This window comes from Oncorhynchus tshawytscha, linkage group LG20 (assembly GCF_018296145.1).
Source record: "Oncorhynchus tshawytscha isolate Ot180627B linkage group LG20, Otsh_v2.0, whole genome shotgun sequence".
Lineage (NCBI taxonomy): Eukaryota > Metazoa > Chordata > Actinopteri > Salmoniformes > Salmonidae > Oncorhynchus > Oncorhynchus tshawytscha.
Window position 1 is genome coordinate 48,390,508 of NC_056448.1, and position 144,179 is coordinate 48,534,686.

The 144,179-nt window shown below is 44.6% G+C and overlaps 3 protein-coding genes and 1 long non-coding RNA gene across 10 annotated transcripts in view; 3 read left to right on the top strand and 1 right to left on the bottom strand.

Moving 5' to 3' along the window:
* Positions 1–8,006, top strand: part of LOC121840219 (metalloprotease TIKI1-like) — a 157,225-nt gene extending 149,219 nt beyond the window's left edge. The window contains exons 6-8 of one of the 4 annotated variants that reach the window (XR_006079484.1): positions 1,193–1,465; positions 6,825–7,405; positions 7,566–8,006. Coding sequence is in view for 1 of the 4 variants with exons in the window: in XM_042302764.1 (XP_042158698.1) it covers positions 1,193–1,465; positions 6,825–7,050 (499 nt within the window). In the remaining 3 variants the exon portion in view is untranslated. Of the gene's footprint in view, positions 1–1,192; positions 1,466–6,824 lie in introns of all 4 variants that reach the window. The other 3 variants (XR_006079485.1, XR_006079486.1, XM_042302764.1) reach the window with 3 other exon arrangements.
* Positions 8,007–18,932: 10,926 nt separating this feature from the next.
* On the top strand, positions 18,933–21,625 carry LOC121840220. Its single transcript, XR_006079487.1, has 2 exons — positions 18,933–20,670; positions 20,851–21,625. It is a non-coding gene; the product is annotated as an uncharacterized LOC121840220 (long non-coding RNA).
* A 2,685-nt stretch (positions 21,626–24,310) lies between these two features.
* On the bottom strand, positions 24,311–106,782 carry LOC121840169 (protein Hook homolog 3-like). Its single transcript, XM_042302045.1, has 20 exons — positions 106,410–106,782; positions 98,955–99,040; positions 98,375–98,447; positions 98,072–98,255; positions 96,243–96,310; positions 92,477–92,539; positions 92,263–92,346; positions 78,110–78,273; positions 72,846–72,986; positions 71,945–72,146; positions 62,674–62,784; positions 62,013–62,097; positions 59,804–60,072; positions 46,611–46,763; positions 39,989–40,023; positions 39,730–39,812; positions 36,745–36,950; positions 35,822–35,893; positions 29,959–30,176; positions 24,311–25,507 (listed from the first exon to the last, which is right to left on the bottom strand). The coding sequence occupies exons 1-19, from the start codon at positions 106,464–106,466 to the stop codon at positions 30,030–30,032; spliced, it is 2,283 nt and encodes a 760-aa protein (XP_042157979.1). The 5' UTR covers positions 106,467–106,782; the 3' UTR covers positions 24,311–25,507; positions 29,959–30,029.
* A 170-nt stretch (positions 106,783–106,952) lies between these two features.
* On the top strand, positions 106,953–114,731 carry LOC112262823 (E3 ubiquitin-protein ligase RNF170). Of its 4 annotated transcripts, XM_024438893.2 has the most exons (8): positions 106,953–107,056; positions 110,669–110,835; positions 111,015–111,093; positions 112,329–112,440; positions 112,592–112,665; positions 112,890–113,012; positions 113,985–114,227; positions 114,264–114,731. In XM_024438893.2, exons 2-8 carry the CDS (start codon positions 110,693–110,695, stop codon positions 114,288–114,290), a joined length of 801 nt encoding a protein of 266 aa, XP_024294661.1. In that variant the 5' UTR covers positions 106,953–107,056; positions 110,669–110,692; the 3' UTR covers positions 114,291–114,731. The 4 variants fall into 4 exon arrangements, with proteins under 4 accessions (XP_024294661.1, XP_024294411.1, XP_024294578.1 ...); XM_024438643.2 differs by having other exon boundaries at positions 113,985–114,731; XM_024438810.2 differs by lacking the exon at positions 106,953–107,056 and adding an exon at positions 107,122–107,145 and having other exon boundaries at positions 113,985–114,731.
* The last annotated feature ends 29,448 nt before the right edge of the window (positions 114,732–144,179 follow it).

Below are 144,179 nucleotides of genomic sequence, written 5' to 3' on the forward strand. Positions count from 1 at the left end.
GTCTGCTTGTCCAGTCTCCCTGGGTGGCGATCTCTTTCCTATCTTCTCCTGTCTGCTCGTCCAGTCTCCCTGGGTGGCGATCTCTTTTTGGTGATCAGTTGAATCTCTTGCTTCGTCTCTCCTGTCAGCTGCATATGGATCTCCGGCCTGTCTCTAACCTCACCACCACCACATAGCTGTATGGATTATATCTCTAACCTTAACTACTCCCCACGACAGGCCCACACAGATCCTAAATCCCAGACACACGTAGAGAGGAGATGAGATGGTGAAGATAGGGTTTCACCCTAGGAAAAATAATCCCCTTATCACAAGTTAAAATGTTAGATACTGCATGTCCTCCTGAATCTCATCTGAGCTTTCTCTCTTTCACTCTCTCTCTGTTAGTCTCTCTATCTCTATATCTCCCTTTTTTACACACACACACACACACACTTCACACACACACACACTTCACACTTCACACACACACACACACACACACACACACATCGCATTTTTTCTGAAATGAATGGGACTGGAGATTGGAGGAGAAACTGAATGTCTGGAGGGATCGTAAATATCCCATTGCAAATATGCGACAACAAAGTGGATTGGGTTTTGACCCGTTGATCTCCAACAGATAATGTTTGATAAATAATTTGAAGCCGTGTCTGTTTAGCTGTTGTTTGAATGATGGACCAATGATTCATCCGAAGCAGATGTGTCTGAAGAATAATTCCTGTGATTCTCCTGTAAGGCTTCAGAAGGATCATACTTCCCCATGTTTTCACCAGTGGAGGAGCTAACGATCAGGGCCGGACGACTGCATTTGGGGGCATGAAGCACAGAGAAAATGTTGCCGTTTTTAAATCTAATTTCCTGAAATTCTACACTTTTTTTGCCATGGGGCAGGGATAGTTTGTTTTTCTGATTTATCGCTTTTGTTAATATTTTTCCATGATGCCTGCCATGTTGTCAGGGAAGATAGGAATGTTGCTCTTTTAAAGCAAATTTACTCAAATTCTACACATTTTGCTATAACCCCCCCCAAGCACCAACCCTGCCCCCTGACTACAATCCCCTGTTTGGTCATAATGTTGTATTTTCCAGGCATTGGAAGCTGGTGTCAACTGTTCAGATGTTAAATCCAAAAGGCATTTGGATGTTCAACTGTTCTCTATTTCTAACATTACTCTCTCCATCACCACAGTCGATCGAAATCCTCTACCGACCAGACGGGTCGTTCTCCGGGTCAGAACCTGGATGAGTCCCCTTACCTGGAGCCGTTCCTCCACGAATTCCACGATGAGGAACAACAGCACCCCCTGCAGGACAACCCACTACCCAACATACCCCGTCACCTCCCCAGCCTGGAGCTGATGGACACGATGGACCGGAAGCTGAAGAAGAAACGACGTAACAAACAGAAGAAACATCAGAGAAACAGACAGTTTAATGACCTCTGGGTTCGCATCGAGGAGAGGTGAGAGAGGAGCCGTTGTTGTGTATTACTGTGTACTGTTGATAGTTCTACCAGAACAATGTGTACCGGTCCTGTGTGACTCAGTTGATAACAGTGTGACGTTATGTACCCAAAGTTGTGGGTTCAATTCCCATAGAGAACATGTACACATGTTAAATGTATGTACTCACTGTATTGGGGGAGGCAGATAGCCTAGTGGTTAGAGTGTAGAGGGGGCAGGTAGCCTAGTGGTTAGATTGTAGAGGTGGTAGGTAGCCTAGTGGTTAGAGTGTAGAGGAGGCAGGTAGCCTAGTGGTTAGAGTGTAGAGGAGGCAGGTAGTCTAGTGGTTAGAGTGTAGAGGAGGCAGGTAGCCTAGTGGTTAGAGTGTAGAGGAGGAGTAGCCAGGTAGTCAGGTAGTGGTTAGAGTGTAGAGGAGGCAGGTAGCCTAGTGGTTAGAGTGTAGAGGAGGCAGGTAGTCTAGTGGTTAGAGTGTAGAGGTGGCAGGTAGCCTAGTGGTTAGAGTGTGGAGGAGGCAGGTAGTCTAGTGGTTAGAGTGTAGAGGAGGCAGGTAGCCTAGTGGTTAGAGTGTAGAGGTGGTAGGTAGCCTAGTGGTTAGATAGTGGTTAGAGGAGGTAGGTGCCTAGTGGTTAGAGTGTAGAGGAGGCAGGTAGCCTAGTGGTTAGAGTGTAGAGGTGGTAGGTAGCCTAGTGGTTAGAGTGTAGAGGAGGCAGGTAGCCTCGTGGTTAGAGTGTAGAGGTGGTAGGTAGCCTAGTGGTTAGAGTGTAGAGGAGGCAGGTAGCCTAGTGGTTAGAGTGTTGTGCCAGTAACCAAAAGGTTGCTAGATCGAATCCCTGAGCTGACAAGGTAAAAATCTGTCGTTCTGCCCCTGAACAAGGCAGTTAACCCACTGTTCCCTGGTAGGCTGTCATTGTAATTAAGAATTTGTTCTTAACTGACTTGCCTGGTTAAATTTAAAAAAAAATGAGAAGTCACTTTGGCTAAGAGCATCAGCTAAATGATATATTAAATTACATACCAGTAGTTTATGATGATGTATGTTCCTAAGAGGAAGGAGAGAGAAGTATTAAATTCACATGTCACCAGGTAGGTATCACTTTCGTGCTCAAGTCTGGGCAGTTATAGCTGCTCTGTCTACAGGATCTACCCTCTAACTGACAGAGAACCTGCAGGCACAAACACCCATCATATCACATCACAGATACCTCCTTCTAGACTGGTTCTCTCCTGGTTCAGTGTTATGGATCCTAAGGAAAGGAAATACGTTGTGTAAGGTTGTAGCTACCGGCAAGAGACCTTTTTTTAAAAATTCGAATATGATGACAAAGAGACTATTGTTGAAGTTGCCGTGAAGAATAACCACACACTTGTTACTTGGTTGATTCTCTGACTGACTGTTTGGTATATTTATAACTATAAGGCCAGTTTCCTAAACTTGGACTGAAAACCTCAATGGAAATGTGAATTGAAAGGTCGTTTTAGTCCTGAAAGAAAATAACATGGATGTTTCTAAATACATTTCCCCCAAAAGTCAACTTCAGACGTTTGTATATTATGTCTGAAAAAAAACTGTTTTAAAATGGTACAGTATGGTTAATATTCAGGAAGGTAACCTGCTGAGTTTTCCTCTAAACAAAGCATGTGTGTTTCCAGTGTTGGGGAGTACAGAGGAAGGTCTCTCTGGTTGATTTGATGCGTGGCCACATGCAGACATGTCAGACCTGATTATACTTCACCCTCCTGAGTTCACTGGCTCTGCTTTGTAAACGCAGGTTCAACTAAAATAAACCTGAGATCCATCCCAAATGGCACCCTGTTCCCTATACAGTGCACTACTTTTAACCAGAGTGGGCCTGGAATGACCATAGGGCTCTGGTCAAAAGTAGTGCACTATATTAGGAAATAGGGTTCTATTTGGGACTCATACCCGCTTATAGGCTCAGTCAGTATTCCCGGCAATCAAACACAGCAGAAAACCAAATGAATAACTATTCTGAATGTACCTTTCTAAAATAAGCAGCAAATTCAGGGCTAGGTTATATCCAAGAGAGACAGCTGGCTCTTGTAACCAAGGACAATCAATGAAAAGTCAATATTATTAACTACTAACATATGCCCAGTGATGAAAAGAGCCTAATTATATATGCTAGGTAAATTATGCCTCTGGTCAGTTTGTCATTGCCCTCCCCAAATGGCTTCGTATGACTATGGGCCCTGGTGCACTATCTAGGGAATATGGTGCAATTTGGGACTGAATCCTAGTCATCACAGGCCTGCTGACTTCTGGCCCATTATGCCTTCACCATGTCACCAGTTCAGTCCTCAATAAGTACCAAAATTGTCAAATCACAACCTCAATTAAAACACTGCTCATTAATTTAATTCCCGTTTAGAATTCAACCGTTTTGTTTATTTTCTTTACTAATGGGAGGTAGTTACAGAGCTGAGTTTCTCTCTACCAATAGTGGCAGGCGGAGGAACCTGTCCGTGTGTTGTGATTGGCAGAGTTCCAATAAGCCCGTACTTAGTTCCTGGATCTAACAGGCATACATCAAAGACACTGGCATGCTTTACAATCTTCTGTCATTTGTTTCTGGATTCATCCTGATCAGGCTGATGATTTCCAGAGTTCTGACAAACTAGGTTCTAAGGTTCTGGAATTCTCTGTTTGACATCGTCATGTAGCATTAGCAGCTAAACTAGCAACAGTATCAATGTTTGACCTCATTATGTAACAACAGTTAAAATTAGGAACAGTATCAATGTTTGACTCCTCTATATCTGACTGGGTAAATAACTCCTCTATATCTGACTGGGTAAATAACTCCTCTGACTGGGTCAATAACTCCTCTATATCTGACTGGGTTAATAACTCCTCTATATCTGACTGGGTTAATAACTCCTCTATATCTGACTGGGTAAATAACTCCTCTATATCTGACTGGGTTAATAAGTTCTCTATATCTGACTGGGTTAATAAGTCCTCTATATCTGACTGGGTAAATAACTCCTCTGACTGGGTTAATAACTCCTCTATATCTGACTGGGTAAATAAGTCCTCTATATCTGACTGGGTTAATAACTCCTCTGACTCCTCTATATCTGACTGGGTAAATTACCCCTCTGACTGGGTAAATAACTCCCTCTGACTGGGTAAATAACTCCTCTATATCTGACTGGGTAAATAACTCCTCTATATCTGACTGGGTAAATAACTCCTCTGATATCTGATCTGGGTAAATAACTCCTCTATATCTGACTGGGTAAATAACTCCTCTGACTGGGTTAATAACCTCTATATCTGACTGGGTTAATAACTCCTCTATATCTGACTGGGTAAATAACTCCTCTATATCTGACTGGGTTAATAAGTCCTCTATATCTGACTGGGTTAATAAGTCCTCTATATCTGACTGGGTAAATAACTCCTCTGACTGGGTTAATAACTCCTCTATATCTGACTGGGTTAATAACTCCTCTGACTGGGTTAATAACTCCTCTATATCTGACTGGGTAAATAACTCCTCTATATCTGACTGGGTTAATAACTCCTCTATATCTGACTGGGTTAATAACTCCTCTATATCTGACTGGGTAAATAACTCCTCTATATCTGACTGTAAATAACTCCTCTATATCTGGTTAATAACTCCTCTATATCTGACTGGGTTAATAACTGGGTTAATCCTCTATATCTGACTGGGTTAATAAGTTCTCTATATCTGACTGGGTTAATAAGTCCTCTATATCTGACTGGGTAAATAACTCCTCTGACTGGGTTAATAACTCCTCTATATCTGACTGGGTAAATAAGTCCTCTATATCTGACTGGGTTAATAACTCCTCTATAACTGACTGGGTTAATAACTCCTCTGACTGGGATAATAATTCCTCTATATCTGACTGGGTAAATTACCCCTCTGACTGGGTAAATAACTCCTCTATATCTGACTGGGTAAATAACTCCTCTATATCTGACTGGGTAAATAACTCCTCTGACTGGGTTAATAACCCCTCTGACTGGGTTAATAACTCCTCTATATCTGACTGGGTTAATAACTCCTCTGACTGGGTTAATAATTCCTCTATATCTGACTGGGTAAATAACTCCTCTATATCTGACTGGGTAAATAACTCCTCTATATCTGACTGGGTTAATAACTCCTCTATATCTGACTGGGTTAATAACTCCTCTGACTGGGTTAATAATTCCTCTATATCTGACTGGGTAAATAACTCCTCTATATCTGACTGGGTAAATAACTCCTCTATATCTGACTGGGTTAATAACTCCTCTATATCTGACTGGGTTAATAACTCCTCTGACTGGGTTAATAACTCCTCTGACTGGGTAAATAACTCCTCTATATCTGACTGGGTAAATAACTCCTCGATATCTGACTGGGTTAATAACTCCTCTGACTGGGTAAATAACTCCTCTATATCTGACTGGGTAAATAACTCCTCTATATCTGACTGGGTAAATAATTCCTCTATATCTGACTGGGTTAATAACTCCTCTATATCTGACTGGGTTAATAACTCCTCTGACTGGGTTAATAACTCCTCTGACTGGGTAAATAACTCCTCTATATCTGACTGGGTAAATAACTCCTCTATATCTGACTGGGTTAATAACCCCTCTGACTGGGTTAATAACTCCTCTATATCTGACTGGGTGAATAACCCCTCTATATCTGACTGGGCAAATAACTAATAATATAATAATACTAATATAAAATAATATTTTGTTTTTATCATTTGTTTATTGAGGAAAGTCACGTTGAGATTACATAATATTTGTTTCAAGGGAGAGTCTGAGACCCTGTGTTGGCAGGGAATGTGTGACATCATCTCTCAACCCACAGACGGACATAACACACTGATTACTATCCATGGTGAATCTAACATGACATAACTCCTATCCAATCGTAATCTAACATAACATAACATAACTCCTATCCAATCTTAATCTAACATGACATAACTCCTATCCAATCTTAATCTAACATAACACAACTCCTATCCAATCTTATTCTAACAGGACATAACTCCTATCCAATCTTAATCTAACATGACACAACTCCTATCCAATCTTAATCTAACATGACATAACTCCTATCCAATCTTAATCTAAAATAACACAACTCCTATCCAATCTTAATCTAAAATAACACAACTCCTATCCAATCTTAATCTAAAATAACACAACTCCTATCCAATCTTAATCTAACATGACATTACTCCTATCCAATCTTAATCTAACATGACATACCTCCTATCCAATCTTAATCTAACATGACATTACTCCTATCCAATCTTAATCTAACATGCAATCCTCTTGTCTCTGTTGTCTCTCAGCACCACAGTCCAGTCTCCTCCACCTCCGCTGGTGCCTATCATCAACGGTTACGTCACCGTAGGGCCTCACCACCATGACCTTGAAAGAGGCCTCGCCCACGGCCACGGCAGAACCAATCACCACAGGTGGTCGTCAGGCTGCTCCGCCTCCGCGCCGCTGTCTGTCATCTGGTTACGGTTAACAGTATTGGTTCACACCTGGACACTGGTAGTAACTCTAGTCTAAAGTATGAGGTTGTTGGTTAAACTTTTACACAAAAACTGGAAGAAAAATCCTCATCAATCTATTTCAAAAACACTGTAATTCTGTATACTGTTAACAGTGTTGGGTGACATCTGGACTGCACATCTAGTACAGGAGGTTCCTGGTTCAAAACCCTCCTGCTCTCATCTGGACTGCAGCACTAATGCAGGAGGTTCCTGGTTCAAAACCCTCCTACTCTCATCTGGACTGTAGCACTAATGCAGGAGGTTACTGGTTCAAAACCCTCCTGCTCTCATCTGGACTGCAGATCTAATGCAGGAGGTTCCTGGTTCAAAACCCTCCTGCTCTCATCTGGACTGCAGATCTAATGCAGGAGGTTACTGGTTCAAAACCCTCCTGTTCTCATCTGGACTCTAGTAGCAGATCTAGTACTGTAATCAGTGTTGGTTCACATCTGGACCCTGAATAACTAGTGCAGGAGGTTACTGGTTCAAACCCTTCCTGCTCTCATCTGGACTGCAGATCTAATGCAGGAGGTTCCTGGTTCAAAACCCTCCTGCTCTCATCTGGACTGCAGATCTAATGCAGGAGGTTCCTGGTTCAAAACCCTCCTGCTCTCATCTGGACTGCAGATCTAATGCAGGAGGTTCCTGGTTCAAAACCCTCCTGCTCTCATCTGGACTGCAGATCTAATGCAGGAGGTTCCTGGTTCAAAACCCTCCTGCTCTCATCTGGACTGCAGATCTAATGCAGGAGGTTCCTCTTTCAAACCCTTCCTGCTCTTAAACTGGAAGGAAAGGATTCATCTTTTTCAACACACAATGAGGTGAATCCTAACTTCAAGTGAAAATCGGACATAAGTGGAAGTTCGCATTCGCTCAAATCAGTCTAAACTGGATCTTTTTACATTTAATTTAGTACTTAGTACTTTAGTACTTTAATTTAGTACTTAGTACTTTAGTACTTTAATTTAGTACTTAGTACTTTAGTACTTTAATTTAGTACTTAGTACTTTAGTACTTTAATTTAGTACTTAGTACTTTAGTACTTTAATTTAGTACTTAGTACTTTAGTACTTTAATTTAGTACTTAGTACTTTAGTACTTTAATTTAGTACTTTATTTGGACAAAAAACAAATATATTATTAAGAACCCAAACAGCTCTTATTCTTCCTTTTCTTCTGACACTCTTCATTTATTCTTCACTTTTTGAAGAATGTTTTTTTATCGTGTAATACTGTGGGAATTGTATATATCTACATATTCTAGATTGTATTTTAGAAATATGACATTGAAAATGGTTGAATGTGTTTTGTTTATTGTTGTTGTTTATAAATAGATACAGTGTATTTTTTGAGACTAAAGCTGGTACTAACCACCATATCCTGTATTTGGTATCCTGGTCCCATAGCTTGGTCCCCTGATCTGCTTGTGCTGTCTTGCTAGCTCCTATGGTCATTGTCACCTTAGGAGTTGGCAAGACAACACAACCAGATCTGGATCCAGGCTATGTATTTGTCTCTCCGTGGTTGAATGGTGATGTTGGTGGGGGGAGAATCCATCCTAAAACAGTTACCTATGGTTTGTTGTTTTGTCTTTGCTGAGAGAATTACGTTTTATGTTTTTACATAAGAGATTATTTGTTTAATTTATTTAACTATATAGTTGGTAAGTAATGTAAACATGCGTTGTGACGGTTGTTGTTCATCCCAATGTGATTTGTTCGTTCTCTTTCCAGCCTAAGTGTCAGGTCAACAGCAGTTTGTTTGGATGTTCTGTATAAAGCAGGAGATTCATGAGATGAGTTTACCTTGTTGTAGCTCACTGACATGAGATGAGTTTACCTTGTTGTAGTTCACTGACATGAGATGAGTTTACCTTGTTGTAGCTCACTGACATGAGATGAGTTTACCTTGTTGTAGCTCACTGACATGAGATGAGTTTACCTTGTTGTAGCTCACTGACATGAGATGAGTTTACCTTGTTGTAGCTCACTGACATGAGATGAGTTTACCTTGTTGTAGCTCACTGACATGAGATGAGTTTACCTTGTTGTAGTTCACTGACATGAGATGAGTTTACCTTGTTGTAGCTCACTGACATGAGATGAGTTTACCTTGTTGTAGCTCACTGACATGAGATGAGTTTACCTTGTTGTAGCTCACTGACATGAGATGAGTGTACCTTGTTGTAGTTCACTGACATGAGATGAGTGTACCTTGTTGTAGCTCACTGACATGAGATGAGTGTACCTTGTTGTAGTTCACTGACATGAGATGAGTGTACCTTGTTGTAGCTCACTGACATGAGATGAGTGTACCTTGCTCACTGACATGATAGCTCACTGACATGAGATGAGTTTACCTTGTTGTAGCTCACTGACATGAGATGAGTGTACCTTGTTGTAGCTCACTGACATGAGATGAGTTTACCTTGTTGTAGTTCACTGACATGAGATGAGTTTACCTTGTTGTAGCTCACTGACATGAGATGAGTTTATCTTGTTGTAGCTCACTGACATGAGATTATTGTCATACTTTGTACCGTTAAACAATAAAATATGTATCTAGTTAAATGTTGGGATCCAGATGTCTAGAACGTCCCACACCGTTAACAATAAGTCTTCATGTAAAGTCAGTTTCATAAAGTCATTGATTACAAGTACACACAATATCACGTGTTATAAGATGCAAGGGCTCAGACACATAGATGTACTTAGTGCTTCTGCCCAGAGTGTCTGCAGTTCCTCCCAGAGTGTCTGCAGTTCCTCCCAGAGTGTCGGCAGTTCCTCCCAGAGTGTCTGCAGTTCCTCCCAGAGTGTCGGCAGTTCCTCCCAGAGTGTCGGCAGTTCCTCCCAGAGTGTCGGCAGTTCCTCCCAGAGTGTCGGCAGTTCCTCCCAGAGTGTCGGCAGTTCCTCCCAGAGTGTCGGCAGTTCCTCCCAGAGTGTCTGCAGTTCCTCCCAGAGTGTCTGCAGTTCCTCCCAGAGTGTCTGCAGTTCCTCCCAGAGTGTCTGCAGTTCCTCCCAGAGTGTCTGCAGTTCCTCCCAGAGTGTCTGCAGTTCCTCCCAGAGTGTCGGCAGTTCCTCCCAGAGTGTCTGCAGTTCCTCCCAGAGTGTCTGCAGTTCCTCCCAGAGTGTCTGCAGTTCCTCCCAGAGTGTCTGCAGTTCCTCCCAGAGTGTCTGCAGTTCCTCCCAGAGTGTCTGCAGTTCCTCCCAGAGTGTCGGCAGTTTAACTCATTGTTGTTTACATAAGCACAGCTTCACCACCGATCTAATAGAATCCTAACACAGACCACAAGGTTGCAGTAGCTTGTTTGGTTTGTGCCTGCTGCAGAAAGCTAATGTCAGCTAGCAAGCTGCGTTAATGTCGTGGCCATCTAGCTATAATTTGTAGTAAAGCCCTTGTTGATAGTCAGGTTGGTACACAGCAGGTACATCTTTTACTCTAGCAAAAGAAGGAACGGCCTCTGAATTCAGTATGCTGGCAGTAGTACCTATCGACAGTTAGATTTATCTGTGTCTCACCACTAATAACACTAGCACAATCTGTAATCACACAGCAAAAAAAATCATTGATTTGATGATTCTGAATTCAAGGATCATGTAACCCTAATAGAGTATTTAACTCAAAAGACCATAAATCAGTATGATTCTTTTTGTATTTGACCTTTTGTTGTTGTTGTTGTATGTGACCTTTATTGAACCAGGCCATTGAGGTCAGAAGACTTCTTTGGAAGGGAGTTGAGCAGCACATTCAACAGACTCTCTGTGCGATCCACATGGTGTTTAATCCACAAAGCCATCGTTCTCCCCGGTCTGTTAAGAGTACGATGCAGGCCCAGATGTTTCCAGAATAATCTCAAATGATCCAGAGACGTCATACCTGGCAACTCTCTGCTTCGTAATATTTTATTATTTACTTTTCTGCTCTTTGTAAAACCCAGAGATAGGTTTTCTTCTTTGGACAGCAGAATGGTTGCAAAAATAGAGGGGTTCAGTTATGTTTGTACGTGTTTTTAGGGTAAGGGTTCAATCCGGAAGTTTAAAGGCAATGTTCCCACGTTGGCGGAGACTGCATTCACGGCAAACGCAGCATAGGCTATGTTGTCTCAGTCGGAAATTACTTTAAAATGTATATTGCTTCCTGATCTGTAACACTTCGTGATCTGTAACACTTCCTGGTCTGTAAACACTTCCTGGTCTGTAAACACTTCCTGGTCTGTAAACACTTCCTGATCTGTAAACACGTTCTGATCTGTAACACTTCCTGATCTGTAACACTTCCTGATCTGTAACACTTCCTGATCTGTAACACTTCCTGATCTGTAACACTTCCTGGTCTGTAAACACTTCCTGGTCTGTAAACACTTCCTGATCTGTAACACTTCCTGGTCTGTAACACTTCCTGGTCTGTAAACACTTCCTGGTCTGTAACACTTCCTGGTCTGTAAACACTTCCTGATCTGTAAACACTTCCTGATCTGTAACACTTCCTGGTCTGTAAACACTTTGGTGATCTAGACTGAATAGAGCCCTTAGTCTGTTGTTTCCCTACCAGTGTCATTGACCTTAACTGTGGCTGGCACCAACTTGGGACATGGAAAATAGACATTGACACTTGTAATACTGTATTGTAGACTATAATGCATCAGGTCTACAGTTGTAATACTGTATTGTAGACTATAATACAGCAGACCTACAGTTGTAATACTGTATTGTAGACTATAATACATCAGGTCTACAGTTGTAATACTGTATTGTAGACTATAATACATCAGGTCTACAGTTTTAATACTGTATTGTAGACTATAATACATCAGGCCTACAGTTTTAATACTGTATTGTGGGCTATGTAACGTACAACATCCTACCATTTTTAATGTTGTCTTGTCGGCTAATGCAAGATGTTATCAGGAATGATGGCTAGTGGTATAAGCAGACACAGGTTTACACCCTCACAGTATCATGTTTATACAGTGATTTGACAAATTCCTGGTTTACACCCTCACAGTATCAAATCAAATGTTATTTGTCACATGCGCCAAATACAACAATAGACCTTACAGTGAAATGCTTACTTACTATTATGTCATCAAAGGAGATATAGAGAGATATCAGTAATGTCCAATTTTATTTGTCACATGCTCCATCGAATACAGCAGGGGGTACCTGTACCGAGTCAATGTGGAGGCTATATACAGGGGGTACCAGTACAGAGTCAATGTGGAGTCTATATACAGGGGGTACCGGTACAGAGTCAATGTGGAGGCTATATACAGGGGTACCAGTACAGAGTCAATGTGGAGGCTATATACAGGGTGTTACGGTACAGAGTCAATGTGGAGGCTATATACAGGGGTACTGGTACAGAGTCAATGTGGAGGCTATATACAGGGGGTACCAGTACAGAGTCAATGTGGAGACTATATACAGGGGTACCAGTACAGAGTCAATGTGGAGGCTATATACAGGGTGTTACGGTACAGAGTCAATGTGGAGGCTATATACAGGGGTACCAGTACAGAGTCAATGTGGAGGCTATATACAGGGTGTTACGGTACAGAGTCAATGTGGAGGCTATATACAGGGGTACCAGTACAGAGTCAATGTGGAGGCTATATACAGGGGTACCAGTACAGAGTCAATGTGGAGGCTATATACAGGGGTACCTGTACCGAGTCAATGTGGAGGCTATATACAGGGGTACCTGTACCGAGTCAATGTGGAGGCTATATACAGGGGTACCGGTACAGAGTCAATGTGGAGGCTATATACAGGGGTACCAGTACAGAGTCAATGTGGAGGCTATATACAGGGTGTACCTGTACCGAGTCAATGTGGAGGCTATATACAGGGGTACCAGTACAGAGTCAATGTGGAGGCTATATACAGGGGTACCTGTACCGAGTCAATGTGGAGGCTATATACAGGGGGTACCTGTACCGAGTCAATGTGGAGGCTATATACAGGGGGTACCTGTACCGAGTCAATGTGGAGGCTATATACAGGGGTACCAGTACAGAGTCAATGTGGAGGCTATATACAGGGAGTACCTGTACCGAGTCAATGTGGAGGCTATATACAGGGGTACCAGTACAGAGTCAATGTGGAGGCTATATACAGGGGTACCTGTACCGAGTCAATGTGGAGGCTATATACAGGGGTACCTGTACAGAGTCAATGTGGAGGCTATATACAGGGGTACCTGTACAGAGTCAATGTGGAGGCTATATACAGGGGTACCTGTACAGAGTCAATGTGGCGGCTATATACAGGGTGTTACGGTACAGAGTCAATGTGGAGGCTATATACAGGGGGTACCGGTACAGAGTCAATGTGGAGGCTATATACAGGGGTACCGGTACCGAGTCAATGTGGAGGCTATATACAGGGGGTACCTGTACCGAGTCAATGTGGAGGCTATATACAGGGTTTACCAGTACAGAGTCAATGTGGAGGCTATATACAGGGTTTACCGGTACAGAGTCAATGTGGAGGCTATATACATGGGGTACCGGTACAGAGTCAATGTGGAGGCTATATACAGGGGTACCGGTACATAGTCAATGTGGAGGCTATATACAGGGTGTTACGGTACCGAGTCAATGTGGAGGCTATATACAGGGGGTACCGGTACCGAGTCAATGTGGAGGCTATATACAGGGGTACCAGTACAGAGTCAATGTGGAGGCTATATACATGGGGTACCGGTACCGAGTCAATGTGGAGGCTATATACAGGGGTACCTGTACCGAGTCAATGTGGAGGCTATATACAGGGGGTACCTGTACCGAGTCAATGTGGAGGCTATATACAGGGGTACCTGTACCGAGTCAATGTGGAGGCTATATACAGGGTGTTACGGTACAGAGTCAATGTGGAGGCTATATACAGGGGTACCTGTACCGAGTCAATGTGGAGGCTATATAGTCAGGGGATACTGGTACAGAGTCAATGTGGAGGCTATATAGTCACAGGGGTACCGGTACAGAGTCAATGTGGAGGCTATATACAGGGGTACCGGTACAGAGTCAATGTGGAGTCTATATACAGGGGTACCGGTACAGAGTCAATGTGGAGGCTATATACAGGGGTACCGGTACAGAGTCAATGTGGAGTCTATATACAGGGGGTACCGGTACAGAGTCAATGTGGAGGCTATATACAGGGGGTACCGGTACAGAGTCAATGTGGAGGCTATATACAGGGGTACCGGTACAGAGTCAATGTGGAGGCTATATACAGGGGTACTGGTACAGAGTCAATGTGGAGGCTATATACAGGGGGTACCGGTACAGAGTCAATGTGGAGGCTATATACAGGGGTACTGGTACAGAGTCAATGTGGAGGCTATATACAGGGTGGTTCCGGCCACAGAGTCAGTGTGGAGGCTATATACAGGGTGGTACTGGTACAGAGTCAGTGTGGAGGCTATATACAGGGTGGTACTGGTACAGAGTCAATGTGGAGGCTATATACAGGGTGGTACTGGTACAGAGTCAATGTGGAGGCTATATACAGGGTGGTACTGGTACAGAGTCAATGTGGAGGCTATATACAGGGTGGTACTGGTACAGAGTCAGTGTGGAGGCTATATACAGGGTGGTACTGGTACAGAGTCAATGTGGAGGCTATATACAGGGTGTTACGGTACAGAGTCAATGTGGAGGCTATATACAGGGGTACCGGTACAGAGTCAATGTGGAGGCTATATACAGGGTGGTACTGGTACAGAGTCAATGTGGAGGCTATATACAGGGTGGTACTGGTACAGAGTCAATGTGGAGGCTATATACAGGGTGTTACGGTACAGAGTCAATGTGGAGACTATATACAGGGGGTACCGGTACAAAGTCAATGTGGTGGTTATATACAGGGGGTACCGGTACAGAGTCAATGTGCGGGGGCACCAGTTAGTCAGGGTAATTGAGGTAATATGTACAGGTAGGTAGAGTTAAAGGGACTACGCATAGGGAGAGGTCATTGAAGACACTTACCAGTTCGTCAGCACATGCTGCACATGCTCAGTACAATTCCTGGTAATCCGTCAGGCCTGTGATATTGTAATATCATTGTATTGTGGTAGTAGTGGACGATACGATATGGTTTGTCCTCCTCGTTCATGGATACTGAGAGAAATTAAAGTTCACTCCTAGTTTGTTCCCCTTAGGTTGAGTCCCAAAAAGCAGTTTTCTTGATCTTCTGATCTTGTGTGAAGATAATGTTCCATACCCTGATCTTTACAGGAAGCCTACTGATCGTAACAGTTTGTTGAGGGCTGACAGTTGTCACCCACTTCCTTTGAGAAATAGTTTGCCCTACAGACAATTCTGTCCAATCAAACGAATTAGCAAAAAACAATCAGATTTGGACAGAAATATGGCTGAGACGCAAAGAATGATCAGATTAATATATATATATATATAATAGTTTGCCCTACAGAATGATCAGATTAATATTGCCATTGAGAGAATTCAAAACAAAACGAGACATGACCTTTTTCAGGGTCAGTCTCGGAAAAAGACGCATTGTTGTGTTCTAACTACCCGCTATTCAAAGCTCTCTGAACAAATTAAGGGAATTGTTCACAAACACATCCTAAAATCCGATGATAGTCTCGGTAATGTGTTTCGGACCTTCCCTTGGTCGCATTCTCGCGGGGCAGAGACCAATTGGTACACTGATTTACCACCCCAAGATATTCCTGAACAACGTCTATTTGCGCCCCTACTGGATGGAAACTACAAGTGTAATGGCTGTGCTCAATGCAATGGCACTTATAAATGTAGATCCTTCAAACACCCCCAAACAGGGAAATCGATCCCAATAAAAGGTGTTATTACGTGCTCCACTAAGGCAGTTATTTATCTTATAACTTGTCCTTGTGGTAAAAATTATGTAGGTAAAACAAAGCGTGAATTAAAAGTACGTATCTCAGAGCATCGTAGCACCATTAGGTGTAAAAACTTTACTTATCCAGTTGCGGCCCACTTCTTGGAGGCAGGCCACTCGATGTCGTCTCTGCGTTATATTGGCATCGAACATGTCACCCTCCCTAAGAGACGGGGTGACCTTGATAATTTATTGTTAAAACGAGAGGCTGCCTGGATCTTTAACTTAAAGACCCTTGCGCCCTTCGGTCTCAACGTAGACTTTGATCTGAAGCCATTCTTGTGATTAGGGACTTTGCCATTGTAATTGTTTGTAAGCTTGTGTAGTTAAATGAATCTATGATCGTATGCTATCCATTTGTTTGTATGCTGTTCTTTGCCATTTTAATATTTGAGAATTAACCAATGATATATGATATGGTCCTGGGGCTCTGAACACAAACACACCCAACAGAGCCCCAGGACCAGCTTGCTTAGGGGACTCTTTTCCAGGTTCATCTCTCTGTAGGTGATGGCTCTGTAGGGTGTGTTTGTGAACAGAGCCCCAGGACCAGCTTGCTTAGGGGACTCTTTTCCAGGTTCATCTCTCTGTAGGTGATGGCTCTGTAGGGTGTGTTTGTGAACAGAGCCCCAGGACCAGCTTGCTTAGGGGACTCTTCTCCAGGTTCATCTCTCTGTAGGTGATGGCTCTGTAGGGTGTGTTTGTGAACAGAGCCCCAGGACCAGCTTGCTTAGGGAACTCTTCTCCAGGTTCATCTCTCTGTAGGTGATGGCTCTGTAGGGTGTGTTTGTGAACAGAGCCCCAGGACCAGCTTGCTTAGGGGACTCTTCTCCAGGTTCATCTCTCTGTAGGTGATGGCTCTGTAGGGTGTGTTTGTGAACAGAGCCCCAGGACCAGCTTGCTTAGGGGACTCTTCTCCAGGTTAATCTCTCTGTAGGTGATGGCTCTGTTATGGAAGGTTTGGGAATCGCTTCCTTTTTGTGTCTATTTTCTGGATTTTGATCATTAGTGGGTGTCGGCCTATTTCTGCTCTGTGTGCATTATTTGGTGTTTTACGTTGTACACGGGGGATGTTTTGTCAGTCTCAATTTGGTGTTTGTTCCATTTTGTGAAGTCTTGGTCAGTGAGCAGACCCCAGACCTATCATAAAGGGCAATGGGTTCAATAACTGATTCAAGTTGTTTTAGCCAGATCCTAATTGGGATGTCAAATGTTATGTTCCTTTTGATGGTGTAGAAAGCTCTTCTTCTGTCTCCGATCGTTCACAGCTTTGGGGAAGTTACCTGTGGTGCTGATGTTTATGCTGAGGTATGTGTGCTCTCTCTCTCTACTCTCTCTCTCTGTCTCTCTCTCTCTCTCTCTCTGTCTCTCTCTCTCTCTGTCTCTCCTCTCTCTCTCTGTCTCTCTCTCTCTCTCTCTCTGACAGGGCAGTCTCTCTCTCATAATGTGTCTCACAGACAGATCTCTCTCTCTCTCATAATGTGTCTCACAGACAGACCTCTCTCTCTCTCTCATAGTGTGTCTCACAGACAGATCTCTCTCTCTCTCATAATGTGTCTCACAGACAGATCTCTCTCTCATAATGTGTCTCACAGACCTCTCTCTCTCTCATAATGTCTCATAGACAGACTCTCTCTCTCATAATATGTCTCACCGACAGATCTATCTCTCTCATGTGTCTCACAGACAGATCTCTCTCTCTCATAATGTGTCTCACAGACAGATCTCTCACTCTCATAATGTGTCTCACAGACAGACCTCTCTCTCACAATGTGTCTCACAGACAGACCTCTCTCTCATAGTGTGTCTCACAGACAGATCTCTCTCTCATAGTGTGTCTCACAGACAGATCAGTCTCTCATAATGTGTCTCACAGACAGATCTCTCTCTCATAATGTGTCTCACAGATCTCTCTCTCTCTCATAATGTGTCTCACAGACAGATCTCTCTCTCATAATGTGTCTCACAGACAGATCTCTCTCTCATAATGTGTCTCACAGACCTCTCTCTCTCTCATAATGTCTCATAGACAGACCTCTCTCTCTCTCATAATGTCTCATAGACAGACCTCTCTCTCATAATGTCTCACAGACAGACCTCTCTCTCTCTCATAATGTGTCTCACAGATCTCTCTCTCTCTCATAATGTCTCACAGACAGACCTCTCTCTCTCTCATAATGTCTCACAGACAGACTCTCTCTCTCATAATGTCTCACAGACAGACCTCTCTCTCTCTCATAATGTCTCACAGACAGACCTCTCTCTCTCTCTCTCATAATGTCTCACAGACAGACCTCTCTCTCTCTCATAATGTCTCACAGACAGACCTCTCTCTCTCATAATGTCTCACAGACAGACCCTCTCTCTCTCTCTCTCTCATAATGTCTCACAGACAGACCTCTCTCTCTCTCTCTCATAATGTCTCACAGACAGACCTCTCTCTCTCTCTCTCATGTCTCACAGACAGATCTCTCTCTCTCTCTCTCTCTCATAATGTCTCACAGACAGATCTCTCTCTCTCTCTCTCTCTCTCTCATAATGTCTCACAGACAGACTCTCTCTCTCTCTCATATTGTCTCACAGACAGACCTCTCTCTCTCTCTCATAATGTCTCACAGACAGACCTCTCTCTCTCTCATAATGTCTCACAGACAGACCTCTCTCTCTCATAATGTCTCACAGACAGACTCTCTCTCTCTCTCATAATGTCTCACAGACAGACCTCTCTCTCTCTCATAATGTCTCACAGACAGACCTCTCTCTCTCTCTCTCATAATGTCTCACAGACAGATCTCTCTCTCTCTCTCTCTCATAATGTCTCACAGACAGATCTCTCTCTCTCTCTCTCATAATGTCTCACAGACAGACTCTCTCTCTCTCATATTGTCTCACAGACCTCTCTCTCTCTCTCTCTCTCTGTGTGTCTCACCTTGATGAACAGCTGCTGCTGCCTTCACTGCTCTTCAAAGGAACGATCAAGCATGGGCCGACAGAGAAAGGAGAAGAAGGGGGAGTGGAGTATGGCGCGGAGGGAGGGAGGGAGGGAGGGGAGAGGAGGTCTTATAAAGCATAGCCGGCCAGTAGGGCAGGGGGAGGCAAGGCAGTGGGGAGGACAGAGAGCAGAGCAGGGGGAGAGGGGGAGGCAAGGCAGTGGGGAGGACGGAGAGCAGAGCAGGGGGAGAGGGAGATGGGCGGAGGCGATCACACAGCACACCTGCACCCATTCCCTCTCTAATGTCCGACAGGGTCCAGAACCGGCATGATTTGTAGAGAGCCATCTGCTCTGGATCAAACACAGCGCTTCTTTATTTTCCTAAATCCTCTGGTCTTTGTAGCAGTAGAGTTGAAGAGGGATAGTTACTGACACCATAAATCATTATGTTTAAACGTTAATGTTGGTAGTCAGGCTAATAGATGAATCACTCACTATATCCAAAACCCCAAACTATACATTCAACCTTTCTATATGTTCATTTGTTAGATGGTCACACATCCTACTCCTTAAATTCATAGGAAAAAGGTGAATTGTCTTCGCATGTGTTAAACAACCAAGAACTCTTTCATAGGATTTCTAGAAAGCCAACAAGCGGTTTCACACGGCATGTTATTCTTCAATTGTAACTTCCTGTCTGTGTTACTTATCTAGATGATAGTGTGTTACTTATCTAGATGGTAGTGTGTTACTTATCTAGATGATAGTGTGTTTCTTAACTAGATGATAGTGTGTTACTTATCTAGATGGTAGTGTGTTACTTATCTAGATGATATTGTGTTACTTATCTAGATGATATTGTGTTACTTATCTAGATGATAGTGTGTTACTTATCTAGATGATAGTGTGTTACTTATCTAGATGATAGTGTGTTACTTATCTAGATGATAGTGTGTTACTTATCTAGATGATAGTGTGTTTCTTATCTAGATGATAGTGTGTTTCTTATCTAGATGATATTGTGTTACTTATCTAGATGATATTGTGTTACTTATCTAGATGATAGTGTGTTACTTATCTAGATGATATTGTGTTACTTATCTAGATGATATTGTGTTACTTATCTAGATGATATTGTGTTACTTATCTAGATGATATTGTGTTACTTATCTAGATGATATTGTGTTACTTATCTAGATGATAGTGTGTTACTTATCTAGATGATATTGTGTTACTTATCTAGATGATATTGTGTTACTTATCTAGATGGTAGTGTGTTACTTATCTAGATGATATTGTGTTACTTATCTAGATGATATTGTGTTACTTATCTAGATGGTAGTGTGTTACTTATCTAGATGATATTGTGTTACTTATCTAGATGATAGTGTGTTTCTTATCTAGATGATATTGTGTTACTTATCTAGATGATAGTGTGTTTCTTATCTAGATGATAGTGTGTTACTTATCTAGATGATAGTGTGTTACTTATCTAGATGAGTGTGTTACTTATCTAGATGATATTGTGTTACTTATCTAGATGATATTGTGTTACTTATCTAGATGATATTGTGTTACTTATCTAGATGATAGTGTGTTACTTATCTAGATGATAGTGTGTTACTTATCTAGATGATATTGTGTTACTTATCTAGATGGTAGTGTGTTACTTATCTAGATGATATTGTGTTACTTATCTAGATGATATTGTGTTACTTATCTAGATGATAGTGTGTTTCTTATCTAGATGATAGTGTGTTACTTATCTAGATGATAGTGTGTTACTTATCTAGATGATATTGTGTTACTTATCTAGATGGTAGTGTGTTACTTATCTAGATGATATTGTGTTATATTGTGTTTATCTAGATGATATTGTGTTATCTAGATGGTAGTGTGTTACTTATCTAGATGGTAGTGTGTTACTTATCTAGATGATATTGTGTTACTTATCTAGATGATATTGTTTTATCTAGATGATAGTGTGTTACTTATCTAGATATTGTGTTACTTATCTAGATGATATTGTGTTACTTATCTAGATGGTAGTGTGTTACTTATCTAGATGGTAGTGTGTTACTTATCTAGATGATATTGTGTTACTTATCTAGATGATATTGTGTTACTTATCTAGATGATATTGTGTTACTTATCTAGATGATATTGTGTTACTTATCTAGATGATAGTGTGTTTCTTATCTAGATGATAGTGTGTTACTTATCTAGATGATAGTGTGTTACTTATCTAGATGATATTGTGTTACTTATCTAGATGGTAGTGTGTTACTTATCTAGATGGTAGTGTGTTTCTTATCTAGATGGAGCCCAACTCTTCAGGGTATAGATTTGTGAGAATGTTAAGGCAGGGAGAGAAAAAAAGGAAAACCGCTCACTGAAAGGTCAGAACACTTTTTTGTTTGTTTGTCCTACAACATTTTTGAAGAAATGTCTAGGAAACGTGACTGTGCCTTTGTAGACAAAAAGACTCAGAGAAACAGGCGGTGTTTTATACAAGCTTTATTACAACTTGGTTAACAGCTGTACATGTCAGAGCGTAGGAAGCACATTTTATCAACAAGTTTCAAATGGACAGGTAACTATGACCACTAATGTCCTCCTCCACTGTTTGTTAGTCCCATACAGTGTGTACATATTATACAAGCAGCAATATAAAACTTGGCAAATGGAAAGGTTTTTTGCTACTTTATTTTTTAATGTAAAATAAGTCTTTCCTATGAATAAAAAATACAGCAACCATAAAACCTGGCGATTAAGTTCTGACTGAAAAGCCTCAGTTCTTTAAACTGTATTTTCTCCTAGAGGTTTTTTTAGCCTCTAGGAAAACCAGATTGAACGCTACGCTCACAATTGTTTGAAACATTCAGTCTGGTGTAACTATGCTAGAGGTTTATTGTCCTGTGTAGAACACTGGCCTGGTCCCAGATCACTTGTCAAGACAGCACACACTGATCTGGGACCAGGCCAGGAGACTAACCGATCTGGGACCAGGCCAGGAGACTAAGATCTGGGACCAGGCCAGAAGACTAACCAATCTGGGACCAGGCCAGGAGACTAACCAATCTGGGACCAGGCCAGGAGACTAACCGATCTGGGACCAGGCCAGGAGAAGATCTGGGACCAGGCCAGGAGACTAACCGATCTCTGGGACCGATCTGGGACCAGGCCAGGAGACTAACCGATCTGGGACCAGGCCAGGAGACTAACCATCTGGGACCAGGCCAGACTAACCGATCTGGGACCAGGCCAGGAGACCAACCGATCTGGGACCAGGCCAGGAGACTAACCGATCTGGGACCAGGCCAGGAGACTAACCGATCTGGGACCAGGCCAGGAGACTAACCGATCTGGGACCAGGCCAGGAGACTAACCGATTTGGGACCAGGCCAGGAGACTAACTGATCTGGGACCATGCCAGGAGACCAACCGATCTGGGACACAAGTAGTAACACGTTGCCCTACCAATCATATCACCACATGTCAGGAGACTAGTATTTAACACAAGTAGAGACACGTTGCCCTACCAATCATATCACCACATGTCAGGAGACTAGTATTTAACACAAGTAGTAACAGCCATACAAAGTTCATCAGTTACATAATAATATGGACACATCCTTTTATTATAAACTGAAAAAAACACAGTATCAGCAACAAGTCAATAAGTCTAGTCTTACTCACACCGGTTTGGTTTTTACACTCGAGGCGAAAGCACTTTCAACATGTTCATGATATAACATGATAGGAAAGATCCTCTTTGACTTCTACCCGTCTGTCCATTGGTTAGTGGTCCATTAGTGACGCAGCGGGTCTAGAGGCATCGCTACAGACCCGGGTTCGATCCCGGGCCCAGTGTCGTCCGGGCTAGGGGAAGGTTTGAACAGGGTAGGCCGTCATTGTAAATAAGAATTGTTCTTGCTTAGTTCAATAAAGGTTCAATAAAAAATGAAAACGTGTGTTTGTTCTCGTACTAAAATGAATGTTTTATACTGGACAGGTGGAGGTAGAACATCCCCATTTCAGTCCGTTTTCTAACGTTTGGTGCCTAATGAACATGACCCGGGACAGGGCAGTCTTACTACGTGGGCCATCTGCTAATGAACCACGACCCGGGACAGGGCAGTCTTACTACGTGGGCCATCTGCTAATGAACCACGACCCGGGACAGGGCAGTCTTACTGCGTGAGCCATCTGCTAATGAACCACGACCCGGGACAGGGCAGTCTTACTGCGTGAGCCATCTGCTAATGAACTACGACCCGGGACAGGGCAGTCTTACTGCGTGGGCCATCTGCTAATGAACCACGACCCGGGACAGGGCAGTCTTACTGCGTCGGCCATCTGCTAATGAACCACGACCCGGGACAGGGCAGTCTTACTGCGTCCGCCATCTGCTAATGAACCACGACCCGGGACAGGGCAGTCTTACTGCGTCGGCCATCTGCTAATGAACCACGACCCGGGACAGGGCAGTCTTACTGCGTCCGCCATCTGCTAATGAACCACGACCCGGGACAGGGCAGTCTTACTGCGTCCGCCATCTGCTAATGAACCACGACCCGGGACAGGGCAGTCTTACTGCGTCGGCCATCTTGCTGTATTTTTTCAAAAAGGCTCTGCCATGGCATCCTATCAACAAGCCTACTTGTTTTATAAAAAGGTTAGAGAAAGGTTTTACACATTTTATACAATGTAGGAAATGTATGAATCTAAGTCAATACTGCATATGTATGCATGAATCTAAGTCAATACTGCATATGTAAGGCGAATAAAAACAGGAATACATATCAAAGTCATAAAGGCTAGATAGAAGCATGTGATCTCTTCTACCAATTTAAAGAGAGAGAAACACATCGAGGTTATTATCAGTGAAATAAAGAAGCAGAGCACTCCTTACATAGAGAAGTCATCAGAACACTTAAACGGAAATACATGGAAACTGAACATCTAGACTGAGTGTAGAAAACATTAAGAACACCTGCTCTTTCCGTGACATAGAGCCCCCCAACTCAACTCTGGAACAGTTTGAATCCAGGTCTGATTTAGACATGGGACACCAGGGCCTGATTTAGACATGGGACACCAGGGTCTGGTTTAGACATGGGACACCAGGGCCTGATTTTGACATGGGACACCAGGGTCTGATTTAGACATGGGACACCAGGGTCTGATTTAGACATGGGACACCAGGGTCTGATTTAGACATGGGACACCAGGGCCTGATTTAGACATGGGACACCAGGGTCTGATTTTGACATGGGACACCAGGGCCTGATTTAGACATGGGACACCGGTGCCTGGTTTAGACATGGGACACCAGGGTCTGGTTTAGACATGGGACACCAGGGCCTGATTTAGACATGGGACACCGGGGCCTGGTTTAGACATGGGACACCGGGGCCTGATGGGACACCAGGGCCTTAGACATGGGACACCGGGGCCTGATTTAGACATGGGACACCGGGGTCTGATTTAGACATGGGACACCGGGGTCTGATTTAGACATGGGACACCAGGGTCTGATTTAGACATGGGACACCAGGGCCTGATTTTGACATGGGACACCAGGGCCTGATTTAGACATGGGACACCAGGGCCTGATTTAGACATGGGACACCGGGTAGATGAAGGGGAGGAGACAGGTTACAGAAGGATTTTTAAGCCTTGAGACAATTGAGACATGTATTGTGTATGTGTGCCATTCAGAGGGTGAAATGGACGAGACAAAATATTGAAGTTCCTTTGAACATTAGTAGGTGCCAGACGCACCGGTTTGAGTCGTGAACTTTAACCCTGCTGGGTTTTTCACTCTCAACAGTTTCCCGTGTGGATCAAGAATGGTTCACCACCCAAAAGACATCCAGCCAACTTGGAACAACAGTGGGAAGTATTGGAGTTAACATGGACCAGCATCCCTGTGGAACGGCTTCGACACCTTGTAGAGTCCAGAGTCTAATGTTTTGTACACTCAGTATATACACATTTGATTAGAGGATCATGTGAAATAAATGATGATATTGCTCTTTTCCTCTCAGACCCAGTGAAACACAAAGAGAGAGAAGTGGGTGGAACACCCAACAGATACACACCAGGTTTACAGTACAGTGTTGCTAGTCGCTTGATCATCGTCATTGTCAAAGTCTACAGAAAACCATCCGGTCACTAAGAATAACACTGTCTTCCATGTAGTCCTCGCTTTGCACCACACATTTAGAACAAGAGGTTTCTTTGACCTTGGACACAGCATGAAGAATCTTTCAAATGTTTTTGTTTTGTTTATCCCCAGCCCTAGCTCCAGCTCTCCCCGTTACCCCACCAGAGACGACTGTTGTTGTCTCAGAGTATGTCATGACGATAGAGGTTCGCAAGCAGATGCAGGTCTGTGAAGGAAGGAGGAGGAGGAGGGGGGCGGTAGGTTAGGGTGGCCTCTGAGAGGGCGGCGCCGTCTCGGTCTGTAGAGAGCCCTTACCCCCCCCAGTCCTGGGCATAATCTGGGCCCGCCCGCCCGGCCCGTCCTCCGTTAGAGTTGAGGGTTAGTGTTGAATTGATGAAGGGTTATTTTCAGCTCGACTCATTATTAAGCCATGGTCATGCACCCGCCCATCACCCCTGCCTGCGCTGGTCATGTAATGTCATCACTGTGGAGAGGAGGGAAAAGAGAAGAGGAGGGAGAGAGAGAAGGAGGGAGAGAGAGAGAGGAGGGAAAAGAGAGGAGTCGAGAGAGAGAGAGAGAGAGGAGGCGAGAGAGAGAGAGAGAGAGAGACAACAACAACCAGTAAGAGGTTTGGTTATAATGATACAGCAGATCATGATCAAAACGGTCTGATAGAGGGTGAATGAAGGAGGGGTTCAAAGCCATGAACAGTTCTCAACTACCACAGATCTTTCACCAGAATATAGACACATTTGATGTGCCACTAGAAACCACTAAACAGTCATGTTGCCGCCCTGTAGGTTTACATCTATCTAGTTCAGGGCTCTCCAACCCTGTTCCTGGAGAGATACCCTCCTGTAGGTTTACATCTATCTAGTCCAGGGCTCTCCAACCCTGTTCCTGCAGAGATACCATCCTGTAGGTTTACATCTATCTAGTCCAGGGCTCTCCAACCCTGTTCCTGGAGAGATACCCTCCTGTAGGTTTACATCTATCTAGACCATGGGCTCTCCAACCCTGTTCCTGGAGAGATAACCTCCTCTAGGTTTACATCTATCTAGAACAGGGCTCTCCAACCCTGTTCCTGGAGAGATACCATCCTGTAGGTTTACATCTATCTAGTCCAGGGCTCTCCAACCCTGTTCCTGGAGAGATACCCTCCTCTAGGTTTACATCTATCTAGTCCAGGGCTCTCCAACCCTGTTCCTGGAGAGATACCCTCCTCTAGGTTTACATCTATCTAGTCCAGGGCTCTCCAACCCTGTTCCTGGAGAGATACCATCCTCTAGGTTTACATCTATCTAGTCCAGGGCTCTCCAACCCTGTTCCTGGAGAGATAACCTCCTCTAGGTTTACATCTATCTAGAACAGGGCTCTCCAACCCTGTTCCTGGAGAGATACCATCCTGTAGGTTTACATCTATCTAGTCCAGGGCTCTCCAACCCTGTTCCTGGAGAGATACCATCCTGTAGGTTTACATCTATCTAGTCCAGGGCTCTCCAACCCTGTTCCTGGAGAGATACCATCCTGTAGGTTTACATCTATCTAGTCCAGGGCTCTCCAACCCTGTTCCTGGAGAGATAACCTCCTCTAGGTTTACATCTATCTAGAACAGGGCTCTCCAACCCTGTTCCTGGAGAGATACCATCCTGTAGGTTTACATCTATCTAGTCCAGGGCTCTCCAACCCTGTTCCTGGAGAGATACCATCCTGTAGGTTTACATCTATCTAGTCCAGGGCTCTCCAACCCTGTTCCTGGAGAGATACCATCCTGTAGGTTTACATCTATCTAGTCCAGGGTTCTCCAACCCTGTTCCTGGAAAGATACCCTCCTCTAGGTTTACATCTATCTAGTCCAGGGCTCTCCAACCCTGTTCCTGGAGAGATAACCTCCTCTAGGTTTACATCTATCTAGAACAGGGCTCTCCAACCCTGTTCCTGGAGAGATACCATCCTGTAGGTTTACATCTATCTAGTCCAGGGCTCTCCAACCCTGTTCCTGGAGAGATACCATCCTGTAGGTTTACATCTATCTAGTCCAGGGCTCTCCAACCCTGTTCCTGGAGAGATACCATCCTGTAGGTTTACATCTATCTAGTCCAGGGCTCTCCAACCCTGTTCCTGGAGAGATACCATCCTGTAGGTTTACATCTATCTAGTCCAGGGCTCTCCAACCCTGTTCCTGGAGAGATACCATCCTGTAGGTTTACATCTATCTAGAACAGGGCTCTCCAACCCTGTTCCTGGAGAGATACCCTCCTGTAGGTTTACATCTATCTAGTCCAGGGCTCTCCAACCCTGTTCCTGCAGAGATACCATCCTGTAGGTTTACATCTATCTAGACCATTGGCTCTCCAACCCTGTTCCTGGAGAGATACCATCCTGTAGGTTTACATCTATCTAGAACAGGGCTCTCCAACCCTGTTCCTGGAGAGATACCCTCCTGTAGGTTTACATCTATCTAGTCCAGGGCTCTCCAACCCTGTTCCTGGAGAGATACCAAAGTTTATAACCACCTCCCTGTGAAGTTTATAATCATCTTCCCTGTAAAGTTTATAAACCTCCTCCCTGTAAAGTTTATAATCGTCCTCCCTGTAAAGTTTATAACCCTCCTCCCTATATAGTTTATAATCCACCTCCCTGTAAAGTTTATAATCCACCTCACTGTAAAGTTTATAATCCACCTCACTGTAAAGTTTATAATCCACCTCCCTGTATAGTTTATAATCCACCTCCCTATATAGTTTATAATCCACCTCCCTGTATAGTTTATAATCCACCTCCCTGTAAAGTTTATAATCCACCTCCCTGTATAGTTTATAATCCACCTCCCTGTAAAGTTTATAATCCACCTCCCTGTATAGTTTATAATCCACCTCCCTGTATAGTTTATAATCCACCTCCCTGTATAGTTTATAATCCACCTCCCTGTATAGTTTATAATCCACCTCCCTGTAAAGTTTATAATCCACCTCCCTGTAAAGTTTATAATCCACCTCCCTGTAAAGTTTATAATCCACCTCCCTGTAAAGTTTATAATCCACCTCCCTGTAAAGTTTATAATCCACCTCACTGTAAAGTTTATAATCCACCTCACTGTATAGTTTATAATCCTCCTCCCTGTAAAGTTTATAAACCACCTCCCGGTAAAGTTTAGAATCGACCTCCCTGTAAAGTTTACAAACCTCCTCCCTGTAAAGTTTATAAACCACCTCCCGATAAAGTTTATAAACCACCTTCCTGTAAAGTTTATAAACCTCCTCCCTGTAAAGTTTACAAACCTCCTCCCTGTAAAGTTTATAAACTACCTCCCTGTAAAGTTTAGAAACCACCCACTGTAAAGTTTACAAACCTCCCCTGTAAAGTTTAGAAACCTCCTCACTGTAAAGCTTAGAAACCTCCTCACTGTAAAGTTTAGAAACCTCCTCGCTGTAAAGTTTAGAAACCTCCTCCCGGTAAAGTTTAGAAACCACCTCCCGGTAAAGTTTAGAAACCACCTCCCGGTAAAGTTTAGAAACCTCCTCCCGGTAAAGTTTTTAAACCACCTCCCGGTAAAGTTTAGAAACCACCTCCCGGTAAAGTTTAGAAACCACCTCCCGGTAAAGTTTAGAAACCACCTCCCGGTAAAGTTTAGAAACCACCTCCCGGTAAAGTTTAGAAACCACCTCCCGGTAAAGTTTAGAAACCACCTCCCGGTAAAGTTTAGAAACCTCCTCCCGGTAAAGTTTTTAAATCTCCTCCCTGTAAAGTGTATAATATACCTCCTTGTGTGGCAGCAGTGGTTATTTTACATTTGTATTGCAGACCACTTCAAATGGATTTTTGCTATACATACAACATCATAGCCACTGTTGACTAGGTCCAGTGCATAGATAGTGGTTATGGACTGTTAGCATGCAGACAGGTTCATATGGGACAGTTACAGCTGTGCATCCTGTTAGTTACTCGTGTGGATCTAGAGGACAAAAAGAGGACAGTTTGGTATTTCCTCATGCAACACAGGATAATAGGGAGAGACACTCACTCGTTCACAATAATCAATCAATAAACTATTGATTCATAAATAATCGATAATGACTACTGGTTGATTTGGGAACAGGAGTATAGTGGGGAAGAGGTTTCCCTTCATTTCAGGAGAAACACTTGATCAATATGAATCTTTGTTCTGTTCTGTAAATGCAGTATGTGTATAATTCCTACTTTACTGCTAGGTCCCAGTTTAGTGGAGGCCAACTACAGACTGCACCTAAAACAAAGACTGCCTAAAACAGACTGCACCTAAAACAAAGACTGTCTAAAACAGACTGCACCTAAAACAAAGACTGTCTAAAACAGACTGCACCTAAAACAAAGACTGTCTAAAACAGACTGCACCTAAAACAAAGACTGTCTAAAACAGACTGCACCTAAAACAAAGACTGCCTAAGAGACTGAACACACTTAACACATACTATGTACTGTACTGGGTTTAAAGATATCAACTGGTCACTAGCCCTATACATAGTGGATATACCCTCTCCAAAACTAAAGCGCATTCAAGCAATAGATATGAAAATATTCTCTGTTTTTCTTTTCATAAGGGTTCAAATAGAACAACAACAACATTGCATCTCTTGTGTTACATAGAAACAACAAGTTATTAGATAGGACGATTCCAAACAGAAGAAGATGAACAGGTAACATCGTTTTACAGAAATGTGCATAATAATTATTGATAATAAATCCAGGTAACCAGATTTAAAAGGGAGACTGAAGGACTGTGGAGGAGGACAGAGAACAAAGGAGCATCAGAGGATTTATCCTGAACCGGTCCAGTGAACACGGGATGACTTAGCTCAGCCGACACCCATACAACTGGACTGTGTGTCCTAATGGACACCTGCAGGGGTCGGGGGGAAAAAAAGGTTCAGGTAGGGGTCGGGGTGCCATGTCTACCTGGCCGTGGTGGTACCTGGCCTGGAAGGGTCGGAGGTCAAAGGTCGGGATGAAGAGTCACGGCACCCTGTCTACCTGGCGGTGGCGGACTGGGGTCCCGGGTATCCGGGGTAGGAGCGGCGTGTGCTGGTAGCCTGTCTCTGGCGGGCCAGGAAGGACTGTCCGGAACCCGTACTGGCCAGACGGTCCTCTGCTGCCTTCTTCTGGAGAGCCATGCCCTGAGGGGAGGGGAGGGGGGGGGCAGACATGGTGAATTCATTAAGACACATATTCATTAAAGATGTTGGTTAAATCCCCTGTGTCTGCTATGTGAGTTTTCTTCAAATTTTTGACTCAAAACACTGAAGCAAGCAACACTATACTTTGCTTTTTATATACATGGAGTTTTCATTTCGGGAGGCAGGTATCCTAGTGGTTAGAGTGTAGAGGCGACAGGTATCCTAGTGGTTAGAGTGTAGAGGAGGCAGGTAGCCTAGTGGTTAGAGGGGGAGGCAGGTATCCTAGTGGTTAGAGTGTAGAGGAGGCAGGTAGCCTAGTGGTTAGAGGGGGAGGCAGGTATCCTAGTGGTTAGAGTGTAGAGGCGACAGGTATCCTAGTGGTTAGAGTGTAGAGGCGACAGGTATCCTAGTGGTTAGAGTGTAGAGGCGACAGGTATCCTAGTGGATAGAGTGTAGAGGCAACAGGTATCCTAGTGGATAGAGTGTAGAGGCGACAGGTATCCTAGTGGTTAGAGGGGGGAGGCGACAGGTATCCTAGTGGTTAGAGGGGGGAGGCAGGTATCCTAGTGGTTAGAGGGGGGAGGCAGGTGTCCTAGTGGTTAGAGCGTTGGGCCAGTAACCGAAAGGTTGCTGGATCGAATCCTGAGCTGACAAGGTAGAAATCTGTCGTTCTGCCACTGAACAGGCAGTTAACCCACTGTTCCTAGGCCGTCATTGAAAATAAGTATTTGTTCTTAACTGACTTGCCTGTTAAAAATAATAATGAAAGTGGCAGAGGAAATCCTACAGCGCCCTCTAGTGTTTGACAGGAGTAACAACATATTCTAATTTATTTGTATTTTTTATAACTAACCCAAGACAGACCACAGCCTGTCGTTTCTAATGGGAGCAAAGTAATCATAGTGGGCAGAACAAGCAAGGAGGAGGGCAGAGCCAAGCACGAACTAGGGAGATCCTATTGGCGCATTCTAGCATATATTTGCATATTTCTCTTATGGAACGCCTACTCTGTGAAGTGAAGTGCACGTGTGCAATAACTCAATTTGCCATTGAACACCTTGTAAACAATTCAATTTATTGAAACTTTGGCAAAGGGCAAAGTCCACAAAACTTAGTCCATTCTGTTCATAACAGATTGAAGTTTTGGGAACAGAAAACTGTATTGAGATTAAATGTTACATGAGAAAATTTGCCGAATGTCAGTGAAAATCCATCTAAATCAATCTTCTCCCATTGCCGGCCAATGGGCTTCCTCTCATCACCATATTTGGTAGTGAGTGGAAATGTCAAACGGATGCTTCACATAATTTATACATCTGGTGAAACATCTGGCTCTTTGTTCCATCTGTGGTAATACAGTCTGGGATAAATATGTACCATGTTGTAGCAGGCAGACACGATGGGTGTTTCTTAATATACTACCGTGCTCCGAGCACGGGATGGTAGGCTTCATGAGTACAAATCTTAGTATGCAAAACGGATCACGGATGGCACTTCTCGGATGGGTACTCCGCTTGTACACATTTTGAAGCATGCAACGATGCAAGCTTCAGCGAAATGTATGGACAGAAATATATGAGGCAACCACGTAAGAAATCAAATGTAAAATGTCTTGAAATCAACGGCGGCCATTATTTGAGCTGAAGCGAGAGAAAATACACTTTGACTTCAGAATTAAATGTTGCCTATTTTCATCTCCATAGTAAGTCAATAGGGCTAGCTGCTACTGCTACTACTGTTAGCTAGTTAGCTACCTACCTACTGTCGTGTGTGTAGAGTGCAAGCTCATAGTAAGTCAATAGGGCTAGCTGCTACTGCTACTACTGTTAGCTAGCTAGCTACCTACCTACTGTCGTGTGTGTAGAGAGCAAGCTCATAGTAAGTCAATAGGGCTAACTGGCTAGCTGCTACTACTGTTAGCTAGCTAGCTACCTACCTACTGTAGTGTGTGTAGAGTGCAAGCTTATAGTAAGTCAATAGGGCTAACTGGCTAGCTGCTACTGTTAGCAAGCCAGATAACCACAAAGAATTGGAAGCTAGCTATCCACGAAGAATTGACATCTACCTTGCATACCATTGGTTTTAGGTCCTTTTTGGCTGTGTAACTAGCTGGTTAGCTAGATTATTACAATTCACATGTAGCTATAACTATGAAGGAGAACGTTTGATGTGTGAACATCTTGTTTGGTTTCTATTGTTATTGTCCTGGCTGGAAGAAGGTTCAGTGAATGGAGAGGTGCAGCGTGAGGTAATATAGTAGGGGGAGGGGCAGCGTGAGGTAATACAGTAGGGGGAGATGCAGCATGAGGTAATACAGTAGGGGGAGTGCTGCTCAGCGTGAGGTAATACAGTAGGGGAGTGCTGCTCAGCGTGAGGTAATACAGTAGGGGAGTGCTGCTCAGCGTGAGGTAATACAGTAGGGGGAGTGCTGCTCAGTGTGAGGTAATACAGTAGGGGAGTGCTGCTCAGTGTGAGGTAATACAGTAGGGGAGTGCTGCTCAGTGTGAGGTAATACAGTAGGGGAGTGCTGCTCAGTGTGAGGTAATACAGTAGGGGAGTGCTGCTCAGTGTGAGGTAATACAGTAGGGGAGTGCTGCTCAGCGTGAGGTAATACAGTAGGGGAGTGCTGCTCAGTGTGAGGTAATACAGTAGGGGAGTGCTGCTCAGTGTGAGGTAATACAGTAGGGGAGTGCTGCTCAGTGTGAGGTAATACAGTAGGGGAGTGCTGCTCAGTGTGAGGTAATACAGTAGGGGAGTGCTGCTCAGCGTGAGGTAATACAGTAGGGGAGTGCTGCTCAGCGTGAGGTAATACAGTAGGGGGAGTGCTGCTCAGCGTGAGGTAATACAGTAGGGGAGTGCTGCTCAGCGTGAGGTAATACAGTAGGGGAGTGCTGCTCAGTGTGAGGTAATACAGTAGGGGAAGTGCTGAGGTAATACAGTAGGGGAGTGCTGCTCAGCGTGAGGTAATACAGTAGGGGAGGAGCAGCATGAGGTAATACAGTAGGGGAGGTGCTGTGTGAGGTAATACAGTAGGGGAGGAGCAGCATGAGGTAATACAGTAGGGGAGTGCTGCTCAGTGTGAGGTAATACAGTAGGGGAGTGCTGCTCAGCGTGAGGTAATACAGTAGGGGAGTGTGAGGTAATACAGTAGGGGGAGTGCTGAGGTACTACAGTAGGGGAGTGTGAGGTAATACAGTAGGGGAGTGTGAGGTAATACAGTAGGGTGAGTGCTGAGGTAATACAGTAGGGGAGTGCTGAGGTAATACAGTAGGGGGAGTGCTGAGGTAATACAGTAGGGGAGTGCTGCTCAGCGTGAGGTAATACAGTAGGGGAGTGCTGAGGTAAATCGGTAGGTGGAGTGCTGCTCAGTGTGAGGTAATACAGTAGGGGAGTGCTGAGGTAATACAGTAGGGGACTGCTGCTCAGCGAGGTAATACAGTAGGGGAGTGCTGCTCAGTGTGAGGTAATACAGTAGGGGAGTGCTGCTCAGCGTGAGGTAATACAGTAGGGGAGTGCTAAGGTAATACAGTAGGGGAGTGCTGAGGTAAATCAGTAGGTGGAGTGCTGCTCAGTGTGAGGTAATACAGTAGGGGAGTGCTGAGGTAATACAGTAGGGGAGTGCTGCTCAGTGTGAGGTAATACAGTAGGGGAGTGCTGAGGTAATACAGTAGGGGAGTGCTGCTCAGTGTGAGGTAATACAGTAGGGGAGTGCTGCTCAGTGTGAGGTAATACAGTAGGGGAAGTGCTGAGGTAATACAGTAGGGGAGTGCTGCTCAGCGTGAGGTAATACAGTAGGGGAGTGCTGAGGTAAATCAGTAGGTGGAGTGCTGCTCAGTGTGAGGTAATACAGTAGGGGAGTGCTGCTCAGCGTGAGGTAATACAGTAGGGGAGTGCTGCTCAGTGTGAGGTAATACAGTAGGGGAGTGCTGCTCAGTGTGAGGTAATACAGTAGGGGAGTGCTGCTCAGCGTGAGGTAATACAGTAGGGGAGTGCTGCTCAGCGTGAGGTAATACAGTAGGGGAGTGCTGCTCAGTGTGAGGTAATACAGTAGGGGAGTGCTGCTCAGCGTGAGGTAATACAGTAGGGGCTCAGCAGTGTGAGGTAATACAGTAGGGGAGTGCTGCTCAGTGTGAGGTAATACAGTAGGGGAGTGCTGCTCAGTGTGAGGTAATACAGTAGGGGAGTGCTGCTCAGTGTGAGGTAATACAGTAGGGGAGTGCTGAGGTAAATCAGTAGGTGGAGTGCTGCTCAGTGTGAGGTAATACAGTAGGGGAGTGCTGCTCAGCATGAGGTAATACAGTAGGGGAGTGCTGCTCAGCGTGAGGTAATACAGTAGGGGAGTGCTGCTCAGCGTGAGGTAATACAGTAGGGGAGTGCTGCTCAGCGTGAGGTAATACAGTAGGGGAGTGCTGCTCAGTGTGAGGTAATACAGTAGGGGAGTGCTGCTCAGTGTGAGGTAATACAGTAGGGGAGTGCTGCTCAGTGTGAGGTAATACAGTAGGGGAGTGCTGCTCAGTGTGAGGTAATACAGTAGGGGAGGAGCAGTGTGAGGTAATACAGTAGGGGAGGAGCAGCAGTGTGAGGTAATACAGTAGGGGAGTGCTGCTCAGTGTGAGGTAATACAGTAGGGGAGTGCTGCTCAGCGTGAGGTAATACAGTAGGGGGAGTGCTGCTCAGCGTGAGGTAATATAGTAGGAGGAGTGCTGAGGTAATACAGTAGGGGAGTGCTGAGGTACTACAGTAGGGGAGTGCTTCTCAGTGTGAGGTAATACAGTAGGGGAGGCTGCAGTGTGAGGTAATACAGTAGGGGAGGAGCAGTGTGAGGTAATACAGTAGGGGAGGTGCAGTGTGAGGTAATACAGTAGGGGAGTGCTGCTCAGCGTGAGGTAATACAGTAGGGGAGCTGCTCAGCGTGAGGTAATACAGTAGGGGAGGCTGCTCAGTGTGAGGTAATACAGTAGGGGAGTGCTGCTCAGCGTGAGGTAATACAGTAGGGGAGGTGCTGTGTGAGGTAATACAGTAGGGGAGTGCTGCTCAGTGTGAGGTAATACAGTAGGGGAGTGCTGCTCAGTGTGAGGTAATACAGTAGGGGAGTGCTGCTCAGTGTGAGGTAATACAGTAGGGGAGGAGCAGTGTGAGGTAATACAGTAGGGGAGTGCTGCTCAGTGTGAGGTAATACAGTAGGGGAGTGCTGCTCAGTGTGAGGTAATACAGTAGGGGAGTGCTGCTCAGCGTGAGGTAATACAGTAGGGGAGTGCTGCTCAGTGTGAGGTAATACAGTAGGGGAGGAGCAGTGTGAGGTAATACAGTAGGGGAGTGCTGAGGTAATACAGTAGGGGAGTGCTGAGGTAATACAGTAGGGGAGGTGCAGTGTGAGGTAATACAGTAGGGGGAGGAGCAGTGTGAGGACCTGGTGTAGGGGGAGGTGCAGTGTGAGGTAATACAGTAGGAGGAGGGCTTCTCTAATGTAATGTTTAATGCGTTCTCCACACTCTCGGACTCAAGAGAACGTCCTGGGAGAATGCACTCGTAGCACGAGAGTGTGGAGAATGGTAGTATGTATATTGAGGAAACAGCAACCCGATGAGTTAAGAGTACGATGACTAACATGTAATACAATGCTGGTACAATATAACAAAACACACCATATTGTACCAGGCAGACACTATGAGTTTCTCCTCCTGGTCTCTCTGAGCCTTGGTCTTGTCGTAGTCTTTCTGTAGCGGGAGATCAACAGAGGAACAGTAGGTTAGTAAACCACTCCCCAACCCCTCCTCCATCCTAACCCTTAACCCTCCTCCATCCTAACCCCTCCCCCATCTTAACCCCTCCTCCATCCTAACCCCTCCTCCATCCACTCCCCAACCCTAAACCCTCCTCCATCCTAACCCTAAACCCTCCTCCATCCTAACCCTAACCCCTCCTTCATCCTAACCCTAACCCCTCCTTCATCCTAACCCCTCCTCCATCCACTCCCCAACCCTAACCCCTCCCCCATTTAACCCCTCCCCCCATTTAACCCCTCCTCCATCCTAACCCTAACCTCTCCTCCATCCTAACCCCTCCTCCATCCACTCCCCAACCCTAACCCCTCCTCCATCCTAACCCTTAACCCTCCCCCATCTTAACCCCTCCTCCATCCTAACCCTTAACCCTCCCCCATCTTAACCCCTCCTCCATCCTAACCCCTCCTCCATCCCCTCCCCAACCCTAACCCCTCCTCCATCCCCTCCCCAACCCTAACCCCTCCTCCATCTCCCCCCCTAACCCCTCCTCCATCCCCTCCCCAACCCTAACCCCTCCTCCATCTACTCCCCATCCACTCCCCAACACATCCCCTCCCCCACCCTAACCCCTCCTCCATCCCCTCCCCAACCCCTACTCCACCCTAACCCCTCCTCCTCCATCCCCAACCCCTCCTCCCTCCCCAACCCTAACCCCTCCTCCATCCCATCCCCTCCCCAACCCCCTCCTCCATCCCATCCCCTCCCCAACCCCCTCCTCCATCCCCAAACCTAACCCTTCCTCCTACATCCTAACCCTTAAACCATAACCCAGCCCCTGGTACCTCCAGAGAGTGCAGCATCCTTTCCCTCTCCTGCAGCTGGTTCTTCAGGGTCTGGACCTCTGGTGCCGAGCCCTGGTTCTGCTTAGGGTCCAGGGTCCGGATAACACTCTTCGCCTTCTCCAGGTACTTCTTATATCTGTCCTCCATCTGCTTCATGTCTTCATCCTTCTTCTTTAACGCCTCTTCCAGTTCCTCTACTTTCTGGGCTGGAAAGAGAGGGAAGACAAAACCCCAAAGAGTTACACACACAGTTCATAGAAATGAAAGGAAAGGAAAAGGGTTGAGAACGTACAGCTAAGTAAACTTGGGATAAAAGCATCTGCAAAATCCACATTTATATATATTTGTTCTCACCCACAATCATACATTAGACCTTGTCATCACAGGCGAGCTTGTCCTCTCTGACCTCACTGAAACCTGATGTTACACCAGGTCCACCTGCTACTGAAACCTGATGTTACACCAGGTCCACCTGCTACTGAAACCTGATGTTACACCAGGTCCACCTGCTACTGAAACCTGATGTTACACCAGGTCCACCTGCTACTGAAACCTGATGTTACACCAGGTCCACCTGCTACTGAAACCTGATGTTACACCAGGTCCACCTGCTACTGAAACCTGATGTTACACCAGGTCCACCTGCTACTGAAACCTGATGTTACACCAGGTCCACCTGCTACTGAAACCCGATGTTACACCAGGTCCACCTGCTACTGAAACCCGATGTTACACCAGGTCCACCTGCTACTGAAACCCGATGTTACACCAGGTCCACCTGCTACTGAAACCCGATGTTACACCAGGTCCACCTGCTACTGAAACCTGATGTTACACCAGGTCCACCTGCAACTGAAACCTGATGTTACACCAGGTCCACCTGCTACTGAAACCTGATGTTACACCAGGTCCACCTGCTACTGAAACCTGATGTTACACCAGGTCCACCTGCTGCTGAAACCTGATGTTACACCAGGTCCACCTGCTACTGAAACCTGATGTTACACCAGGTCCACCTGCTACTGAAACCTGATGTTACACCAGGTCCACCTGCTACTGAAACCTAACAATCCACAGGGTCCCCCTGCTACTGAAACCTGATGATCCACCAGGTCCACCTACTACTGAAACCTTATGTTACCCCACGTCCACCTGCTACTGAAACCTAATCATCCACAAGGTCCACCTGCTACTGAAACCTGATGTTACACCAGGTCCACCTGCTACTGAAACCTACTCAAACCGGCTGAGTCACCCATCAATGCTGCTACGACAGAGGACTGTGGAAGATTCTCCACATACTTCTTTGAAAAGATTAAGACCATAAGAAGTGGAATCGTCACCATATTCAGAATCAACTTCCTGTTAGTCTTCAAAACACTCAATGCCTCTGGTCCCCAATACCTCAGTGAACTCCTCAGCCCGAAACAGTCTTCACTGTCACTCTGGTCAAATGATCAAAGGCTCTTTGGGACTCTAAAGACATGCTTAAAAACAATGGGTGACCGAGCATTCTGCTGTCTCGGCCCCTTGCCCTGGAATGAACTCAATGCCTTTAAGTCAGAGCTCAAGAATCACTTCTTAAAACTGTCTTTCACTTAATGTGATCTATGATGTGGTGTATGTTGGTATATGTTGCTACAGTTTAGAGTTCTATTGGCCTTCTACTATAGTTTAGAGTTCTATTGGTCTTCTACTGGAGTTTAGAGTTCTATTGGTCTTCTACTGGAGTTCTATTGGTCTTCTACTAGAGTTTAGAGTTCTATTGGTCTTCTACTACAGAGTTCTATTGGTCTTCTACTACAGAGTTCTATTGGTCTTCTACTACAGAGTTCTATTGGTCTTCTACTGGAGTTCTATTGGTCTTCTACTAGAGTTTAGAGTTCTATTGGTCTTCTACTACAGAGTTCTATTGGTCTTCTACTACAGAGTTCTATTGGTCTTCTACTAGAGTTCTATTGGTCTTCTACTACAGAGTTCTATTGGTCTTCTACTACAGAGTTCTATTGGTCTTCTACTACAGAGTTCTATTGGTCTTCTACTACAGAGTTCTATTGGTCTTCTACTACAGAGTTCTATTGGTCTTCTACTACAGAGTTCTATTGGTCTTCTACTACAGAGTTCTATTGGTCTTCTACTACAGAGTTCTATTGGTCTTCTACTACAGAGTTCTATTGGTCTTCTACTGGAGTTCTATTGGTCTTCTACTAGAGTTTAGAGTTCTATTGGTCTTCTACTAGAGTTTAGAGTTCTATTGGTCTTCTACTGGAGTTCTATTGGTCTTCTACTAGAGTTTAGAGTTCTATTGGTCTTCTACTGGAGTTTAGAGTTCTATTGGTCTTCTACTGGAGTTCTATTGGTCTTCTACTAGAGTTTAGAGTTCTATTGGTCTTCTACTACAGAGTTCTATTGGTCTTCTACTACAGAGTTCTATTGGTCTTCTACTACAGAGTTCTATTGGTCTTCTACTACAGAGTTCTATTGGTCTTCTACTACAGAGTTCTATTGGTCTTCTACTACAGAGTTCTATTGGTCTTCTACTACAGAGTTCTATTGGTCTTCTACTACAGAGTTCTATTGGTCTTCTACTAGAGTTCTATTGGTCTTCTACTACAGAGTTCTATTGGTCTTCTACTGGAGTTCTATTGGTCTTCTACTACAGAGTTCTATTGGTCTTCTACTACAGAGTTCTATTGGTCTTCTACTACAGAGTTCTATTGGTCTTCTACTACAGAGTTCTATTGGTCTTCTACTAGAGTTCTATTGGTCTTCTACTAGAGTTCTATTGGTCTTCTACTACAGAGTTCTATTGGTCTTCTACTACAGAGTTCTATTGGCCTTCTACTACAGAGTTCTATTGGTCTTCTACTACAGAGTTCTATTGGTCTTCTACTACAGAGTTCTATTGGCCTTCTACTATGGTTTATTATTATTATATATTTGAAATGAACCAGTTCAATGAGAAGTAATAAATGAATAACTTACAACTAGAGGTGTACTTGGGCTCCAAGTCATCGATGTGCGCACACTTCTTCTGCAGTTCACTGTTCACTTCCCTTAACTTCTCCCTTTTAGAGACCACAACATCAGCAACAGACAGTCAGGAAACGCCGCAATCGGTCAGGGCGTCACAAACAAACATTATCTGCAATCGATCTGACCAAACTTTCAAACGTCCAATCTTAATTTAACAAAAAAATAATAATAATAATAACATTTCACAATAGATAAAAACGTTACTTACATGTGAGCATCATTTTTCTTCTTCAGAATGATTGACTTTAAAATAAAACAAAAAAAAACAATGTTGGTTGTAGTAATTTCATCAGAGGGCGTTGTAAAGCAGTAATGATATCATGTAGGCCTATGGGTTGGTGAATGTTGGTTGTAGTAAAGCAGTAATGATATCATGTAGGCCTATGGGTTGGTGAATGTTGGTTGTAGTCATGTTCCAGGGGGCGTTGTAAAGCAGTAATGATATCATGTAGGCCTATGGGTTGGTGAATGTTGGTTGTAGTAAAGCAGTAATGATATCATGTAGGCCTATGGGTTGGTGAATGTTGGTTGTAGTAATTTCATCAGAGGGCGTTGTAAAGCAGTAATGATATCATGTAGGCCTATGGGTTGGTGAATGTTGGTTGTAGTAAAGCAGTATTGATATCATGTAGGCCTATGGGGGCGTTGTAAAGCAGTAATGATATCATGTTGGCCTATGGGGGCGTTGTAAAGCAGTAATGATATCATGTAGGCCTATGGGGGCGTTGTAAAGCAGTAATGATATCATGTAGGCCTATGGGTTGGTGAATGTTGGTTGTAGTAATTTCATCAGAGGGCGTTGTAAAGCAGTAATGATATCATGTAGGCCTATGGGGGCGTTGTAAAGCAGTAATGATATCATGTAGGCCTATGGGGGCGTTGTAAAGCAGTAATGATATCATGTAGGCCTATGGGGGGTTGTAAAGCAGTAATGATATCATGTAGGCCTATGGGTTGGTGAATGTTCCCTTCATCATTGGTGAATGTTGGTTGTAGTAATTTCATCAGAGGGCGTTGTAAAGCAGTAATGATATCATGTAGGCCTATGGGTTGGTGAATGTTGGTTGTAGTAATTTCATCAGAGGGCGTTGTAAAGCAGTAATGATATCATGTAGGCCTATGGGTTGGTGAATGTTGGTTGTAGTAAAGCAGTAATGATATCATGTAGGCCTATGAGGGCGTTGTAAAGCAGTAATGATATCATGTAGGCCTATGGGTTGGTGAATGTTGGTTGTAGTAAAGCAGTAATGATATCATGTAGGCCTATGAGGGCGTTGTAAAGCAGTAATGATATCATGTAGGCCTATGGGTTGGTGAATGTTGGTTGTAGTAAAGCAGTAATGATATCATGTAGGCCTATGGGTTGGTGAATGTTGGTTGTAGTAATTTCATCAGAGGGCGTTGTAAAGCAGTAATGATATCATGTAGGCCTATGGGTTGGTGAATGTTGGTTGTAGTAAAGCAGTAATGATATCATGTAGGCCTATGGGTTGGTGAATGTTGGTTGTAGTAAAGCAGTAATGATATCATGTAGGCCTATGAGGGCGTTTAAAGCAGTAATGATATCATGTTGGCCTATGGGGGCGTTGTAAAGCAGTAATGATATCATGTAGGCCTATGGGTTGGTGAATGTTGGTTGTAGTAATTTCATCAGAGGGCGTTGTAAAGCAGTAATGATATCATGTAGGCCTATGGCGGCGTTGTAAAGCAGTAATGATATCATGTAGGCCTATGGGGGCGTTGTAAAGCAGTAATGATATCATGTAGGCCTATGGGGGCGTTGTAAAGCAGTAATGATATCATGTAGGCCTATGGGGGCGTTGTAAAGCAGTAATGATATCATGTAGGCCTATGGGTTGGTGAATGTTGGTTGTAGTAATTTCATCAGAGGGCGTTGTAAAGCAGTAATGATATCATGTAGGCCTATGGGGGCGTTGTAAAGCAGTAATGATATCATGTAGGCCTATGGGTTGGTGAATGTTCCCTTCATCATTGGTGAATGTTGGTTGTAGTAATTTCATCAGAGGGCGTTGTAAAGCAGTAATGATATCATGTAGGCCTATGGGTTGGTGAATGTTGGTTGTTGTAAAGCAGTAATGATATCATGTAGGCCTATGGGTTGGTGAATGTTGGTTGTTGTAAAGCAGTAATGATATCATGTAGGCCTATGGGTTGGTGAATGTCGGTTGTTGTAAAGCAGTAATGATATCATGTAGGCCTATGGGTTGGTGAATGTTGGTTGTTGTAAAGCAGTAATGATATCATGTAGACCTATGGGTTGGTGAATGTTGGTTGTTGTAAAGCAGTAATGATATCATGTAGGCCTATGGGTTGGTGAATGTTGGTTGTTGTAAAGCAGTAATGATATCATGTAGGCCTATGGGGGCGTTGTAAAGCAGTAATGATATCATGTAGGCCTATGAGGGCGTTGTAAAGCAGTAATGATATCATGTAGGCCTATGGGTTGGTGAATGTTGGTTGTAGTAAAGCAGTAATGATATCATGTAGGCCTATGAGGGCATTGTAAAGCAGTAATGATATCATGTAGGCCTATGGGTTGGTGAATGTTGGTTGTAGTAAAGCAGTAATGATATCATGTAGGCCTATGGGTTGGTGAATGTTGGTTGTAGTAAAGCAGTAATGATATCATGTAGGCCTATGGGTTGGTGAATGTTGGTTGTAGTAATTTCATCAGAGGGCGTTGTAAAGCAGTAATGATATCATGTAGGCCTATGGGTTGGTGAATGTTGGTTGTAGTAAAGCAGTAATGATATCATGTAGGCCTATGGGTTGGTGAATGTTGGTTGTAGTAAAGCAGTAATGATATCACGTAGGCCTATGAGGGCGTTGTAAAGCAGTAATGATATCATGTAGGCCTATGGGTTGGTGAATGTTGGTTGTAGTAAAGCAGTAATGATATCATGTAGGCCTATGAGGGCGTTGTAAAGCAGTAATGATATCATGTAGGCCTATGGGTTGGTGAATGTTGGTTGTAGTAAAGCAGTAATGATATCATGTAGGCCTATGGGTTGGTGAATGTTGGTTGTAGTAAAGCAGTAATGATATCATGTAGGCCTATGGGTTGGTGAATGTTGGTTGTAGTAATTTCATCAGAGGGCGTTGTACAGCAGTAATGATATCATGTAGGCCTATGGGTTGGTGAATGTTGGTTGTAGTAAAGCAGTAATGATATCATGTAGAACCTATGGGTTGGTGAATGTTGGTTGTAGTAAAGCAGTAATGATATCATGTAGGCCTATGAGGGCGTTGTAAAGCAGTAATGATATCATGTTGGCCTATGGGGGCGTTGTAAAGCAGTAATGATATCATGTAGGCCTATGGGGGCGTTGTAAAGCAGTAATGATATCATGTAGGCCTATGGGTTGGTGAATGTTGGTTGTAGTAATTTCATCAGAGGGCGTTGTAAAGCAGTAATGATATCATGTAGGCCTATGGGGGCGTTGTAAAGCAGTAATGATATCATGTAGGCCTATGGGGGCGTTGTAAAGCAGTAATGATATCATGTAGGCCTATGGGGGCGTTGTAAAGCAGTAATGATATCATGTAGGCCTATGGGGGCGTTGTAAAGCAGTAATGATATCATGTAGGCCTATGGGTTGGTGAATGTTGGTTGTAGTAATTTCATCAGAGGGCGTTGTAAAGCAGTAATGATATCATGTAGGCCTATGGGGGCGTTGTAAAGCAGTAATGATATCATGTAGGCCTATGGGTTGGTGAATGTTCCCTTCATCATTGGTGAATGTTGGTTGTAGTAATTTCATCAGAGGGCGTTGTAAAGCAGTAATGATATCATGTAGGCCTATGGGGGCGTTGTAAAGCAGTAATGATATCATGTAGGCCTATGGGTTGGTGAATGTTGGTTGTTGTAAAGCAGTAATGATATCATGTAGGCCTATGGGTTGGTGAATGTTGGTTGTTGTAAAGCAGTAATGATATCATGTAGGCCTATGGGTTGGTGAATGTCGGTTGTTGTAAAGCAGTAATGATATCATGTAGGCCTATGGGTTGGTGAATGTTGGTTGTTGTAAAGCAGTAATGATATCATGTAGGCCTATGGGTTGGTGAATGTTGGTTGTTGTAAAGCAGTAATGATATCATGTAGGCCTATGGGGGCGTTGTAAAGCAGTAATGATATCATGTAGGCCTATGAGGGCGTTGTAAAGCAGTAATGATATCATGTAGGCCTATGGGTTGGTGAATGGTGGTTGTAGTAAAGCAGTAATGATATCATGTAGGCCTATGAGGGCGTTGTAAAGCAGTAATGATATCATGTAGGCCTATGAGGGCGTTGTAAAGCAGTAATGATATCATGTAGGCCTTTGAGGGCGTTGTAAAGCAGTTATGATATCATGTAGGCCAATGAGGGCGTTGTAAAGCAGTAATGAAATCATGTAGGCCTATGATGGCGTTGTAAAGCAGTAATGATATCATGTAGGCCTATGGGTTGGTGAATGTTGGTTGTTGTAAAGCAGTAATGATATCATGTAGGCCTATGGGTTGGTGAATGTTGGTTGTTGTAAAGCAGTAATGATATCATGTAGGCCTATGAGGGCGTTGTAAAGCAGAAATGATATCATGTAGGCCTATGAGGGCGTTGTAAAGCAGTAATGATATCATGTAGGCCTATGAGGGCGTTATAAAGCAGTAATGATATCATGTAGGCCTATGAGGGCGTTGTAAAGCAGTAATGATATCATGTAGGCCTATGAGGGCGTTGTAAAGCAGTAATGATATCATGTAGGCCTATGAGGGCGTTGTAAAGCAGTAATGATATCATGTAGGCCTATGAGGGCGTTGTAAAGCAGTAATGATATCATGTAGGCCTATGGGGGCGTTGTAAAGCAGTAATGATATCATGTAGGCCTATGAGGGCGTTGTAAAGCAGTAATGATATCATGTAGGCCTATGAGGGCGTTGTAAAGCAGTAATGATATCATGTAGGCCTATGAGGGTGTTGTAAAGCAGTAATGATATCATGTAGGCCTATGAGGGCGTTGTAAAGCAGTAATGATATCATGTAGGCCTATGAGGGCGTTGTAAAGCAGTAATGATATCATGTAGGCCTATGAGGGCGTTGTAAAGCAGTAATGATATCATGTAGGCCTATGGGTTGGTGAATGTTCCCTTTTCTGATTCACAAGGAGATAAATTACATCTCATCACATTGGATGGCTTGGAATTACGTTGCGACATATTTGATGTTATCATATTGATTACCAGGTTTTGATTATACCGTTAAGAAAATGAAAGAGATTATAGGACATTATAATGTATTTTCCTTACATTTCTGAAAAAAGGCCATTGAATGTACAGATTAAGCAGTTAAGATTGATATCTCATGTGGTATGACATAAGAGTGTAGCTTGGAAACAAAGCTTCTATAGGAGACTAGAGGCACCCTGATTTACATCCTGACCACCAGTAGGGACTGTAAATTGAAAAGGCACTTCTTAAAAAGGGCCGTTATCTACTTCCCCAGAGTCCGATGAACTCCTGGATAACATTCATGTCTCTGCGTGCAGCTTGAAGGAAGTTGCTGACTAGCACTAGAGCAATCGCTAACTAGCATTAGCACAATGACTGGAAGTCTATGGGTATCTGCTAGCATGCTAGTAGATACCTATAAACTTCCAGTCATTGCGCTAACGCTAGTTAGCGTTGGCTCACAAAACTACCTCTAACTTCCTTCTTACTGGACACAGAGACATAAAACGGTACCCACGAGTCCATCTGGGCTTCCCAGTTGCGCCGTGGTCTAAGGCAACTCAGTGCTACAGGCGTCACTACAGACCCTGGTTCAATTCCAGGCTGTACCACAACCGGGCTGTGATTGGGAGTCCCATAGAGCGGCGTACAACTGGCTCAGCATCGTCCGGGTTTTGCCGGGGCAGGCCGTCATTGTAAAAAATGATTTGTTCTTTAACTGACTTGGCTAGTTAAATAAAGGTTATATAAAAAAATCAAAATCTGACTCTGGGGAAGTAAATAAATAGGATCACTGCCAAAATCCTGAAGTATTTAAGCAATAATATAACTATAATAGAATGAAACTATTACACATTGTCAGCGAGCAGCGAAGTAAGGCGTCTAAACTAGGACTGATCTCCAAGCTATACTTACAATCGCCTGAATGGGGAAGCAGAATTAAAGAGAAAACAGAGACGATTTAATGCAGGACAGACACACAGAGGAGAGACAGAGAGACAGAGAGACCGAAAGAGAGAGAGAAGCATTTCAGTTAGGTCAGTCATGCAGTGAGGAGAGAAAGACAGGACAACGGACGGACAACGGGCGTTTAACATCGTCACAAACATATCATTCCTCCTGACGATGTCATGGCGGAGAGAGAGACATGAGCCGCTATACAGATGACCTGACCTTTAGCCTCCTAACAGGATAGGCTGGCAGGGCAACCAACCAATGACTTCCCAACGCTACAACATGAGTAAGACAACAAACAGAACACACACCACAACAACAACACAGTGTTAGAATGTTAGTGAGAAATGACAACACATCCAGGCAGTTTGAGTTGTTCTGACGTATGAGGACAATGAAACAGACGTGTATTTGTACCGTGTTCCTTTCTTTTGCTGTACCAGTAAAGGTAAAAAAAAGCCAGGTAAGAGAGCGACAATGAACCGACGTGACAACGAGAACAAGCCCTCCTCATCGGGTTCTAAAGTCAACAGCCCCATAGCACGACAGGATGTTGTGGGTTCTGTCGTTTCCAGTTTGTTTAATAAGCACTCTGATAGTTGTAAGATCAGGGAGTTAATCTGATCTGAGATCAGGTTAGTGGTACTCACATCGTCTGCTTTGGAGCCCTGTTCCTGAAGACTCCTCTGCAGCTCCTCCACCTGACTTTGACCCTCGATCAGTCTCTGGTTCACCAGTCTGGAACACACACAGTCACCATGTCTGTTTGTTTGTTTAACTATACTTAATAAGACCAGAAGACCCTACAACAATAGTAAACAAACAACAATTTGACCAGCTGGGGACTGTGTATTGTGTGTCTGTGTAGAGTGTGTGTGAGTATTGTATAGTGTATAGTGTGTAGTGTATAGTGTATAGTGTATGTAGTGTGTATAGTGTGTAGTGTATAGTGTATAGTGTATGTAGTGTGTATAGTGTGTTTAGTGTATAGTGTATAGTGTGTGTAGTGTATAGTGTATAGTGTATGTAGTGTGTATAGTGTGTTTAGTGTATAGTGTATAGTGTGTGTAGTGTATAGTGTGTAGTGTATAGTGTATAGTGTATGTAGTGTGTATAGTGTGTAGTGTAGTGTGTATAGTGTATAGTGTATGTAGTGTGTATAGTGTGTAGTGTATAGTGTATGTAGTGTGTATAGTGTGTTTAGTGTATAGTGTATGTAGTGTATAGTGTGTAGTGTATAGTGTATAGTGTATGTAGTGTGTATAGTGTGTAGTGTAGTGTGTATAGTGTGTAGTGTGTAGTGTATAGTGTGTAGTGTATAGTGTGTATAGTGTGTAGTGTATAGTGTGTTTAGTGTATAGTGTATGTAGTGTGTATAGTGTGTGTAGTGTGTAGTGTATAGTGTATAGTGTGTGTAGTGTATAGTGTGTAGTGTATAGTGTGTATAGTGTGTTTAGTGTATAGTGTATAGTGTGTGTAGTGTATAGTGTGTAGCGTATAGTGTGTAGTGTATGTAGTGTGTATAGTGTGTAGTGTATAGTGTGTATAGTGTGTAGTGTGTAGTGTATAGTGTGTATAGTGTGTAGTGTGTGTAGTGTATAGTGTGTATAGTGTGTAGTGTATAGTGTGTGTAGTGTATAGTGTGTAGTGTGTATAGTGTGTAGTGTATTGTGTGTAGTGTATAGTGTGTAGTGTGTATAGTGTGTAGTGTGTATAGTGTGTCGTGTGTATAGTGTGTAGTGTGTATAGTGTGTATAGTGTGTAGTGTATAGTGTGTGTAGTGTATAGTGTGTAGTGTATAGTGTATAGTGTATGTAGTGTGTAGTATATAGTGTGTAGTGTATAGTGTGTAGTGTGTAGTGTATAGTGTATAGTGTGTAGTGTATAGTGTATAGTGTATGTAGTGTGTATAGTGTGTGTAGTGTATAGTGTATAGTGTGTGTAGTGTATAGTGTGTAGTGTATAGTGTGTATAGTGTGTTTAGTGTATAGTGTATAGTGTGTGTAGTGTATAGTGTGTAGCGTATAGTGTATAGTGTATGTATGTAGTGTGTATAGTGTGTAGTGTATAGTGTGTATAGTGTGTAGTGTGTAGTGTATAGTGTGTATAGTGTGTAGTGTATAGTGTGTGTAGTGTATAGTGTGTAGTGTGTATAGTGTGTAGTGTATTGTGTGTAGTGTATAGTGTGTAGTGTGTATAGTGTGTAGTGTGTATAGTGTGTTGTGTGTAGTGTGTAGTGTGTATAGTGTGTATAGTGTGTAGTGTATAGTGTATAGTGTATGTAGTGTGTATAGTGTGTTTAGTGTATAGTGTATAGTGTGTGTAGTGTATAGTGTATAGTGTATGTAGTGTGTATAGTGTGTTTAGTGTATAGTGTATAGTGTGTGTAGTGTATAGTGTGTAGTGTATAGTGTATAGTGTATGTAGTGTGTATAGTGTGTAGTGTAGTGTGTATAGTGTATAGTGTATGTAGTGTGTATAGTGTGTAGTGTATAGTGTATGTAGTGTGTATAGTGTGTTTAGTGTATAGTGTATGTAGTGTATAGTGTGTAGTGTATAGTGTATAGTGTATGTAGTGTGTATAGTGTGTAGTGTAGTGTGTATAGTGTGTAGTGTGTAGTGTATAGTGTGTAGTGTATAGTGTGTATAGTGTGTAGTGTATAGTGTGTGTAGTGTATAGTGTATGTAGTGTGTATAGTGTGTGTAGTGTGTAGTGTATAGTGTATAGTGTGTGTAGTGTATAGTGTGTAGTGTATAGTGTGTATAGTGTGTTTAGTGTATAGTGTATAGTGTGTGTAGTGTATAGTGTGTAGCGTATAGTGTGTAGTGTATGTAGTGTGTATAGTGTGTAGTGTATAGTGTGTATAGTGTGTAGTGTGTAGTGTATAGTGTGTATAGTGTGTAGTGTGTGTAGTGTATAGTGTGTATAGTGTGTAGTGTATAGTGTGTGTAGTGTATAGTGTGTAGTGTGTATAGTGTGTAGTGTATTGTGTGTAGTGTATAGTGTGTAGTGTGTATAGTGTGTAGTGTGTATAGTGTGTCGTGTGTATAGTGTGTAGTGTGTATAGTGTGTATAGTGTGTAGTGTATAGTGTGTGTAGTGTATAGTGTGTAGTGTGTAGTGTATAGTGTATGTAGTGTGTAGTATATAGTGTGTAGTGTATAGTGTGTAGTGTGTAGTGTATAGTGTATAGTGTGTAGTGTATAGTGTATAGTGTATGTAGTGTGTATAGTGTGTGTAGTGTATAGTGTATAGTGTGTGTAGTGTATAGTGTGTAGTGTATAGTGTGTATAGTGTGTTTAGTGTATAGTGTATAGTGTGTGTAGTGTATAGTGTGTAGCGTATAGTGTATAGTGTATGTAGTGTGTATAGTGTGTAGTGTATAGTGTGTATAGTGTGTAGTGTGTAGTGTATAGTGTGTATAGTGTGTAGTGTATAGTGTGTGTAGTGTATAGTGTGTAGTGTGTATAGTGTGTAGTGTATTGTGTGTAGTGTATAGTGTGTAGTGTGTATAGTGTGTAGTGTGTATAGTGTGTAGTGTGTATAGTGTGTAGTGTGTATAGTGTGTAGTGTGTATAGTGTGTAGTGTGTAGTGTGTATAGTGTGTAGTGTGTATAGTGTGTAGTGTATAGTGTGTAGTGGGTAGTGTGTAGTGTGTAGTGTATAGTGTATGTAGTGTGTAGTGTGTATAGTGTGTAGTGTATAGTGTATAGTGTATAGTGTGTAGTGTAGTAGTGTGTAGTGTATAGTGTGTAGTGTATAGTGTATGTAGTGTGTGTAGTGTGTAGTGTGTATAGTGTGTGTAGTGTATAGTGTGTAGTGTAGTGTATAGTGTATAGTGTATAGTGTGTAGTGTATATAGTGTGTAGTGTATAATGTGTAGTGTGTAGTGTATGTAGTGTGTATAGTGTGTATCGTATAGTGTATGTAGTGTGTATAGTGTGTAGTGTATAGTGTGTATAGTGTGTAGTGTGTAGTGTATAGTGTGTAGTGTATAGTGTATAGTGTGTATAGTGTATGTAGTGTGTAGTGTATAGTGTATAGTGTGTATAGTGTATAGTGTATAGTGTGTAGTGTATAGTGTATGTAGTGTGTAGTGTATAGTGTGTAGTGTATAGTATAGTGTATAGTGTATAGTGTGTAGTGTGTAGTGTGTATAGTGTGTAGTGTGTAGTGTATATAGTGTGTAGTGTATAGTGTATGTAGTGTATAGTGTGTAGTGTATAGTGTATAGTGTGTAGTGTATATAGTGTATAGTGTGTATAGTGTGTATAGTGTGTATAGTGTGTATAGTGTGTAGTGTATAGTGTGTAGTGTATAGTGTATAGTGTGTAGTGTATAGTGTATAGTGTATATAGTGTATAGTGTGTAGTGTGTAGTGTATAGTGTGTAGTGTATAGTGTGTAGTGTATAGTGTGTAGTGTATAGTGTGTAGTGTGTAGTGTATAGTGTATATAGTGTGTAGTGTATAGTGTGTAGTGTATAGTGTGTAGTGTATGTAGTATGTATAGTGTATAGTGTATAGTGTATATAGTGTGTAGTGTATAGTGTATATAGTGTGTAGTGTATAGTGTGTAGTGTATAGTGTGTAGTGTATGTAGTATGTATAGTGTATAGTGTATAGTGTATAGTGTATATAGTGTGTAGTGTTTAGTGTATATAGTGTGTAGTGTATAGTGTGTAGTGTATAGTGTGTAGTGTATAGTGTGTAGTATGTATAGTGTATAGTGTATAGTGTATAGTGTATAGTGTGTATAGTGTGTAGTGTATAGTGTATAGTGTATAGTGTGTAGTGTGTAGTGTATAGTGTATAGTGTGTAGTGTAGTGTGTATAGTGTGTAGTGTGTATAGTGTGTAGTGTGTATAGTGTGTAGTGTATAGTGTATAGTGTGTAGTGTGTAGTGTATAGTGTGTAGTGTATAGTGTGTAGTGTAGTGTATAGTGTGTAGTGTGTATAGTGTGTAGTGTATAGTGTGTAGTGTATAGTGTGTAGTGTGTATAGTGTGTAGTGTGTATGTGTGTAGTGTATAGTGTGTAGTGTATAGTGTGTAGTGTGTAGTGTATAGTGTGTAGTGTATAGTGTGTGTGTGTAGTGTATAGTGTGTAGTGTATAGTGTGTAGTGTATAGTGTGTAGTGTGTGTGTGTATAGTGTGTGTAGTGTGTATAGTGTGTAGTGTATAGTGTGTAGTGTATAGTGTATAGTGTATAGTGTGTAGTGTGTGTATAGTGTGTAGTGTGTATAGTGTGTAGTGTAGTGTATAGTAGTGTATAGTGTGTAGTGTGTATAGTGTGTAGTGTGTATAGTGTATAGTGTGTATAGTGTATAGTAGTGTGTAGTGTATAGTGTATAGTGTGTGTAGTGTGTATAGTGTATAGTGTATAGTGTGTATAGTGTATAGTGTATAGTGTATAGTGTGTGTAGTGTAGTAGTGTATAGTGTAGTGTGTGTGTATAGTGTATAGTGTGTAGTGTATAGTGTGTAGTGTATAGTGTGTATAGTGTGTGTAGTGTAGTGTATAGTGTGTATAGTGTGTATAGTGTATAGTGTATAGTGTAGTGTGTATAGTGTGTAGTGTATAGTGTATAGTGTATGTAGTGTGTATAGTGTGTGTGTGTATAGTGTATAGTGTATAGTAGTGTGTAGTGTATAGTGTATAGTGTATAGTGTATGTAGTGTGTATAGTGTGTTTAGTGTGTAGTGTATAGTGTATAGTGTGTGTAGTGTATAGTGTGTAGTGTATAGTGTATAGTGTATGTAGTGTGTATAGTGTGTAGTGTGTGTAGTAGTGTGTATAGTGTGTGTAGTGTGTATAGTGTGTAGTAGTGTGTAGTGTGTATAGTGTGTAGTGTATAGTGTGTATGTAGTGTGTATAGTGTGTAGTGTATAGTGTATAGTGTATGTAGTGTATAGTGTGTAGTGTATAGTGTATAGTAGTGTATAGTGTAGTGTGTATAGTGTGTAGTGTAGTAGTGTATAGTGTGTAGTGTGTAGTGTATAGTGTATAGTGTATATAGTGTGTATAGTGTGTAGTGTATAGTGTGTGTAGTGTATAGTGTAGTGTAGTGTGTATAGTGTGTGTAGTGTATAGTGTATAGTGTGTAGTAGTGTATAGTGTGTAGTGTATAGTGTGTATAGTGTGTATAGTGTATAGTGTATAGTGTGTAGTGTATAGTGTGTATAGTGTAGTGTAGTGTGTATAGTGTGTATAGTGTATAGTGTGTAGTGTGTATAGTGTATAGTGTATAGTGTGTATAGTGTGTGTGTAGTGTATAGTGTGTATAGTGTGTAGTGTATAGTGTGTATAGTGTATAGTGTAGTGTATGTGTGTGTATAGTGTATAGTGTGTATAGTGTATAGTGTGTATAGTGTATAGTGTGTAGTGTGTATAGTGTGTATAGTGTGTATAGTGTGTGTAGTGTATAGTGTGTGTGTATAGTGTATAGTATAGTGTGTAGTGTATAGTGTGTAGTGTGTATAGTGTATAGTGTATGTGTGTGTAAAGTGTGTGTGTATAGTAGTGTGTGTAGTGTATAGTGTATAGTGTATAGTGTGTAGTGTGTGTATAGTGTGTGTAGTGTGTATAGTGTGTATAGTGTGTATAGTGTATAGTGTGTATAGTGTATAGTGTGTATAGTGTGTGTAGTGTGTGTAGTGTGTAGTGTGTGTAGTGTATAGTGTGTGTGTAGTGTGTATATGTGTGTGTGTATAGTGTGTAGTGTATAGTGTATAGTGTATAGTGTATAGTGTGTATAGTGTGTGTAGTGTGTAGTGTGTGTGTATAGTGTGTGTATAGTGTATAGTGTGTAGTGTATAGTGTGTATAGTGTGTATAGTGTATAGTGTATAGTGTGTAGTGTATAGTGTGTAGTGTTGTATAGTGTAGTGTGTAGTGTATAGTGTGTAGTGTATAGTGTGTATAGTGTGTAGTGTGTAGTGTGTAGTGTATAGTGTGTATAGTGTGTAGTGTATGTGTGTGTAGTGTATAGTGTGTAGTGTATAGTGTGTAGTGTATAGTGTGTAGTGTGTATAGTGTGTAGTGTGTATAGTGTGTATAGTGTGTATAGTGTGTATAGTGTGTATAGTGTATAGTGTGTATAGTGTATAGTGTGTAGTGTATAGTGTGTAGTGTATAGTGTAGTGTAGTAGTGTATAGTGTGTATAGTGTGTAGTGTGTAGTGTATAGTGTATAGTGTGTAGTGTGTGTATAGTGTGTAGTGTAGTGTGTAGTGTATAGTGTATAGTAGTGTATAGTGTGTATAGTAGTGTGTAGTGTATAGTGTGTATAGTGTGTATAGTGTATAGTGTATAGTGTGTATAGTGTGTGTGTGTATAGTGTGTAGTGTGTATAGTGTATAGTGTATGTAGTGTATAGTGTGTAGTGTGTAGTGTGTATAGTGTGTATAGTGTATAGTGTGTAGTGTTAGTGTGTATAGTGTAGTGTATAGTGTGTATAGTGTATAGTGTGTAGTGTGTGTAGTGTATAGTGTGTAGTGTATAGTGTGTAGTGTGTATAGTGTGTAGTGTAGTGTGTATAGTGTGTATAGTGTATAGTGTGTAGTGTATAGTGTATAGTGTGTAGTGTGTATAGTGTGTAGTGTGTAAGTGTGTAGTGTATAGTAGTGTATAGTGTGTAGTGTATAGTGTGTAGTGTGTATAGTAGTGTATAGTGTGTAGTGTATAGTGTGTAGTGTGTAGTGTATAGTGTGTAGTGTATAGTGTATAGTGTGTATAGTGTATAGTGTGTGTATAGTGTGTAGTGTGTATAGTGTGTAGTGTATAGTGTGTATAGTGTATAGTGTATAGTGTATAGTGTGTAGTGTATAGTAGTAGTGTATAGTGTGTAGTGTGTAGTGTATATAGTGTGTATAGTGTAGTGTGTAGTGTGTGTAGTGTGTAGTGTATAGTGTGTAGTGTATAGTGTATATGTGTGTATAGTGTATAGTGTGTATAGTGTATAGTGTGTATAGTGTGTAGTGTGTAGTGTATAGTGTGTAGTGTATAGTGTGTAGTGTATAGTGTATAGTGTATAGTATAGTGTGTAGTGTGTAGTGTATAGTGTAGTGTGTAGTGTATAGTGTGTAGTGTGTATAGTGTGTAGTGTATAGTGTAGTGTAGTGTATAGTGTGTAGTGTATAGTGTATAGTAGTGTGTAGTGTGTAGTGTAGTGTGTAGTATAGTGTGTAGTGTATAGTGTGTAGTGTATAGTGTAGTGTATAGTGTGTAGTGTGTAGTGTATAGTGTGTAGTGTATAGTGTAGTGTATAGTGTATAGTGTATAGTGTATATGTAGTGTATAGTGTTACTGTGTATAGTGTGTACATAGTGTTAGTGTCCTCCATAACTAGTGTATATGTGTAGTGTATATCAGTATACCCTAGTGTATAGTGTATAGCTTGTAGCATGTTGTTATATGTAGTGTATAGTCTGAGTGTAGCTTCTATCTGTATAGGTATATAGTGTATAGTGTGTACATTAGTGTAATAGTGTTATATATATGTAGTGTGTAATGTAATATCAGTGTATAGTGTATAGTGTATAGTGTGTAGTCTATAGTGTATAGTGTATAGTCTGATAGTGTATAGTGTATAGTGTATACAAATATAGTGTATAGATGTATAGTGTATATGTAGTGTATATAGTGTATATAGTTTATCTGTTATACGATGTATAACTTATACAATTTCAGGTGAATGAGTATGGTCCTAAAGCTATTGTGTATGACTTACAGTACCTCCCTTTCTGATGGTTAAGTATTACACCTGTGCTACCATTACCTCAATACCACCTCGTAAAGTTAAACGAATAGACTTGGACATGTTACACAAAGACTGAGCACACTCGCATCATTAGCGAAGGGAAAAGAGCAGGTGAGCCAACGCGAGAGGAGAGAGAGGAGGGGACAGGCAGAATGAAAGAACAGTCTTGGTAATCTGTATCTGTCTTGTCTTACATACGTCGCTAATTTATCAAACGAGCCTAAAGTTCACCTTTTCCTCCCTGGTTTTATTTAAATTACACAACTTTCCCCTAGCCTGTACAGTCTATTGTCTAGTTAGGACATAACACGTCTAGTTAGGATTAAACACGTCTAGTTAGGACAATTAGGAACCCTAATTGGTCTACATGGACAAGTTCTGGCCTGGTTTAGATCTGATCTGTCTGAAAGATATCAGTTCGTCTCTGTGGATGGTTTGTCCTCTGACAAATCAATTGTAAGTTTCAGTGTTCCTCAAGGTTCTGTTTTAGGACCACTATTGTTTTCACTATATATTCTAACTCTTGGTGATGTCATTCGGAAACACAATGTCAACATTCATTGTTGTGCAGATGAAACACTGTATATTTTTGATGAAACATGGTGAAGCCCCAAAATTGCCTAACCTGGAAGTGTTTCAGACACCTAGATAATTCTAGGTCCCAAGAAACAGTGATCTGCTGTTTGATCTGACAATTAATCTCGACGGTTGTACAGTCATCTCAAATGAAACTGCCCTCTGTGTTACTCTGGACCAGTATCTCTCTTTTAACAAACATTTACAAAATATAAATAAATATTTGAAGAGCAGCTTTTTTCTTCGTAACATTGTGAAAATCAGAAACTTTCTGTCCAAAAATGATGCAGAAAAATGAATCCATGCTTTTGTTACTTCTAGGTTAGACTACTGCAATGCTACACTCTCCGGCTACCCGGATAAAGCACTAAATAAACTTCAGTTAGTGCTAAACATGGCTGCTAGAATCTTGACTAGATCCAAACCATCATATTACTCCAGTGCTGGCCTCCCTACACTGGCTTCCTGTCAAGACAAGGGCTGATTTCAAGGTTTTACTGCTAACCTACAAAGCATTACACAGACTTGCTCCTACCTATCTTTCCGATTTGGTCCTGCCGTACATACCTACACGTACGCTACAGTCACAAGACGCAGGCCTCCTTACTGTCCCTAGAATTTCTTAGCAAACAGCTGGAGGCAGGGCTCTAAGGTACTGATAGTTGGTATTCAGCAGTCATAAAGCCTTATTTACTGTGAAGAACTACTAAAACAGGGATGTTGTCAGACAGCAGCTCTATAGAGATGAGATGATGACTTGGAATTAAATAATAAAGTCATCAAATATAACTAATGTAATATATATATATATATATATATATAAAAAACTAATGTAATATATCATATACATATAAAACAAATGTAATATATTATATATGTATATATATAACTAATGTAATACATTTTATATATATAACTAATGTAATATAGTATATATATATATATAACTAATGTAATATATTATATACACCTAATGTTATATATTATATATATAATACTAATGTAATATCTCATATATATATATATATATAACTAATGTAATATATTACATATAACTAATGGTATATATTATATATATAAAACTAATGTAATATATTACATATATATAAAACTAATGTAATATCTTATATATATATAACTAATGTAATATATTATATATATAACTAATGTATATAGTATATATATAATACTAATGTTATATATTATATATATAATACTAATGTAATATCTATATATATATAATACTAATGTAATATCTTATATATATATATATAACTAATGTAATATATTGTATATATAACTAATGTGTAATATATATATATATATATATATATATATATATATATAATATATAACTAATGTTATATAATATAATGTCTATATAATACTAATGTAATATCTTATAGATAATATACACAACAAATGAACTATTTGATTAAAAGTCATGTGAATAAATGATGCTTAATAAGAGATCAGCAGTAATGAACAGTCACGACCATCATGGGACTTTAGTTCATTGTTTTATTCTGTGTTGTTACATCATTCAACGCACATAATGCATAGTGCATTTAATGTAAAAAAAATATGTATAATTTTGAATTCAAGCCGAAACAACCTCCAAAAGCGTATTTTATTTTGCTATTATTCAGATGCTGTTTGCTGCCCAAGGTGGAACTACAGCAATGGTTTGCAAACTTTTTCAGCGGGGAATCTTGTTTGTTCTTGACCAAATACTTATTTTCCACCATAATTTGCAAATAAATTCATTAAAAATCCTACAATGTGATTTTCTGGATTTTTTTTCTCATTTTGTCTGTCATAGTTGAAGTGTACCTATGGTGAAAATTACAGGCCTCGCTCATCTTTTTAAGTGGGAGAACTCGCACAATTGGTGGCTGACTAAATACTTTTTTGCCCCACTGTAGAAAGAAACCTAGAGAGGAACCAGGCTCTGAGGGGTGGCCAGTCCTCTTCTGGCTGTGCCGGGTAGAGCTTATAAACCTAGAGAGGAACCAGGCTCTGAGGGGTGGCCAGTCTGCTTCTGGCTGTGCCGGGTGGAGATTATAAACCTAGAGAGGAACCAGGCTCTGAGGGTGGCCAGTCTGCTTCTGGCTGTGCCGGGTGGAGATTACACTAACGCTAGCTGTGTTTCCAGCCACTAGACTGATCTATACTACACTAACGCTAGCTGTGTTTCCAGCCACTAGACTGATCTATACTACACTAACGCTAGCTGTGTTTCCAGCCACTAGACTGATCTATAATACACTAACGCTAGCTGTGTTTCCAGCCACTAGACTGATCTATACTACACTAACGCTAGCTGTGTTACATTAATTACCCAGCCAGGCACCTCATCAGTCTATAGTATATTACCCAGCCAGGCAACTCGTCAGTCTATAGTACATTACCCTGCCAGGCCACTCATCAGTCTATAGTACATTAATTACCCAGCCAGGCAACTCGTCAGTCTATTATAGTACATTACCCAGCCAGGCACCTCGTCAGTCTGTAGTACATTAATTACCCTGCCAGGCCACTCATCAGTCTATAGTACATTAATTACCCTGCCAGGCCACTCATCAGTCTATAGTACATTACCCTGCCAGGCCACTCATCAGTCTATAGTACATTACCCAGCCAGGCCACTCATCAGTCTATAGTACATTACCCTGCCAGGCCACTCATCAGTCTATAGTACATTAGCCAGCCAGGCCACTCATCAGTCTATAGTACATTACCCTGTCAGGCCACTCATCAGTCTATAGTACATTACCCAGCCAGGCCACTCATCAGTCTATAGTACATTACCCAGCCAGGCCACTCATCAGTCTATAGTACATTACCCAGCCAGGCCACTCATCAGTCTATAGTACATTACCCAGCCAGGCCACTCATCAGTCTATAGTACATTACCCAGCCAGGCCACTCATCAGTCTATAGTACATTACCCTGCCAGGCCACTCATCAGTCTATAGTACATTACCCAGCCAGGCCACTCATCAGTCTATAGTACATTACCCAGCCAGGCCACTCATCAGTCTATAGTACATTACCCAGCCAGGCCACTCATCAGTCTATAGTACATTACCCAGCCAGGCCACTCATCAGTCTATAGTACATTACCCAGCCAGGCCACTCATCAGTCTATAGTACATTACCCTGCCAGGCCACTCATCAGTCTATAGTACATTACCCAGCCAGGCCACTCATCAGTCTATAGTACATTACCCAGCCAGGCCACTCATCAGTCTATAGTACATTACCCAGCCAGGCCATTCATCAGTCTATAGTACATTACCCTGCCAGGCCACTCATCAGTCTATAGTACATTACCCAGCCAGGCCACTCATCAGTCTATAGTACATTACCCAGCCAGGCCACTCATCAGTCTATAGTACATTAGCCAGCCAGGCCACTCATCAGTCTATAGTACATTAGCCAGCCAGGCCACTCATCAGTCTATAGTACATTACCCAGCCAGGCTATTCATCAGCCTTCCACAGAGCACAAAAAGAAAGGCCTTGAAGGTACAAAAGGGACTAAATGATTTGAGCTGCACCAGAAACGAATCAAGTGTTGACTTAAACTCTTGATCAATTCTTTGTGATATTCATAAATTGTACACTCTTTAGACAAAAGTATGTGGACACCCCTTCAAATTAGTAAATTCGGCTATTTCAGCCACACCTGTTGCTGACTGGTGTATAAAATCGAGCACACCGCCATGCAATCTCCATAGACAAACATTGGCAGTAGAATGGCCCGTACTGAAGAGCTCAGTGACTTTCAACGTGGCACCGTCATCGGATGTCATCTTTCCAAGTCAGTAAGTCAAATCTCTGCCCTGCTAGAGCTTCCCCGGTCAACAGTAGGTGCTGTTATTTTGAAGTGGAAACGTCTAGGAAGACCCCCACAGTAATGTTCCAACATCTAGTGGAAAGCCTTCCCAGAAGAGTGGAGGCTGTTATAGCAGCAATGTTCCAACATCTAGTGGAAAGCCTTTCCCAGAAGAGTGGAGGCTGTTATAGCAGCAATGTTCCTACATCTAGTGGAAAGCCTTCCCAGAAGAGTGGAGGCTGTTATAGCAGCAATGTTCCTACATCTAGTGGAAAGCCTTCCCAGAAGAGTGGAGGCTGTTATAGCAGCAATGTTCCTACATCTAGTGGAAAGCCTTCTCAGAAGAGAGGAGGCTGTCATAGCAGTAATGTTCCAACATCTAGTGGAAAGCCTTCCCAGAAGAGAGGAGGCTGTTGTTATAGCAGTAATGTTCCAACATCTAGTGGAAAGCCTTCCCAGAAGAGTAGAGGCTGTTATAGCAGCAATGTTCCAACATCTAGTGGAAAGCCTTCCCAGAAGAGAGGAGGCTGTTATAGCCAGGAAAGGGGGGGGGGACCAACTCCATATTAAGGCGCATGATTTTGGAATGAGATATTGGATGAGCAGGTGTCCACATACTTTTGGTCACGTTGTGTATCTGGCTGTGTCGAGCAGAGCGGAGAATGTCAAACCGACCAGAGGGGAAGCGGCCAGAGAAGAAGAGGTCTAATTGGTTTAGCGTATTTTAACGGAAACGGAAACAGAGTACTAATCTTTGAAATGTTTAGAAAGTATGACAGCAGATAACACATCAGTGTGATGTGGGGTAGTTCAAAACAACAGAAAAATGCTAGATTTCTGGGGACTGTCTGGGGACTCAACAAATCATACCGGATCTCTGGGGTGACGATCTCTGCAGCCAGCGAATCAGAGCCCTCGTTACTGTCGAGTGGAACCATGCCTGGGGAAACACAAAGACCCGTTAGACACAATCACATACTTAGACTAGAGGCACTGTAGGGACATGAACATACTAAGCCAAAGACGTCACTGCTAAGAGTAGAAACAGCCCTACGAGCAGCAACAGCCCTACGAGCAGCAACAGCCCTACGAGCAGCAACAGCCCTATGAGTAACAACAGCCCTACGAGTAACAACAGCCCTACGAGTAACAACAGCCCTACGAGCAGCAACAGCCCTACGAGTAGAAACAGCCCTACGAGTAACAACAGCCCTACGAGTAACACAGCCCTACGAGTAACAACAGCCCTACGAGTAACAACAGCCCTACGTTAGTAACAGCAGCCCTACGAGTAACAACAGCCCTACGAGTAACAACATCCCTACGAGTTAACAACAGCCCTACGAGTAGAAACAGCCCTACGAGTAACAACAGCCCTACGAGTAACAACAGCCCTACGAGTAGAAACAGCCCTACGCAGAAGAGAGGAGGCTGTTAAGTAACAACAGCCCTACGAGTAGAAACAGCCCTACGAGCAACAACAGCCCTACGAGTAACAACAGCCCTATGAGTAACAACAGCCCTACGAGCAACAACAGCCCACGAGCAACAACAGCCCTACGAGCAACAACAGCCCTACGAGCAGCAACAGCCCTAAATGTAGCAACAGCCCTACGAGCAGCAACAGCCCTACGAGCAGCAACAGCCCTACGAGCAGCAACAGCCCTACGAGCAACAACAGCCCTACGAGTAACAACAGCCCTACGAGCAACAACAGCCCTACGAGCAACAACAGCCCTACGAGTAACACAGCCCTACGAGTAACAACAGCCCTACGAGTAACAACAGCCCTACGAGCAGCAACAGCCCTATGAGTAACACAGCCCTACGAGCAACAACAGCCCTACGAGCAGCACAGCCCTACGAGTAACAGCCCTACGAGCAACAACAGCCCTACGAGCAGCAACAGCCCTACGAGTAACAACAGCCCTACGAGTAGAAACAGCCCTACGAGTAACAACAGCCCTACGAGTAGAAACAGCCCTACGAGCAGCAACAGCCCTACGAGCAACAACAGCCCTATGAGTAACAACAGCCCTACGAGCAACAACAGCCCTACGAGCAACAACAGCCCTACGAGCAACAACAGCCCTACGAGCAACAACAGCCCTACGAGCAGCAACAGCCCTACGAGTAGCAACAGCCCTACGAGCAGCAACAGCCCTACGAGCAGCAACAGCCCTACGAGCAGCAACAGCCCTACGAGCAACAACAGCCCTACGAGTAACAACAGCCCTACGAGCAACAACAGCCCTACGAGCAACAACAGCCCTACGAGTAACAACAGCCCTACGAGTAACAACAGCCCTACGAGTAACAACAGCCCTACGAGCAGCAACAGCCCTATGAGTAACAACAGCCCTACGAGCAACAACAGCCCTACGAGCAGCAACAGCCCTACGAGTAACAGCCCTACGAGCAACAACAGCCCTACGAGCAGCAACAGCCCTACGAGTAACAGCCCTACGAGCAACAACAGCCCTACGAGCAACAACAGCCCTACGAGTAACAACAGCCCTACGAGTAACAACAGCCCTACGAGCAACAACAGCCCTACGAGCAGCAACAGCCCTACGAGCAGCAACAGCCCTACGAGTAGCAACAGCCCTACGAGCAACAACAGCCCTACGAGCAGCAACAGCCCTACGAGCAGCAACAGCCCTACGAGCAACAACAGCCCTACGAGTAACAACAGCCCTACGAGCAACAACAACCCTACGAGCAACAACAGCCCTACGAGAGCAACAACAGCCCTACGAGCAACAACAGCCCTACCCTGTTACCATCCTTTCGTAACACACTGTCCAGGTCTGACAACATGGGAGACACATGAGGGATAAACAGATCAACGTTGGGAGAGCCGGAGTGTCTGACTGTTACCTGTAGACAGTTGTCCTTCCTGAGCCTCAACAAAACGCAGCTCCTCAATGGTCTCCTTTAGGGAGTCTCTCTCTGACCTCATCCGCTGGAGGGGTGGTGGATAGAGAGAGAGAGAGAGATCTGTTGTGACGGATTGCTTCCTGTTTATGCTCTACTTCCGTTATCACAGATGACTGGTTGACAATGGAAAGACAATGTTAACCTGTTGTTCTGTACAATGTTAACCTGTTGTTCTGTAAACTATAGTAGTACTAAAGTACAGTACTGTAAAGTGAAAGTTGACCCGTTGTTCTGTACAGTACTATAAAGTGAAAGTTGACCTGTTGTTCTGTACAGTACTGTAAAGTTAATGTTGACCTATAGTTCTATACAGTACTTTAAGGTCAATGTTGTCCTCTAGTTCTGCAAACTGTAGTAGTACTGAAGTACAGTACTGTAAAGTGAAAGTTGACCTGTAAACTGTAGTAGTACTAAAGTACAGTACTGTAAAGTGAAAGTTGACCTGTAAACTAGAGTAGTACTAAAGTACAGTACTGTAAAGTGAAAGTTGACCTATAGTTCTGTACAGTACTGTAAAGTCAATGTTGACCTGTAGTTCTGTAAATTAGAGTAGTACTGAAGTACAGTACTGTAAAGTGAAATGAACCATTGTAACACCTACATCCTTTTCTTTCTGGAGAGAGTCCACCTTCTCCTTGAGTCTCTTGTATTCAAACTCCATCTTGTCTGTCTTTTTAGACTCCTCAGACAGCTTGTTCTGCAGCTCTACCACCTGGGGACAACAAGGACAGTATGTTAACCTGTCTCTCTGTGTGTGTGTGTAGTGGTGTTCAGTCTCTACCACCTGGGGACAACAAGGACAGTATGTTAACCTGTCTCTCTGTGTGTGTGTGTAGTGGTGTTCAGTCTCTACCACCTGGGGACAACAAGGACAGTATGTTAACCTGTCTCTCTGTGAGTTTGTAGTGGTGTTCAGTCTCTACCACCTGGGGACAACAAGGACAGTATGTTAACCTGTCTCTCTGTGAGTTTGTAGTGGTGTGTAGTGGTGTTCAGTCTCTATCCATACCAGTCTCTCTGTGTGTTTGTAGTGGTGTTCAGTCTCTATCCATACCTGTCTCTCTGTGTGTTTGTAGTGGTGTTCAGTCTCTATCCATACCAGTCTCTCTGTGTGTTTGTAGTGATGTGTAGTGGTGTTGGTCTCTATCCATACCTGTCTCTCTGTGTGTTTGTAGTGATGTGTAGTGGTGTTCGGTCTCTATCCACACCCATCTCTCTGTGTGTTTGTAGTGGTGTTCGGTCTCTATCCATACCTGTCTCTCTGTGTGTTTGTAGTGGTGTTCGGTCTCTATCCACACCCGTCTCTCTGTGTGTTTGTAGTGATGTGTAGTGGTGTTCGGTCTCTATCCAACCTGTCTCTGTGTGTTTGTAGTGATGTGTAGTGGTGTTCGGTCTCTATCCACACCCATCTCTCTGTGTGTTTGTAGTGGTGTGTAGTGGTGTTCGGTCTCTATCCACACCTGTCTCTCTGTGTGTTTGTAGTGGTGTGTAGTGGTGTTCGGTCTCTAACCATACCTGTCTCTCTGTGTGTTTGTAGTGGTGTTCGGTCTCTATCCACACCTGTCTCTCTGTGTGTTTGTACCTGTCTCTCTGGTGTGTAGTGGTGTTCAGTCTCTATCCATACCTGTCTCTCTGTGTGTTTGTAGTGGTGTTCGGTCTCTATCCATACCTGTCTCTCTGTGTGTTTGTAGTGGTGTGTAGTGGTGTTGGTCTCTATCCACACCCATCTCTCTGTGTGTGTAGTGGTGTGTAGTGGTGTTCGGTCTCTATCCATACCTGTCTCTCTGTGTGTTTGTAGTGGTGTGTAGTGGTGTTCGGTCTCTAACCATACCTGTCTCTCTGTGTGTGTAGTGGTGTGTAGTGGTGTTCAGTCTCTATCCATACCCGTCTCTCTGTGTGTTTGTAGTGATGTGTAGTGGTGTTCGGTCTCTATCCACACCCATCTCTCTGTGTGTGTAGTGGTGTTCGGTCTCTATCCATACCTGTCTCTCTGTGTGTGTGTGTAGTGGTGTTCGGTCTCTATCCATACCTGTCTCTCTGTGTGTGTAGTGGTGTTCGGTCTCTATCCACACCCATCTCTCTGTGTGGGTAGTGGTGTTCGGTCTCTATCCATACCTGTCTCTCTGTGTGTTTGTGTGTGTTGTGGTGTTCGGTCTCTATCCATACCTGTCTCTCTGTGTGTGTAGTGGTGTTCGGTCTCTATCCACACCTGTCTCTCTGTGTGTGTAGTGGTGTTCGGTCTCTATCCATACCTGTCTCTCTGTGTGTGTAGTGGTGTTCAGTCTCTATCCATACCTGTCTCTCTGTGTGTGTAGTGGTGTGTAGTGGTGTTCGGTCTCTATCCACACCCATCTCTCTGTGTGTGTAGTGGTGTTCAGTCTCTATCCATACCAGTCTCTCTGTGTGTTTGTAGTGGTGTTCAGTCTCTAACCATACCGGTCTCTGTGTGTGTGTAGTGGTGTTCGGTCTCTATCCACACCTGTCTCTCTGTGTGTTTGTAGTGATGTGGTGGTGTTCGGTCTCTATCCATACCTGTCTCTCTGTGTGTTTGTAGTGGTGTGTAGTGGTGTTCGGTCTCTATCCACACCCATCTCTCTGTGTGTGTAGTGGTGTTCGGTCTCTATCCATACCTGTCTCTCTGTGTGTGTAGTGGTGTTCGGTCTCTATCCATACCTGTCTCTCTGTGTGTGTAGTGGTGTTCGGTCTCTATCCATACCTGTCTCTCTGTGTGTGTAGTGGTGTTTGGTCTCTATCCATACCTGTCTCTCTGTGTGTTTGTAGTGATGTGTAGTGGTGTTCGGTCTCTATCCATACCTGTCTCTCTGTGTGTTTGTAGTGATGTGTAGTGGTGTTCGGTCTCTATCCACACCCATCTCTCTGTGTGTTTGTAGTGGTATGTAGTGGTGTTCGGTCTCTATCCACACCTGTCTCTCTGTGTGTTTGTAGTGGTGTTCGGTCTCTATCCATACCTGTCTCTCTGTGTGTGTTGTGGTGTTCGGTCTCTATCCATACCTGTCTCTCTGTGTGTGTAGTGGTGTTCGGTCTCTATCCATACCTGTCTCTGTGTGTTTGTAGTGATGTGTAGTGGTGTTCGGTCTCTATCCATACCTGTCTCTCTGTGTGTTTGTAGTGATGTGTAGTGGTGTTCGGTCTCTATCCACACCCATCTCTCTGTGTGTTTGTAGTGGTGTTCGGTCTCTATCCATACCGGTCTCTCTGTGTGTTTGTAGTGGTGTGTAGTGGTGTTCGGTCTCTATCCACACCCATCTCTCTGTGTGTGAAGTGGTGTTCGGTCTCTATCCATACCTGTCTCTCTGTGTGTGTAGTGGTGTTCGGTCTCTACCCATACCTGTCTCTCTGTGTGTGTAGTGGTGTTCGGTCTCTATCCATACCTGTCTCTCTGTGTGTTTGTAGTGATGTGTAGTGGTGTTCGGTCTCTATCCACACCTATCTCTCCGTGTGTTTGTAGTGGTGTGTAGTGGTGTTCGGTCTCTATCCATACCTGTCTCTCTGTGTGTTTGTAGTGGTGTGTAGTGGTGTTCGGTCTCTATCCATACCCGTCTCTCTGTGTGTTTGTAGTGATGTGTAGTGGTGTTCGGTCTCTATCCATACCTGTCTCTCTGTGTGTGTAGTGGTGTTCGGTCTCTATCCATACCTGTCTCTCTGTGTGTGTAGTGGTGTTCGGTCTCTATCCATACCTGTCTCTCTGTGTGTTTGTAGTGATGTGTAGTGGTGTTCGGTCTCTATCCATACCTGTCTCTCTGTGTGTGTAGTGGTGTTCGGTCTCTATCCATACCTGTCTCTCTGTGTGTGTAGTGGTGTTCGGTCTCTATCCACACCTGTCTCTCTGTGTGTTTGTAGTGATGTGTAGTGGTGTTCGGTCTCTATCCACACCCATCTCTCTGTGTGTTTGTAGTGGTGTGTAGTGGTGTTCGGTCTCTATCCACACCCATCTCTCTGTGTGTGTAGTGGTGTTCGGTCTCTATCCATACCTGTCTCTCTGTGTGTGTGTAGTGGTGTTCGGTCTCTATCCATACCTGTCTCTCTGTGTGTTTGTAGTGATGTGTAGTGGTGTTCGGTCTCTATCCACACCCATCTCTCTGTGTGTTTGTAGTGGTGTGTAGTGGTGTTCGGTCTCTATCCACACCTGTCTCTCTGTGTGTTTGTAGTGGTGTTCGGTCTCTATCCATACCTGTCTCTCTGTGTGTTTGTAGTGATGTGTAGTGGTGTTCGGTCTCTATCCACACCCGTCTCTCTGTGTGTTTGTAGTGGTGTTCGGTCTCTATCCATACCTGTCTCTCTGTGTGTTTGTAGTGGTGTTCGGTCTCTATCCATACCTGTCTCTCTGTGTGTTTGTAGTGATGTGTAGTGGTGTTCGGTCTCTATCCACACCCTGTCTCTCTGTGTGTTTGTAGTGGTGTTCGGTCTCTATCCATACCTGTCTCTCTGTGTGTTTGTAGTGATGTGTAGTGGTGTTCAGTCTCTATCCATACCTGTCTCTCTGTGTGTGTAGTGGTGTTCGGTCTCTATCCATACCCATCTCTCTGTGTGTGTAGTGGTGTTCGGTCTCTACCCATACCTGTCTCTCTGTGTGTGTAGTGGTGTTCGGTCTCTATCCATACCTGTCTCTCTGTGTGTGTAGTGGTGTTCGGTCTCTATCCATACCTGTCTCTCTGTGTGTGTTGTGGTGTTCGGTCTCTATCCATACCTGTCTCTCTGTGTGTGTAGTGGTGTTCGGTCTCTATCCATACCGGTCTCTCTGTGTGTGTTGTGGTGTTCGGTCTCTATCCATACCTGTCTCTCTGTGTGTGTAGTGGTGTTCGGTCTCTATCCATACCTGTCTCTCTGTGTGTGTAGTGGTGTTCGGTCTCTATCCATACCTGTCTCTCTGTGTGTGTTGTGGTGTTCGGTCTCTATCCATACCTGTCTCTCTGTGTGTGTAGTGGTGTTCGGTCTCTATCCATACCGGTCTCTCTGTGTGTGTTGTGGTGTTCGGTCTCTATCCATACCTGTCTCTCTGTGTGTGTGGTGGTGTTCGGTCTCTATCCATACCTGTCTCTCTCTGTGTGTTTGTAGTGGTGTTCGGTCTCTATCCATACCTGTCTCTCTGTGTGTGTTAGTGGTGTTCGGTCTCTATCCATACCTGTCTCTCTGTGTGTGTAGTGGTGTTCGGTCTCTATCCATACCTGTCTCTCTGTGTGTTTGTAGTGATGTGTAGTGGTGTTCGGTCTCTATCCATACCCGTCTCTCTGTGTGTTTGTAGTGATGTGTAGTGGTGTTCGGTCTCTATCCATACCCGTCTCTCTGTGTGTTTGTAGTGATGTGTAGTGGTGTTCGGTCTCTATCCACACCCATCTCTCTGTGTGTGTAGTGGTGTGTAGTGGTGTTCGGTCTCTATCCATACCTGTCTCTCTGTGTGTTTGTAGTGATGTGTAGTGGTGTTCGGTCTCTATCCATACCTGTCTCTCTGTGTGTTTGTAGTGATGTGTAGTGGTGTTCGGTCTCTATCCATACCTGTCTCTCTGTGTGTTTGTAGTGATGTGTAGTGGTGTTCGGTCTCTATCCACACCCATCTCTCTGTGTGTGTAGTGGTGTTCGGTCTCTATCCATACCTGTCTCTCTGTGTGTGTTGTGGTGTTCGGTCTCTATCCATACCTGTCTCTCTGTGTGTGTAGTGGTGTTCGGTCTCTATCCACACCCATCTCTCTGTGTGGGTAGTGGTGTTCGGTCTCTATCCATACCTGTCTCTCTGTGTGTGTTGTGGTGTTCGGTCTCTATCCATACCTGTCTCTCTGTGTGTGTAGTGGTGTTCGGTCTCTATCCACACCTGTCTCTCTGTGTTTGTAGTGGTGTTCGGTCTCTATCCATACCTGTCTCTCTGTGTTTGTAGTGGTGTTCAGTCTCTATCCATACCTGTCTCTCTGTGTGTGTAGTGGTGTGTAGTGGTGTTCGGTCTCTATCCACACCCATCTCTCTGTGTGTGTAGTGGTGTTCAGTCTCTATCCATACCAGTCTCTCTGTGTGTTTGTAGTGGTGTTCAGTCTCTAACCATACCTGGTCTCTGTGTGTGTGTAGTGGTGTTCGGTCTCTATCCACACCTGTCTCTCTGTGTGTTTGTAGTGATGTGTAGTGGTGTTCGGTCTCTATCCATACCTGTCTCTCTGTGTGTTTGTAGTGGTGTGTAGTGGTGTTCGGTCTCTATCCACACCCATCTCTCTGTGTGTGTAGTGGTGTTCGGTCTCTATCCATACCTGTCTCTCTGTGTGTGTAGTGGTGTTCGGTCTCTATCCATACCTGTCTCTCTGTGTGTGTAGTGGTGTTCGGTCTCTATCCATACCTGTCTCTCTGTGTGTGTAGTGGTGTTTGGTCTCTATCCATACCCGTCTCTCTGTGTGTTTGTAGTGATGTGTAGTGGTGTTCGGTCTCTATCCATACCTGTCTCTCTGTGTGTTTGTAGTGATGTGTAGTGGTGTTCGGTCTCTATCCACACCCATCTCTCTGTGTGTTTGTAGTGGTATGTAGTGGTGTTCGGTCTCTATCCACACCTGTCTCTCTGTGTGTTTGTAGTGGTGTTCGGTCTCTATCCATACCTGTCTCTCTGTGTGTGTTGTGGTGTTCGGTCTCTATCCATACCTGTCTCTCTGTGTGTGTAGTGGTGTTCGGTCTCTATCCATACCTGTCTCTGTGTGTTTGTAGTGATGTGTAGTGGTGTTCGGTCTCTATCCATACCTGTCTCTCTGTGTGTTTGTAGTGATGTGTAGTGGTGTTCGGTCTCTATCCACACCCATCTCTCTGTGTGTTTGTAGTGGTGTTCGGTCTCTATCCATACCGGTCTCTCTGTGTGTTTGTAGTGGTGTGTAGTGGTGTTCGGTCTCTATCCACACCCATCTCTCTGTGTGTGAAGTGGTGTTCGGTCTCTATCCATACCTGTCTCTCTGTGTGTGTAGTGGTGTTCGGTCTCTACCCATACCTGTCTCTCTGTGTGTGTAGTGGTGTTCGGTCTCTATCCATACCTGTCTCTCTGTGTGTTTGTAGTGATGTGTAGTGGTGTTCGGTCTCTATCCACACCTATCTCTCTGTGTGTTTGTAGTGGTGTGTAGTGGTGTTCGGTCTCTATCCATACCGTCTCTCTGTGTGTTTGTAGTGGTGTGTAGTGGTGTTCGGTCTCTATCCATACCTGTCTCTCTGTGTGTTTGTAGTGATGTGTAGTGGTGTTCGGTCTCTATCCATACCTGTCTCTCTGTGTGTGTAGTGGTGTTCGGTCTCTATCCATACCTGTCTCTCTGTGTGTGTAGTGGTGTTCGGTCTCTATCCATACCTGTCTCTCTGTGTGTTTGTAGTGATGTGTAGTGGTGTTCGGTCTCTATCCATACCTGTCTCTCTGTGTGTGTAGTGGTGTTCGGTCTCTATCCATACCTGTCTCTCTGTGTGTGTAGTGGTGTTCGGTCTCTATCCACACCTGTCTCTCTGTGTGTTTGTAGTGATGTGTAGTGGTGTTCGGTCTCTATCCACACCCATCTCTCTGTGTGTTTGTAGTGGTGTGTAGTGGTGTTCGGTCTCTATCCACACCCATCTCTCTGTGTGTGTAGTGGTGTTCGGTCTCTATCCATACCTGTCTCTCTGTGTGTGTAGTGGTGTTCGGTCTCTATCCATACCTGTCTCTCTGTGTGTTTGTAGTGATGTGTAGTGGTGTTCGGTCTCTATCCACACCTGTCTCTCTGTGTGTTTGTAGTGGTGTGTAGTGGTGTTCGGTCTCTATCCACACCTGTCTCTCTGTGTGTTTGTAGTGGTGTTCGGTCTCTATCCATACCTGTCTCTCTGTGTGTTTGTAGTGATGTGTAGTGGTGTTCGGTCTCTATCCACACCTGTCTCTCTGTGTGTTTGTAGTGGTGTTCGGTCTCTATCCATACCTGTCTCTCTGTGTGTTTGTAGTGGTGTTCGGTCTCTATCCATACCTGTCTCTCTGTGTGTTTGTAGTGATGTGTAGTGGTGTTCGGTCTCTATCCACACCTGTCTCTCTGTGTGTTTGTAGTGGTGTTCGGTCTCTATCCATACCTGTCTCTCTGTGTGTTTGTAGTGATGTGTAGTGGTGTTCAGTCTCTATCCATACCTGTCTCTCTGTGTGTGTAGTGGTGTTCGGTCTCTATCCATACCATCTCTCTGTGTGTGTAGTGGTGTTCGGTCTCTACCCATACCTGTCTCTCTGTGTGTGTAGTGGTGTTCGGTCTCTATCCATACCTGTCTCTCTGTGTGTGTAGTGGTGTTCGGTCTCTATCCATACCTGTCTCTCTGTGTGTGTAGTGGTGTTCGGTCTCTATCCATACCTGTCTCTCTGTGTGTGTAGTGGTGTTCGGTCTCTATCCATACCTGTCTCTCTGTGTGTGTAGTGGTGTTCGGTCTCTACCCATACCTGTCTCTCTGTGTGTGTAGTGGTGTTCGGTCTCTATCCATACCTGTCTCTCTGTGTGTGTAGTGGTGTTCGGTCTCTATCCATACCTGTCTCTCTGTGTGTGTGTGGTGTTCGGTCTCTATCCATACCTGTCTCTCTGTGTGTGTAGTGGTGTTCGGTCTCTATCCATACCTGTCTCTCTGTGTGTGTTGTGGTGTTCGGTCTCTATCCATACCTGTCTCTCTGTGTGTGTGGTGGTGTTCGGTCTCTATCCATACCTGTCTCTCTGTGTGGGTAGTGGTGTTCGGTCTCTATCCACACCTGTCTCTGTGTGTGTTGTGGTGTTCGGTCTCTATCCATACCTGTCTCTCTGTGTGTGTAGTGGTGTTCGGTCTCTATCCATACCTGTCTCTCTGTGTGTTTGTAGTGGTGTGTAGTGGTGTTCGGTCTCTATCCATACCTGTCTCTCTGTGTGTGTAGTGGTGTTCGGTCTCTATCCATACCTGTCTCTCTGTGTGTGTTGTGGTGTTCGGTCTCTATCCATACCTGTCTCTCTGTGTGTGTTGTGGTGTTCGGTCTCTATCCATACCTGTCTCTCTGTGTGTGTAGTGGTGTGTAGTGGTGTTCGGTCTCTATCCATACCTGTCTCTCTGTGTGTGTAGTGGTGTTCGGTCTCTACCCATACCTGTCTCTCTGTGTGTGTAGTGGTGTTCGGTCTCTATCCATACCTGTCTCTCTGTGTGTGTTGTGGTGTTCGGTCTCTATCCATACCTGTCTCTCTGTGTGTGTAGTGGTGTTCGGTCTCTATCCATACCTGTCTCTCTGTGTGTGTAGTGGTGTGTAGTGGTGTTCAGTCTCTATCCATACCTGTCTCTCTGTGTGTGTAGTGGTGTTCGGTCTCTATCCATACCTGTCTCTCTGTGTGTGTAGTGGTGTTCGGTCTCTATCCATACCTGTCTCTCTGTGTGTGTAGTGGTGTTCGGTCTCTATCCATACCTGTCTCTCTGTGTGTGTTGTGGTGTTCGGTCTCTATCCATACCTGTCTCTCTGTGTGTTTGTAGTGGTGTTCGGTCTCTATCCATACCTGTCTCTCTGTGTGTGTAGTGGTGTTCGGTCTCTATCCATACCGGTCTCTCTGTGTGTTTGTAGTGGTGTGTAGTGGTGTTCGGTCTCTATCCACACCTGTCTCTCTGTGTGTGTTGTGGTGTTCGGTCTCTATCCATACCTGTCTCTCTGTGTGTGTAGTGGTGTTCGGTCTCTATCCATACCTGTCTCTCTGTGTGTGTTGTGGTGTTCGGTCTCTATCCATACCTGTCTCTCTGTGTGTGTTGTGGTGTTCGGTCTCTATCCACACCTGTCTCTCTGTGTGTGTAGTGGTGTTCGGTCTCTACCCATACCTGTCTCTCTGTGTGTGTAGTGGTGTTCGGTCTCTATCCATACCTGTCTCTCTGTGTGTGTTGTGGTGTTCGGTCTCTATCCATACCTGTCTCTTGTAGGACTCCAGCTGTCCTCTCGTGGTGTTGGCCTTGCGTACTTCTTCCTCCAGACTGACAGTGTTCTGCATGTACAGAGTGTTCTTCTCCTCCAACAGCTTGACCTGTCTCCTCAGATCTCCCAGGTCCTCCAGCTTCTTCTTATACGACTCCACCATGACCTCCAGCTTGGACACCTTGTCTGACGAGTGTCTGTGTGACACAAACACAAGCTAAGGGTTAGTGTCTATACAAGACGTTGTAGTGTCGTCATGTGCTGACAACTATGTTGATGGCAGGCCACTAGTGAACCACGACATGCTTGCTAGCTGGGTCCACTCATTCTTGAGCGTTACCTTGCTTGGGGTCAATTCCAAATTAAAACTGAAATTCCAATTGGATTGACCCCAACCATGAAAAACAGAGGAACAGTCGTGTTAGAGTTAGGGTGTAGGGGTTAGGGTGTAGGGGGGGTTAGGGTGTAGAGGTTAGGGTGTAGAGGTTAGGGTGTAGAGGTTAGGGTGTAGAGGTTAGGGTGTAGAGGTTAGGGTGGTTAGGGTGTAGGGTGTAAAGGTTATGGTGAAGGAGGCTAGAATGTAGGGGTTAGGGTGTAGGGGTTAGGGTGTAGGGGGTTAGGGTGTAGGGGTTAGGGTGTAGAGGTTAGGGTGTCGGGGTTAGGGTGTCGGGTGTAGGGGTTATGGTGTAGGGGTTAGGGTGAAGGAGGTTAGAAAGTAGGGGTTAGGGTGAAGGGGGTTACGGTGTAGGGAGGTTAGGGTGTAGGGTGTAGGGGTTAGGGTGTAGGAGTTAGGGTGAAGGGGGTTAGGGTTAAGGGGGTTAGGGTGTAGGGAGGTTAGGGTGTAGGGGTTAGAGTGTAGGGTCATTAAGGTGTAGGGGTTAGGGTGTAGTTCCTACCTGAGTACATCCATTTCGTCCTTCAGTGTCTGGGCCTCGTCAGCCAGGGAGGTGAGCTCTTCATTCTGTCCTCTCAGCTCTGTCAGCTCCTTCTCCAACTCCTCACAGCGGATACGATAGTCATCCTTCGCTGCCTCCAGCCTGCAGACACCCCAGAGAGAGAAACGTACACCTCAGTCCAAACCGAAACCACAACTGATGACAGATACACAAACTCACAGGTCACTCAGTGCCTCAAAAACTTCAACTTGAGATTTCGAGCTGGCGAAGTTAACATTTTGAGGTTGTTTGAGGACGTTGTGCTCAGTTGGTCCGTGGGGGTGGGGGTACCAGGAGCCACAGAAAATGCCCCAGACCGACAATGGCCTATTATGGACGGGTGCCCAAACCCATAGTCCAGTGTTTCCCAAACTCGGTCCTGGGATGCAGGGGTGCAAGTTTAGTTTTTTTGCCCCTTTCACTACACAGCTGATTGAAATTATCATCAATCTTTGATCATTTGAATCAGCTGTGTAATGCTAAAGTAAAAATCGAAACGTGCAACCCCCTGTTTGGGAAACGCTGCCATAGTCACCCAGTGACTCTCTCAGTGATGGCCCAGGGTCCTGTGGTGAACCAGACACCGTGGTGATGGCCCAGGGTCCTGTGGTGGATTAGACACTGTGGTGATGGCCCAAGGTCTGTGGTGAACCAGACACTGTGGTGATGGCCCAAGGTCTGTGGTGAACCAGACACTGTGGTGATGGCCCAAGGTCCTGTGGTGACCCAGACACTGTGGTGATGGCCCAAGGTCCTGTGGTGACCCAGACACCGTGGTGATGGCCCAAGGTCCTGTGGTGAACCAGACACCGTGGTGATGGCCCAAGGTCCTGTGGTGAACCAGACACCGTGGTGATGGTCCAGGGTCCTGTGGTGAACCAGACACCGTGATGATGGCCCAAGGTCCTGTGGTGAACCAGACACCGTGGTGATGGCCCAAGGACCTGTGGTGAACCAGACACCGTGGTGATGGCCCAGGGTCCTGTGGTGAACCAGACACCGTGGTGATGGTCCAGGGTCCTGTGGTGAACCAGACACTCTGGTGATGGCCCAGGGTCCTGTGGTGAACCAGACACCGTGATGATGGCCCAAGGTCCTGTGGTGAAGCAGACACCGTGGTGATGGCCCAGGGTCCTGTGATGAACCAGACACCGTGGTGATGGCCCAAGGTCCTGTGGTGAACCAGACACCGTGGTGATGGCCCAAGGTCCTGTGGTGACCCAGACACCGTGGTGATGGCCCAGGGTCCTGTGGTGGATTAGACACCGTGGTGATGGCCCAGGGTCCTGTGGTGGATTAGACACCGTGGTGATGGCCCAGGGTCCTGTGGTGAAGCAGACACCGTGGTGATGGCCCAGGGTCCTGTGGTGGATTAGACACCGTGGTGATGGCCCAGGGTCCTGCGGTGAACCAGACACCGTGGTGATGGCCCAAGGTCCTGTGGTGAACCAGACACTGTGGTGATGGCCCAAGGTCCTGTGGTGAACCAGACACCGTGGTGATGGCCCAAGGTCCTGTGGTGAACCAGACACCGTGGTGATGGCCCAAGGTCCTGTGGTGAACCAGACACCGTGGTGATGGCCCAAGGTCCTGTGGTGAACCAGACACTGTGGTGATGGCCCAAGGTCCTGTGGTGAACCAGACACCGTGGTGATGGCCCAAGGTCCTGTGGTGAACCAGACACCATGGTGATGGCCCAAGGTCCTGTGGTGAACCAGACACCGTGGTGATGGCCCAAGGTCCTGTGGTGACCCAGACACCGTGGTGATGGCCCAAGGTCCTGTGGTGACCCAGACACCGTGGTGATGGCCCAAGGTCCTGTGGTGACCCAGACACTGTGGTGATGGCCCAAGGTCCTGTGGTGAACCAGACACTGTGGTGATGGCCCAAGGTCCTGTGGTGAACCAGACACTGTGGTGATGGCCCAAGGTCCTGTGGTGAACCAGACACTGTGGTGATGGCCCAAGGTCCTGTGGTGAACCAGACACCGTGGTGATGGCCCAAGGTCCTGTGGTGGATTAGACACTGTGGTGATGGCCCAAGGTCCTGTGGTGAACCAGACACCGTGGTGATGGCCCAGGGTCCTGTGGTGAACCAAACACCATTGAAGACCCAGTCAGAGTGAGTGAGTCCCTGAGGTTCCGTGGGTGAGGGTGACCCAGACACCGTGGGTGAGATGAACCCAGGCAGTGTGATTTTTTTACCAGCAGGGGCAGAGAGGTGGCTGAGGCCACCGCCGGGGGTTGGGGCCAAGGCCAGGGGGCAGGGTGAAAGGGAGGGGCAGGTAGTCCCAGTCCCAACTCAACAGAGACATCTCTGAGTGCCTGCTGTGAGTGCCAAATGGTTAGTGGCTGGTCTAGGATCAGTTGTCTTTTAGATCATGATGAATAACATAATGTGGACAAGGGAGAACTGATCCTAGACCAGTACTCCTACTCCGAGAAGCTTTATTAATATCTATTATCTACAGCTTATTAATACAGGCCCAGGTCTTATTAATACAGGCCCGGGTCTGGAGAATAATAGAGGACCGCTTATTAATTCAGGCCCAGGTCTTATTAATACAGGCCCAGGTTAATACTTATTAATACAGGCCCAGGTTAATACTTATTAATACAGGCCCAGGTCTGGAGAATAATAGAGAGCCGCTTATTAATACAGGCCCAGGTTAATACTTATTAATACCGGCCCAGGTCTTATTAATACAGGCCCCGGTCTTATTAATACAGGCCCAGGTTAATACTTATTAATACCGGCCCAGGTCTTATTAATACCGGCCCAGGTCCTATTAATACAGGCCCAAGTTAATAATTATTAAATCAGGCCCAGGTCAATACCTATTAATACAGGCCCAGGTCTTATTAATACAGGCCCGGGGCTGGACTGGAATATAATAAGACTGTCTCAGTTGATCCAATACACTAACATCTTTTGAATGAACACATTCCTCACTTAGATGTGTGTGTGTGTGTGTGTGTGTGTGTGTGTGTGTTGTCGTGTCTTTACTATCATTCACGTGATGATGATTATTTTATCAAATCAATTAACAAAATATATTATTATGATAACCAACTTAATTCTGTAACAATTAACTCATTAGCAATCTTGGGGCACCACAGAGTTTATTTAAACTTAACTCTTAAAGATATCTTCTATTTCAGTCATCAATCAGTCATTAAGTAATTTACCTTCAGTCTCATTCTGAATGAAGCAAAATCTTTGGCTATCTGTACGAACCCTAGCATAAATGATGAATCAGCGATATACAAACTGGCTTAATTATTTATTTACTAACTAACTAAATAATCACACAGAATTACATAAACCCACAAACAGAATAGCTTACACATTGATGACTACATAATGCAATGAAAAGTCCCTAGTGGACTAAATGGCAGACACACTGGTGACACAAAATGGCAGATTCAAAAGGCTGAGGGAGAAATCAATAGCTCTTTAACCAATCAATCGCTCAGTGAGTTACAGCCTGTTTAATAACAGAACTACTGCAGCTTAACATTAGATCTCAGTCAGCACAATCTTCTGTTTCTATCTGTGAGACCAGGAACATACTGTGCACTCGGAAAGTATTCAGACCCCTTCATTTCTTACATATTTTGTTACGTTACAGCATTACTCTAAAATTGATTCAAAAAAATTTTTTCTCATCAATCTACACACAATATCCCATAATGACAAAGTGAAAAGTTGATTTAATTTTTGCAAATAAAAAAATAATAAAAACAATAAAGAAAGATCTTATTTACAAAACAAATCCGAGCAAAAACCAAGCAATGAGGTTGCAGGAATTGTCCGTAGGGCTCCGTGACAGGATTGTGTCGAGGAAGAGATCTGGAAAAGGGTACCAAAACATTTCTGCAGCATTGAAGGTCCCCAAGAACACAGTGGCCTCCATCATTCATAAATGGAAGAAGTTTGGAACCACCAAGACTCTTCCTAGAGCTGGCAACCTGGCCAAACTGAGCAATCGGGGGAGAAGGGCCTTGGTCTGGGAGCTCCAGAGTTCCTTTGTGGAGATGGGAGAACCTTCCAGAAGGACAACCATCTCTGTAGCACTCCACCAATCAGGCCTTTATGTGACAGTGGCCAGATGGAAGCCACTCTTCAGTAAAAGGCACATGACAGCCCGCTTGGAGTTCGCTAAAAGGAACCTAATGGACTCTCTGACCATGAGAAACAAGATTCTCTGGTCTGATGAAACCAAGATTGAACTCTTTGGCCTGAATGCCAAGCATCACATCTGGAGGAAACCTGGCACCATCCCTACGGTGAAGCATGGTGGTGGCAGCCTCATGCTGTGGGGATGTTTTTCAGTGGCAGGGACTGGGAGACTAGTCAGGGTCGAGGGAAAGATGAACAGAGCAAAGTACAGAGAGATCCTTGATGAAAACCTGCTCCAGAGCGCTCAGCACCTGACTGGGGTGAAAGTTCACCTCCCAACAGGACAACGACCCTAAGCACACAGCCAAGACAACACAGGAGACGCTTCGGTACAAGTCTCTGAATGTCCTTGAGAGCCTGGACTTGAACCCGATCTAATATTTCTGGAGAGACCTGAAAATAGCTGTTCAGCGATGCTCCCCATCCAACCTGACAGAGCTTGAGAGGATCTGCAGACAAGAATGGGAGGAACTCCCCAGATACAGGTGTGCCAAGCTTGTAGCGTCAAACCCAAGAAAACTGGAGGCTGTAAGGTGCTTCCACAAAGTACTGAGTAAAGGGTCTGAATACTTATGTAAATGTGATATTTCCATTTGTTTTATATTTAAAATTTTCAACAACTGTTTTTGCGTCGTTATTATGAGGTATTTGTGTGTAGATGTATGAGGACATTTAATAAAATTCAATTTTAGGCTGTAACGTAACAAAATGTGTAAAAAGTGAAGGGGTCTGAATACTTATCAAATGCACCGTATTCATCTTAAACACAACTCATCTTAAACACAACTCATCTTAAACACAAAATGATTCTGTAGGACTGTAATTGTAGGTGGAACGAGAAAAGCATCTGTGACAGAAACTGAATGAAACTGCTGTGTAAATGAGAAACTCATTCATACTGTTCTTAAGGTGGGGCTGAGAACCAGGTAGGTCACTTCCTCCCTTCTTCACTTCCTGGACCTCCCTCCCCACCCCCATCTCCCTCCCCACCTCCCTCCCTGCCAAGACCTCCTCCACCCCCAGCCTGGACCTAAGGGTGTTACCTGAAGGTCTCCTCCTGGAGCTGTTCTAGCTGTGTCTGCAGCTGCAGGTGTCTACGTCCTACAGGGCTGTTCAGGTCTTCTATGGAGTCAGACTGGTTGAGACGCTCCATGAGGATCTGGTTCTCAGCCAGGAGACTACCCCTCTCCTCCTGTAGCGCTGCCACCTGGTGGGGAAGATTTGTCATTACACATACCGACCATCTGCGATTTACTGAAAGTCTTTACAAGAAAATTTGACTTTTCTCTTTCGTAAACATGAAAAGTACAGTAATTTAAAATCTGAATTGTTCTTCAACAGCAAAAGTTTTTTTTTTTTTTTCATGACCACATTTTATGATCACAAACAATTGATTTCAAATCAGGAAAAAAGCAAGCACACAAAAACAACAAAACCAAAACCACAAAGTCTTAGTACAGAGCAAACTAGGCAACATGCTTTTATGTGGCCTTCTCAACAACGTGATGGCAGGATCAAACTCACTCCACACAGAAGCCAAGCAGCAGTGGGGTGTTTGAGAAACAGCCAACTACTGTGTATGACTTCATCAAAACAGGCAGCGTAAGTGAAATGTACCTTAACAGCTGATAAAGCGACCTAACCCTATAACAGAGACCTACTGCACTGTGAAACACCTAACCCTATAACAGAGACCTACTGCACTGTGAAACACCTAACCCTATAACAGAGACCTACTGCACTGTGAAACACCTAACCCTATAACAGAGACCTACTGTACTGTGAAACACCTAACCCTATAACAGAGACCTACTGCACTGTGAAACACCTAACCCTATAACAGAGACCTACTGCACTGTGAAACACCTAACCCTATGACAGAGACCTACACTGTGAAACACCTAACCCTATAACAGAGACCACTGCACTGTGAAACACCTAATAACAGAGACCTACTGCACTGTGAAACACCTAACCCTAGAATACAGACTTACTGTACTGTGAAACACCTAACCCTAGAATACAGACTTACAGACTTACTGTACTGTGCAACACCTAACCCTATAACACAGAGACCCTGCACTGTGAAACACCTAACCCTAGAATACAGACTTACTGTACTGTGAAACACCTAACCCTATAACAGAGACCTACTGTACTGTGAAACACCTAACCCTATAACAGAGACTGACTGCACTGTGAAACACCTAACCTATAACAGAGACCTACTGCACTGTGAAACACCTAACCCTATAACAGAGACCTACTGCACTGTGAAACACCTAACCCTATAACAGAGACCTACTGCACTGTGAAACACCTAACCCTATGACAGAGACCTACTGTACTGTGAAACACCTAACCCTATAACAGAGACCGACTGCACTGTGAAACACCTAACCTCTAACAGAGACCTACTGCACTGTGAAACACCTAACCCTAGAATACAGACTTACTGTACTGTGAAACACCTAACCCTAGAATACAGACTTACTGTACTGTGCAACACCTAACCCTATAACACAGAGACCTACTGCACTGTGAAACACCTAACCCTAGAATACAGACTTACTGTACTGTGAAACACCTAACCCTATAACAGAGACCTACTGCACTGTGAAACACCTAACCCTATAACACACAGACTTACTGCACTGTGAAACACCTAACCCTATACCACAGAGACCTACTGCACTGTGAAACACCTAACCCTATAACAGAGACCTACTGTACTGTGAAACACCTAACCCTATAACAGAGACCTACTGCACTGTGAAACACCTAACCTATAACAGAGACCTACTGCACTGTGAAACACCTAACCCTATAACACAGAGACCTACTGCACTGTGAAACACCTAACCCTAGAATACAGACTTACTGTACTGTGAAACACCTAACCCTATACCACAGAGACCTACTGCACTGTGAAACACCTAACCCTAGAATACAGACTTACTGTACTGTGAAACACCTAACCCTATACCACAGAGACCTACTGCACTGTGCACTGTACAGAAACACTGTGAAACACCTAACCCTAGAATACAGACCTCCTGCAGAAACACCTAACCCTAAAACACAGACCTACTGCACTGTGAAACACCTAACCCTATAACACAGACCTACTGCACTGTGAAACACCTAACCCTATAACACAGAGACCTACTGCACTGTGCAACACCTAACCCTATAACACAGAGACCTACTGCACTGTGCAACACCTAACCCTATAACACAGAGACCTACTGCACTGTGAAACACCTAACCCTATAACACAGAGACCTACTGTACTGTGAAACACCTAACCCTATAACACAGAGACCTACTGCACTGTGAAACACCTAACCCTAGAATACAGACTTACTGTACTGTGAAACACCTAACCCTATACCACAGAGACCTACTGCACTGTGAAACACCTAACCCTATAACACACAGACTTACTGTACTGTGAAACACCTAACCCTATACCACAGAGACCTACTGCACTGTGAAACACCTAACCCTAGAATACAGACTTACTGTACTGTGAAACACCTAACCCTATACCACAGAGACCTACTGCACTGTGAAACACCTAACCCTAGAATACAGACCTACTGCACTGTGAAACACCTAACCCTAGAATACAGACCTACTGCACTGTGAAACACCTAACCCTATAACACAGAGACCTACTGCACTGTGCAACACCTAACCCTATAACACAGACCTACTGCACTGTGAAACACCTAACCCTAAAACACAGAGACCTACTGTACTGTGAAACACCTAACCCTAGAATACAGACCTACTGCACTGTGAAACACCTAACCCTAGAATACAGACCTACTGCACTGTGAAACACCTAACCCTAGAATACAGACTTACTGTACTGTGAAACACCTAACCCTATACCACAGAGACCTACTGCACTGTGAAACACCTTACCCTAGAATACAGACCTACTGCACTGTGAAACACCTAACCCTAGAATACAGACCTCCTGCACTGTGAAACACCTAACCCTAAAACACAGACCTACTGCACTGTGAAACACCTAACCCTATAACACAGAGACCTACTGCACTGTGCAACACCTAACCCTATAACACAGAGACCTACTGCACTGTGAAACACCTAACCCTATAACACAGAGACCTACTGCACTGTGAAACACCTAACCCTATAACAGAGACCTACTGTACTGTGAAACACCTAACCCTATAACAGAGACCTACTGCACTGTGAAACACCTAACCTATAACAGAGACCTACTGCACTGTGAAACACCTAACCCTATAACACAGAGACCTACTGCACTGTGAAACACCTAACCCTATAACAGAGACCTACTGCACTGTGAAACACCTAACCCTAGAATACAGACTTACTGTACTGTGAAACACCTAACCCTAGAAACAGACTTACTGTACAACACTAACCCTATAACACAGAGACCTACTGCACTGTGAAACACCTAACCCTAGAATACAGACTTACTGTACTGTGAAACACCTAACCCTATACCACAGAGACCTACTGCACTGTGAAACACCTAACCCTATAACACACAGACTTACTGTACTGTGAAACACCTAACCCTATACCACAGAGACCTACTGCACTGTGAAACACCTAACCCTAGAATACAGACTTACTGTACTGTGAAACACCTAACCCTATACCACAGAGACCTACTGCACTGTGAAACACCACCCTAGAAGACAGACCTACTGCACTGTGAAACACCTAACCCTAGAATACAGACCTCCTGCACTGTGAAACACCTAACCCTAAACACAGACCTACTGCACTGTGAAACACCTAACCCTATACCACAGAGACCTACTGTACTGTGAAACACCTAACCCTAAACACAGACTTACTGTACTGTGAAACACCTAACCCTAGAATACAGAGACCTACTGCACTGTGAAACACCTAACCCTAGAATACAGACTTACTGTACTGTGAAACACCTAACCCTATACCACAGAGACCTACTGCACTGTGAAACACCTTACCCTAGAAGACAGACCTACTGCACTGTGAAACACCTAACCCTAGAATACAGACCTCCTGCACTGTGAAACACCTAACCCTAAAACACAGACCTACTGCACTGTGAAACACCTAACCCTATAACACAGACCTACTGCACTGTGAAACACCTAACCCTATAACACAGAGACCTACTGCACTGTGCAACACCTAACCCTATAACACAGAGACCTACTGCACTGTGAAACACCTAACCCTATAACACAGAGACCTACTGCACTGTGAAACACCTAACCCTATAACAGAGACCTACTGCACTGTGAAACACCTAACCCTATAAACAGAGACCTACTGCACTGTGAAACACCTAACCCTAGAATAACAGACTTAGAGACCTAACACAGACCTACTGCACTGTGAAACACCTAACCCTATAACACAGAGACCTACTGCACTGTGAAACACCTAACCCTATAACAGAGACCTACTGCACTGTGAAACACCTAACCCTATGACAGAGACCTACTGTACTGTGAAACACCTAACCCTATAACAGAGACCGACTGCACTGTGAAACACCTAACCTCTAACAGAGACCTACTGCACTGTGAAACACCTAACCCTAGAATACAGACTTACTGTACTGTGAAACACCTAACCCTAGAATACAGACTTACTGTACTGTGCAACACCTAACCCTATAACACAGAGACCTACTGCACTGTGAAACACCTAACCCTAGAATACAGACTTACTGTACTGTGAAACACCTAACCCTATAACAGAGACCTACTGTACTGTGAAACACCTAACCCTATAACAGAGACTGACTGCACTGTGAAACACCTAACCTATAACAGAGACCTACTGCACTGTGAAACACCTAACCCTATAACAGAGACCTACTGCACTGTGAAACACCTAACCCTATAACAGAGACCTACTGCACTGTGAAACACCTAACCCTATGACAGAGACCTACTGTACTGTGAAACACCTAACCCTATAACAGAGACCGACTGCACTGTGAAACACCTAACCTCTAACAGAGACCTACTGCACTGTGAAACACCTAACCCTAGAATACAGACTTACTGTACTGTGAAACACCTAACCCTAGAATACAGACTTACTGTACTGTGCAACACCTAACCCTATAACACAGAGACCTACTGCACTGTGAAACACCTAACCCTAGAATACAGACTTACTGTACTGTGAAACACCTAACCCTATACCACAGAGACCTACTGCACTGTGAAACACCTAACCCTATAACACACAGACTTACTGTACTGTGAAACACCTAACCCTATACCACAGAGACCTACTGCACTGTGAAACACCTAACCCTATAACAGAGACCTACTGTACTGTGAAACACCTAACCCTATAACAGAGACCGACTGCACTGTGAAACACCTAACCTATAACAGAGACCTACTGCACTGTGAAACACCTAACCCTATAACACAGAGACCTACTGCACTGTGAAACACCTAACCCTATGACAGAGACCTACTGTACTGTGAAACACCTAACCCTATACCACAGAGACCTACTGCACTGTGAAACACCTAACCCTAGAATACAGACTTACTGTACTGTGAAACACCTAACCCTATACCACAGAGACCTACTGCACTGTGAAACACCTTACCCTAGAATACAGACCTACTGCACTGTGAAACACCTAACCCTAGAATACAGACCTCCTGCACTGTGAAACACCTAACCCTAAAACACAGACCTACTGCACTGTGAAACACCTAACCCTATAACACAGACCTACTGCACTGTGAAACACCTAACCCTATAACACAGAGACCTACTGCACTGTGCAACACCTAACCCTATAACACAGAGACCTACTGCACTGTGCAACACCTAACCCTATAACACAGAGACCTACTGCACTGTGAAACACCTAACCCTATAACACAGAGACCTACTGCACTGTGAAACACCTAACCCTATAACACAGAGACCTACTGCACTGTGAAACACCTAACCCTAGAATACAGACTTACTGTACTGTGAAACACCTAACCCTATACCACAGAGACCTACTGCACTGTGAAACACCTAACCCTATAACACACAGACTTACTGTACTGTGAAACACCTAACCCTATACCACAGAGACCTACTGCACTGTGAAACAGCTAACCCTAGAATACAGACTTACTGTACTGTGAAACACCTAACCCTATACCACAGAGACCTACTGCACTGTGAAACACCTAACCCTAGAATACAGACCTACTGCACTGTGAAACACCTAACCCTAGAATACAGACCTACTGCACTGTGAAACACCTAACCCTATAACACAGAGACCTACTGCACTGTGCAACACCTAACCCTATAACACAGACCTACTGCACTGTGAAACACCTAACCCTAAAACACAGACCTACTGCACTGTGAAACACCTAACCCTAAAACACAGAGACCTACTGTACTGTGAAACACCTAACCCTAGAATACAGACCTACTGCACTGTGAAACACCTAACCCTAGAATACAGACTTACTGTACTGTGAAACACCTAACCCTATACCACAGAGACCTACTGCACTGTGAAACACCTTACCCTAGAATACAGACCTACTGCACTGTGAAACACCTAACCCTAGAACACAGACCTCCTGCACTGTGAAACACCTAACCCTAAAACACAGACCTACTGCACTGTGAAACACCTAACCCTATAACACAGAGACCTACTGCACTGTGCAACACCTAACCCTATAACACAGAGACCTACTGCACTGTGAAACACCTAACCCTATAACACAGAGACCTACTGCACTGTGAAACACCTAACCCTATAACAGAGACCTACTGTACTGTGAAACACCTAACCCTATAACAGAGACCGACTGCACTGTGAAACACCTAACCTATAACAGAGACCTACTGCACTGTGAAACACCTAACCCTATAACACAGAGACCTACTGCACTGTGAAACACCTAACCCTATAACAGAGACCTACTGCACTGTGAAACACCTAACCCTAGAATACAGACTTACTGTACTGTGAAACACCTAACCCTAGAATACAGACTTACTGTACTGTGCAACACCTAACCCTATAACACAGAGACCTACTGCACTGTGAAACACCTAACCCTAGAATACAGACTTACTGTACTGTGAAACACCTAACCCTATACCACAGAGACCTACTGCACTATGAAACACCTAACCCTATAACACACAGACTTACTGTACTGTGAAACACCTAACCCTATACCACAGAGACCTACTGCACTGTGAAACACCTAACCCTAGAATACAGACTTACTGTACTGTGAAACACCTAACCCTATACCACAGAGACCTACTGCACTGTGAAACACCTTACCCTAGAAGACAGACCTACTGCACTGTGAAACACCTAACCCTAGAATACAGACCTCCTGCACTGTGAAACACCTAACCCTAAAACACAGACCTACTGCACTGTGAAACACCTAACCCTATAACACAGACCTACTGCACTGTGAAACACCTAACCCTATAACACAGAGACCTACTGCACTGTGCAACACCTAACCCTATAACACAGAGACCTACTGCACTGTGCAACACCTAACCCTATAACACAGAGACCTACTGCACTGTGAAACACCTAACCCTATAACAGAGACCTACTGCACTGTGAAACACCTAACCCTATAACACAGAGACCTACTGCACTGTGCAACACCTAACCCTAGAATACAGACTTACTGTACTGTGAAACACCTAACCCTAGAATACAGACTTACTGTACTGTGAAACACCTAACCCTAGAATACAGACCTACTGCACTGTGAAACACCTAACCCTATAACACAGACCTACTGCACTGTGAAACACCTAACCCTAAAACACAGAGACCTACTGTACTGTGAAACACCTAACCCTAGAATACAGACCTACTGCACTGTGAAACACCTAACCCTAGAATACAGACCTACTGCACTGTGAAAAACCTAACCCTAAAACACTGAGACCTACTGCACTGTGAAACACCTAACCCTAGAATACAGACCTACTGCACTGTGAAACACCTAACCCTAGAATACAGACCTACTGCACTGTGAAACACCTAACCCTAAAACACAGACTTACTGCACTGTGAAACACCAGTTCAACACCAGTTCAACAACAAACATGTGATTCCTTCTGGCTCCAGAGAGACATCTTAAAGTGAAAGTTCTTAGACTTACTGCTTACTGAAAGTCATAGACTTACTGCTCTGTCATAGAAGCAAATGCTAACTAATGCATGGATCTCCACCTAGTTGGATGTGGAACTGCATAGAGGACCAATGAGTCCACTGGCAGTTGGCAGCCAAGTAAATTAACTCCCCGTTGGCCATCTGTTGAGGAGGACACCCGTTGGCCATCTCTTGGGGAGGACACCCGTTGGTCATCTGTTGAGGAGGTCCCCCGTTGGCCATCTGTTGGGGAGGACCCCCGTAGGCCATCTGTTGGGGAGGTCCCCCGTTGGCCATCTGTTGAGGAGGTCCCCCCGTTGGCCATCTGTTGGGGAGGACCCCGTTGGCCATCTGTTGGGGAGGACCCCGTTGGCCATCTGTTGGGGAGGACCCCGTTGGCCATCTGTTGGGGAGGACCCCGTTGGCCATCTGTCGGGGAGTCCCCCGTTGGCCATCTGTCGGGGAGGACCCCCGTTGGCCATCTGTTGGGGAGGTCCCCCGTTGGCCATCTGTCGGGGAGGTCCCCCGTTGGCCATCTGTCGGGGAGGTCCCCCCGTTGGCCATCTGTCGGGGAGGTCCCCCGTTGGCCATCTGTCGGGGAGGTCCCCCGTTGGCCATCTGTTGGGGAGGTCCCCGTTGGCCATCTGTTGGGGAGGTCCCCGTTGGCCATCTGTTGGGGAGGTCCCCGTTGGCCATCTGTCGGGGAGGTCCCCCGTTGGCCATCTGTCGGGGAGGTCCCCCGTTGGCCATCTGTTGGGGAGGTCCCCCGTTGGCCATCTGTCGGGGAGGTCCCCCGTTGGCCATCTGTCGGGGAGGTCCCCCGTTGGCCATCTGTCGGGGAGGTCCCCCGTTGGCCATCTGTCGGGGAGGTCCCCCGTTGGCCATCTGTTGAGGAGATCCCCCCACCGTTGGCCATCTGCATGTTTCTCTACTGCTCTATTCTCTAGGCTAGAGGTTAAGAGCGTTGGGCCAGTAATGAAAAGGTCGCTGGTTTGAATTCCTGAGCAGACTAGGTGAAATATGTTAACGTCCCCTTTAGCATGACACTTAACCCTAATTGCTCCTGTTAGTCGCTCTGGATAAGAATGTTGACTAAATGAATAAAATGTTAATGTAAAATGGTGAGACAGAACATTGCTGCCAAGACCAAAAACCAAGCACCCAAGCACTTCCTACCACTGGGGCGTCTTGGTAACACACTAGGAAGTAAACATGGGGAGGGGGAGGAGAATTAGTCTGGACGGGCAGGGTGGGTGGTTCTTGGTGAGACACAGAACTGAGGTGGGCATGACAGGACAGCTGACTAATACGCCACACAAGCTGTGTCCCAAATGGCACACTTCTCCCTAAATAGTGCACTGCTTTTGACCAGGGTCCCATAAGGCATCCCATAGAGCTCTGGTCAATAGTAGTGTACTACATAGTGAATAGGGTGCCATTAAGGGAGGCAGCCACAGTCAAAGGAGCCTGGATTTCAAACAGGAGATGCTGTTATAGAAGCAGAGAGCACACTTCAAATCCAGGGCTTTCAATTCACACGCCAAATGACAAGGACTGAGAGAAATGAGGAATAAAAAGGTTATTTACCCTCTCCTCTAGTTCAATATACTCTAACCTCAGTCTATCTCGCTGCTCCTGTACATGGGAAGCCTTCAAAGCAAGGCACAGAGTAATAGAGGTTCAGTGCAGACAGGTCAGGAGAATAGAACGGGACAGGAGGGCGGGACAGGACAGGAGAATAGAACAGGACAGGAGAATAGAACGGGACAGGAGGGCGGGACAGGACAGGAGAATAGAACAGGACAGGAGAATAGAACGGGACAGGAGGGCGGGACAGGACAGGAGAATAGAACAGGACAGGAGAATAGAACGGGACAGGAGAATAGAACAGGACAGGAGAACAGAACGGGACAGGAGAATAGAACGGGACAGGACAGGAGAATAGAACAGGACAGGAGAATAGAACGGGACAGGAGAATAGAACAGGTCAGGAGAATAGAACAGGACAGGAGAACAGACGGGACAGGACAGGAGAATAGAACGGGACAGGAGAATAGAACAGGACAGGAGAATAGAACAGGACAGGAGAATAGAAACAGGACAGGAGAATAGAACAGGTCAGGAGAATAGAACGGGACAGGAGAATAGAACAGGACAGGAGAATAGAACAGGACAGGAGAATAGAGGACAGGACAGGAGAATAGAACAGGACAGGAGAATAGAACAGGACAGAGAGAACGGGACAGGAGATTAGACAGGACAGGAGAATAGATGACAGGACAGGAGAATAGAACATGACAGGACAGGAGAATAGAACATGACATGACAGGAGAATAGAACAGGACAGGAGAATAGAACAGGACAGGACAGGAGAATAGAACAGGACAGGAGAATAGAACAGGACAGGAGAATAGAACAGGACAGGACAGGAGAATAGAACATGACAGGACAGGAGAATAGAACAGGACAGGAGAATAGAACATGACAGGACAGGAGAATAGAACAGGACAGGACAGGACAGGAGAATAGAACAGGACAGGAGAATAGAACAGGACAGGAGAACAGAACGGGACAGGAGAACAGGACAGGGACAGGAGAATAGAACAGGACAGGAGAATAGAACAGGACAGGACAGGAGAATAGAACAGGACAGGACAGGACAGGAGAATAGAACAGGACAGGACAGGAGAATAGACCAGGACAGGACAATAGAACAGGACAATAGAACAGGACAGGACAGGACAGGAGAATAGACCAGGACAGGAGAATAGACCAGGACAGGACAGGAGAATAGACCAACAGGACAGGACAGGAGAATAGAACAGGACAGGAGAATAGAACAGGACAGGAGAATAGAACAGGACAGGAGAATAGAACAGGACAGGAGAATAGAACAGGACAGGACAGGAGAATAGAACAGGACAGGACAGGAGAATAGAACATGACAGGACAGGAGAATAGAGGACAGGACAGGACAGGAGAATAGAACAGGACAGGAGAATAGAACAGGACAGGACAGGACAGGAGAATAGAACAGGACAGGAGAATAGACCAGGACAGGACAGGAGAATAGAACAGGACAGGAGAATAGAACAGGACAGGACAGGAGAATAGACAGGAGAATGAACAGGACAGGACAGGAGAATAGAACATGACAGGACAGGAGAATAGAACAGGACAGGACAGGAGAATAGAACAGGACAGGACAGGAGATTAGAACAGGACAGGAATATAGAACAGGACAGGAGAATAGAACAGGACAGCACAGGACAATAGAACAGGACAGGACAGGAGAATAGAACAGGACAGGACAGGAGAATAGAACAGGACAGGAGAATAGAACAGGACAGGACAGGACAGGACAGGAGAATATGACAGGACAGGAGAATAGACCAGGACAGGACAGGAGAATAGAGACAATAGAACAGGACAGGACAGGACATTAGAACAGGACAGGAGAATAGAACAGGACAGGAGAATAGAACAGGACAGGAGAATAGAACAGGACAGGAGAATAAAACAGGACAGGACAGGACAATAGAACAGGACAGGAGAATAGAACAGGACAGGACAGGAGAATAGAACAGGACAGGAGAATAGAACAGGACAGGAGGACAGGACAGGACAGGAGAATAGAACAGGACAGGAGAATAGAACCAGGACAGGACAGGACAATAGAACAGGACAATAGAACAGGACAGGACAGGACAATAGAACAGGACAGGAGAATAGAACAGGACAGGAGAATAAAACAGGACAGGAGAATAGAACAGGACAGGAGAATAAAACAGGACAGGACAGGAGAATAGAACAGGACAGGAGAATAGAACAGGACAGGAGAATAGAACAGGACAGGAGAATAGAACAGGACAGGAGATTAGAACAGGACAGGAGATTAGAACAGGACAATGTTATCAAATAGAAGAGAGAACAGACATAGTGAACACAGTACTCGGTTCTAGAATACCAGAATGAAGAAAACCTGGATGACATTTGGTTTTAGTAGTGGGAGCCTAAATGGAATGCCGTCCTACCACGATTAAGGGGACTGTCACCAAGAAGTCTTCATGGGTCCAACAGACTCCAAATTCGGGTCCTAAAAATCTGACTTTTGTCTCAGATCTGGGTTGGGTCTGATATAATTGCCAAGGGTCTCGGGTATGTGTAAAAAAAAAAATTTTTTTAAAGGGTATTTACCGACCAGACCCATCGTCTGTTCATGAGCTTGTTATCTGTGTCAGCCAATTGCAACTCAATAAAACGTATAGCTTATGTGTCCTGCTGAAAGCGGATCTGGCTGCTCACCTCACGTACAGCTGCTGCTGAGGAGAGAGAGTGAAAGGAGTCTTGACCTAGGCTACTGTTGACTGGGAAGATGGGTGTCTTTTTCATTGAAGTAAAACAAATTAGAGAAGAAAGAGGACAGTGAAAAGAAGACGACAAGCGGAATGTCCACGGGGACAAACGTTTTAATATTGTGGTGGACAAACGAGATGAACGTGTGCAGCTTGTGTTTGGAGGTTTGATGCAATATTATTTATTATAATTTGTTTTATCATTATTATTATTGTATATCACTATTACTATTTAAGAATCTAGAACAGTTCTTTAAATAGGCAAAAAGAGCTTTGTTAAATTTCTATGAGACATTTTCATTGGCTAAATTAAGTTGGAACCTTCTTTTTAATGTTGTGCTCCGGATTTAGTTAAAGACAGGTTAAAAGTAGGCCTGTTATAAAATAAATATAATTAGCCTATTGTCATCATTTGTTGGGTAGGGCCTACGGTAGGTAGGCACTCACCTTTGTTGGTAATTGCTGCGATATAGTCCAAGTCTGTTCAAAAGTTTTTAAACAAGGTTTTTAAACAAGTTCTTTATTAAAATATGCAACAAATGTTTTTGTTTCATTCTGTTGAGCCATTTTCTTCTTCGGGCCAAATGAAGTTTAATCTGTAATGCTATGTTTGATGTTTTTAAGGACGGGTAACTGTGGATCATTTGGCCAATGGTGTCCCTATATTGATGGTGCTGGCAGGACCCAGTCGGAGGTGACTTTCTCTCCCTCTTTCTACTCTCAGATCTGAACCAGTCTGAACCGGTCTGAACTGGTCTGTTAGGTTCTGTTTTTCCACAGGCCTTTACGGAACGTGTCTCAAGGTCCTCAGGTCCATTCAGAAACGCGTCTCCATTTAAAAATAAATAAATAATGTATTTATGCATATCGGGATCGGGCGGGAAAGCCACGGATTTATTTCAGGAACGGGTCCAATTTTATTAGACCAGTGAAGACCTTAACCGTTAACTTTTACCCCTGGTATTCATATGGAGGTTTTAACCATTGTACTGAGGATATTTATTCCATCAACCAATACAACAAAGGTTTGGCTGACTTTCAACTATAGGACACCATCGTGAACCCATGACCTTCTACTACGGCTGTACAGTATCTAGTTGAAGGCAGAGACACCATCGTGAACCCATGACCTTCTACTACGGCTGTACAGTATCTAGTTGAAGGCAGAGACACCATCGTAAATGAACCCATGACCTTCTACTACGGCTGTACAGTATCTAGTTGAAGGCAGAGACACCATCGTGAACCCATGACCTTCTACTACGGCTGTACAGTATCTAGTTGAAGGCAGAGACACCATCGTGAACCCATGACCTTCTACTACGGCTGTACAGTATCTAGTTGAAGGCAGAGACACCATCGTGAACCCATGACCTTCTACTATGGCTGTACAGTATCTAGTTGAAGGCAGAGACACCATTGTGAACCCATGACCTTCTACCATGGCTGTACAGTATCTAGTTGAAGGCAGACACAACATTGTTGTGAACCCATGACCTTCTACCATGGCTGTACAGTATCTAGTTGAAGGCAGAGACACCATCGTGAACCCATGACCTTCTACCATGGCTGTACAGTATCTAGTTGAAGGCAGAGACAACATTGGTCACGTAAAGGAATAAACCCAAAACTTAAGGCCAACCTGCATGTCCAGCTCGTGACATCTCTGTGCGATCTCCTCCTTGGTGGCTAGAGCCTCGTTCAAATCCTCCACCGTCTTCTTCAGCTAAAAATACAACTAGTATGTCAGAATTAACATGGAAAAATACTAAATAAAGGCTGATAATACAAATAACACGATTTTAGTGTAAGACACAGTGTAATGTAGCGAGAGAACATTCTCCGTAACGTCTCACCTGTCTATCGATGTCAGCGTACGAGTCGTTTCCTCCCATTACAGGACACTCTTTGCTCATTAGCTACAACAGAGAGAATCATACACAGTGTGATGTCATCTGTTATAACACAGGGAGATCATACACAGTGTGATGTCATCTGTTATAACACAGGGATACTCTAGACAGTGTGATGTCACCTGTTATAACACATGGATACTCTACACAGTGTGATGTCACCTGTTATAACACAGGGAGATCATACACAGTGTGATGTCATCTGTTATAACACATGGATACTCTACACAGTGTGATGTCACCTGTTATAACACATGGGGATCATACACAGTGTGATGTCATCTGTTATAACACATGGAGATCATACACAGTGTGATGTCATCTGTTATAACACATGGGGATCATACACAGTGTGATGTCATCTGTTATAACACATGGAGACTATACACAGTGTGATGTCACCTGTTATAACACATGGATACTCTAGACAGTGTGATGTCACCTGTTATAACACATGGATACTATACACAGTGTGATGTCATCTGTTATAACACATGGAGAATCTAGACAGTGTGATGTCATCTGTTATAACACATGGATACTATACACAGTGTGATGTCATCTGTTATAACACATGGAGAATCTAGACAGTGTGATGTCATCTGTTATAACACAGGGATACTCTACACAGTGTGATGTCACCTGTTATAACACATGGAGAATCTAGACAGTGTGATGTCATCTGTTATAACACATGGATACTCTACACAGTGTGATGTCACCTGTTATAACATATGGATACTCTACACAGTGTGATGTCATCTGTTATAACACATGGATACTCTACACAGTGTGATGTCACCTGTTATAACACAGGGAGAATCTACACAGTGTGATGTCATCTGTTATAACACATGGATATCTACACAGTGTGATGTCACCTGTTATAACACATGGGGGATCATACACAGTGTGATGTCATCTGTTATAACACATGGATACTCATACACAGTGTGATGTCATCTGTTATAACACATGGATACTCTACACAGTGTGATGTCACCTGTTATAACACATGGATACTCTACACAGTGAGATGTCATCTGTTATAACACATGGAGATCATACACAGTGTGATGTCATCTGTTATAACACATGGAGAATCTACACAGTATGATGTCATCTGTTATAACACATGGATACTCTACACAGTGTGATGTCACCTGTTATAACACATGGAGATCATACAGTGTGATGTCACCTGTTATAACACATGGATACTCTACACAGTGTGATGTCATCTGTTATAACACATGGATACTCTACACAGTGTGATGTCATCTGTTATAACAGATGGAGAATCTACACAGTATGATGTCATCTGTTATAACACATGGAGATCATACACAGTGTGATGTCATCTGTTATAACACATGGATACTCTACACAGTGTGATGTCATCTGTTATAACAGATGGAGAATCTACACAGTGTGATGTCATCTGTTATAACACATGGATACTCTACACAGTGTGATGTCACCTGTTATAACACATGGATACTCTACACAGTGTGATGTCATCTGTTATAACACATGGAGAATCTACACAGTGTGATGTCATCTGTTATAACACATGGAGATCATACACAGTGTGATGTCATCTGTTATAACACATGGATACTCTACACAGTGTGATGTCACCTGTTATAACACATGGATACTCTACACAGTGTGATGTCATCTGTTATAACACATGGAGATCATACACAGTGTGATGTCACCTGTTATAACATATGGATACTCTAGACAGTGTGATGTCACCTGTTATAACACATGGGGATCATACACAGTGTGATGTCACCTGTTATAACACATGGAGATCATACAGTGTGATGTCACCTGTTATAACACATGGATACTCTACACAGTGTGATGTCATCTGTTATAACACATGGATACTCTACACAGTGTGATGTCACCTGTTATAACACATGGATACTCTACACAGTGTGATGTCACCTGTTATAACACATGGAGATCATACACAGTGTGATGTCACCTGTTATAACACATGGAGAATCTGCACAGTGTGATGTCATCTGTTATAACACATGGAGATCATACACAGTGTGATGTCATCTGTTATAACACATGGATACTCTACACAGTGTGATGTCACCTGTTATAACACATGGGGATCATACACAGTGTGATGTCATCTGTTATAACACATGGATCCTCTACACAGTGTGATGTCACCTGTTATAACACAGGGAGAATCTACACAGTGTGATGTCATCTGTTATAACACATGGATACTCTAGACAGTGTGATGTCACCTGTTATAACATATGGATACTCTACACAGTGTGATGTCACCTGTTATAACACATGGATACTATACACAGTGTGATGTCACCTGTTATAACACAGGGAGATCATACACAGTGTGATGTCACCTGTTATAACACATGGATACTCTACACAGTGTGATGTCATCTGTTATAACACATGGATACTATACACAGTGTGATGTCACCTGTTATAACATATGGATACTCTACACAGTGTGATGTCATCTGTTATAACACATGGATACTATACACAGTGTGATGTCATCTGTTATAACACATGGATACTCTACACAGTGTGATGTCACCTGTTATAACATATGGATACTCTACACAGTGTGATGTCACCTGTTATAACACATGGATAGTCTACACAGTGTGATGTCACCTGTTATAACACATGGATACTCTACACAGTGTGATGTCACCTGTTATAACACATGGGGATCATACACAGTGTGATGTCATCTGTTATAACACATGGATACTCTACACAGTGTGATGTCATCTGTTATAACAGATGGAGAATCTACACAGTATGATGTCATCTGTTATAACACATGGAGAATCTGCACAGTGTGATGTCATCTGTTATAACACATGGAGATCATACACAGTGTGATGTCATCTGTTATAACACATGGATACTCTACACAGTGTGATGTCATCTGTTATAACAGATGGAGAATCTACACAGTATGATGTCATCTGTTATAACACATGGATACTCTACACAGTGTGATGTCACCTGTTATAACACATGGATACTCTACACAGTGTGATGTCACCTGTTATAACACATGGATACTCTACACAGTGTGATGTCACCTGTTATAACACATGGATACTCTACACAGTGTGATGTCACCTGTTATAACACATGGATACTCTACACAGTGTGATGTCACCTGTTATAACACATGGATACTCTACACAGTGTGATGTCACCTGTTATAACACAGTGAGATCATACACAGTGTGATGTCACCTGTTATAACACATGGATACTCTACACAGTGTGATGTCATCTGTTATAACACATGGAGATCATACACAGTGTGATGTCATCTGTTATAACACATGGATACTCTACACAGTGTGATGTCACCTGTTATAACACGTGGATACTCTACACAGTGTGATGTCACCTGTTATAACACGTGGATACTCTACACAGTGTGATGTCACCTGTTATAACACATGGATCCTCTACACAGTGTGATGTCACCTGTTATAACACATGGATCCTCTACACAGTGTGATGTCACCTGTTATAACACATGGATCCTCTACACAGTGTGATGTCACCTGTTATAACACATGGATACTATACACAGTGTAGTATGTCATATAAGGACAGAGGAAATGGATCTCTAGAGTAAAACACACAGCCATTTGAAATGTTTACAAAGGCTTACCTCTTGAATGGCTGTCATGACAACGTGTTGAACAGATTCCTCCAGCATCATTATGGTCTGGATGTATTCTACAGGGGCAGAGGAAGACAGCAAGAATGACTACTTGTTCAGTCTAAGAATGTGAATGTGTCACAATGTGTCAGAATGTGTCACAATGACAAGAACTGAATGTGATGAAGCCGTGAGATAAGCTGGAAGCCTCATCTTACACACTTCCTCAACTGAACTCTGTGTCCTGTCTCTAGGACCGGGCCATGTCGTCTCTAGGACCGGGCCGTGTCCTGTCTCTAGGACCGGGCCGTGTCCTGTCTCTAGGACCGGGCCGTGTCCTGTCTCTAGGACAGGGCCGTGCCCTGCCTCTAGGACAAGGCCGTGCCCTGTCTCTAGGACAAGGCCGTGTCCTGTCTCTAGGACAAGGCCGTGTCCTGTCTCTAGGACAAGGCCGTGTCCTGTCTCTAGGACAAGGCCGTGTCCTGTCTCTAGGACAAGGCCGTGTCCTGTCTCTAGGACAAGGCCGTGTCCTGTCTCTAGGACAAGGCCGTGTCCTGTCTCTAGGACAAGGCCGTGTCCTGTCTCTAGACTCTAGGACAGGGCTGTGTCCTGTCTCTAGACTCTAGGACAGGGCTGTGTACTGTCTCTAGACTCTAGGACAGGGCTGTGTACTGTCTCTAGGACAGGGCTGTGTACTGTCTCTAGGACAGGGCTGTGTACTGTCTCTAGGACAGGGCTGTGTACTGTCTCTAGGACAGGGCTGTGTACTGTCTCTAGGACAGGGCTGTGTACTGTCTCTAGGACAGGGCTGTGTACTGTCTCTAGGACAGGGCTGTGTACTGTCTCTAGACTCTAGGACAAGGCTGTGTCCTGTCTCTAGGACAAGGCTGTGTACTGTCTCTAGGACCAGGCTGTGTACGGTCTCTAGGAGAAGGCTGTGTATGGTCTCTAGACTCTAGGACAGGGCTGTGTCCTGTCTCTAGGACAAGGCTGTGTACTGTCTCTAGACTCTAGGACCAGGCTGTGTACTGTCTCTAGGACAAGGCTGTGTACTGTCTCTAGACTCTAGGACAAGGCTGTGTCCTGTCTCTAGGACAAGGCTGTGTACTGTCTCTAGGACCGGGCTGTGTACCGTCTCTAGACTCTAGGACCGGGCTGTGTACTGTCTCTAGACTCTAGGACCAGACTCTAGGACTCTAGGACCAGGCTGTGTACCGTCTCTAGACTCTAGGACCAGGCTGTGTACCGTCTCTAGACTCTAGGACCAGGCTGTGTACCGTCTCTAGACTCTAGGACCAGGCTGTGTACTGTCTCTAGACTCTAGGACCAGGCTGTGTACTGTCTCTAGACTCTATGACCAGGCTGTGTACTGTCTCTAGACTCTAGGACCAGGCTGTGTACCGTCTCTAGACTCTAGGACCAGGCTGTGTACCGTCTCTAGACTCTAGGACCAGGCTGTGTACTGTCTCTAGACTCTAGGACCAGGCTGTGTACTGTCTCTAGACTCTAGGACCAGGCTGTGTACTGTCTCTAGACTCTATGACCAGGCTGTGTACTGTCTCTAGACTCTAGGACCAGGCTGTGTACTGTCTCTAGGACAGGGCTGTGTCCAATAATAACTCTAGGACAAACATATTGCTCACCTGCTGCAAAGAGAGAGCCATGGAGAGATCTCGGAAATAAAAGTCCTGAAATGAAAATGGCTTCCCTATTAAGCTAGAGCTATGAAGAAAGAAATCCTGGAGTTTTGGTGCAGGTACAGAAAACCAGCGCAAAAATAAAATGGCGATATTCTCAAAACCAGAGACAGACAGACACAGACAGACAGACAGACAGACCTTGTTTCTGTTCACAGTTGACAGCACAGCCTAGTATGAGTTGCAGCATCCTGCCCAGCTCTGCAGCGTCTGAGTGTTCTCCTATCAGGTTGATGTCTGGCAGGGTGAAGTCATTGATCTGCTGTTGAAGGACCTCCTGGTTGTAGTCCAGTATACCTTTCAACACCTTCTTTAGATTACTGATCTGAAAAGGAGGAGGGAAGATGTGACATTGGGACTGTGGCACTGACAAGGGCTTTAGAGCAGATGGCAGCAACACATAAAGACAGTGTATTAAAACCATCATCATCATCATCATCATACCTTTAGCCGCCAGTTATCTCCCACCTCGGGCTTGATCCTACTGATCCAGTTGTCAGTGAAATACACAATGTCTCTGGAGGAGAGAAAGGTAAGTGGTCACATATGGGAGAAAGAAAGTGAAGAGAGAAGACAACACCTAGCCACAACACCTAGCTACAACGCCTAGCCACAACACCTAGCTACAACACCTAGCCACAACATCTAGCCACAACATCTAGCCACAACGCCTAGCTACAACGCCTAGCTACAACGCCACAAGCCACAACACCTAGCCACAACACCTAGCCACAACATCTAGCCACAACGCCTAGCTACAACGCCTAGCTACAACGCCTAGCCACAACACCTAGCCACAACATCTAGCCACAACGCCTAGCCACAACGCCTAGACACAACGCCTAGCCACAACGCCCAGACACAACACCTAGCCACAACACCTAGCCACAACACCTAGCCACCAGGTCTAGAAAGAATGCTTAGCCACAACCCATAGCCACCAGGCCTAGCCACAACCCATAGCCACAACACCCACTAAAAGGTTGGTTTGATGGTTAAACAAAATATAACCACTGACACTCACATTTTTTGTAGGGCCTGGGCCATGACGATCCCACTTGTGAGATCGTCCACTGTTCTGCATGGTGCCTCCAATCCAAACGTCTGGATCTAGATGAAAAAGGACAGAAAAACAGAATCATTTCCTGCTATGAAATATTACAGAGATACCCACCGAACCTTAAATTACATTCATCATTACTTGACATCTCCCCTCTTCACAAAGTCTCAAAACATGGCCACTGTACATTCCCAACTTCTTTTTTGGAAAAATGGAGTGGAGCTCTACAACGATTAGGTTGAGCCTTGAGGCTACTCGGTCTTCTACTTATCGGTTTTTGGGACTTTGCAGGAAATTAGTAAAAGACAGAGCACTTTTGTCCACTCCAGGGATGACCTCTCTCTCTGTGTTGATAACATGTTAATACTCCAGGGATGACCTCTCTCTCTCTGTGTTGATAACATGTTAATACTCCAGGGATGACCTCTCTCTCTCTGTGTTGATAACATGTTAATACTCCAGGGATGACCTCTCTCTGTGTTGATAACATGTTAATACTCCAGGGATGACCTCTCTCTCTCTGTGTTGATAACATGTTAATACTCCAGGGATGACCTCTCTCTCTCTGTGTTGATAACATGTTAATACTCCAGGGATGACCTCTCTCTCTGTGTTGATAACATGTTAATACTCCAGGGATGACCTCTCTCTCTGTGTTGATAACATGTTAATACTCCAGGGATGACCTCTCTCTATGTTGATAACAGTCATCCATGTCCTTCTGATGACCCAGCAGTGTTGTCACTCTAAATAAACAGACTGAACTCAGCAGAGGAGAGGTACAAGACATGGATGGTGCCATGGTCAATGCCATAATTACAGTCACACAGAAAGACAGACTCACCTCCGTCCTGAATTGAATGTCTCCAACGGGGAGGTTATTTCCTACATGACTGACCTCCAGGAGACCCTTTTGGGACCGAGACCATTGACCAACCCAAGAACTACATGTACTTCTGTTCAGTTGAGTGTTTTTGAGATGATCTGTATAATGAAAAGGGCTATATAAACTAAATATATTATTATTACTTCCTAGTAAAAGGGTAGGTTAGCCTTTGAGGCTAATATTTAATGTTATAGGCTATGTTTAGGCTGTTTTACATTAAAATACCAAGCGTATATCACTGAATCCTGCTGTACAGGCACACTAAGGTTAAGAGCTATAAATAGTCTACAGACTTACCTCACCACCAAGGATGTGTGGTGACCTACAGCTGCAACCCTGATCAGAGTAGGACTACTGCTGCAACCCTGATCAGAATAGAGATCTATAGCTGCAACCCCGATCAGAGTAGAGGTCTATAGCTGCAACCCCGATCAGAGTAGAGGCCTACAACTGCAACCCTGATCAGAGTAGGACTACTGCTGCAACCCTGATCAGAATAGAGATCTATAGCTGCAACCCCGATCAGAGTAGAGGTCTATAGCTGCAACCCCGATCAGAGTAGAGGCCTACAACTGCAACCCTGATCAGAGTAGGACTACTGCTGCAACCCTGATCAGAATAGAGATCTATAGCTGCAACCCCGATCAGAGTAGAGGTCTACAGCTGCAACCCCGATCAGAGTAGAGGCCTACAACTGCAACCCTGATCAGAGTAGGATTACTGCTGTAACCCTGATCAGAATAGAGATCTATAGCTGCAACCATGATCAAAGTAGAGGTCTATAGCTGCAACCCCGATCAGAGTAGAGGTCTATAGCTGCAACCCCGATCAGAGTAGAGGTCTATAGCTGCAACCCTGATCAGAGTAGAGGTCTATAGCTGCAACCCTGATCAGAGTAGAGGTCTATAGCTGCAACCCTGATCAGAGTAGAGGTCTATAGCTGCAACCCCGATCAGAGTAGAGGTCTATAGCTGCAACCCTGATCAGAGTAGGACTACTGCTGCAACCCTGATCAGAATAGAGATCTATAGCTGCAACCCTGATCAGAGTAGAGGTCTATAGCTGCAACCCTGATCAGAGTAGAGGTCTATAGCTGCAACCCTGATCAGAGTAGGACTACTGCTGCAACCCTGATCAGAATAGGACTACTGCTGCAACCCTGATCAGAATAGGACTACTGCTGCAACCCTGATCAGAATAGGACTACTGCTGCAACCCTGATCAGAGTAGAGGACTACTGCTGAACCCTGATCAGAGTAGGACTACTGCTGAACCCTGATCAGAATAGGACTACTGCTGAACCCTGATCAGAATAGGACTACTGCTGCAACCCTGATCAGAGTAGAGGACTACTGCTGAACCCTGATCAGAGTAGGACTACTGCTGAACCCTGATCAGAGTAGGACTACTGCTGCAACCCTGATCAGAGTAGGACTACTGCTGAACCCTGATCAGAGTAGGACTACTGCTGCAACCCTGATCAGAGTAGAGGACTACAGCTGAACCCTGATCAGAGTAGAGGACTACAGCTGCAACCCTGATCAGAGTAGGACTACTGCTGCAACCCTGATCAGAGTGTCACTGCAGGCTGGTGCTCCAGGCTTGGAAATGTAGGAGGGTTCACATAAATATTGGTTGTTTATATTTGAGAAGAAAATACCTGCAGACATTTAGACAAATTCTGTACTTTCTGCATCCTTCTCTGGTCGTTTCAAGTCACAGAGCACGGGTTGTCATTTTACCACTACCTTCCTTTAACAATTAGACAGGCTTGAAAAAGACTACAGTTTTCTTTTGATTAGGCAGCCCCTTTTCATAGTTTCCCACAAATCAAAGCCATCAAGGTGATTTGTCATCAACTAAGGTTGCATTAAACTGCAGTTACAACAGTCATTGAAAAAGACAGGAAAGATACAGTAAACAGATCAGAAAGAGAATTGAGTACCGTGTGAACATCTCTTACATTTCATGTGTGTACTGTGCAGATGATGTGCTTATGAGACATGTGTTAAGGCGTAACCCTAATCCTGATGTATCAGATGTGACAATCGTCAGGGCCGTTAGCTAGGCTGTTCACACACACACACACACACACACACACACCTCTCTCTGTACTGCTACTTATGAAAAATGGCTTTGCGTGAGGAGGGAGAACAATTAACTAAATGTCAAACTCAACTGCCACTTTCAAACCTTCCACAGCTACTGAATGAAATTCTGGCGACTTTGGCAAATGAATATTACTGAACTAAACCAGCTTATGAACCGTAATCGTTTTATGTGATAAAGAAGATAATTTGCTGATTATGTTTTGGTGGTCAGTGATTAGTTTAATAATATTGTGTATTTGAATACATAACGGTCTCTGTGGAGTAGCATAGAGGCGATGAGTGACTGCCAGCTGGCCTGGCTAGAAGACCCGTCACAGTTGATGTTGACAAAGCTGCTGTTGGGTTTTTAAATGTAGCCCTCACATGCTAGTTAGGAAACCCTACCCTGCCCGTGACTCTGTGTACTAACAGAGGCAAAGGTTGCGCCAGGAACACTGGTCAGCAGAGCAGAATCCCACCGCCGCCTCATAAACAATGTCCACTCCGAGAAACATGAACTGGTACAAGGTCCTTCGACCTTCTTATGAAATAAAGCCAACTCCGACGGATCAAATCCTAATTCATCTTCTAATCTTTAAAAAATAAAAATAAAACATGTCCGTGTAAAAATAACCACCAAAGCCCCTGGGGACTCAAGGAGACTATTTTTACCATCTGTTTGTGATGGAAATAGACACGGGATGGTTTTTCATTACCGTCAAAAACTATTACATTGGAATATTTGTAGCTACTTTTCAGTGAATACCTTTCAGTCAACTTGTGCAATACTTTTAGGAGATAAAGCAGATTGCATTCTTCATATCACCTGTCACGTTAAGCTTACAGGTAAGATCCCAGTCTGCGTTTGTTTACAAGCTCACAACCAGAGAAAACCGAAGCCTTGTGAGTCACTCACTGTTGTGCAGCACGGACCAATGAATCTAGTTACAGTATGGAATTCACAACTCAATGTTGGCCAGCTAGATATCTCATAACTATTAAGTTAACTGTCTAAAATGTGCTAAATGCTGCATTTGGTGTGCTCATTTAGTAGCTCGTTATCTAGCTGGCTAAGTGGTTAGTTATCTGGCTAGCTGGCTAAGTGGTTAGTTATCTGGCTAGCTGGCTAAGTGGTTAGTTATCTGGCTAGCTGGCTAAGTGGTTAGTTATCTGGCTAGCAGGCTAAGTGGTTAGTTATCTGGCTAGCTGGCTAAATGGTTAGTTATCTGGCTAGCTGGCTAAATGGTTAGTTATCTGGCTAGCTGGCTAAATGGTTAGTTATCTGGCTAGCTGGCTAAATGGTTAGTTATCTGGCTAGCTGGCTAAATGGTTAGTTATCTGGCTAGCTGGCTAAATGGTTAGTTATCTGGCTAGCTGGCTAAATGGTTAGTTATCTGGCTAGCTGGCTAAATGGTTAGTTATCTGGCTAGCTGGCTAAATGGTTAGTTATCTGGCTAGCTGGCTAAATGGTTAGTTATCTGGCTAGCTGGCTAAATGGTTAGTTATCTGGCTAGCTGGCTAAATGGTTAGTTATCTGGCTAGCTGGCTAAATGGTTAGTTATCTAGCTAGCTGGCTAAGTGGTTAGTTATCTAGCTAGCTGGCTAAGTGGTTAGTTATCTAGCTAGCTAGCTAAGTGGTTAGTTATCTAGCTAGCTAGCTAAGTGGTTAGTTATCTAGCTAGCTAGCTAAGTGGTTAGTTATCTAGCTAGCTAGCTAAGTGGTTAGTTATCTAGCTAGCTAGCTAAGTGGTTAGTTATCTAGCTAGCTAGCTAAGTGGTTAGTTATCTAGCTAGCTAGCTAAGTGGTTAGTTATCTAGCTAGCTAGCTAAGTGGTTAGTTATCTAGCTAGCTAGCTAAGTGGTTAGTTATCTAGCTAGCTAGCTAAGTGGTTAGTTATCTAGCTAGCTAAGTGGTTAGTTATCTAGCTAGCTAAGTGGTTAGCGTCTCTTGGTAACAGCAGAGAATGCCCTCCTGGATCACAACACGTTTCCTGTAGAGCAAGAGGATGTTTTGCGAAGTTATGATTTTACCTTTTTTTTCGACCCCCCGAGAGTTTACAGTTGTCTAGAAAGCGCCACCAGTTGTCTAGAAAGCGCCACCAGTTGTCTAGAAAGCGCCACCAGCTGTCTAGAAAGCACCACCAGCTGTCTAGAAAGCACCACCAGCTGTCTAGAAAGCGCCACCAGCTGTCTAGAAAGCACCACCAGCTGCCTAGAAAGCACCACCAGCTGCCTAGAAAGCGCCACCAGCTGTCTAGAAAGCGCCACCAGTTGTCTAGAAAGCGCCACCAGCTGCCTAGAAAGCGCCACCAGCTGCCTAGAAAGCACCACCAGCTGTCTAGAAAGCACCACCAGCTGTCTAGAAAGCACCACCAGCTGTCTAGAAAGCACCACCAGCTGTCTAGAAAGCACCACCAGCTGCCTAGAAAGCACCACCAGCTGCCTAGAAAGCACCACCAGCTGCCTAGAAAGCGCCACCAGCTGTCTAGAAAGCGCCACCAGTTGTCTAGAAAGCGCCACCAGCTGCCTAGAAAGCACCACTAGCTGTCTAGAAAGCACCACCAGCTGTCTAGAAAGCACCACCAGCTGTCTAGAAAGCACCACCAGCTGTCTAGAAAGCACCACCAGCTGTCTAGAAAGCACCACCAGCTGTCTAGAAAGCACCACCAGCTGCCTGAAAGCGCCACCAGCTGTCTAGAAAGCCCCACCAGCTGTCTAGAAAGCGCCACCAGTTGTCGGAGAAAGCGCCACCAGCTGTCTAGAAAGCGCCACCAGCTGTCTAGAAAGCGCCACCAGTTGTCTAGAAAGCACCACCAGCTGTCTAGAAAGCGCCACCAGCTGTCTAGAAAGCACCACCAGCTGTCTAAAAACGCCACCAGTTGTCTAGAAAGCGCCACCAGCTGTCTAGAAAGCACCACCAGCTGTCACACCGAGGCCTGTACTCTGGAGCAGGATCAATTTGGAGGGTCCGTCATGGTCTGGGGCGGTGTGTCCACAGCATCATTAGACTGAGCTTGTTGTCATTGCAGGCAATCTCAACGCTGTGCGTTACAGGGAAGACATCCTCCTCCCTCATTCTGCCATGGCCAACGAAGAGCCCGGATCTCAATCCCATTGAGCACGTCTGGGACCTGTTGGATCGGAGGGTGAGGGCTACGGCCATTCCCCCCAGAAATGTCCGGGAACTTGCAGGTGACTTGGTGGAAGAGTGAGGTAACATCTCACAGCAAGAACGGGCAAATCTGGTGCAGTTCATGAGGAGGAGATGCACTGCAGTACTTAATGCAGCTGGTGGCCACACCAGATACTGACTGTAACTTTTATTCAGAAGCAAAGTAAAAACAGCATCGTTGACATCAACATAGTACACATAAGAGCATGTGCTGCATTGAACAAGCAGACTGAACACTAGAGACTCCTGGTCAAGGAACAACAAATGCACACATTGAGTGACTCAAGAGAGATGAGATGACTTAAGTAGCGTAGTAAACGATAACTACTGGACGTTACACAAAGCGAATCACCTTTAACAAAGCAAATACCATTATATTAGGTCAATTAAAAACTCAAACCGGTCCGTGCATCAATACTGGTATATCATAAAATACGGTATACCACCCAGCCCTAAACGCTATCACTATGTACTGGTTTTAATATCGATGGTTAAATTAGGTGAAAAGGAGACTGGAGTGCCACTAAGGTAAGAGTTAAGGTTATGGTTAAGGTAAAGATTATGGTTAGGGTTAAGGTTAAGGTAAAGATTATGGTTAGGGTTAAGGTTAGGGACGTCCCAAGGATCCCTGATAGCATCACCAACCATATGTTACAACGCTTGTTTACGGAAGACAGAGGTGAATACTGTGCTAATTATGTATCTGAGTCTCTGAACACCTGTGTGTAACCGAAGGCAATACACCAGAAAAGTGCTCTAATTGAAGAATACTTTCGGCTGCAACTGTGTTAATCCCGGTAAAAAATAAATAAATACATTTTTTTAAATAAACAGTGTACAGTAAGTGTATATATATATATATATATATATAGTGTATATATATATATATATATATATAAAAAATAATTTCACAATGCAAAAAAATATGTATATATATATATATATATATATATTTTTTTTTTTTGCATTGTGAAATAATTTTTGATTTGATGTGAACGTAGATGTATTTATGTTTCTAAACCCATATCACAAGCGATGATTATTAACGTTTCTAAACGTTAAAACAGAGCTCACATGGAGCCATCTGTCCGCAGTACCATCATCAGCTGTAGAGCCGCCTTGGGCTCCTGAAAACTCGGGTTGGGCTTCGCTAGACGACTACGTTTGGCATTACAACGCAATCTAGTTAGTTCAATTTCGTCTCACACTTGTTCATCAAATCCGAGTTGAATTATTATGGGCGACCAAAAGATAATACATTTGATACGTACCCATGTTAAAAGGCTGTCGCACAGTTCAACTCGATCCACAGAATTCAAGGTACTCATCGTATTTGTAGTTCAATTTAATCCACAGAGATCGCTCTTATTTATCAGGGAAAAAATGACTAGACAGTCGGCTCGGCGAGATGAAATCAACAACACGTCTGATCAACTGGATTAAACAAAAATGAGGATTTATTTCGACGAAAAACGCTACTCGGTTTCCCGACGGGATAGATACGGTCCCACCGCCTCTTTTCACGTATAGAAATACATACAGCGTCGAATATAAAAAGGTTATTTTATCAGTAAACAGTCACGTTGAGACACATCCACCGGTCTATCCTCTTCTGTCAAGCTTTTTTCCAACCAGCTGGGGGAAACGATGCCACCCTTTTTTGGACCGAAGCTCCGAGCCTGAATAAGATCAACCGTCTTTTATCAAAGTTAGTCAATTCTGAATCCCTCTCAATCATTAAATAATCATAAGCATATAGAAAAAAGCACAAATAAATATCAAATAACTTATTCCATGAACATTTGAATAAATACATCGGGTTGAATTTAGTGCAGGCAGTACTTGGGACGCCAAAGCTACGTAGGCTAGAAAAAAGGACCCCTGTAAGAACATGAAAGTGGAGCAACTAATTAAAAGGGTGAGACTTTTAGCTTCTAACAGATGTATTTTACCCTATTTGCTGTCTTATTGTCCATAGTTAAAACATGCGACAGATATCAGTGACATGTAACTATACCTCTGTGTTGTATGGTCTGTAGCTAGTTATATTTAGATATAATTGATATGTAACTATACCTCTGTGTTGTATGGTCTGTAGCTAGTTATATTTAGATATAATTGATATGTAACTATACCTCTGTGTTGTATGGTCTGTAGCTAGTTATATTTAGATATAATTCACATGTAACTATACCTCTGTGTTGTATGGTCTGTAGCTAGTTATATTTAGATATAATTGATATGTAACTATACCTCTGTGTTGTATGGTCTGTAGCTAGTTATATTTAGATATATGTATACTATACCTCTGTGTTGTATGGTCTGTAGCTAGTTATATTTAGATATAATTGATATGTAACTATACCTCTGTGTTGTATGGTCTGTAGCTAGTTATATTTAGATATAATTGATATGTAACTATACCTCTGTGTTGTATGGTCTGTAGCTAGTTATATTTAGATATGTAACTATACCTCTGTGTTGTATGGTCTGTAGCTAGTTATATTTAGATATAATTGATATGTAACTATACCTCTGTGTTGTATGGTCTGTAGCTAGTTATATTTAGATATAATTGATATGTAACTATACCTCTGTGTTGTATGGTCTGTAGCTAGTTATATTTAGATATAATTGATATGTAACTATACCTCTGTGTTGTATGGTCTGTAGCTAGTTATATTTAGATATAATTGATATGTAACTATACCTCTGTGTTGTATGGTCTGTAGCTAGTTATATTTAGATATAATTGATATGTAACTATACCTCTGTGTTGTATGGTCTGTAGCTAGTTATATTTAGATATAATTGATATGTAACTATACCTCTGTGTTGTATGGTCTGTAGCTAGTTATATTTAGATATGTAACTATACCTCTGTGTTGTATGGTCTGTAGCTAGGTATATTTAGATATAATTGATATGTAACTATACCTCTGTGTTGTATGGTCTGTAGCTAGTTATATTTAGATATGTAACTATACCTCTGTGTTGTATGGTCTGTAGCTAGTTATATTTATATTTCTAGCCCTTGAGTTCTCAACTGAAGGTATGGACCACAGTTCAATCAATTAACTACAATATCCACGCTCTATTTCAGGGTGTAAAAAATGTATTAATCCTCGCTAGCGATATGTCATTTTTTTGGGGCGACCAGACCAAATTCATATAGACATGTAAGTTATTGATCAGTGGTTGTGGTTGAACGCAGGTCTAAGAAGCGGTTGATATGTTATATGTGCGCTATTTCTATGGTTCACGTTACTTTTCTGGGTCTTTTTACTTTTGGTTTTTGTACACCAGCTGAAAATACTTTTTTGTTTTTTTTTATTTTAAAGTACAAGCTATTTCACAGTGTTTTAAATGGTTCTCTACACTGTCTAGCATGTCACAGCAAACTATTTAGATTGTCTTTGCAACCAGGAAATGGCGGAGCGATTTCTGCGTTATGCACCTTTTCACTTTCATATACAGTACCAGTCAAATGTTTGGACACATCTATTCATTCAAGGGTTTATTTCTTTTGACTATTTTATACATTGTAGAATAATAGTGAAGATATCAAAACTATGAAATAACACATAGAATCATGTAGTAACTAAAAAAGTTTTAAACAAATCAATATCTTTTATAGTCACCATTTGCCTTGACAGCTTTGCACACTCTTGGCATTCTCTCAACCAGGTTTGTGAGGAATGCTTTTCTAATAGTCTTGAAGGAGTTCCCACATATGCTGAGCACTTGTTGGCTGCTTTTCCTTCACTCTGCGGTCCAACTCATCCCAAACCATCTCAATTGAGTTGAGGTCGGGTGATTGTGGAGGCCAGGTCATCTGATGGAGCACTCCATCACTCTCCTCCTTGGTCAAATAGCCCTTACACAGCCTGGAGGTGTGTTGGGTCATTGTCCTGTTGAAAAACAAATGTTAGTCCCAGTAACCGAAAGGTTGCTGGATCGAATCCGCGAGCTGACAAAGTAAGAAATCTGCCGTTCTGCACTTGAACAAGACAGTTAACCCCCTGTTCCCTGGTAGGTTGTCATTGTAAATAATAATTTGTTCTTAACTGGCTTGCCAAGTTAAAAAAATTATAATAAATGTGCAAACCAGATGGGATGGCATATCGCTGCAGAATGATGTGGTAGCCATGCTGTGTTAAGTGTGCCTTGAATTCTAAATAAATCAGTGTCACCAGCAAAGCACCACCACCTCCATGCTTCACGGTGGGAACCACACATGCTGAGATTATCTGTTCACCTACTCTGCGTCTCACAAAGACACGGCGGTTGGAACCAAAAATCTCAAATTTAGACAGATTTCCACCTGTCTAATGTCCAATGCTTGTGTTTTTTGGCACAAGTGAGTCTTTTCTTCTTATTGGTGTCCTTTAGTAGTGGTTTCTTTGCAGTAATTCGACCATGAAGGCCTGATTCATGCAGTCTCCTCTGAACAGTTGATGTTGAGATGTGTCTGTTACTTGAACTCTGTGAAGCATTTATTTGGGCTGCAATCTGAGGTGCAGTTAACTCCCATGAACTTATCCTCTGCAGCAGAGGTAACTCTGGGTCTTCCTTTCCTGTGGCGGTCCTCATGAGAGACAGGTAACTCTAATGAACTTATCCTCTGCAGTAGAGGTAACTCTGGGTCTTCCTTTCCTGTGGCAGTCCTCATGAGAGCCAGTTTCATCATAGTGCTTGATGGTTTTTGCGACTGCACTTGAAGAAACTTTCAAACTTCTTAAATGTTCCAGACTGACTGACCTTCATGTCTTAAAGTAATGATGGACTGTTGTTTCTCTTTGCTTATTTGATCTGTTCTTTCCATAATATGGACTTGGTCTTTCACCACATCTTCTGTATACTCCCCTTTTCACAACTGATTGGCTCAAATGCATTAAGAAAGGAAGAAATTCCACAAATTAACATTTTTACGCATGGCAAACCTGTAAATTGAATTGCATTCCAGGTGACTACTTGGTGAAGCTGGTTGAGAGAATGCCAAGAGTGTGCGACGCTGTCATCAAGGCAAAGGGTGGCTACTTTGAAAAATCTCAAAAATAAAATATATTTTGTTTAACTTTTTATTTTTATATTACATGATTCCATGTGTGTTATTTCATAGTTTTGATGTCTTCACTATTATTCTACAATTTTAGAAAATAGTAAAAAAATAAAAAACTTTGACTGGTAAGAAAGAGAATCTTTCAAATACAAAAGATACAAAGTTGTGACCTCGGAAATGAGACCTCTCACTTTGCACTCGTTTTTCATTGGCCTATTCCTTATTTCCTCCGTTTCTCAAAAATAGAACCGGCTGCAACTTTCCTAAACTACCTACACTAAGTGTGTTTGACTTTCTCCTAAGTGAGATACTTTTAAGTTTCAAATGTTTCTAAAACTGTATCACGTGTGAGCGTGTGAGTGGCGAGCGGTGCATATTTGCGTTTTAGAAGGGGCATTTCCCCTCAGAAAGCTAAAAGGGTATGCCCAATGGCAGAATGGCCGACATGTACTCTCTGTTCTAACCCAGGTCTGTAGGATATGATTAAGTGGCATGGATGAAAACAATGGAAATGGGGAGGTGGACTATTTGCTGCAAGTTGAAGACTCAATCATAGAAGGAGTCAGCAACCCGGTGTTGTTTGTGGTCGTTCTCAGTGTCACGTTCTTGAGTGGACTGGTAACTCTGCTCTGCAGGTAGGCCTACTGTACTTCTATTCACAGCCTGGTGATGTTTTTGAAACCAGTTATTTCGCTTTTTTTTAATGTTTTGAGTTTCCTGTTTTTGTTTTTAACTGAAATGCCAGTGAACGTTCTTGTTAAGTGTTTTCCTGAAAGAAAGTGTTTTTTCTTTTCTTCATTCTACTCACGTGCAGAAATGAACAGCAGAACATCCACCCAGAGAACCAGGAACATGTTCGTGCCGTCCGACAGCAGCTGCAGTCTGACTCGCAGGTGAGAGGATGTTACAATGCTCCCGTGGCCAGCGTGTTGTGACTTCCTTCTCCTTGGAAGTATCACACAACATCCTTTAAAATAATCATCTCAAATCAAAGTTTATTACGTTTTACAGGATACAGTGCTGTTAAATGCTTAATTTACTAGCTCTCCCTCAAAAGTGCAATACTCTCTCTCTCTCTCTTCTCTCTCTTCCCCCCCTCCCCTCTCTTCTCTCTCTTTCTCTCTCTCTTTCTTTCTCTCTCTTTCTCTCTCTCTTTCTCTCCTCTTCTCTCTCTTTCTCTCCTCTCTTCTCTCTCTTTCTCTCCTCTCTTCTTTCTCTCTCTTTCTCTCCTCTTCTTTCTCTCTCTTTCTCTCTCTTTCTCTCTTCTCTCCTCTCTTCTCTCTCTTTCTCTCCTCTCTTCTCTCTCTTTCTCTCCTCTCTTCTCTCTTTCTCTCTTCTCTCTCTTTCTCTCCTCTCTTTCTCTCTTCTCTCCTCTCTTCTCTCTCTTTCTCTCCTCTCTTCTTTCTCTCTCTTTCTCTCCTCTCTTCTTTCTCTCTCTTTCTCTCCTCTCTTCTTTCTCTCTCTTTCTCTCCTCTCTTCTTTCTCTCTCTTTCTCTCCTCTCTTCTTTCTCTCTCTTTCTCTCCTCTCTTCTTTCTCTCTCTTTCTCTCTTTCTCTCCTCTCTTCTTTCTCTCTCTTTCTCTCTTTCTCTCTCTCTTTCTCTCTTTCTCTCCTCTCTCCTCTCTTCTCTCTTTCTCTCTTCTCTCTCTTTCTCTCCTCTCTTTCTCTCTTCTCTCCTCTCTTCTCTCTCTTTCTCTCCTCTCTTCTTTCTCTCTCTTTCTCTCTCTCTTCTTTCTCTCTCTTTCTCTCTCTCTTCTTTCTCTCTCTTCCTCTCTCTCTTCTTTCTCTCTCTTCCTCTCTCTCTTCTTTCTCTCTCCTTCTCTCTCTCTTCTTTCTCTCTCTTTCTCTCTTTCTCTCCTCTCTTCTTTCTCTCTCTTTCTCTCTTTCTCTCTCTCTTTCTCTCTTTCTCTCCTCTCTTCTCTCTCTTTCTCTTCTCTCTTTCTCTCCTCTCTTTCTCTTCTCTCTTTCTCTCCTCTCTTTCTCTCTTCTCTCCTCTCTTCTCTCTCTTTCTCTCCTCTCCTCTCTCTTTCTCTCCTCTCTTCTCTCTCTTTCTCTCCTCTCCTCTCTCTTTCTCTCCTCTCTTCTCTCTCTTTCTCTCCTCTCTTCTCTCTCTCTCTCTCCTCTCTCAGGAAGGTGAACCAACAGAGCCCAGGCAGCAGTTCTATACAGACATGTCCTGTCCAGTGTGTCTACAGCAGGCCGTGCTGCCTGTGGAAACCAACTGTGGACATCTCTTCTGTGGTTAGTGTGTGTTTAAATACGTCATTAGGGTCTGTCGTGCTCTGTCATTTCAACTAAGAAGAAGGAATCTGAACTAGCTACAATAAAACTGATATAGCCGTTGGATAGATGCATTCAGTGAATATAAACACATTTTTGTTGTATTTTCAAGGTTCTTGTATAATTGCATATTGGCGATATGGGACATGGCTTGGTGCTATCAACTGTCCCATCTGCAGACAAATGGTAAGACGTCTTCAAATACCCATTATAACTTGTGTTTACTGGCAATACATGTATCATCATGCACATAGTAATACTACTCGTACATAGTGCTGAAGTTGCTACTATACTCTTGCTATGTTCTCATTTTGATTCTTAAATAAAAGGAAAATAACATTTTCAGGACAGTTATTGCACAGTACTGCAGTTGTTCTTGGTGCACTGACCCCTCTACCCTATGTGCACAGGTGACCCTGCTGTTCCCTCTCTTTCATGAGCATGCCACCCCTCAGCAGGTACAGGTTGATCCGCTCCTCATCCTCCGGGAACTCGGCGACTACAACCGCAGGTTCTCAGGACAACCCAGATCGGTATGTATTTCAAATCCAATGTTTATTTGTTTATTTATTTATTGTTTGCGCAGAATACAACAGGTCTAGATCTTAGTGAAATGCTTACTTTGTCTTATGCAGTCAGAGACAGGTTGTCTGAGTGATTGATACATGTGTATGTGAGGGTCAATTCTCTCCCTGCGGAATAGATAAATCGATATTTATTGAAAGCAGAGTTGGCCGCAGAGGCAGATACTCCTCACATTGAAATGCTTTGGGCTTGTTTCTCAGACCCTGAATCCCATCTCAATAGCCTATTAATGGATGATAGGCTTTACTGAAGTTGTGAGACGTTGCAAGTCAAGAAATTGAGATGCATTGTGAGCTTTAGATTGCAGATAGATGGGCCTAGTGCACGGTTCTGACTCGGTCTGCATGTTGGCTGATCTGCCTGTACTGTGTCCCTCTCTCTCCGTCCCAAGCTAGCTCCATGTGTTTGTGTTCTCGGAAGTACGGAAACTAACCAGTCTCCTCCGTTCCAAAAACACTGAATCTTTAGGAGTCCATTCCTAGCCGACTCAAATCTTGACACTCAGAAATGGGAGTCGACACCAGGAGTCGAGGAATCAATGATTTTGGAGTCGACTCTTCACAACTACGAAATCGTCGTTAACAGTTAGGAAAATGTCAGAGAAAGGCAAGCGACAGCCGTGAAGTCCTGTATGACTTTGAGAAGTTAAATGCTACCTTTTTGAGATGGAATTCATATTCAGTAATGGTAGTACTGGTGCAATGCTTAACCATCTGAAAGAGACCGACTCTAAACGTTGTTGGCAGTAGCACAGCTGCATTGTGATCACATGGAATTTTATGATTTTTTTTGTTATCGCTTTAATGGGATACCGATAATATAAGAAAATGTCAGTTTAAAATGTGAAGCGAAATTGTCAGTTTGTCACATCCTTAGTATTAATGTTGTGCATTACACTAAATCCTTTTCTCCCATCTCAGCTGATGGACCGGCTGCGTGACGTCCCCACGTTGCTGCGCCACCTCTTCAGGGAGATGTTCTCCGTAGGGGGCCTGTTCTGGATGTTTCGTATCCGTATCCTGCTGTGTCTGATCGGGGCTCTGACCTACCTGATCTCCCCTCTGGACTTCATCCCCGAGGCTCTGTTCGGTCTGCTAGGCTTCCTGGACGACTTCTTCATCATCCTGCTTCTGTTCATCTATATCTCTATCATGTATAGAGAGGTGGTGACCCAGAGACTGGCAGCGTGATGGAGAGAGGTGGTGACCCAGAGACTGGCAGCGTGATGGAGAGAGGTGGTGACCCAGAGACTGGCAGGATGATGGAGAGAGGTGGTGACCCAGAGACTGGCAGGATGATGGAGAGAGGTGGTGACCCAGAGACTGGCAGGATGATGACACCCGTTCAGTTCGGCTGCGGGGAAATGTGATTGTGATGCAGGAGCCAGGAGGACAATATATGCCATGGACATAGTTACTGATCATCGCTTAGCTTCAGGTCAAAGACACAGTGAGAGTGCTCTGTTGCTTTGGACTGGAGTTCCATCATGCAGAAGTGTGGGGACTAGTTAACGGGTCTGTTGGCAAAATGTTTGTTATCGGCAGGTTGTTATTTCATCAGTTGATGTAATCCTATTGAATATGCTAATCTAAAGTGTGTGTGTGTGTGTGTGTGTGAGAGCGAGAGCGAGAGACTGGGCTGGGACAATAAACTGATAATTACTGACATTGCGTTCCTATTATGTTGTTGGACATTTTTTGTTATTTTTGCTACACATTCCTGTTGATTTGTTCTAAAAACCATTTATTTGGTCAACAGTAATAGCCTATGAATTTAGTTTATTCCTGCTATCAAAGTATCTGCCTGTTCCTGTTTCGCTGTCGACTGCTCTCTAGCTTCCTCTCCCCACTGCATAGGAGGGAGCCACGCATTCTGAGAAGCACAAGCATATGACCGTAAAAATAAAATTGCAAGGGGGGAAAAAATCCAGTTTTCAAAGCAACTACTCTTCTAGTTACAGAGAGGAGTCACTGTTTTTTTTGTGAGTATATTTATTTTTCTCCTCTTAATGTTGAGTTCATGGCACCACTTTACAACCTGAGTTAGTATGGTTTTGATGTGCCTCGGAGGAGAGAGCTCCAATTTTGTAGTGAATAGGCTTTAAGTAACTGAGGCGTAGTGCTGGAATATAAGGAAAATTGGAGGACATTGGACTTAAAAATTTGAGTGATTTAGTCAATTAGCCAACATATCAACAATATCATATTTAGAGTTAGCAATCTAAGGATTTTAAGTTCCAACTTCCTCCATGTGGTGAATAATACAAGATGGCTGAACATTTTCTGAAGAGACAAAAAAATGTATGTGATAATTCAGTTTTGTTTTCTCTTTTGACAGGTCGCACATCAACATGGCAACTCTCCCGTTCCCTGGATACGTTACCAGAGTCCTGTCGGCAGTAACTGCCCATAAAAGAGGTGTGTTTATCGTTGTGTTTTATTATCGGAACAAAAATAGTTTCATGTATTGAAAATATGGATTGGTGTTTTTTGAGAAATTAGCAAAATAATGGCAGCTGAATTTAATCTAGTCTTTTGTACACATGGCTGTACTGCAGTATGACTGGTTAACTAATGTATTAATTTAACTAATTGACTGGTTAACTCATTTATTCATTTAACTAATTGACTGGTTAACTCTTAACTAATTGACTGGTTAACTCATTTAACTAATTGACTGGTTAACTAATTTAACTAATTGACTGGTTAACTCTTAACTAATTGACTGGTTAACTCATTTAACTAATTGACTGGTTAACTCATTTAACTAATTGACTGGTTAACTCATTTAACTAATTGACTGGTTAACTCATTTAACTAATTGACTGGTTAACTCATTTAACTAATTGACTGGTTAACTCATTTAACTAATTGACTGGTTAACTCATTTATTCATTTAACTAATTGACTGGTTATCTCATTTATTCATTTAACTAATTGACTGGTTAACTCATTTAACTAATTGACTGGTTAACTCATTTAACTAATTGACTGGTTAACTCATTTAACTAATTGACTGGTTATCTCATTTATTCATTTAATTCATTGTTAACTTAATCTAACAAAAAGTAGGAAACATGTTCGAGGCTGTAATCTAATTCTAATGTGTGTCTAAGGATTACGGTGGAATAATATCAACGAGGAAAGAAAGCTATAGATTTAAACAATTTGGATCAATAAATCAAATCAAATGTTATTTGTCACATGCGCCGAATACAACAGGTGTAAACCTTTGACAGTGACATGCTGAATACAACAGGTGTAAACCTTTGACAGTGACATGCTGAATACAACAGGTGTAAACCTTTGACAGTGACATGCTGAATACAACAGGTGTAGTAGACCTTACAGTGAAATGCTGAATACAACAGGTGTAGTAGACCTTACAGTGACATGCTGAAAACAACAGGTGTAGTAGACCTTACAGTGAAATGCTGAATACAACAGGTGTGAAATGCTGAATACAACAGGTGTAGTAGACCTCACAGTGAAATGCTGAATACAACAGGTGTAGTAGACCTTACAATGAAATGCTGAATACAACAGGTGTAGTAGACCTTACAGTGAAATGCTGAATACAACAGGTGTAGTAGACCAAACAGTGAAATGCTGAAAACAACAGGTGTAGTAGACCTTACAGTGAAATGCTGAATACAACAGGTGTAGTAGACCTTACAGTGAAATGCTGAATACAACAGGTGTAGACCTCACAGTGAAATGCTGAATACAACAGGTGTAGTAGACCTTACAGTAAAATGCTGAATACAACAGGTGTAGTAGACCTCACAGTGAAATGCTGAATACAACAGGTGTAGTAGACCTCACAGTGAAATGCTGAATACAACAGGTGTAGTAGACCTTACAGTGAAATGCTGAATACAACAGGTGTAGTAGACCTACAGTGAAATGCTGAATACAACAGGTGTAGTAGACCTACAGTGAAATGCTGAATACAACAGGTGTAGTAGACCTCACAGTGAAATGCTGAATACAACAGTGACATGCTGAAAACAACAGGTGTAGTAGACCTTACAGTGAAATGCTGAATACAACAGGTGTAGTAGAGACCTTACAGTGAAATGCTGAATACAACAGGTGTAGTAGACCTCACAGTGAAATGCTGAATACAACAGGTGTAGTAGACCTTACAGTGAAATGCTGAATACAACAGGTGTAGTAGACCTGAATACAGTGAAATGCTGAATACAACAGGTGTAGTAGACCTCACAGTGAAATGCTGAATACAACAGGTGTAGTAGACCGTACAGTGAAATGCTGAATACAACAGGTGTAGTAGACCTCACAGTGAAATGCTGAATACAACAGGTGTAGTAGACCTCAGTGAAATGCTGAATACAACAGGTGTAGTAGACCTCAGTGAAATGCTGAATACAACAGGTGTAGTAGACCTCATAGTGAAATGCTGAATACAACAGGTGTAGTAGACCTTACAGTGAAATGCTGAATACAACAGGTGTAGTAGACCTTACAGTGAAATGCTGAATACAACAGGTGTAGTAGACCTCACAGTGAAATGCTGAATACAACAGGTGTAGTAGACCTTACAGTGAAATGCTGAATACAACAGGTGTAGTAGACCTCACAGTGAAATGCTGAATACAACAAGTGTAGTAGACCTTACAGTGAAATGCTGAATACAACAGGTGTAGTAGACCTCACAGTGAAATGCTGAATACAACAGGTGTAGTAGACCTTACAGTGAAATGCTGAATACAACAGCCATAGTAGACCTTACAGTGAAATGCTGAATACAACAGGTGTTACTTACAATCCCTTATTAACCAACAATGCAGTTTTAAGAAAAGAATAAAGTGAAGTGACTGCGTAGATAATAAACAGAGAGTAGCAGCAGTGTAAAAGGTGGGGCAGCAATACAAATAGTTTGAGTAGCCATTTGATTAGCTGTTCAGGAGACTTATGGTGCTCCGGTACTGCTTGCCATACGGTAGCAGAGAGAACAGTCTATGACTGGGGTGGCTGGAGTCTTTGACAATTTTTAGGGCCTTCCTCTGACGCAGCTTGGTATAGAGGTCCTGGATGGCAGGAAGCTTGTCCCAGGTGATGCACTGGGCTGTACGCACCACCCTCTGTAGTGCCTTACGGTCGGATGCTGAGCAGTTGCCATACCAGGCAGTGATGCAACCAGTCAGGATGCTCTCGATGGCGCAGCTGTAGAACCTTTTGAGCATCTGAGGACCCATGCCAAGTCTTTTCAGTCTCCTGAGGGGAAATAGGTTTTGTCGTGCCCTCTTCACGACTGTCTTGGTGTGTTTGGACCATGTTAGTTTGTCGGTGATGTGGACACCAAGAAACTTGAAGCTCTCAACCTGCTCCACTACAGCCCCATCGATGAGAATGGGGGCGTTCTTGGTCCTCCTTTTCCTGTAGTCCACAATCATCTCCTTTGTCTTGATCACGTTGAGGGAGAGGTTGTTGTCCTGGCACCTCCCGGCCAGGTCTCTGACCTCCTCCCTATAGGCTGTCTCATCGTTGACGGAGAGGTTGTTGTCCTGGCTCTCCCGGCCAGGTCTCTGACCTCCTCCCTATAGGCTGTCTCATCGTTGACGGAGAGGTTGTTGTTGCTCTCCCGGCCAGGTCCTGGCCTCCCTATAGGCTGTCTCACGGCGGAGTTGTCCTCTCTGACCTCTCTCCCTATAGGCTGTCTCATCGTTGACGGAGAGGTTGTTGTCCTGGCTCTCCCGGCCAGGTCTCTGACCTCCTCCCTATAGGCTGTCTCATCGTTGACGGAGAGGTTGTTGTCCTGGCACCACACAGGGACCTCCTCCCAGGGTCTCTGACCTCCTCCCTATAGGCTGTCTCATCGTTGATGGAGAGGTTGTTGTCCTGGCACCACACGGCCAGGTCTCTGACCTCCTCCCTATAGGCTGTCTCATCGTTGACGGAGAGGTTGTTGTCCTGGCTCTCCCGGCCAGGTCTCTGACCTCCTCCCTACAGGCTGTCTCATCGTTGATCAGGCCTACCACGGTCGTGTCATCGGTAAACTGAATGATGGTGTTGGAGTGTCTTTGAATACATCCTTAGAGAAACCTTTTAACTATCAGTTTGAAATGCTAAGACTTTTATTATTTCATGATTCAAGGTTTGACCACAGACGGCTTTAAACCTGAAGGTCTGAATTTGCTTTTATTTTAGACTTTTTTTAGCCTTTTGCCCCAAATATTGTCTCTTTGTTTTGTTACTCTTATTTCTGTCCAATTTGGCAATTTTTTTAATTTTTTATTTCTGTTAGATTTTCATGCAAATATTGTAATATCTGCAGGAAGAATAATATGCACATTTCCCCACCAGGCGGTGGGTGATGACACAGTGCATGGCAACGACTTTTGTGGTTAAATTCCCTGAATAAAAAGTACAAGGGTTTCCAACTCATTAACCCTTGTGTGGTGTTCATTGTTTTGGTTATTCACCCAATGGGTCTGATGGACCCGTGAACAATACAGCCATTACAATATACATAGATGTTGACATATCAATTACAAACAATATAGACAGCATACATGGTTAACATTTGGCATTTACCTGCTAGATCTTATTTATTTTTTATTTTACCTGTCAAGTCAGTTAAAGAATAAATTCTTATTTTCAATGACGGCCTAGGAACAGTGGGTTAGCTGCCTGTTCGGGGCAGAATGACAGATTTGTACCTTGTCAGCTCAGGGATTTGAACTTGCAACCTTTCAGTTACTAGTCCAACACTCTAACCACTAGGCTACCCTGCCGCCCCGAGCATAATTTATTTTGGGGGAGAAAATTTATAAACAAAAAATCAATTATAATTAAGACATGGGAGGAATAAATCATGTTTATCTTTAACAAATGTAAATGAAATGAGGTTTTCACCACTATTGATGTTTACTGCTTTGAACTGAACAAATTGGAATGACACATTTTACATAGTCTTTTTTTGTGGAAATGATAAATGAGTGTCGTCCGGGTAGGCTGTCATTGTAAATAAGAATTTGTTTTTAAATTACTTGCCTAGTTAAATAAAGGTTAAATTAAAAATGTAATAAAAAAACTACAAGGCACTCCCATTTAATATGAAGGAATGTGCCTACCTGATTTAGGAGACACAGTGAACAGTTGGAAGTTGGGGCCAAAATTATTCGTAAAACATTTCCTTGGTGTAAAATAGTCTGAAATAATTTAAAATGTATAAATTGATGGTTCGGATTACGTGACGCCAAGGTCATATTTTTCCATATTCTGTTCCAGTGTGGTTCAGATTCAAATAGATCTGCGGTTCCATACTTTTTTTTTAATGGCTAGCTTTAGAAAATGAGCTTTCCAAAGGTTGTTTATATATATCAAAGAGGTCAGTCCTTTCAGGAGCCCAGATCATGTATTTATAAATCTCATCATTGTCTGTTTCGGTGGTTGGGTTTCCTAAGAGAGTCCAGAGGCCGGCATGGCTGACCTAAGGTGTAAATATAAAAGAAGCTGCCTTGTATTGTGGAATGTTCTCAAACCATTACTGTCCATGATATCAGTACAGATTCCACATTTGGACCAGTGTGGGGATGCAACAGTCCGTCCCCCATATCGCAAAGCATTATTTTGAAATATTGGAGTATGGGCATGCAATTTTGATTCCCGGTGACATTGTTTTAAAATTTTGAACCCAATAGAAATTGTGTGAGTAATAATAGGACCAAAGCCAAGTTTACGTTGTCTATGGAACATATCAGTGAATACTGCCTCTTCTAGGGCAATAGGAGAAGCCATAGTTCTTTCTATACTCAGCCAGGGGGGCAGAAGAATCATGTTGGAAACAATTTAGGATGGGGCGAAATGCTAGAGCCTGGAAATACCATTTAAAGTTTGGTACGGATAATGATCCTCCTTGTAGTTTGTTCATTTAATCTGGAGTCGTTTACCTTGGAGTATACATTTTGAAACCGTACTATGTATTTTATCTCAATAGCCAGAAGGGGGAGACATGGGAAGCATTGAACTACAGAAATTCAGCTGTGGAGATTAATATTCATTTTGACAATAGATATTCTGCTTGTTAGTCCATCTACTGAGGTCGGATTGAGGTCGGATTGAATTGATTTAAGCGTTCTGTTCATTTCTGGCTTTTTTGAAAGGAAGGAAATATATCTTCTCCCAAATATTAAAATGGGAAACGACAGGAATTCCATAAGTAGAGATGGAGTTCTCCATCAGGGCCTTGAGGCAGTAGACATGGACACCAGGTGGCTGTATAGTCCAGTTTAACATGGACACCAGGTGGCAGTATAGTCCAGTTTAACATGGACACCAGGTGGCAGTATAGTCCAGTTTAACATGAGAAGATACCAGGTGGCAGTATAGTCCAGTTTAACATAAGAAGACACCAGGTGGCAGTATAGTCCAGTTTAATATGAGAAGACACCAGGTGGCAGTATAGTCCAGTTTAACATGGGAAGACACCAGGTGGCAGTATAGTCCAGTTTAACATGAGAAGCGCCAAGTGGCAGTACAGTCCAGTTTAACATGAGAAGGCACCAGGTGGCAGTATAGTCCAGTTTAACATGAGAAGACACCAGGTGGCAGTATAGTCCAGTTTAACATGGACACCAGGTGGCAGTATAGTCCAGTTTAACATGAGAAGACACCAGGTGGCAGTATAGTCCAGTTTAACATGAGAAGACACCAGGTGGCAGTATAGTCCAGTTTAACATGAGAAGACACCAGGTGGCAGTATAGTCCAGTTTAATATGAGAAGACACCAGGTGGCAGTATAGTCCAGTTTAACATGAGAAGACACCAGGTGGCAGGATAGTCCAGTTTAACATGAGAAGACACCAGGTGGCAGTATAGTCCAGTTTAATATGAGAAGACACCAGGTGGCAGTATAGTCCAGTTTAATATGAGAAGACACCAGGTGGCAGTATAGTCCAGTTTAACATGAGAAGACACCAGGTGGCAGTATAGTCCAGTTTAATATGAGAAGACACCAGGTGGCAGGATAGTCCAGTTTAACATGAGAAGACACCAGGTGGCAGTATAGTCCAGTTTAATATGAGAAGACACCAGGTGGCAGAATAGTCCAGTTTAACATGAGAAGACACAAGGTGGCAGTATAGTCCAGTTTAATATGAGAAGACACCAGGTGGCAGTATAGTCCAGTTTAACATGAGAAAATGCAATAATCAGTAGTAGGAGAGAAGTTGAAAAGACTCTGCCTTCCTGACACTTTTCCCCCTATGACCATGTTCAGTCTGATTTTGTGTTTTTCTGCTTCTAGGTGAATGATTTGATCAGTATTTTGCATATTCACACATCTGTGATGGAAATACATTGTTATTGACACTAAAGGGAAAGTTTTTGTTCAATGATCTGCAATGTTGATATCTTCATGAGAAACTTTTAAGTGCCTTTTATTTGTATTTATATGTTGATCTACTGCTCTACTAGGAGCTGACATGATTAAGTCAAGTCAATCAAGTCTATGTATCTACAGTACCAGTCAAACGTTTGGACACACCTACTCATTCAAGGGTTTTTCTTTATTTTTTATACATTGTAGAATAATGGTGAAGACATCAAAACTTTTGAAATAACACATATGGAATCATGTAGTAACCGAAGAAGTGTTAAACAAATCTGAATATATTTAAGATTCTTCAAAGTAGCCACCCTTTGCCTTGATGACAGCTTTGCACACTCTTGGCATTCTCTCAACCAGCTTCATGAGGTAGTCACCTGGAATCCATTTCAATTAACAGGTGTGCCTTGTTAAAAGTCAATTAGTGGAATTTCTTTCCTTAATCCGTTTGAGCCAATCAGTTGTGTTGTGACAAGGTAGGGGGGTATACAGAAGATATCCCTATTTAGTAAAAGACCAAGTCCATATTATGGCAAGAACAGCTCAAATAAGTAAAGAGAAACAAGAGTCCATCATTACTTTAAGACATGAAGGTCAGTCAATCTGGAAAATGTCAAGAACTTTGAAAGTTTATTCAAGTGCAGTCGCAAAAACCCTCAAGCTCTATGATGAAATTGGCTCTCATGAGGACCACCACAGTGAAAAGAAGACCCAGAGTTACCTCTGCTGCAGAGGATAAGTTCATCAGAGTTAACTGCACCTCAGATTGCAACGCTCTAACCACTAGACTACCTGCCAACCCAAGGATAGGTTGATTAGAGTTACCAGCCTCAGAAATTGCAGGCCAAATAACTGGTTCAAAGAGTTCAAGTAACAGACACATCTCAACATCAACTGTTCAGTGGAGACCGTGAATCAGGCCTTCATGGTCAAAATGCTGCAAAGTAACCACTACTAAAGGACACCAATAATAAGAAGAGACTTGCTTGGGCCAAGAAACACGAGCAATGGACATTAGAATAGTGGAAATCTGTCCTTTGGTCTGATGAGTGCAAATGTGATATTATTGGCTCCAATAGTCTTTGTGAGACACAGAGAAGGTGAACGGATGATCTACACATATGTGGTTCCCACCGTGACGCATGGAGGAGGAGGTGGGATGGTGTGGGGGTGCTTTGCTGGTGACACTGTCAGTGATTTATTTAGATTTCAAGACACACTTAACCAGCATGTCTACCACAGCATTCTGCAGCGGTACACCATCCCATCTGGTTTGGGCTTAGTGGGACCATTATTTGTTTTTCAACAGGACAATGACCCTCCAGGCTGTGTAAGGGCTATTTGACCAAGAAGGAGAGTGATGGAGTGCTGCATCAGATGACCTGGCCTCCACAATCACCTGACCTCAACCCAATTGAGATGGTTTGGGATGAGTTGGACCGAAGAGTGAAGGAAAAGCAGCCAACAAGTGCTCAGCATATGTGGGAACTCCTTCAAGACTGTTGGAAAATTATTCCAGGTGAAGCTTGTTGAGAATGCCAATAGCGTGCAAAGCTGTCATCAAGGCAAACGGTGGCTACTTTAAAAAATATCAAATATAAAATATATTTGGATTTGTTTAACACTTTTCTGGTTACTACATGATTCCATATGTGTTATTTCATAGTGTTGATGTCTTCACTATTATTCTACAATGTAGAAAATAGTACAAATAAAGAAAAACCCTGGAATGAGTAGATGGGTTCAAACTGGCACTTCATGTGCTGTGTTCAGTGAATCTACGAAGTGGCCTAATTTTTCAGTTAAATCCACTTCAATCAATGTAGATGAAGGGGAGGAGACAGGTTAAAAAATATATTTTTAAGCCTCTAGACAACATAATGTATTGTGTATGTTTGCCACTCAGAGGGTGAATGGGCAAGAAAGATTTAAGTGCCTTTAAACGGTGTATGGTAGTAGGTGACAGGGGCACTGGTTTGTGTCAAGAACTGCAACGCTGCTGGGTTTTACACACTCAACAGTTTCCCGTGTATCAAGAATGGTCCACCACCCAAAGGACATCCAGCCAACTTGACACAACTGTGGGAAGCATTGGAGTCAACATGGGCCAGCATCCCTGTACAACTCTTTCAACACCTTGTAGAGTCCATGTCCGGACGAATTGAGGCTGTTCTGATGGGGGGGGCTGCAAATCAATATTAGAAAGGTGTTCTTAAGGTTTTTGTACACTCCTTGCCTATTGGCTGGGGCACAACAGCTACTAAACATAGACCATCATTTTTTTAAATAACAGATTTTTCCCGATTCGCCTCGCAATGTTTTTCCATCATTTCTCCCTACAGAATGGCTTCAGAGACCGGACAATAATAATGTGTTCTATTTGGTCCATAACTATTGAAAAGACGCTTTCATGCCGGAAGCCCTCTAGAGGATCTAATCTAACACTATACAACACAGTACAAAAAGGCCATGTCCCTCTAGAGGATCTACTCTAACACTATACAACACAGTACTAAAAGGCCACGTCCCTCTAGAGGATCTAATCTAACACGAGAAGAACCCCGTGCCGTGAAGAAACACTGAGGCCAGAGAGGTGAGTGGCGTCTAGATGATGTCAATGACAATGTTTGGATGTTTACACGGCAACCATACAAATCTTCCTATGCAGGTGGCAGAACACCAGGCAGTTAATAAAACAATGAATTCTAAATGTGTGTCCGCTTCATTATGTCATTGTTTGAGGAGGCGGCATGATGAGGCTTGCATGAGTTTCCAGTCAATAACCAATTGACCTCCAACCACTGTATGAACTCATCACTTAATCACCATGTTAACCACTGCTGTGGATAATGAATTATTATGCTAAATTTAACTCTGAAAGAGGCAGAGGCAGGGGAAGAAGGGGGAGGCAGGGGAGAGGGGGAGGCAAGGGAGAGGGGGGAGGGAGATGGGGAGGCAGGGGAGGGGGAAAGCAGGGGGAGGGGAGAGGGGAGATGGGGAGGCAGGGGAGAGGGGGAAAGCAGGGGAGAGGGGGAGGCAGGGGAGAGGGGGAAAGCAGGGGAGATGGGGAGGCAGGGGAGAGGGGGAGGAAGAAGAGGGGGAGAGGGGGAGGGGGAGGAAGAAGAGGGGGAGGCAGAAGAGGGGAAGAGGGGGAAGAGGGGAGAGGGGGAAGCAGGGGAGAGGGGGGGGGAGGAAGAAGAGGGGGAGCAGGGGAGAGGGGGAGGAAGGGGAAGAGGGGAGGCAGGGGAAAACAAGGCATTGTCTGCCTGGCTTGTAACTGAGAGAGGATAATGTCTGCATGGGCGTTGTATTGTACAAGGAATCTGTTGACAACAGGGATGGCGTAACAGTGAACATGGACACTGTGTTAACGATTAACATTGAATACAGAGATAGATTGAGTATAGAGCATATATAAAACACAACAGTAGTGGTCTTAAAACAGACCCATGAGGAACTCCAAACCATACCGAACATTTGGCTGAGGAATTTCCATCCACAGATTCCTGTCTTTCAGATATATGCACTCACTACAGTAAGTCGCTCTGAATAAGACCGTCTGTAAAAAATATATTAAAGAACAGATGTAAAATCTTAAACAACAAGATATTTAAATGAATTAACATCAAAACAGCCAAATAATTCCAAGACCCCTGTTATGCACCTTTATTCAGACACAGCGTTTCAGATACAATAAAGTAACGTTAATTGTTGGGCATAAAAAGCCCAAGCCTCTGCTAAATGACATACTGTATATTATAACAGCAGGGAAGAAGCCTCTGCTAAATGACATACTGTATATTATAACAGCAGGGAAGAAGCCTCTGCTAAATGACATACTGTATATTATAACAGCAGGGAAGAAGCCTCTGCTAAATGACATACTGTATATTATAACAGCAGGGAAGAAGCCTCTGCTAAATGACATACTGTATATTATAACAGCAGGGAAGAAGCCTCTGCTAAATGACATACTGTATATTATAACAGCAGGGAAGAAGCCTCTGCTAAATGACATACTGTATATTATAACAGCAGGGAAGAAGCCTCTGCTAAATGACATACTGTATATTATAACAGCAGGGAAGAAGCCTCTGCTAAATGACATACTGTATATTATAACAGCAGGGAAGAAGCCTCTGCTAAATGACATGCTGTATATTATAACAGCAGGGAAGAAGCCTCTGCTAAATGACATACTGTATATTATAACAGCAGGGAAGAAGCCTCTGCTAAATGACATACTGTATATTATAACAGCAGGGAAGAAGCCCAAGCCTCTGCTAAATGACATACTGAAACAAAATGTTTCTACTGTAGAGTGATGGAGCTGACAGCAACCTGCTGTGTGTGACCTGCTGTGTTTGCAATGTGCTCACGATGCACTCCTCCTCCTCCACCTCTTCTCCTCCTCCTCCACCGCTCCACCTCTCCTCCTCCTCCTCCTCCTCCTCCTCCTCCTCCACCTGCTCCACCTCTTCTCCTCCTCCTCCTCCTCCTCTTCCACCTCTCCTCCTCCTCCTCCTCCTCCTCCTCCTTCGCCTCCTCCTCCCCCACCTCCGCCTCCTCCTCCGCCGCCTCCTCCTCCTCCTCCACCTCTTCTCCTCCTCCTCCTCCTCCTCCACCTCTTCTTCTCCTCCTCCTCCTCCTGCTCCTCTGCCTCCTCCTCCACCTCTTCTCTCCTCCTCCTCCTCCTCCTCCAACTCTTCTCCTCCTCCTCCTCCTCCTCCTCCTCCACCTCTTCTCCTCCTCCTCCTCCACCTCTTCTCCTCCTCCTCCTCCTCCTCCACCTCTTCTCCTCCTCCTCCTCCTGCTCCTCCTCCTCCTCCTCCTCCCTTTCCACCTCCTCCTCCTCCTCTGCCTCTGCCTCCTCCTCATCCTCCTTCTCCTCCTCCTCCACCTCCTTCACCTCCTCCTCCTCCTCCACCTCCTCCTGCTTCTCCTCCCCCTCCTCCTCCTCCTTATAATCCACATAATCCACATAATCCACTCTGTCCACACTGTCCACATAATCCACTCCGTCCACACCGTCCACACCGTCCACATAATCCACATAATCCACTCCGTCCACACTGTCCACATAATCCACTCCGTCCACATAATCCACATAATCCACATAATCCACATAATCCACACAGTCCACATAATCCACATAATCCACACCGTCCACTCCATCCACATAATCAACTCCGTCCACATAATCCACACCGTCCACATAATCCACTCCGTCCACACAGCACCTCAGAAAAAAAAGTAGAGAGCATTGTATGTGTGTGTGTGTATATTCAGACTCATTCATACATGAATCTGATGCACGATTCACCAGTCCTTCCAGGATTCCGCACATTTTGTTTGCTAAAACCAACAATTCCCTGCACATTTTACCCGAGGGCTTGCAAATGTGTCCGTCCAGTTGTCGCACTATTTCCGCATAAAACAGTCAAATCATAGCAATATTATTATTGCAAAAAAAACTGATCACCTCAGAACAAAAAAGGACTCCACAAATACACTTTAACATTCAAGATAGGGAATGTTATAAAATAAAATAATTAGTATTCTACTTTCTATTCATATTATTCGTAAATAGATCAAATAAAGCGTTAGAAGAAAGGATAATTATTGAAATAAAACGTGTAAATCTAAAGGAACTGTTCAGATACGGGATATACATTTTAAAATAAATTACAGATATAGTTGATTTATTCACTGTACTATCATGATGGAACAGTCTCCAACCCCATACCCTAGACACCTACCTGAGGGACCCGTACACTATGAGGAGAAGTCCTTAGAGGCCTACTGCAAGTAGCCGATACGCAGCCACGACAGGAAGATAAACACGGTCAGAGACCCACTAGAGCAGCACCGCCCCCTCAAGATTCTGAGCCTGCCTGGCAGGGTTGGTCCTGCAAAGCCAAAGCCCCCTGATGGGAGATCATAATATAACAAGGAAATTCTCAAAGCTGCTAATGAGAACCTTGATGACCTTGTCCCTAGCCGGTGGGGATTCCGGTGGGGTGCCCCCACCCAGGAAGTGGCAGTGCTGGCAACACTAGCTGCAGTAACCCATTGGATAGGGGTCACTCTGACATTCAGAGAGGGGGCCAATTATTGTGGCCCTGGGTGACTGCTCAGAGATGCTTTGGGAAAATATTCTCAACGGGAAACCAGCGTGTGTTTGTTTCAGGGGACAGGGGTGTATCTACGACTTGACATTGGTTAATCAAATCTCTCCATTCTTGCTCAGCTTGGCATGCCTTCTCAAACAGCTACAACTGTATATGATTTCACACATCAAGTCTTCTCTTGAGTTGGGCTCAGGATGAAACAACTGTTGAACATCTGTGCGTGTGGATGTTTGTGGATGTTTGTGGGGGAAGGGTGGTGAGTGTGTGTGTGTTTTACAACTGTTGCTATGGAGCAATGATGTAGGGTCAGTATAGAATGTATTCTACATCTGTTGCTATGGAGCAATGATGTAGGGTCAGTATAGAATGTATTCTACATCTGTTGCTATGGGGTAATGATGTTATGGGATGTACAGATGTATTCCTACATCTGTTGCTATGGGGTAATGATGTTAGGGATGTATTGAATGTATTCTACATCTGTTGCTATGGGGTAATGATGTTATGGGATGTATTGGATGTATCCTACATCTGTTGCTATGGGGTAATGATGTAGGGACAGTATAGAATGTATTCTACATCTGTTGCTATGGGGTAATGATGTTAGGGACAGTATAGAATGTATTCTACATCTGTTGCTATGGGGTAATGATGTTAGGGACAGTATAGAATGTATTCTACATCTGTTGCTATGGGGTAATGATGTTATGGGATGTATTGGATGTATCCTACATCTGTTGCTATGGGGTAATGATGTTATGGGATGTATTGGATGTATCCTACATCTGTTGCTATGGGGTAATGATGTTATGGGATGTATTGGATGTATTCTACATCTGTTGCTATGGGGTAATGATGTTAGGGACAGTATAGAATGTATTCTACATCTGTTGCTATGGGGTAATGATGTTATGGGATGTATTGGATGTATTCTACATCTGTTGCTATGGGGTAATGATGTTCGGGACAGTATAGAATGTATTCTACATCTGTGGCTATGGGGTATGATGATGTGTATTGGATGTATTCTACACTATGGGGTATAGAATGTATCCTACATCTGTTGCTATGGGGTAATGATGTTAGGGACAGTACAGAATGTATTCTACATCTGTTGCTATGGGGTAATGATGTTAGGGACAGTATAGAATGTATCCTACATCTGTTGCTATGGGGTAATGATGTTAGGGATGTATAGAATGTATCCTACATCTGTTGCTATGGGGTAATGATGTTAGGGATGTATAGAATGTATCCTACATCTGTTGCTATGGGGTAATGATGTTAGGGACAGTATAGAATGTATTCTACATCTGTTGCTATGGGGTAATGATGTTATGGGATGTATTGGATGTATCCTACATCTGTTGCTATGGGGTAATGATGTTATGGGATGTATTGGATGTATCCTACATCTGTTGCTATGGGGTAATGATGTTATGGGATGTATTGGATGTATTCTACATCTGTTGCTATGGGGTAATGATGTTAGGTACAGTGTAGTATGAATCACAATAATCACAATATTTTTGTAATGCCAGTCCTGGTTACAGGTACAGTATCAATCCTTTGTGTGATGTGTCTACAGTATTACACATATTATAATTTGAATTGTGGAAATCAATTAAGATATATATATATATATATATATATATGTATATACTGTACATAACTCAGCAAAAAAAATACACCCTCTGACTGTCAACTGCGTTTATTTTCAGCAAACTTAACATGTGTAAATATTTGTATGAACATAACAAGATTCAACAACTGAGACATAAACTGAACAAGTTCCTCAGACATGTGACTAACAGAAATGGAATAATGTGTCCCTGAAGAAAGGGGGGGTCAAAATCAAAAGTTACAGTCAGTATCTGGTGTGGCCACCAGCTGCATTAAGTACTGCAGTGCATCTCCTTCCTCATGGACCGCACCAGATTTGCCCGTTCTTGCTGCTTACTCTTCCACCAAGGCATGTGCATTTTCCTGGACATTTCTGGGGGAAATGGCCCTAGCCCTCACCCTCCGATCCAACAGGTCCCAGACATTTCTGGGGGGAATGGCCCTAGCCCTCACCCTCCGATCCAACAGGTCCCAGACATTTCTGGAGGGAATGGCCCTAGCCCTCACCCTCCGATCCAACAGGTCCCAGACATTTCTGGGGGAATGGCCCTAGCCCTCACCCTCCGATCCAACAGGTCCCAGACATTTCTGGGGGAATGGCCCTAGCCCTCACCCTCCGATCCAACAGGTCCCAGACATTTCTGGGGGAATGGCCCTAGCCCTCACCCTCCGATCCAACAGGTCCCAGACATTTCTGGGGGAATGGCCCTAGCCCTCACCCTCCGATCCAACAGGTCCCAGACATTTCTGGGGGAAATGGCCCTAGCCCTCACCCTCCGATCCAACAGGTCCCAGACATTTCTGGGGGAATGGCCCCTAGCCCTCACCCTCCGATCCAACAGGTCCCAGACATTTCTGGGGGAATGGCCCTAGCCCTCACCCTCCGATCCAACAGGTCCCAGACATTTCTGGGGGAATGGCCCTAGCCCTCACCCTCCGATCCAACAGGTCCCAGACATTTCTGGGGGAATGGCCCTAGCCCTCACCCTCCGATCCAACAGGTCCCAGACATTTCTGGGGGAATGGCCCTAGCCCTCACCCTCCGATCCAACAGGTCCCAGACATTTCTGGGGGAATGGCCCTAGCCCTCACCCTCCGATCCAACAGGTCCCAGACATTTCTGGGGGAATGGCCCTAGCCCTCACCCTCCGATCCAACAGGTCCCAGACATTTCTGGGGGAATGGCCCTAGCCCTCACCCTCCGATCCAACAGGTCCCAGACATTTCTGGGGGAATGGCCCTAGCCCTCACCCTCCGATGCAACAGGTCCCAGACATTTCTGGGGGAATGGCCCTAGCCCTCACCCTCCGATCCAACAGGTCCCAGACATTTCTGGGGGAATGGCCCTAGCCCTCACCCTCCAATCCAACAGGTCCCAGACATTTCTGGGGGAATGGCCCTAGCCCTCACCCTCCGATCCAACAGGTCCCAGACATTTCTGGGGGAATGGCCCTAGCCCTCACCCTCCGATCCAACAGGTCCCAGACATTTCTGGGGGAATGGCCCAAGCCCTCACCCTCCGATCCAACAGGTCCCAGACATTTCTGGGGGAATGGCCCTAGCCCTCACCCTCCGATCCAACAGGTCCCAGACATTTCTGGGGGAATGGCCCTAGCCCTCACCCTCCGATCCAACAGGTCCCAGACATTTCTGGGGGAATGGCCCAGCCCTCACCCTCCGATCCAACAGGTCCCAGACATTTCTGGGGGAATGGCCCTAGCCCTCACCCTCCGATCCAACAGGTCCCAGACATTTCTGGGGAATGGCCCTAGCCCTCACCCTCCGATCCAACAGGTCCCAGACATTTCTGGGGAATGGCCCTAGCCCTCACCCTCCGATCCAACAGGTCCCAGACATTTCTGGGGGAATGGCCCTAGCCCTCACCCTCCGATCCAACAGGTCCCAGACATTTCTGGGGGAATGGCCCAAGCCCTCACCCTCCGATCCAACAGGTCCCAGACATTTCTGGGGGAATGGCCCTAGCCCTCACCCTCCGATCCAACAGGTCCCAGACATTTCTGGGGGAATGGCCCTAGCCCTCACCCTCCGATCCAAAGGGCCCAGACATTTCTGGGGGAATGGCCCTAGCCCTCACCCTCCGATCCAACAGGTCCCAGACATTTCTGGGGGAATGGCCCTAGCCCTCACCCTCCGATCCAACAGGTCCCAGACATTTCTGGGGGAATGGCCCTAGCCCTCACCCTCCGATCCAACAGGTCCCAGACATTTCTGGGGGAATGGCCCTAGCCCTCACCCTCCGATCCAACAGGTCCCAGACATTTCTGGGGGAATGGCCCTAGCCCTCACCCTCCGATCCAACAGGTCCCAGACATTTCTGGGGGAATGGCCCTAGCCCTCACCCTCCGATCCAACAGGTCCCAGACATTTCTGGGGGGAATGGCCCTAGCCCTCACCCTCCGATCCAACAGGTCCCAGACATTTCTGGGGGGAATGGCCCTAGCCCTCACCCTCCGATCCAACAGGTCCCAGACATTTCTGGGGGGAATGGCCCTAGCCCTCACCCTCCGATCCAACAGGTCCCAGACATTTCTGGGGGGAATGGCCCTAGCCCTCACCCTCCGATCCAACAGGTCCCAGACATTTCTGGGGGAATGGCCCTAGCCCTCACCCTCCGATCCAACAGGTCCCAGACATTTCTGGGGGAATGGCCCTAGCCCTCACCCTCCGATCCAACAGGTCCCAGACATTTCTGGGGGAATGGCCCTAGCCCTCACCCTCCGATCCAACAGGTCCCAGACATTTCTGGGGGAATGGCCCTAGCCCTCACCCTCCGATCCAACAGGTCCCAGACATTTCTGGGGGAATGGCCCTAGCCCTCACCCTCCGATCCAACAGGTCCCAGACATTTCTGGGGGAATGGCCCTAGCCCTCACCCTCCGATCCAACAGGTCCCAGACATTTCTGGGGGAATGGCCCTAGCCCTCACCCTCCGATCCAACAGGTCCCAGACATTTCTGGGGGAATGGCCCTAGCCCTCACCCTCCGATCCAACAGGTCCCAGACATTTCTGGGGGAATGGCCCTAGCCCTCACCCTCCGATCCAACAGGTCCCAGACATTTCTGGGGAATGGCCCTAGCCCTCACCCTCCGATCCAACAGGTCCCAGACATTTCTGGGGGGAATGGCCCTAGCCCTCACCCTCCGATCCAACAGGTCCCAGACATTTCTGGGGGAATGGCCCTAGCCCTCACCCTCCGATCCAACAGGTCCCAGACATTTCTGGGGGAATGGCCCTAGCCCTCACCCTCCGATCCAACAGGTCCCAGACATTTCTGGGGGAATGGCCCTAGCCCTCACCCTCCGATCCAACAGGTCCCAGACATTTCTGGGGGAATGGCCCTAGCCCTCACCCTCCGATCCAACAGGTCCCAGACATTTCTGGGGGAATGGCCCTAGCCCTCACCCTCCGATCCAACAGGTCCCAGACATTTCTGGGGGAATGGCCCTAGCCCTCACCCTCCGATCCAACAGGTCCCAGACATTTCTGGGGGGGGCCCTCAATCCAACAGGGCATTTCCTAGCCCTCACCCTCCGATCCAACAGGTCCCAGACATTTCTGGGGGAATGGCCCTAGCCCTCACCCTCCGATCCAACAGGTCCCAGACATTTCTGGGGGGAATGGCCCTAGCCCTCACCCTCCGATCCAACAGGTCCCAGACATTTCTGGGGGAGCCCTCACCCTCCGATCCAACAGGTCCCAGACATTTCTGGGGAATGGCCCTAGCCCTCACCCTCCGATCCAACAGGTCCCAGACATTTCTGGGGGAATGGCCCTAGCCCTCACCCTCCGATCCAACAGGTCCCAGACATTTCTGGGGGAATCACCCCCTAGCCCTCACCCTCCGATCCAACAGGTCCCAGACATTTCTGGGGGAATGGCCCTAGCCCTCACCCTCCGATCCAACAGGTCCCAGACATTTCTGGGGGAATGGCCCTAGCCCTCACCCTCCGATCCAACAGGTCCCAGACATTTCTGGGGGAATGGCCCTAGCCCTCACCCTCCGATCCAACAGGTCCCAGACATTTCTGGGGGAATGGCCCTAGCCCTCACCCTCCGATCCAACAGGTCCCAGACATTTCTGGGGGAATGGCCCTAGCCCTCACCCTCCGATCCAACAGGTCCCAGACATTTCTGGGGGAATGGCCCTAGCCCTCACCCTCCGATCCAACAGGTCCCAGACATTTCTGGGGGAATGGCCCTAGCCCTCACCCTCCGATCCAACAGGTCCCAGACATTTCTGGGGGAATGGCCCTAGCCCTCACCCTCCGATCCAACAGGTCCCAGACATTTCTGGGGGAATGGCCCAGCCCTCACCCTCCGATCCAACAGGTCCCAGACATTTCTGGGGGAATGGCCCTAGCCCTCACCCTCCGATCCAACAGGTCCCAGACATTTCTGGGGGAATGGCCCTAGCCCTCACCCTCCGATCCAACAGGTCCCAGACATTTCTGGGGGAATGGCCCTAGCCCTCACCCTCCGATCCAACAGGTCCCAGACATTTCTGGGGGAATGGCCCTAGCCCTCACCCTCCGATCCAACAGGTCCCAGACATTTCTGGGGGAATGGCCCTAGCCCTCACCCTCCGATCCAACAGGTCCCAGACATTTCTGGGGGAATGGCCCTAGCCCTCACCCTCCGATCCAACAGGTCCCAGACATTTCTGGGGGAATGGCCCTAGCCCTCACCCTCCGATCCAACAGGTCCCAGACATTTCTGGGGGAATGGCCCTAGCCCTCACCCTCCGATCCAACAGGTCCCAGACATTTCTGGGGGAATGGCCCTAGCCCTCACCCTCCGATCCAACAGGTCCCAGACATTTCTGGGGGAATGGCCCTAGCCCTCACCCTCCGATCCAACAGGTCCCAGACATTTCTGGGGGAATGGCCCTAGCCCTCACCCTCCGATCCAACAGGTCCCAGACATTTCTGGGGGAATGGCCCTAGCCCTCACCCTCCGATCCAACAGGTCCCAGACATTTCTGGGGGAATGGCCCTAGCCCTCACCCTCCGATCCAACAGGTCCCAGACATTTCTGGGGGGAATGGCCCTAGCCCTCACCCTCCGATCCAACAGGTCCCAGACATTTCTGGGGGAATGGCCCTAGCCCTCACCCTCCGATCCAACAGGTCCCAGACATTTCTGGGGGAATGGCCCTAGCCCTCACCCTCCGATCCAACAGGTCCCAGACATTTCTGGGGGAATGGCCCTAGCCCTCACCCTCCGATCCAACAGGTCCCAGACATTTCTGGGGGAATGGCCCTAGCCCTCACCCTCCGATCCAACAGGTCCCAGACATTTCTGGGGGGAATGGCCCTAGCCCTCACCCTCCGATCCAACAGGTCCCAGACATTTCTGGGGGAATGGCCCTAGCCCTCACCCTCCGATCCAACAGGTCCCAGACATTTCTGGGGGAATGGCCCTAGCCCTCACCCTCCGATCCAACAGGTCCCAGACATTTCTGGGGGAATGGCCCTAGCCCTCACCCTCTGATCCAACAGGTCCCAGACGTGCTCAATGTGATTGAGATCCGGGCCTGATCCACGAAGTCTCCTCTGAACAGTTGACGTTGAGATATATTTACCAAATAAGCTTTCTTCTGTATACCACCCCTACCTTGTCACAACACAACTGATTTGCTCAAATGCATTAAGGAAAGAAATTTCACAAATTAACTTGATTGCCAAGCGTCACATCTGGAAGAAACCTAACACACAGCTGTGCGGATCTGAGAGGATCTGCAGAGAAGAATGGGAAAAACTCCCCAAAATGTTAACTGCCAAGCAGGTGCCAAGCTTGTAGCGTCATACCCACCACAGGTGGTCTCTAATCAAGTTTAGGACAGATGTAGGACGATCAATGGAAACAGGATTGCACCTGAGCTCAATTTTGAGTCTCATATCAGTGTCTGAATAATTATGTAAATAAGGTTTGTTTTTTATTTTTAAGAAATCTTCTAAAAAAAATAATTTAAAAATGTTTTTCGCTTTGTCATTATGGGGTATTGAGTGTAGATTGATGAGAGGGGAAAAATATTATAATCCATTTTATAATAAGGCTGTAACGTAACAAAATATGGAAAAGGGGAATAGATCTGAGTACTTTCCAAATGAACTGTGTCTATTTATTATGGCTACAAAAATGTTAGCTTTTAAAATCTGATCCAACAATTAATATCAAGAGTCTAGAAATCCAGGGTTTAAAAACAAACGTGACATTGTATGCTGCTGATTCATCCTGATTAACTCTTTAGTCATATACCAGTTGGCTTATGGCCCTGCGACCCAATGACCCAAAAATATTCCATTTTATTTGAACGGCACGCCAGACAAAATTACACGGGCCTATTTATATAATGAAAATGTACCACCAGGCCTCCAGTGCGCCTCCGGGGTCCAGCATGCCCTGTTCCTCCTCCCCGCACTCGCCTTGAGGTGCGTGTCCCCAGCCCGGTACCACCAGTGCCGGAACCAGGCACCAGGCCTACAGTGCGCCTCGGCAGTCCAGTACTGCCGGCCGGTAGTCCGCACTTTTTTGGGGGGAGGGGGGTACTGTCACACCCTGACCTTCGTTATCTTTGTCTTCTTTATTATTTTGGTTAGGTCAGGGTGTGACGAGGGTGGGTATGTTAGTTTTTGAATTGTCTAGGGTTTTTTGTAGATCTAGGAGTTTTCGTTAAGTCTAGGTAATTTTATGTCTTTGGTGGCCTGAATTGGTTCCCAATCAGAGGCAGCTGTTTATCGTTGTCTCTGATTGGGGACCATATTTAGGTAGCCATTTTGCATGGGGGTTTTGTGGGTTCTTATTCTATGTTTAGTCTGTCTTGTGATACCTTCCACCTCTCTATCTCTGATACCTTCCACCTCTCTATCTCTGATACCTTCCACCTCTCTATCTCTGATACCTTCTACCTCTCTATCTCTGATACCTTCCACCTCTCTATCTCTGATACCTTCCACCTCTCTATCTCTGTCACCTTCCACCTCTCTATCTCTGTCACCTTCCACCTCTCTATCTCTGTCACCTTCCACCTCTCTATCTCTGATACCTTCCACCTCTCTATCTCTGTCACCTTCCACCTCTCTATCTCTGTCACATTCTACCTCTCTATCTCTGTCACCTTCCACCTCTCTATCTCTGATACCTTCCACCTCTCTATCTCTGTCACATTCTACCTCTCTATCTCTGTCACCTTCCACCTCTCTATCTCTGTCACATTCTACCTCTCTATCTCTGTCACCTTCCACCTCATTATCTCTGACACCTTCCACCTCTCTATCTCTGACTCCACCTTCTGGGCTGAACCTCTCTATCTCTGTCGGGCTCCACTTCTGACTGGCTGCCTGGCATCTCTGTCTGGCATTGGGCTGACTGGCTCCCTCTGACTGTCACCTGGGCTGACTGGCTACTATCTCTGACAACTTCTGACTGGCTGCTCTGACTGGCTCTGGGCTGACGGGTTGCTGGGCTAATGGGCTGACTGGCTGCTGGGCTGACTGGCTACACTCCATCTCTGATGGGCTGGCTGGCTACTGGGCTGACACCTTCCACCTGCTGGGCTATCTCTGACTGACTTCTGGGCTGAACTGGGCTGTTGGGCTGACGGGCTACTGGGCTGACTGGGCTGCCTGGCTACTGGGCTGACTGGCTACTGGGCTGACTGGCTGCTGGGCTGACTGGGCTGGGCGGGCTACTGGGCTGACTGGCTACTGGGCTGACTGGCTGCTGGGCTGACTGGCAACTGGGCTGACTGACTGGGCTGACTGGCTGCTGGGCTGACTGGCTACTGGGCTGACGGGTTGCTGGGCTAATGGGCTGACTGGCTGCTGGGCTGACTGGCTACTGGGCTGATGGGCTGACTGGCTACTGGGCTGATGGGTTGCTGGGCTACTGGCTGGCTGGGGTGACGGGCTGTTGGGCTGACGGGCTACTGGGCTGATGGGCTGCCTGGCTACTGGGCTGACTGACTACTGGGCTGACTGGCTATTGGGCTGACGGGCTGCTGGGCTGATGGGCTACTGGGCTGACTGGCTACTGGGCTGACTGACTACTGGGCTGACTGGCTGCTGGGCTGACTGGCTACTGGGCTGATGGGCTGGGCCTGGCTACTGGGCTGACTGGCTACTGGGCTGACCTGGGCTGACTGGCTACTGGGCTGACTGGCTGCTGGGCTGATGGGCTACTGGGCTGACTGGTTACTGGGATGACTGCTACTGGGCTGACTGGCTATTGGGCTGACGGGCTACTGGGCTGATGGGCTACTGGGCTGACTGGCTACTGGGCTGATGGGCTACTGGACTGACTGACTACTGGGCTGACTGGCTGATGGCTGGGCTGACTGGCTACTGGGAGGACAGGCTACTGGGCTGACTGGCTACTGGGCTGACTGGCTACTGGGCTGACTGACTACTGGGCTGACTGGCTACTGGGCTGACGGGCTGCTGGGCTGATGGGCTACTGGGCTGACTGGCTACTGGGCTGACTGGCTACTGGGCTGACTGGCTACTGGGCTGACTGGCACCTGGGCTGACTGGCTACTGGGCTGACTGGCTACTGGGCTGACTGGCTACTGGGCTGACTGAGTACTGGGCTGCCTGACTACTGGGCTGACTGAGTACTGGGCTGACTGACTACTGGGCTGACTGACTACTGGGCTGATGTGCTACTGGGCTGACTGGCTACTGGGCTGATGTGCTACTGGGCTGACTGTCTACTGGGCTGACTGGTACTGGTCTGACTGGCTACTGGTCTGACTGGCTACTGGGCTGACGGGCTACTGGGACTGCTGACTGGCTGTCTGGCTACTGGGCTGATTGGCTATTAGGAGGACAGGCTACTGGGCTGATGGGCTACTGGGCTGTCTGGCTACTGGGCTGACTGACAACTGGGCTGACTGGCTGCTGGGATGACTGGCTACTGGGCTGACTGGCTACTGGGCTGACTGGGTTGCTGGGCTAATGGGCTGACTGGCTGCTGGGCTGACTGGCTACTGGGCTGACTGTGTACTGGGCTGACTGGCTACTGGGCTGATGGGTTGCTGGGCTACTGGCTATTGGGGCTGACTTGGGGCTGTTGGGCTGATGGGCTACTGGGCTGATGGGCTGCCTGGCTACTGGGCTGACTTACTACTGGGCTGACTGGCTATTGGGCTGACTGGGCTACTGGACTGACTGACTACTGGGCTGACTGGCTATTGGGCTGACTGGCTATTGGGAGGACAGGCTACTGGGCTGACTGACTACTGGGCTGACTGGCTACTGGGCTGACTGACTACTGGGCTGACTGGCTATTGGGCTGACTGGCTATTGGGGGACAGGCTGCTGGGCTGACTGACTACTGGGCTGACTGGCTACTGGGCTGACTGGCTATTGGGCTGACTGGCTACTGGGCTGACTGGCTACTGGGCTGACTGGGTTGCTGGGCTACTGGGCTGACTGGCTACTGGGCTGACTGTGCTACTGGGCTGACTCACTGGGCTGATGGGCTGACTGGGCTACTGGGCTGGGGTGGGGCTGACTGGGCTGACTGGGCTGATGGGCTGACTGGGCTGACTGGCTACTGGGCTGATTGACTACTGGGCTGACTGGCTACTGGGCTGATGGGCTGCTGGGCTGACTGGCTACTGGGCTGACTGGCTACTGGGCTGACTGAGTACTGGGCTGACTGGCTGCTTGGGCTGACTGGCTACTGGGCTGATGTGCTCCTGGGCTGACTGACTACTGGGCTGATGTGCTACTGGGCTGACGGGCACTGGGCTGGGCTGACTGGCTACTGGGCTGACTGACTACTGGGGGCTGACTCAGGCTACTGGGCTGATGGGCTACTGGGCTGTTGTGCTACTGGGCTGACTGTCTACTGGGCTGACTGGCTACTGGGCTGACTGGCTACTGGGCTGATGGGCTACTGGGCTGACTGGCTACTGGGCTGACTGGCTACTGGGCTGACTGAGCTACTGGGCTGACTGGCTACTGGGCTGACTGGCTACTGGGCTGATGTGCTCCTGGGCTGACTGGCTACTGGGCTGACGGGCTGCTGGGCTGACTGGGCTACTGGGCTGACTGACTACTGGGCTGACTGGCTACTGGGCTGACTGGCTACTGGGCTGACTGGCACCTGGGCTGACTGGCTACTGGGCTGACTGGCTACTGGGCTGACTGGCTACTGGGTTGACTGGCTACTGGGCTGACTGACTACTGGGCTGACTGACTACTGGGCTGACTGCTACTGGGCTGACTGACTACTGGGCTGACTGTGCTACTGGGCTGACTGACTACTGGGCTGACTGGGCTACTGGGCTGACTGACTACTGGGCTGACTGGTACTATTGGGCTGACTGACTGGCTGACCTGGGCTGACTGGCTACTGGGCTGACTGGCTACTGGGCTGACGTGCTACTGGGCTGATTGACTACTGGGCTGACTGAGTACTGGGCTGACTGACTACTGGGCTGACTGAGTACTGGGACTGACTGGGCTGACTGACTACTGGGCTGACTGACTACTGGGCTGACTGACTACTGGGCTGACCACATTGCGGTACGGTTACTTTGCACACGATAATGCAAATTTCGTGGCTAGTCAGATTAATATAATAGTTTTATTAAAATGTTTACATGCTTTGCAGAAAGAACGATTCACCCTTAATAATCATGTCGACATGGCCACACCTGAAATCAGGCTACCTGATGGGACTTTTGATAAATGCAGAAAACCGGCATAAACATTCTACTACAGCGAACATGTTATTTTTAGGAAGCATTTTTGATTCTGAGTTGGGACATATAAAGTTTGTATGTGAGATCTACTTCAGTTGTTTTGGAGGCTCTCGGCTGGTGCTAAAGAGGAGGCTCTCGGCTGGTGCTAAAGAGGGAGGCTCTAAGCTGGTGCTAAAGAGGGAGGCTCTAAAGAGGAGGCGGCTGGTGCTAAAGAGGGAGGCTCTCGGCTGGTGCTAAAGAAGGAGGAGGCTCTCGGCTCAGGTGCTAAAGAGGGAGGCTCTCGGCTGGTGCTAAAGAGGGAGGCTCTCGGCTGGTGCTGAAGAGGGAGGAGGCTGGTGCTAAAGAGGGAGGCTCTAGGCTGGTGCTAAAGAGGGAGGCTCTCGGCTGGTGCTAAAGAGGGAGGCTCTAGGCTGGTGCTAAAGAGGGAGGCTCTAGGCTGGTGCTAAAGAGGGAGATTCTCGGCTGGTGCTAAAGAGGGAGGCTCTCGGCTGGTGCTAAAGAGGGAGGCTCTCGGCTGGTGCTAAAGAGGGAGGCTCTCGGCTGGTGCTAAAGAGGGAGGCTCTCGGCTGGTGCTAAAGAGGGAGGCTCTAGGCTGGTGCTAAAGAGGAGGCTCTAGGCTGGTGCTAAAGAGGGAGGCTCTCGGCTGGTGCTAAAGAGGGAGGCTCTAGGCTGGTGCTAAAGAGGGAGGCTCTAGGCTGGTGCTAAAGAGGGAGGCTCTCGGCTGGTGCTAAAGAGGGAGGCTCTCAGCTGATGCTAAAGAGGGAGGCTCTCAGCTGGTGCTAAAGAGGGAGGCTCTCGGCTGGTGCTAAAGAGGGAGGCTCTCGGCTGGTGCTAGCACGTGCAAATCAAATACACCGCTGGAACGCCGATGAAGGTGTTTACATGTCCTAATAGTTCTAAAGATCGCTCAGAAATCCAGGTGTTTTAATTGGCATATGCTTACTTCGATTCTGACCTCACACCTTTTAAAATGCGTAGATTAAGGTGTTTACATGACTATTGCATAATCTGCCTACTGACATAATCAGTTTAACACGGGATTATTCGTGTGCATGTAACCATTGTTACTGAGATTTGAGTGCCTCAGTGCAGGAGCGTGAATCAAAACCTGAAACGTCTTTCTGCTTGAAGACATTGGCTACTAATCCTCCAGAGGCCACCGACTGTACCAGAGCGAGCGAGAGAGAGAAGCACCTGCAGCTACGCTGCTGGAAAACACAACTCAACTAGGGGGAAGGAAGACGGCGTGTCTTGAGCGGACAGGGTCCGAGCCAGGGGCAAGGCCTCGAATGGGCCATGCCAGTTGAAGGGGTTGGTAGGGTTAGGGCCTTAGCTAAATCACCATCTCCCTCGTCTTCCCTCCACTGAACTCTGAGCACCACCGGAGGGGGTTTTCATTTCTCAAAAGTGTGCAACGAAAATGCTGCAAATTGTTCAAACAAATTTGGTGGAAGTAAGTCTCTGTGTGATTACATTACACACAGCATTACATTACACACAGCATTACATTATTACACTACACACAGCATTACATTATTACACTACACACAGCATTACACTACACACAGCACTACATTACACACAGCATTGCATTATTACACTACACACAGCATTACACTACACACAGTATTACATTATTACACTACACACAGCATTACATTATTACACTACACACAGCATTACACTACATTACACACAGCATTACACTACACACAGTATTACATTATTACACTACACACAGCATTACACTACACACAGCATTACACTACACACAGCATTACACTACACACAGCATTACATTATTACACTACACACAGCACTACATTACACACAGCATTACACTACACACAGCATTACATTATTACACTACACACAGCATTACACTACACACAGCATTACACTACACACAGCATTACACTACACACAGTATTACATTATTACACTACACACAGCATTACACTACACACAGCACTACATTACACACAGCATTACACTACACACAGCATTACATTATTACACTACACACAGCACTACATTACACACAGCATTACACTACACACAGCATTACACTACACACAGCATTACATTATTACACTACACAAAGCATTACACTACACACAGCATTACATTACACACAGCATTACACTACACACAGCATTACATTATTACACTACACACAGCATTACACTACACACAGCACTACACTACACACAGCACTACATTACACACAGCATTACACTACACACAGCATTACACTACACACAGCATTACATTATTACACTACACACAGCATTACATTACACACAGCATTACACACAGCATTACACACAGCATTACACTACACACAGCATTACATTATTTACACTACACACAGCATTACACTACACACAGCATTACACTACACACAGCATTACACTACACACAGCATTACATTATTACACTACACACAGCACTACATTACACACAGCATTACACTACACACAGCATTACACTACACACAGCATTACATTTTTACACTACACACAGCATTACACTACACACAGCATTACACTACACACAGCATTACACTACACACAGCATTACACTACACACAGCATTACATTATTACACTACACACAGCACTACATTTCACAGTTTTGATGCCATCACCACCATTTGACAACGCAGAAAATAGAAAAAACAAATTAAACCCCTTGAATGAGCAGTTGCGTTACACTACACACAGCATTACACTACACACAGCATTACATTATTACACTACACACAGCATTACATTACACACAGCATTACACTACACACAGCAATACATTATTACACTACACACAGCATTACATTACACACAGCATTACACTACACACAGCATTACACTACACACAGTATTACATTATTACACTACACACAGCATTACACTACACACAGCACTACATTACACACAGCATTACACTACACACAGCACTATATTACACTACACACAGCATTACACTACACACAGCATTACACTACACACATCATTACACTACACACAGTATTACATTATTACACTACACACAGCATTACACTACACACAGCATTACATTACACACAGCATTACACTACACACAGCACTACATTACACACAGCATTACACTACACACAGCATTACACTACACACAGTATTACATTACACACAGCATTACACTACACACAGCATTAGACTACACACAGTATTACACTACACACAGCATTAGACAACACACAGCATTACATTATTACACTACACACAGTATTACATTATT

Coding starts and splice junctions, on each gene's coding strand:
- LOC121840169 (XM_042302045.1), bottom strand. CDS start 106,466: ATGAGTACCTTGAATTCTGTGGATCGAGTTGAACTGTGCGACAGCCTT. Junction 92,540..96,242: donor TCATGACAGCCATTCAAGAG/GTAAGCCTTTGT, acceptor TCTCTGTTGTAG/CTAATGAGCAAAGAGTGTCC. Junction 92,347..92,476: donor ACGCTGACATCGATAGACAG/GTGAGACGTTAC, acceptor TTGTATTTTTAG/CTGAAGAAGACGGTGGAGGA.
- LOC112262823 (XM_024438643.2), top strand. CDS start 110,693: ATGGATGAAAACAATGGAAATGGGGAGGTGGACTATTTGCTGCAAGTT. Junction 112,666..112,889: donor GTCCCATCTGCAGACAAATG/GTAAGACGTCTT, acceptor CTATGTGCACAG/GTGACCCTGCTGTTCCCTCT. Junction 113,013..113,984: donor TCTCAGGACAACCCAGATCG/GTATGTATTTCA, acceptor CTCCCATCTCAG/CTGATGGACCGGCTGCGTGA.